Genomic DNA, 144,179 nt, shown 5'->3' with positions numbered 1-144,179 from the left:
CAGGTATGATGATTCTAACTGAAATAAGTCACACAGAAAAAGAAACATCATAAGATATCAGTAATACATGGAATGTAAACTTGGCTACAAAGGAACTGAATTACAGAACAGAACAGGGTCTCAAATTTAGAAAATCAACTTATGGTTGCTTAAGGGGAAAGGTGAGTTGAGGTGCTGCATAAAACCAGAGGTTGAAATGAGCACAGATAAAGTTCCTTAAGCCAAATATGGAATAGACAAGAGCTACTCCTTGCTCAACGAAATGGACTCAACACCCCATATTAAACGCCTAAGAATGTACCTGACTAGTAAGTATCTTAAAACCTATGGATTGCTATGTCTCCGAAAGAGAATCAAACGTGTGTACAGGGGCATAAACGCAGCAGTGATAGGATTGGAGAGGTTCGGTGAGCAAATGAAGACCCTTTGAAGTCATATTGCATGGTACCCATTACACGGGTCTCAGCTCTCCAGGTTTAAGGTATTCTTCCTTCGGCTAAAACATGCATGTGGAACCCAGAGTATGATCAACCGTGAGAACGGGAGACGTGTTCAAATATGTCTCAGTTTTTCTGCCCTGGTACTCGGGTGCAACATTCCAGACGCTTTACTAACACTCTCCCCACTTGGAGAGTCAGCGCCTTTAACCTCCTGTTTGGCCCATTTTGCAATTTCTGCGGAAGATGAACAGGAATAGGGAGAACCAATGAGAGACTAGCTGGAGGTGTCTGGACGGGCAAATTTAACTCTCATTTCCCACCAGGAAGAGGAAATAACCAAAGGCTCAGCGTGCCGTGCCGGAACCAGATTAGGGCCTGAAGCCATCCTGCGATGTTGCGGCCAGCTCAAAAGAAAGCGAGTTGAAGAAAGGAGCTCAGGGGCACTGTAATTCACAAACCTGCAGAGTTATAAATGACAGCTATCGTCCAAAAATATACTGAAGTAAGGCTGCCAAGAGGACTTGAAAGCGGGGCAGAATTGCAGGAAACCGATTTCAGGAGGTAGACTGGAATTGCATTGAAAGCATAGGAAAAGAGGCAGAACGTCCACAATGATGCACTTGGCCAAAAAGGGCGTATGCGTTTTTTCCTGAATATATTCAGGAAAAAACGCATACACCCTTTTTGGCCAACCAAGCAAGCTTGCAAAGGAAATCTGCACTACAATGAAGTCTCACTTCCCCCCGGTCAAAAGGGCCATCTGAAAAAAGTGTAAAATCCAGAAAGGCAGGACAGGCCATGAAGAACTGGGAGCCTTGTTATGCTGATGGGCGGGATGTAAATTGCCAACAGACACTCGGGAGAAGTGTATGGTGTTTCCTGAAACATCTAAAAAACAAAGCAACAGAGCCTAGGGCACTTCCACTTATGGTCCTATAGCTTAGGGAAATTAAAATCAAAAAGACACAGCCACCCCAAAGTTTGGGACGCCTCTGTTTACAAGAACCTCGTTTACCGTACAAGTTCAATATCACAGAAAGTGACAAATGGATAAAGAACTTGTGGTACTTACGTACAATGCAGTATCACTCAGCAATGAAATTTATGTCATCAGGCCCGTAGCAGCATAATGAGTGGATTCAGGTACGATGATTCTAACTGAAATAAGTCACACAGAAAAAGAAACATCATAAGATATCAGTAATACACGGAATGTAAACTTGGCTACACAGGAACTGAATTACAGAACAGAACAGGGTCTCAAATTTAGAAAACCAACTTATGCTTGCTTAAGGGTAAAGGTGAGTTGGGGTGCTGCATAAAACCACAGATTGAAATGAGCACAGATAAATTTCCTTAAGCCAAATATGGAATAGACAAGAGCTACTCCTTGCTCAACAAAATGGACTCAACACCGCATATTAAATGCCTAAGAATGTACGTGACTAGTAAGTATCTTAAAACCTATGGATTGTTATGTCTCCGAAAGAGAATCAAGCATGTGTACAGGGGCATAAACGCAGCAGTGATAGGATTGGAGAGGTTCGGTGTGCAAATGAAGACCCTTTGAAGTCATATTGCATGGTACCCATTCCACGGGTTTCAACTACCCAGGTTTAAGGTATTCTTCCTTCAGCTAAAACATGCATGTGGAACCTAGAGTATGATCAACCATGTGATCGGGAGACGTGTTCAAATATGTCTCAGTTTTCGTACCCTGGTACTCGGGTGCAACATTCCAGACGCTTTACTAACACTCTCCCGACTTGGAGAGTCAGTCCCTTTAACCTCCTGTTTGGCCCAGTTTGCAATTTCTGCGGAAGATGAACAGGAATAGCGAGAACCAATGAGAGACTAGCTGGAGGTGTCTGGACGGGCAAATTTAACTCTCATTTCCCACCAGGAAGAGGAATTAACCAAAGGCTCAGACTGCTGTGCCGGAACCAGATTAGGGCCTGAAGCCATCCTGCGGTGTTGGGGCCAGGTCACAAGAAAGTGAGTTGAAGAAAGGAGATCAGGGGCACTGTAATTCACAAACCTGCAGAGTTATAAATGACAGCTATCGTCCAAAAATATACTGAAGTAAGGCTGCCAAGAGGACTTGAAAGCGGGGCAGAATTGCAGGAAACCGATTTCAGGAGGTAGACTGGAATTGCATTGAAAGCATAGGAAAAGAGGCAGAACGTCCACAATGATGCACTTGGCCAAAAAGGGCGTATGCGTTTTTTCCTGAATATATTCAGGAAAAAACGCATACGCCCTTTTTGGCCAACCAAGCAAGCTTGCAAAGAAATCTGCACTACAATGAAGTCTCACTTCCCCCCGGTCAAAAGGGCCATCTGAAAAAAGTGTAAAATCCAGAAAGGCAGGACAGGCCATGGAGAACTGGGAGCCTTGTTATGCTGATGGGCGGGATGTAAATTGCCAACAGACACTCGGGAGAAGTGTATGGTGTTTCCTGAAACATCTAAAAAACAAAGCAACAGAGCCTAGGGCACTTCCACTTATGGTCCTATAGCTTAGGGAAATTAAAATCAAAAAGACACAGGCACCCCAAAGTTTGCGACGCCTCTGTTTACAAGAACCTCGTTTACAGTACAAGTTCAACATCGCAGAAAGTGAAAAATGGATAAAGAACTTGTGGTACTTATGTACAATGCAGTATCATTCAGCAATGAAATCTATGTCATCAGGCCCTTAGCAGCACAATGAGTGGATTCAGGTATGATGATTCTAACTGAAATAAGTCACACAGAAAAAGAAACATCATAAGATATCACTAATACACGGAATGTAAACTTGGCTACACAGGAACTGAATTACAGAACAGAACAGGGTCTCAAAATTAGAAAACCAACTTATGCTTGCTTAAGGGGAAAGGTGAGTTGGGGTGCTGCATAAAACCAGAGATTGAAATGAGCACAGATAAAGTTCCTTAAGCCAAATATGGAATAGACAAGAGCTACTCCTTGCTCAACGAAATGGACTCAACACAACATATTAAACGCCTAAGAATGTACCTGACTAGTAAGTATCTTAAAACCTATGGATTGCTATGTCTCCAAAAGAGAATCAAGCGTGTGTACAGGGGCATAAACACAGCAGTGATAGGATTGGAGAGGTTCGGCGAGCAAATGAAGACGCTTTGAAGTCATATTGCATGGTACCCATTACAAGGGTCTCAACTCTCCAGGTTTAAGGTATTCTTCCTTCAGCTAAAACATGCATGTGGAACCCAGAGTATGATCAACCGTGTGAACGGGAGACGTGTTCAAATATGTCTCAGTTTTCCTCCCCTGGTACTCGGGTGCAACATTCCAGACGCTTTACTAACACTCTCCCCACTTGAAGAGTCAGAGCCTTTAACATCCTGTTTGGCCCAGTTTGCAATTTCTGCGGAAGATGAACAGGAATAGGGAGAACCAATGAGAGACTAGCTGGAGGTGTCTGGACGGGCAAATTTAACCCTCATTTCCCACCAGGAAGAGGAAATAACCAAAGGCTCTGCGTGCCGTGCCGGAACCAGATTTGGGCCTGAAGCCATCCTGCGGTGTTGCGGCCAGCTCAAAAGAAAGCGAGTTGAAGAAAGGAGCTCAGGGGCACTGTAATTCACAAACCTGCAGAGTTATAAATGACAGCTATCGTCCAAAAATATACTGAAGTAAGGCTGCCAAGAGGACTTGAAAGCGGGGCAGAATTGCAGGAAACCGATTTCAGGAGGTAGACTGGAATTGCATTGAAAGCATAGGAAAAGAGGCAGAACGTCCACAATGATGCACTTGGCCAAAAAGGGCGTATGCGTTTTTTCCTGAATATATTCAGGAAAAAACGCATACGCCCTTTTTGGCCTACCAAGCAAGCTTGCAAAGGAAATCTGCACTACAATGAAGTCTCACTTCCCCCCGGTCAAAAGGGCCATCTGAAGAAAGTGTAAAATCCAGAAAGGCAGGACAGGCCATGGAGAACTGGGAGCCTTGTTATGCTGATGGGCGGGATGTAAATTGCCAACAGACACTCGGGAGAAGTGTATGGTGTTTCCTGAAACATCTAAAAAGCAAAACAACAGAGCCTAGGGCACTTCCACTTATGGTCCTATAGCTTAGGGAAATTAAAATCAAAAAGACACAGCCACCCCAAAGTTTGGGACGCCTCTGTTTACAAGAACCTCGTTTACAGTACAAGTTCAACATCGCAGAAAGTGAAAAATGGATAAAGAAGTTGTGGTATTTACTTACAAAGCAATATCACTCAGCAATGAAATCTATGTCATCAGGCCCTTAGCAGCACAATGAGTGGATTCAGGTATGATGATTCTAACTGAAATAAGTCACACAGAAAAAGAAACATCATAAGATATCACTAATACACGGAATGTAAACTTGGCTACACAGGAACTGAATTACAGAACAGAACAGCGTCTCAAATTTAGAAAACCAACTTATGCTTGCTTAAGGGGAAAGGTGAGTTGGGGTGCTGCATAAAACCAGAGATTGAAATGAGCACAGATAAATTTCCTTAAGCCAAATATGGAATAGACAAGAGCTACTCCTTGCTCAACGAAATGGACTCAACACCGCATATTAAATGCCTAAGAATGTACGTGACTAGTAAGTATCTTAAAACCTATGGATTGCTATGTCTCCGAAAGAGAATCAAGCATGTGTACAGGGGCATAAACGCAGCAGTGATAGGATTGGAGAGGTTCGGTGAGCAAATGAAGACCCTTTGAAATCATATTGCATGGTACCCTTTCCATGGGTTTCAACTACCCAGGTTTAAGGTATTCTTCCTTCAGCTAAAACATGCATGTGGAACCTAGAGTATGATCAACCATGTGATCGGGAGACGTGTTCAAATATGTCTCAGTTTTCAGACCCTGGTACTCGGGTGCAACATTCCAGACGCTTTACTAACACTCTCCCGACTTGGAGAGTCAGCGCCTTTAACCTCCTGTTTGGCCCAGTTTGCAATTTCTGCGGAAGATGAACAGGAATAGGGAGAACCAATGAGAGACTAGCTGGAGGTGTCTGGACGGGCAAATTTAACTCTCATTTCCCACCAGGAAGAGGAAATAACCAAAGGCTCAGCGTGCCGTGCCGGAACCAGATTAGGGCCTGAAGCCATCCTGCGGTGTTGCGGCCAGCTCAAAAGAAAGCGAGTTGAAGAAAGGAGCTCAGGGGCACTGTAATTCACAAACCTGCAGAGTTATAAATGACAGCTATCGTCCAAAAATATACTGAAGTAAGGCTGCCAAGAGGACTTGAAAGCGGGGCAGAATTGCAGGAAACCGATTTCAGGAGGTAGACTGGAATTGCATTGAAAGCATAGGAAAAGAGGCAGAACGTCCACAATGATGCACTTGGCCAAAAAGGGCGTATGCGTTTTTTCCTGAATATATTCAGGTAAAAACGCATACGCCCTTTTTGGCCAACCAAGCAAGCTTGCAAAGGAAATCTGCACTACAATGAAGTCTCACTTCCCCCCGGTCAAAAGGGCCATCTGAAGAAAGTGTAAAATCCAGAAAGGCAGGACAGGCCATGGAGAACTGGGAGCCTTGTTATGCTGATGGGCGGGATGTAAATTACCAACAGACACTCGGGAGAAGGGTATGGTGTTTCCTGAAACATCTAAAAAGCAAAGCAACAGAGCCTAGGGCACTTCCACTTATGGTCCTATAGCTTAGGGAAATTAAAATAAAAAAGACACAGCCACCCGAAAGTTTGGGACGCCTCTGTTTACAAGAACCTCGTTTACAGTACAAGTTCAACATCGCAGAAAGTGAAAAATGGATAAAGAAGTTGTGGTATTTACTTACAAAGCAATATCACTCAGCAATGAAATCTATGTGATCAGGCCCTTAGCAGCACAATGAGTGGATTCAGGTATGATGATTCTAACTGAAATAAGTCACACAGAAAAAGAAACATCATAAGATATCACTAATACACGGAATGTAAACTTGGCTACACAGGAACTGAATTACAGAACAGAACAGCGTCTCAAATTTAGAAAACCAACTTATGCTTGCTTAAGGGGAAAGGTGAGTTGGGGTGCTGCATAAAACCAGAGATTGAAATGAGCACAGATAAAGTTCCTTAAGCCAAATATGGAATAGACAAGAGCTACTCCTTGCTCAACGAAATGGACTCAACACCGCATATTAAACGCCTAAGAATGTACCTGACTAGTAAGTATCTTAAAACCTATGGATTGCTATGTCTCCGAAAGAGAATCAAGCATGTATACAGGGGCATAAACGCAGCAGTGATAGGATTGGAGAGGTTCGGTGAGCAAATGAAGACCCTTTGAAGTCATATTGCATGGTACCCATTCCACTGTCTTCAACTAACCAGGTTTAAGGTATTCTTCCTTCAGCTAAAACATGCATGTGGAACCTAGAGTATGATCAACCATGTGATCGGGAGACGTGTTCAAATATGTCTCAGTTTTCCTCCCCTGGTACTCGGGTGCAACATTCCAGACGCTTTACTAACACCCTCCCGACTTGGAGAGTCAGTCCCTTTAACCTCCTGTTTGGCCCAGTTTGCAATTTCTGCGGAAGATGAACAGGAATAGCGAGAACCAATGAGAGACTAGCTGGAGGTGTCTGGACGGGCAAATTTAACTCTCATTTCCCACCAGGAAGAGGAATTAACCAAAGGATCAGCGTGCCGTGCCGGAACCAGATTAGGGCCTAAAGCCATCCTGCGGTGTTGCGGCCAGCTCAAAAGAAAGCGAGTTGAAGAAAGGAGCTCAGGGGCACTGTAATTCACAAACCTGCAGAGTTATAAATGACAGCTATCGTCCAAAAATATACTGAAGTAAGGCTGCCAAGAGGACTTGAAAGCGGGGCAGAATTGCAGGAAACCGATTTCAGGAGGTAGACTGGAATTGCATTGAAAGCATAGGAAAAGAGGTAGATCGTCCACAATGATACACTTGGCCAAAAAGGGCGTATGCGTTTTTTCCTGAAAATATTCAGGAAAAAACGCATACGCCCTTTTTGGCCAACCAAGCAAACTTGCAAAGGAAATCTGCACTACAATGAAGTCTCACTTCCCCCCGGTCAAAAGGGCCATCTGAAAAAAGTGTAAAATCCAGAAAGGCAGGACAGGCCATGGAGAACTGGGAGCCTTGTTATGCTGATGGGCGGGATGTAAATTGCCAACAGACACTCGGGAGAAGTGTATGGTGTTTCCTGAAACATCTAAAAAGCAAAGCAACAGAGCCTAGGGCACTTCCACTTATGGTCCTATAGCTTAGGGAAATTAAAATCAAAAAGACACAGCCACCCCAAAGTTTGGGACGCCTCTGTTTACAAGAACCTCGTTTACCGTACAAGTTCAATATCACAGAAAGTGAAAAATGGATAAAGAACTTGTGGTACTTACGTACAATGCAGTATCACTCAGCAATGAAATCTATGTCATCAGGCCCGTAGCAGCATAATGAGTGGATTCAGGTACGATGATTCTAACTGAAATAAGTCACACAGAAAAAGAAACATCATAAGATATCACTAATACACGGAATGTAAACTTGGCTACACAGGAACTGAATTCCAAAACAGAACAGGGTCTCAAATTTAGAAAAGCAACTTATGCTTGCTTAAGGGGAAAGGTGAGTTGGGGTGCTGCATAAAACCAGACATTGAAATGAGCACAGATAAAGTTCCTTAAGCCAAATATGGAATAGACAAGAGCTACTCCTTGCTCAACGAAATGGACTCAACACCCCATATTAAACGCCTAAGAATGTACCTGACTAGTAAGTATCTTAAAACCTATGGATTGCTATGTCTCCAAAAGAGAATCAAGCGTGTGTACAGGGGCATAAACACAGCAGTGATAGGATTGGAGAGGTTCGGCGAGCAAATGAAGACGCTTTGAAGTCATATTGCATGGTACCCATTACAAGGGTCTCAACTCTCCAGGTTTAAGGTATTCTTCCTTCAGCTAAAACATGCATGTGGAACCCAGAGTATGATCAACCGTGTGAACGGGAGACGTGTTCAAATATGTCTCAGTTTTCCTCCCCTGGTACTCGGGTGCAACATTCCAGACGCTTTACTAACACTCTCCCCACTTGAAGAGTCAGAGCCTTTAACATCCTGTTTGGCCCAGTTTGCAATTTCTGCGGAAGATGAACAGGAATAGGGAGAACCAATGAGAGACTAGCTGGAGGTGTCTGGACGGGCAAATTTAACCCTCATTTCCCACCAGGAAGAGGAAATAACCAAAGGCTCTGCGTGCCGTGCCGGAACCAGATTTGGGCCTGAAGCCATCCTGCGGTGTTGCGGCCAGCTCAAAAGAAAGCGAGTTGAAGAAAGGAGCTCAGGGGCACTGTAATTCACAAACCTGCAGAGTTATAAATGACAGCTATCGTCCAAAAATATACTGAAGTAAGGCTGCCAAGAGGACTTGAAAGCGGGGCAGAATTGCAGGAAACCGATTTCAGGAGGTAGACTGGAATTGCATTGAAAGCATAGGAAAAGAGGCAGAACGTCCACAATGATGCACTTGGCCAAAAAGGGCGTATGCGTTTTTTCCTGAATATATTCAGGAAAAAACGCATACGCCCTTTTTGGCCTACCAAGCAAGCTTGCAAAGGAAATCTGCACTACAATGAAGTCTCACTTCCCCCCGGTCAAAAGGGCCATCTGAAGAAAGTGTAAAATCCAGAAAGGCAGGACAGGCCATGGAGAACTGGGAGCCTTGTTATGCTGATGGGCGGGATGTAAATTGCCAACAGACACTCGGGAGAAGTGTATGGTGTTTCCTGAAACATCTAAAAAGCAAAACAACAGAGCCTAGGGCACTTCCACTTATGGTCCTATAGCTTAGGGAAATTAAAATCAAAAAGACACAGCCACCCCAAAGTTTGCGACGCCTCTGTTTACAAGAACCTCGTTTACAGTACAAGTTCAACATCGCAGAAAGTGAAAAATGGATAAAGAAGTTGTGGTATTTACTTACAAAGCAATATCACTCAGCAATGAAATCTATGTCATCAGGCCCTTAGCAGCACAATGAGTGGATTCAGGTATGATGATTCTAACTGAAATAAGTCACACAGAAAAAGAAACATCATAAGATATCACTAATACACGGAATGTAAACTTGGCTACACAGGAACTGAATTACAGAACAGAACAGCGTCTCAAATTTAGAAAACCAACTTATGCTTGCTTAAGGGGAAAGGTGAGTTGGGGTGCTGCATAAAACCAGAGATTGAAATGAGCACAGATAAATTTCCTTAAGCCAAATATGGAATAGACAAGAGCTACTCCTTGCTCAACGAAATGGACTCAACACCGCATATTAAATGCCTAAGAATGTACGTGACTAGTAAGTATCTTAAAACCTATGGATTGCTATGTCTCCGAAAGAGAATCAAGCATGTGTACAGGGGCATAAACGCAGCAGTGATAGGATTGGAGAGGTTCGGTGAGCAAATGAAGACCCTTTGAAATCATATTGCATGGTACCCTTTCCATGGGTTTCAACTACCCAGGTTTAAGGTATTCTTCCTTCAGCTAAAACATGCATGTGGAACCTAGAGTATGATCAACCATGTGATCGGGAGACGTGTTCAAATATGTCTCAGTTTTCAGACCCTGGTACTCGGGTGCAACATTCCAGACGCTTTACTAACACTCTCCCGACTTGGAGAGTCAGCGCCTTTAACCTCCTGTTTGGCCCAGTTTGCAATTTCTGCGGAAGATGAACAGGAATAGGGAGAACCAATGAGAGACTAGCTGGAGGTGTCTGGACGGGCAAATTTAACTCTCATTTCCCACCAGGAAGAGGAAATAACCAAAGGCTCAGCGTGCCGTGCCGGAACCAGATTAGGGCCTGAAGCCATCCTGCGGTGTTGCGGCCAGCTCAAAAGAATGCGAGTTGAAGAAAGGAGCTCAGGGGCACTGTAATTCACAAACCTGCAGAGTTATAAATGACAGCTATCGTCCAAAAATATACTGAAGTAAGGCTGCCAAGAGGACTTGAAAGCGGGGCAGAATTGCAGGAAACCGATTTCAGGAGGTAGACTGGAATTGCATTGAAAGCATAGGAAAAGAGGCAGAACGTCCACAATGATGCACTTGGCCAAAAAGGGCGTATGCGTTTTTTCCTGAATATATTCAGGTAAAAACGCATACGCCCTTTTTGGCCAACCAAGCAAGCTTGCAAAGGAAATCTGCACTACAATGAAGTCTCACTTCCCCCCGGTCAAAAGGGCCATCTGAAGAAAGTGTAAAATCCAGAAAGGCAGGACAGGCCATGGAGAACTGGGAGCCTTGTTATGCTGATGGGCGGGATGTAAATTACCAACAGACACTCGGGAGAAGTGTATGGTGTTTCCTGAAACATCTAAAAAGCAAAGCAACAGAGCCTAGGGCACTTCCACTTATGGTCCTATAGCTTAGGGAAATTAAAATAAAAAAGACACAGCCACCCGAAAGTTTGGGACGCCTCTGTTTACAAGAACCTCGTTTACAGTACAAGTTCAACATCGCAGAAAGTGAAAAATGGATAAAGAAGTTGTGGTATTTACTTACAAAGCAATATCACTCAGCAATGAAATCTATGTGATCAGGCCCTTAGCAGCACAATGAGTGGATTCAGGTATGATGATTCTAACTGAAATAAGTCACACAGAAAAAGAAACATCATAAGATATCACTAATACACGGAATGTAAACTTGGCTACACAGGAACTGAATTACAGAACAGAACAGCGTCTCAAATTTAGAAAACCAACTTATGCTTGCTTAAGGGGAAAGGTGAGTTGGGGTGCTGCATAAAACCAGAGATTGAAATGAGCACAGATAAAGTTCCTTAAGCCAAATATGGAATAGACAAGAGCTACTCCTTGCTCAACGAAATGGACTCAACACCGCATATTAAACGCCTAAGAATGTACCTGACTAGTAAGTATCTTAAAACCTATGGATTGCTATGTCTCCGAAAGAGAATCAAGCATGTATACAGGGGCATAAACGCAGCAGTGATAGGATTGGAGAGGTTCGGTGAGCAAATGAAGACCCTTTGAAGTCATATTGCATGGTACCCATTCCACTGTCTTCAACTAACCAGGTTTAAGGTATTCTTCCTTCAGCTAAAACATGCATGTGGAACCTAGAGTATGATCAACCATGTGATCGGGAGACGTGTTCAAATATGTCTCAGTTTTCCTCCCCTGGTACTCGGGTGCAACATTCCAGACGCTTTACTAACACCCTCCCGACTTGGAGAGTCAGTCCCTTTAACCTCCTGTTTGGCCCAGTTTGCAATTTCTGCGGAAGATGAACAGGAATAGCGAGAACCAATGAGAGACTAGCTGGAGGTGTCTGGACGGGCAAATTTAACTCTCATTTCCCACCAGGAAGAGGAATTAACCAAAGGATCAGCGTGCCGTGCCGGAACCAGATTAGGGCCTGAAGCCATCCTGCGGTGTTGCGGCCAGCTCAAAAGAAAGCGAGTTGAAGAAAGGAGCTCAGGGGCACTGTAATTCACAAACCTGCAGAGTTATAAATGACAGCTATCGTCCAAAAATATACTGAAGTAAGGCTGCCAAGAGGACTTGAAAGCGGGGCAGAATTGCAGGAAACCGATTTCAGGAGGTAGACTGGAATTGCATTGAAAGCATAGGAAAAGAGGTAGATCGTCCACAATGATACACTTGGCCAAAAAGGGCGTATGCGTTTTTTCCTGAAAATATTCAGGAAAAAACGCATACGCCCTTTTTGGCCAACCAAGCAAACTTGCAAAGGAAATCTGCACTACAATGAAGTCTCACTTCCCCCCGGTCAAAAGGGCCATCTGAAAAAAGTGTAAAATCCAGAAAGGCAGGACAGGCCATGGAGAACTGGGAGCCTTGTTATGCTGATGGGCGGGATGTAAATTGCCAACAGACACTCGGGAGAAGTGTATGGTGTTTCCTGAAACATCTAAAAAGCAAAGCAACAGAGCCTAGGGCACTTCCACTTATGGTCCTATAGCTTAGGGAAATTAAAATCAAAAAGACACAGCCACCCCAAAGTTTGGGACGCCTCTGTTTACAAGAACCTCGTTTACCGTACAAGTTCAATATCACAGAAAGTGAAAAATGGATAAAGAACTTGTGGTACTTACGTACAATGCAGTATCACTCAGCAATGAAATCTATGTCATCAGGCCCGTAGCAGCATAATGAGTGGATTCAGGTACGATGATTCTAACTGAAATAAGTCACACAGAAAAAGAAACATCATAAGATATCACTAATACACGGAATGTAAACTTGGCTACACAGGAACTGAATTCCAAAACAGAACAGCGTCTCAAATTTAGAAAAGCAACTTATGCTTGCTTAAGGGGAAAGGTGAGTTGGGGTGCTGCATAAAACCAGACATTGAAATGAGCACAGATAAAGTTCCTTAAGCCAAATATGGAATAGACAAGAGCTACTCCTTGCTCAACGAAATGGACTCAACACCCCATATTAAACGCCTAAGAATGTACCTGACTAGTAAGTATCTTAAAACCTATGGATTGCTATGTCTCCAAAAGAGAATCAAGCGTGTGTACAGGGGCATAAACACAGCAGTGATAGGATTGGAGAGGTTCGGCGAGCAAATGAAGACGCTTTGAAGTCATATTGCATGGTACCCATTACAAGGGTCTCAACTCTCCAGGTTTAAGGTATTCTTCCTTCAGCTAAAACATGCATGTGGAACCCAGAGTATGATCAACCGTGTGAACGGGAGACGTGTTCAAATATGTCTCAGTTTTCCTCCCCTGGTACTCGGGTGCAACATTCCAGACGCTTTACTAACACTCTCCCCACTTGAAGAGTCAGAGCCTTTAACATCCTGTTTGGCCCAGTTTGCAATTTCTGCGGAAGATGAACAGGAATAGGGAGAACCAATGAGAGACTAGCTGGAGGTGTCTGGACGGGCAAATTTAACCCTCATTTCCCACCAGGAAGAGGAAATAACCAAAGGCTCTGCGTGCCGTGCCGGAACCAGATTTGGGCCTGAAGCCATCCTGCGGTGTTGCGGCCAGCTCAAAAGAAAGCGAGTTGAAGAAAGGAGCTCAGGGGCACTGTAATTCACAAACCTGCAGAGTTATAAATGACAGCTATCGTCCAAAAATATACTGAAGTAAGGCTGCCAAGAGGACTTGAAAGCGGGGCAGAATTGCAGGAAACCGATTTCAGGAGGTAGACTGGAATTGCATTGAAAGCATAGGAAAAGAGGCAGAACGTCCACAATGATGCACTTGGCCAAAAAGGGCATATGCGTTTTTTCCTGAATATATTCAGGAAAAAACGCATACGCCCTTTTTGGCCTACCAAGCAAGCTTGCAAAGGAAATCTGCACTACAATGAAGTCTCACTTCCCCCCGGTCAAAAGGGCCATCTGAAGAAAGTGTAAAATCCAGAAAGGCAGGACAGGCCATGGAGAACTGGGAGCCTTGTTATGCTGATGGGCGGGATGTAAATTGCCAACAGACACTCGGGAGAAGTGTATGGTGTTTCCTGAAACATCTAAAAAGCAAAACAACAGAGCCTAGGGCACTTCCACTTATGGTCCTATAGCTTAGGGAAATTAAAATCAAAAAGACACAGCCACCCCAAAGTTTGGGACGCCTCTGTTTACAAGAACCTCGTTTACAGTACAAGTTCAACATCGCAGAAAGTGAAAAATGGATAAAGAAGTTGTGGTATTTACTTACAAAGCAATATCACTCAGCAATGAAATCTATGTCATCAGGCCCTTAGCAGCACAATGAGTGGATTCAGGTATGATGATTCTAACTGAAATAAGTCACACAGAAAAAGAAACATCATAAGATATCACTAATACACGGAATGTAAACTTGGCTACACAGGAACTGAATTACAGAACAGAACAGCGTCTCAAATTTAGAAAACCAACTTATGCTTGCTTAAGGGGAAAGGTGAGTTGGGGTGCTGCATAAAACCAGAGATTGAAATGAGCACAGATAAATTTCCTTAAGCCAAATATGGAATAGACAAGAGCTACTCCTTGCTCAACGAAATGGACTCAACACCGCATATTAAATGCCTAAGAATGTACGTGACTAGTAAGTATCTTAAAACCTATGGATTGCTATGTCTCCGAAAGAGAATCAAGCATGTGTACAGGGGCATAAACGCAGCAGTGATAGGATTGGAGAGGTTCGGTGAGCAAATGAAGACCCTTTGAAATCATATTGCATGGTACCCTTTCCATGGGTTTCAACTACCCAGGTTTAAGGTATTCTTCCTTCAGCTAAAACATGCATGTGGAACCTAGAGTATGATCAACCATGTGATCGGGAGACGTGTTCAAATATGTCTCAGTTTTCAGACCCTGGTACTCGGGTGCAACATTCCAGACGCTTTACTAACACTCTCCCGACTTGGAGAGTCAGCGCCTTTAACCTCCTGTTTGGCCCAGTTTGCAATTTCTGCGGAAGATGAACAGGAATAGGGAGAACCAATGAGAGACTAGCTGGAGGTGTCTGGACGGGCAAATTTAACTCTCATTTCCCACCAGGAAGAGGAAATAACCAAAGGCTCAGCGTGCCGTGCCGGAACCAGATTAGGGCCTGAAGCCATCCTGCGGTGTTGCGGCCAGCTCAAAAGAATGCGAGTTGAAGAAAGGAGCTCAGGGGCACTGTAATTCACAAACCTGCAGAGTTATAAATGACAGCTATCGTCCAAAAATATACTGAAGTAAGGCTGCCAAGAGGACTTGAAAGCGGGGCAGAATTGCAGGAAACCGATTTCAGGAGGTAGACTGGAATTGCATTGAAAGCATAGGAAAAGAGGCAGAACGTCCACAATGATGCACTTGGCCAAAAAGGGCGTATGCGTTTTTTCCTGAATATATTCAGGTAAAAACGCATACGCCCTTTTTGGCCAACCAAGCAAGCTTGCAAAGGAAATCTGCACTACAATGAAGTCTCACTTCCCCCCGGTCAAAAGGGCCATCTGAAGAAAGTGTAAAATCCAGAAAGGCAGGACAGGCCATGGAGAACTGGGAGCCTTGTTATGCTGATGGGTGGGATGTAAATTACCAACAGACACTCGGGAGAAGTGTATGGTGTTTCCTGAAACATCTAAAAAGCAAAGCAACAGAGCCTAGGGCACTTCCACTTATGGTCCTATAGCTTAGGGAAATTAAAATAAAAAAGACACAGCCACCCGAAAGTTTGGGACGCCTCTGTTTACAAGAACCTCGTTTACAGTACAAGTTCAACATCGCAGAAAGTGAAAAATGGATAAAGAAGTTGTGGTATTTACTTACAAAGCAATATCACTCAGCAATGAAATCTATGTGATCAGGCCCTTAGCAGCACAATGAGTGGATTCAGGTATGATGATTCTAACTGAAATAAGTCACACAGAAAAAGAAACATCATAAGATATCACTAATACACGGAATGTAAACTTGGCTACACAGGAACTGAATTACAGAACAGAACAGCGTCTCAAATTTAGAAAACCAACTTATGCTTGCTTAAGGGGAAAGGTGAGTTGGGGTGCTGCATAAAACCAGAGATTGAAATGAGCACAGATAAAGTTCCTTAAGCCAAATATGGAATAGACAAGAGCTACTCCTTGCTCAACGAAATGGACTCAACACCGCATATTAAACGCCTAAGAATGTACCTGACTAGTAAGTATCTTAAAACCTATGGATTGCTATGTCTCCGAAAGAGAATCAAGCATGTATACAGGGGCATAAACGCAGCAGTGATAGGATTGGAGAGGTTCGGTGAGCAAATGAAGACCCTTTGAAGTCATATTGCATGGTACCCATTCCACTGTCTTCAACTAACCAGGTTTAAGGTATTCTTCCTTCAGCTAAAACATGCATGTGGAACCTAGAGTATGATCAACCATGTGATCGGGAGACGTGTTCAAATATGTCTCAGTTTTCCTCCCCTGGTACTCGGGTGCAACATTCCAGACGCTTTACTAACACCCTCCCGACTTGGAGAGTCAGTCCCTTTAACCTCCTGTTTGGCCCAGTTTGCAATTTCTGCGGAAGATGAACAGGAATAGCGAGAACCAATGAGAGACTAGCTGGAGGTGTCTGGACGGGCAAATTTAACTCTCATTTCCCTCCAGGAAGAGGAATTAACCAAAGGATCAGCGTGCCGTGCCGGAACCAGATTAGGGCCTGAAGCCATCCTGCGGTGTTGCGGCCAGCTCAAAAGAAAGCGAGTTGAAGAAAGGAGCTCAGGGGCACTGTAATTCACAAACCTGCAGAGTTATAAATGACAGCTATCGTCCAAAAATATACTGAAGTAAGGCTGCCAAGAGGACTTGAAAGCGGGGCAGAATTGCAGGAAACCGATTTCAGGAGGTAGACTGGAATTGCATTGAAAGCATAGGAAAAGAGGTAGATCGTCCACAATGATACACTTGGCCAAAAAGGGCGTATGCGTTTTTTCCTGAAAATATTCAGGAAAAAACGCATACGCCCTTTTTGGCCAACCAAGCAAACTTGCAAAGGAAATCTGCACTACAATGAAGTCTCACTTCCCCCCGGTCAAAAGGGCCATCTGAAAAAAGTGTAAAATCCAGAAAGGCAGGACAGGCCATGGAGAACTGGGAGCCTTGTTATGCTGATGGGCGGGATGTAAATTGCCAACAGACACTCGGGAGAAGTGTATGGTGTTTCCTGAAACATCTAAAAAGCAAAGCAACAGAGCCTAGGGCACTTCCACTTATGGTCCTATAGCTTAGGGAAATTAAAATCAAAAAGACACAGCCACCCCAAAGTTTGGGACGCCTCTGTTTACAAGAACCTCGTTTACCGTACAAGTTCAATATCACAGAAAGTGAAAAATGGATAAAGAACTTGTGGTACTTACGTACAATGCAGTATCACTCAGCAATGAAATCTATGTCATCAGGCCCGTAGCAGCATAATGAGTGGATTCAGGTACGATGATTCTAACTGAAATAAGTCACACAGAAAAAGAAACATCATAAGATATCACTAATACACGGAATGTAAACTTGGCTACACAGGAACTGAATTCCAAAACAGAACAGGGTCTCAAATTTAGAAAAGCAACTTATGCTTGCTTAAGGGGAAAGGTGAGTTGGGGTGCTGCATAAAACCAGACATTGAAATGAGCACAGATAAAGTTCCTTAAGCCAAATATGGAATAGACAAGAGCTACTCCTTGCTCAACGAAATGGACTCAACACCCCATATTAAACGCCTAAGAATGTACCTGACTAGTAAGTATCTTAAAACCTATGGATTGCTATGTCTCCAAAAGAGAATCAAGCGTGTGTACAGGGGCATAAACACAGCAGTGATAGGATTGGAGAGGTTCGGCGAGCAAATGAAGACGCTTTGAAGTCATATTGCATGGTACCCATTACAAGGGTCTCAACTCTCCAGGTTTAAGGTATTCTTCCTTCAGCTAAAACATGCATGTGGAACCCAGAGTATGATCAACCGTGTGAACGGGAGACGTGTTCAAATATGTCTCAGTTTTCCTCCCCTGGTACTCGGGTGCAACATTCCAGACGCTTTACTAACACTCTCCCCACTTGAAGAGTCAGAGCCTTTAACATCCTGTTTGGCCCAGTTTGCAATTTCTGCGGAAGATGAACAGGAATAGGGAGAACCAATGAGAGACTAGCTGGAGGTGTCTGGACGGGCAAATTTAACCCTCATTTCCCACCAGGAAGAGGAAATAACCAAAGGCTCTGCGTGCCGTGCCGGAACCAGATTTGGGCCTGAAGCCATCCTGCGGTGTTGCGGCCAGCTCAAAAGAAAGCGAGTTGAAGAAAGGAGCTCAGGGGCACTGTAATTCACAAACCTGCAGAGTTATAAATGACAGCTATCGTCCAAAAATATACTGAAGTAAGGCTGCCAAGAGGACTTGAAAGCGGGGCAGAATTGCAGGAAACCGATTTCAGGAGGTAGACTGGAATTGCATTGAAAGCATAGGAAAAGAGGCAGAACGTCCACAATGATGCACTTGGCCAAAAAGGGCATATGCGTTTTTTCCTGAATATATTCAGGAAAAAACGCATACGCCCTTTTTGGCCTACCAAGCAAGCTTGCAAAGGAAATCTGCACTACAATGAAGTCTCACTTCCCCCCGGTCAAAAGGGCCATCTGAAGAAAGTGTAAAATCCAGAAAGGCAGGACAGGCCATGGAGAACTGGGAGCCTTGTTATGCTGATGGGCGGGATGTAAATTGCCAACAGACACTCGGGAGAAGTGTATGGTGTTTCCTGAAACATCTAAAAAGCAAAACAACAGAGCCTAGGGCACTTCCACTTATGGTCCTATAGCTTAGGGAAATTAAAATCAAAAAGACACAGCCACCCCAAAGTTTGGGACGCCTCTGTTTACAAGAACCTCGTTTACAGTACAAGTTCAACATCGCAGAAAGTGAAAAATGGATAAAGAAGTTGTGGTATTTACTTACAAAGCAATATCACTCAGCAATGAAATCTATGTCATCAGGCCCTTAGCAGCACAATGAGTGGATTCAGGTATGATGATTCTAACTGAAATAAGTCACACAGAAAAAGAAACATCATAAGATATCACTAATACACGGAATGTAAACTTGGCTACACAGGAACTGAATTACAGAACAGAACAGCGTCTCAAATTTAGAAAACCAACTTATGCTTGCTTAAGGGGAAAGGTGAGTTGGGGTGCTGCATAAAACCAGAGATTGAAATGAGCACAGATAAATTTCCTTAAGCCAAATATGGAATAGACAAGAGCTACTCCTTGCTCAACGAAATGGACTCAACACCGCATATTAAATGCCTAAGAATGTACGTGACTAGTAAGTATCTTAAAACCTATGGATTGCTATGTCTCCGAAAGAGAATCAAGCATGTGTACAGGGGCATAAACGCAGCAGTGATAGGATTGGAGAGGTTCGGTGAGCAAATGAAGACCCTTTGAAATCATATTGCATGGTACCCTTTCCATGGGTTTCAACTACCCAGGTTTAAGGTATTCTTCCTTCAGCTAAAACATGCATGTGGAACCTAGAGTATGATCAACCATGTGATCGGGAGACGTGTTCAAATATGTCTCAGTTTTCAGACCCTGGTACTCGGGTGCAACATTCCAGACGCTTTACTAACACTCTCCCGACTTGGAGAGTCAGCGCCTTTAACCTCCTGTTTGGCCCAGTTTGCAATTTCTGCGGAAGATGAACAGGAATAGGGAGAACCAATGAGAGACTAGCTGGAGGTGTCTGGACGGGCAAATTTAACTCTCATTTCCCACCAGGAAGAGGAAATAACCAAAGGCTCAGCGTGCCGTGCCGGAACCAGATTAGGGCCTGAAGCCATCCTGCGGTGTTGCGGCCAGCTCAAAAGAATGCGAGTTGAAGAAAGGAGCTCAGGGGCACTGTAATTCACAAACCTGCAGAGTTATAAATGACAGCTATCGTCCAAAAATATACTGAAGTAAGGCTGCCAAGAGGACTTGAAAGCGGGGCAGAATTGCAGGAAACCGATTTCAGGAGGTAGACTGGAATTGCATTGAAAGCATAGGAAAAGAGGCAGAACGTCCACAATGATGCACTTGGCCAAAAAGGGCGTATGCGTTTTTTCCTGAATATATTCAGGTAAAAACGCATACGCCCTTTTTGGCCAACCAAGCAAGCTTGCAAAGGAAATCTGCACTACAATGAAGTCTCACTTCCCCCCGGTCAAAAGGGCCATCTGAAGAAAGTGTAAAATCCAGAAAGGCAGGACAGGCCATGGAGAACTGGGAGCCTTGTTATGCTGATGGGCGGGATGTAAATTACCAACAGACACTCGGGAGAAGTGTATGGTGTTTCCTGAAACATCTAAAAAGCAAAGCAACAGAGCCTAGGGCACTTCCACTTATGGTCCTATAGTTTAGGGAAATTAAAATAAAAAAGACACAGCCACCCGAAAGTTTGGGACGCCTCTGTTTACAAGAACCTCGTTTACAGTACAAGTTCAACATCGCAGAAAGTGAAAAATGGATAAAGAAGTTGTGGTATTTACTTACAAAGCAATATCACTCAGCAATGAAATCTATGTGATCAGGCCCTTAGCAGCACAATGAGTGGATTCAGGTATGATGATTCTAACTGAAATAAGTCACACAGAAAAAGAAACATCATAAGATATCACTAATACACGGAATGTAAACTTGGCTACACAGGAACTGAATTACAGAACAGAACAGCGTCTCAAATTTAGAAAACCAACTTATGCTTGCTTAAGGGGAAAGGTGAGTTGGGGTGCTGCATAAAACCAGAGATTGAAATGAGCACAGATAAAGTTCCTTAAGCCAAATATGGAATAGACAAGAGCTACTCCTTGCTCAACGAAATGGACTCAACACCGCATATTAAACGCCTAAGAATGTACCTGACTAGTAAGTATCTTAAAACCTATGGATTGCTATGTCTCCGAAAGAGAATCAAGCATGTATACAGGGGCATAAACGCAGCAGTGATAGGATTGGAGAGGTTCGGTGAGCAAATGAAGACCCTTTGAAGTCATATTGCATGGTACCCATTCCACTGTCTTCAACTAACCAGGTTTAAGGTATTCTTCCTTCAGCTAAAACATGCATGTGGAACCTAGAGTATGATCAACCATGTGATCGGGAGACGTGTTCAAATATGTCTCAGTTTTCCTCCCCTGGTACTCGGGTGCAACATTCCAGACGCTTTACTAACACCCTCCCGACTTGGAGAGTCAGTCCCTTTAACCTCCTGTTTGGCCCAGTTTGCAATTTCTGCGGAAGATGAACAGGAATAGCGAGAACCAATGAGAGACTAGCTGGAGGTGTCTGGACGGGCAAATTTAACTCTCATTTCCCACCAGGAAGAGGAATTAATCAAAGGATCAGCGTGCCGTGCCGGAACCAGATTAGGGCCTGAAGCCATCCTGCGGTGTTGCGGCCAGCTCAAAAGAAAGCGAGTTGAAGAAAGGAGCTCAGGGGCACTGTAATTCACAAACCTGCAGAGTTATAAATGACAGCTATCGTCCAAAAATATACTGAAGTAAGGCTGCCAAGAGGACTTGAAAGCGGGGCAGAATTGCAGGAAACCGATTTCAGGAGGTAGACTGGAATTGCATTGAAAGCATAGGAAAAGAGGTAGATCGTCCACAATGATACACTTGGCCAAAAAGGGCGTATGCGTTTTTTCCTGAAAATATTCAGGAAAAAACGCATACGCCCTTTTTGGCCAACCAAGCAAACTTGCAAAGGAAATCTGCACTACAATGAAGTCTCACTTCCCCCCGGTCAAAAGGGCCATCTGAAAAAAGTGTAAAATCCAGAAAGGCAGGACAGGCCATGGAGAACTGGGAGCCTTGTTATGCTGATGGGCGGGATGTAAATTGCCAACAGACACTCGGGAGAAGTGTATGGTGTTTCCTGAAACATCTAAAAAACAAAGCAACAGAGCCTAGGGCACTTCCACTTATGGTCCTATAGCTTAGGGAAATTAAAATCAAAAAGACACAGCCACCCCAAAGTTTGGGACGCCTCTGTTTACAAGAACCTCGTTTACCGTACAAGTTCAATATCACAGAAAGTGAAAAATGGATAAAGAACTTGTGGTACTTACGTACAATGCAGTATCACTCAGCAATGAAATCTATGTCATCAGGCCCGTAGCAGCATAATGAGTGGATTCAGGTACGATGATTCTAACTGAAATAAGTCACACAGAAAAAGAAACATCATAAGATATCACTAATACACGGAATGTAAACTTGGCTACACAGGAACTGAATTCCAAAACAGAACAGGGTCTCAAATTTAGAAAACCAACTTATGCTTGCTTAAGGCGAAAGGTGAGTTGGGGTGCTGCATAAAACCAGAGATTGAAATGAGCACAGATAAAGTTCCTTAAGCCAAATATGGAATAGACAAGAGCTACTCCTTTCTCAAAGAAATGGACTCAACACCCCATATTAAACACCTAAGTATGTACCTGACTAGTAAGTATCTTAAATCCTATGTATTGCTATGTCTCCGAAAGAGAATCAAGCGTGTGTACAGGGGCATAAACGCAGCAGTGATAGGATTGGAGAGGTTCGGTGAGCAAATGAAGACCCTTTGAAGTCATATTGCATGGTACCCATTCCACGGGTTTCAACTACCCAGGTTTAAGGTATTCTTCCTTCAGCTAAAACATGCATGTGGAACCTAGAGTATGATCAACCATGTGATCGGGAGATGTGTTCAAATATGTCTCAGTTTTCGTACCCTGGTACTCGGGTGCAACATTCCAGACGCTTTACTAACACTCTCCCCACTTGGAGAGTCAGCGCCTTTAACCTCCTGTTTGGCCCAGTTTGCAATTTCTGCGGAAGATGAACAGGAATAGCGAGAACAAATGAGAGACTAGCTGGAGGTGTCTGGACGGGCAAATTTAACTCTCATTTCCCACCAGGAAGAGGAATTAACCAAAGGCTCAGCATGCCGTGCCGGAACCAGATTAGGGCCTGAAGCCATCCTGCAGTGTTGCGGCCAGCTCAAAAGAAAGCGAGTTGAAGAAAGGAGCTCAGGGGCACTGTAATTCACAAACCTGCAGAGTTATAAATGACAGCTATCGTCCAAAAATATACTGAAGTAAGGCTGCCAAGAGGACTTGAAATCGGGGCAGAATTGCAGGAAACCGATTTCAAGAGGTAGACTGGAATTGCATTGAAAGCATAGGAAAAGAGGTAGATCGTCCACAATGATACACTTGGCCAAAAAGGGCGTATGCGTTTTTTCCTGAATATATTCAGGAAAAAACGCATACGCCCTTTTTGGCCAACCAAGCAAACTTGCAAAGGAAATCTGCACTACAATGAAGTCTCACTTCCCCCCGGTCAAAAGGGCCATCTGAAAAAAGTGTAAAATCCAGAAAGGCAGGACAGGCCATGGAGAACTGGGAGCCTTGTTATGCTGATGGGCGGGATGTAAATTGCCAACAGACACTCGGGAGAAGTGTATGGTGTTTCCTGCAACATCTAAAGAACAAAGCAACAGAGCGTAGGGCACTTTCACTTATGGTCCTATATATTAGGGAAATTAAAATCAAAAAGACACAGCCACCCCAAAGTTTGGGACGCCTCTGTTTACAAGAACCTCGTTTACAGTACAAGTTCAACATCGCAGAAAGTGAAAAATGGATAAAGAAGTTGTGGTATTTACTTACAAAGCAATATCACTCAGCAATTAAATCTATGTCATCAGGCCCTTAGCAGCACAATGAGTGGATTCAGGTATGATGATTCTAACTGAAATAAGTCACACAGAAAAAGAAACATCATAAGATATCACTAATACACGGAATGTAAACTTGGCTACACAGGAACTGAATTACAGAACAGAACAGGGTCTCAAATTTAGAAAAGCAACTTATGCTTGCTTAAGGGGAAAGGTGAGTTGGGGTGCTGCATAAAACCAGAGATTGAAATGAGCACAGATAAAGTTCCTTAAGCCAAATATGGAATAGACAAGAGCTACTCCTTGCTCAACGAAATGGACTCAACACCGCATATTAAACGCCTAAGAATGTACCTGACTAGTAAGTATCTTAAAACCTATGGATTGCTATGTCTCCGAAAGAGAATCAAGCATGTGTACAGGGGCATAAACGCAGCAGTGATAGGATTGGAGAGGTTCGGTGAGCAAATGAAGACCCTTTGAAGTCATATTGCATGGTACCCATTCCATGGGTTTCAACTACACAGGTTTAAGGTATTCTTCCCTCACTAAAACATGCATGTGGAACCTAGAGTATGATCAACCATGTGATCGGGAGACGTGTTCAAATATGTCTCAGTTTTCCTCCCCTGGTACTCGGGTGCAATATTCCAGACGCTTTACTAACACTCTCCCGACTTGGAGAGTCAGCGCCTTTAACATCCTGTTTGGCCCAGTTTGCAATTTCTGCGGAAGATGAACAGGAATAGGGAGAACCAATGAGAGACTAGCTGGAGGTGTCTGGACGGGCAAATTTAACTCTCATTTCCCACCAGGAAGAGGAAATAACCAAAGGCTCAGCATGCCGTGCCGGAAACAGATTAGGGCCTGAAGCCATCCTGCGGTGTTGCGGCCAGCTCAAAAGAAAGCGAGTTGAAGAAAGGAGCTCAGGGGCACTGTAATTCACAAACCTGCAGAGTTATAAATGACAGCTATCGTCCAAAAATATACTGAAGTAAGGCTGCCAAGAGGACTTGAAAGCGGGGCAGAATTGCAGGAAACCGATTTCAGGAGGTAGACTGGAATTGCATTGAAAGCATAGGAAAAGAGGCAGAACGTCCACAATGATACACTTTGCCAAAAAGGGCGTATGCGTTTTTTCCTGAATATATTCAGGAAAAAACGCATACGCCCTTTTTGGCCAACCAAGCAAGCTTGCAAAGGAAATCTGCACTACAATGAAGTCTCACTTCCCCCCGGTCAAAAGGGCCATCTGAAAAAAGTGTAAAATCCAGAAAGGCAGGACAGGCCATGGAGAACTGGGAGCCTTGTTATGCTGATGGGCGGGATGTAAATTGCCAACAGACACTCGGGAGAAGTGTATGGTGTTTCCTGAAACATCTAAAAAACAAAGCAACAGAGCCTAGGGCACTTCCACTTATGGTCCTATAGCTTAGGGAAATTAAAATAAAAAAGACACAGCCACCCCAAAGTTTGGGACGCCTCTGTTTACAAGAACCTCGTTTACCGTACAAGTTCAATATCACAGAAAGTGAAAAATGGATAAAGAACTTGTGGTACTTACTTACAATGCAGTATCACTCAGCAATGAAATCTATGTCATCAGGCCCGTAGCAGCATAATGAGTGGATTCAGGTACGATGATTCTAACTGAAATAAGTCACACAGAAAAAGAAACATCATAAGATATCACTGATACACGGAATGTAATCTTGGCTACACAGGAACTGAATTCCAAAACAGAACAGGGTCTCAAATTTAGAAAACCAACTTATGCTTGCTTAAGGGGAAAGGTGAGTTGGGGTGTTGCATAAAACCAGAGATTGAAATGAGCACAGATAAAGTTCCTTAAGCCAAATATGGAATAGACAAGAGCTACTCCTTGCTCAACGAAATGGACTCAACACCCCATATTAAACGCCTAGGAATGTACCTGACTAGTAAGTATCTTAAAACCTATGGATTGCTATGTCTCCAAAAGAGAATCAAGTGTGTGTACAGGGGCATAAACGCAGCAGTGATAGGATTGGAGAGGTTCGGTGAGCAAATGAAGACCCTTTGAAGTCATATTGCATGGTACCCATTCCACGGTTCTCAACTCTCCAGGTTTAAGGTATTCTTCCTTCAGCTAAAACATGCATGTGGAACCCAGAGTAGGATCAACCGTGTGAACGGGAGATGTGTTCAAATATGTCTCAGTTTTCCTCCCCTGGTACTCGGGTGCAACATTCCAGACGCTTTACTAACACTCTCCACACTTGGAGAGTCAGCGCCTTTAACCTCCTGTTTGGCCCAGTTTGCAATTTCTGTGGAAGATGAACAGGAATAGCGAGAACCAATGAGAGACTAGCTGGAGGTGTCTGGACGGGCAAATTTAACTCTCATTTCCCACCAGGAAGAGGAATTAACCATAGGCTCAGCGTGCCGTGGCGGAACCAGATTAGGGCCTGAAGCCATCCTGCGGTGTTGCGGCCAGCTCAAAAGAAAGCGAGTTGAAAAAAGGAGCTCAGGGGCACTGTAATTCACAAACCTGCAGAGTTATAAATGACAGCTATCGTCCAAAAATATACTGAAGTAAGGCTGCCAAGAGGACTTGAAAGCGGGGCAGAATTGCAGGAAACCGATTTCAGGAGGTAGACTGGAATTGCATTGAAAGCATAGGAAAAGAGGCAGAACGTCCACAATGATGCACTTGGCCAAAAAGGGCGTATGCGTTTTTTCCTGAATATATTCAGGAAAAAACGCATACGCCCTTTTTGGCCAACCAAGCAAACTTGCAAAGGAAATCTGCACTACAATGAAGTCTCACTTCCCCCCAGTCAAATGGGCCATCTGAAGAAAGTGTAAAATCCGGAAAGGCAGGACAGGCCATGGAGAACTGGGAGCCTTGTTATGCTGATGGGCGGGATGTAAATTGCCAACAGACACTCGGGAGAAGTGTATGGTGTTTCCTGAAACATCTAAAAAGCAAAGCAACAGAGCCTAGGGCACTTCCACTTATGGTCCTATAGCTTAGGGAAATTAAAATCAAAAAGACACAGCCACCCCAAAGTTTGGGACGCCTCTGTTTACAAGAACCTCGTTTACCGTACAAGTTCAATATCACAGAAAGTGAAAAATGGATAAAGAACTTGTGGTACTTACGTACAATGCAGTATCACTCAGCAATGAAATCTATGTCATCAGGCCCGTAGCAGCATAATGAGTGGATTCAGGTACGATGATTCTAACTGAAATAAGTCACACAGAAAAAGAAACATCATAAGATATCACTAATACACGGAATGTAAACTTGGCTACACAGGAACTGAATTCCAAAACAGAACAGGGTCTCAAATTTAGAAAACCAACTTATGCTTGCTTAAGAGGAAAGGTGAGTTGCGGTGCTGCATAAAACCAGAGATTGAAATGAGCACAGATAAAGTTCCTTAAGCCAAATATGGAATAGACAAGAGCTACTCCTTGCTCAACGAAATGGACTCAACACCCCATATTAAACGCCTAAGAATGTACCTGACTAGTAAGTATCTTAAAACCTATGGATTGCTATGTCTCCAAAAGAGAATCAAGCGTGTGTACAGGGGCATAAACGCAGCAGTGATAGGATTGGAGAGGTTCGGTGAGCAAATGAAGACCCTTTGAAGTCATATTGCATGGTACCCATTACACGGGTCTCAACTCTCCAGGTTTAAGGTATTCTTCCTTCAGCTAAAACATGCATGTGGTACCCAGAGTATGATCAACCGTGTGAACGGGAGACGTGTTCAAATATGTCTCAGTTTTCCTCCCCTGGTACTCGGGTGCAACATTCCAGACGCTTTACTAACACTCTCCCCACTTGGAGAGTCAGCGCCTTTAACCTCCTGTTTGGCCCAGTTTGCAATTTCTGCGGAAGATGAACAGGAATAGGGAGAACCAATGAGAGACTAGCTGGAGGTGTCTGGACGGGCAAATTTAACTCTCATTTCCAACCAGGAAGAGGAAATAACCAAAGGCTCAGCGTGCCGTGCCGGAACCAGATTAGGGCCTGAAGCCATCCTGCGGTGTTGCGGCCAGGTCACAAGAAAGCGAGTTGAAGAAAGGAGCTCAGGGGCACTGTAATTCACAAACCTGCAGAGTTATAAATGACAGCTATCGTCCAAAAATATACTGAAGTAAGGCTGCCAAGAGGACTTGAAAGCGGGGCAGAATTGCAGGAAACCGATTTCAGGAGGTAGACTGGAATTGCATTGAAAGCATAGGAAAAGAGGCAGAACGTCCACAATGATGCACTTGGCCAAAAAGGGCGTATGCATTTTTTCCTGAATATATTCAGGAAAAAACGCATACGCCCTTTTTGGCCAACCAAGCAAACTTGCAAAGGAAATCTGCACTACAATGAAGTCTCACTTCCCCCCGGTCAAAAGGGCCATCTGAAAAAAGTGTAAAATCCAGAAAGGCAGGACAGGCCATGGAGAACTGGGAGCCTTGTTATGCTGATGGGCGGGATGTAAATTGCCAACAGACACTCGGGAGAAGTGTATGGTGTTTCCTGAAACATCTAAAAAGCAAAGCAACAGAGCCTAGGGCACTTCCACTTATGGTCTTATAGCTTAGGGAAATTAAAATCAAAAAGACACAGCCACCCCAATGTTTGGGACGCCTCTGTTTACAAGAACCTCGTTTACCGTACAAGTTCAATATCACAGAAAGTGAAAAATGGATAAAGAACTTGTGGTAGTTACGTACAATGCAGTATCACTCAGCAATGAAATCTATGTCATCAGGCCCGTAGCAGCATAATGAGTGGATTCAGGTACGATGATTCTAACTGAAATAAGTCACACAGAAAAAGAAACATCATAAGATATCACTAATACACGGAATGTAAACTTGGCTACACAGGAACTGAATTCCAAAACAGAACAGGGTCTCAAATTTAAAAAACCAACTTATGCTTGCTTAAGGGGAAAGGTGAGTTGGGGTGCTGCATAAAACCAGAGATTGAAATGAGCACAGATAAAGTTCCTTAAGCCAAATATGGAATAGACAAGAGCTACTCCTTGCTCAACGAAATGGACTCAACACCCCATATTAAACGCCTAAGAATGTACCTGACTAGTAAGTATCTTAAAACCTATGGATTGCTATGTCTCCAAAAGAGAATCAAGCGTGTGTACAGGGGCATAAACGCAGCAGTGATAGGATTGGAGAGGTTCGGTGAGCAAATGAAGACCCTGTGAAGTCATATTGCATGGTACCCATTCCACGGGTCTCAACTCTCCAGGTTTAAGGTATTCTTCCTTCAGCTAAAACATGCATGTGGAACCCAGAGTATGATCAACCGTGTGAACGGGAGACGTGTTCAAATATGTCTCAGTTTTCCTCCCCTGGTACTCGGGTGCAACATTCCAGACGCTTTACTAACACTCTCCCCACTTGGAGAGTCAGCGCCTTTAACCTCCTGTTTGGCCCAGTTTGCAATTTCTGCGGAAGATGAACAGGAATAGGGAGAACCAATGAGAGACTAGCTGGAGGTGTCTGGACGGGCAAATTTAACTCTCATTTCCCACCAGGAAGAGGAATTAACCAAAGGCTCAGCGTGCCGTGCCGGAACCAGATTAGGGCCTGAAGCCATCCTGCGGTGTTGCGGCCAGGTCACAAGAAAGCGAGTTGAAGAAAGGAGCTCAGGGGCACTGTAATTCACAAACCTGCAGAGTTATAAATGACAGCTATCGTCCAAAAATATACTGAAGTAAGGCTGCCAAGAGGACTTGAAAGCGGGGCAGAATTGCAGGAAACCGATTTCAGGAGGTAGACTGGAATTGCATTGAAAGCATAGGAAAAGAGGCAGAACGTCCACAATAATGCACTTGGCCAAAAAGTGTGTATGCGTTTTTTCCTGAATATATTCAGGAAAAAACGCATACGCCCTTTTTGGCCAACCAAGCAAACTTGCAAAGGAAATCTGCACTACAATGAAGTCTCACTTCCCCCCGGTCAAAAGGGCCATCTGAAAAAAGTGTAAAATCCAGAAAGGCAGGACAGGCCATGGAGAACTGGGAGCCTTGTTATGCTGATGGGCGGGATGTAAATTGCCAACAGACACTCGGGAGAAGTGTATGGTGTTTCCTGAAACATCTAAAAAACAAAGCAACAGAGCCTAGGGCACTTCCACTTATGGTCCTATAGCTTAGGGAAATTAAAATCAAAAAGACACAGCCACCCCAAAGTTTGGGACGCCTCTGTTTACAAGAACCTCGTTTACAGTACAAGTTCAACATCGCAGAAAGTGAAAAATGGATAAAGAAGTTGTGGTATTTACTTACAAAGCAATATCACTCAGCAATGAAATCTATGTCATCAGGCCCTTAGCAGCACAATGAGTGGATTCAGGTATGATGATTCTAACTGAAATAAGTCACACAGAAAAAGAAACATCATAAGATATCAGTAATACACGGAATGTAAACTTGGCTACACAGGAACTGAATTACAGAACAGAACAGGGTCTCAAATTTAGAAAACCAACTTATGCTTGCTTAAGGGTAAAGGTGAGTTGGGGTGCTGCATAAAACCAGAGATTGAAATGAGCACAGATAAAGTTCCTTAAGCCAAATATGGAATAGACAAGAGCTACTCCTTGCTCAACGAAATGGACTCAACACCACATATTAAACGCCTAAGAATGTACCTGACTAGTAAGTATCTTAAAACCTATGGATTGCTATGTCTCCAAAAGAGAATCAAGCGTGTGTACAGGGGCATAAACGCAGCAGTGATAGGATTGGAGAGGTTCGGTGAGCAAATGAAGACCCTTTGAAGTCATATTGCATGGTACCCATTACACGGGTCTCAACTCTCCAGGTTTAAGGTATTCTTCCTTCAGCTAAAATATGCATGTGGAACCCAGAGTATGATCAACCGTGTGAACGGGAGACGTGTTCAAATATGTCTCAGTTTTCCTCCCCTGGTACTCGGGTGCAACATTCCAGACGCTTTACTAACACTCTCCCCACTTGGAGAGTCAGCGCCTTTAACCTCCTGTTTGGCCCAGTTTGCAATTTCTGTGGAAGATGAACAGGAATAGGGAGAACCAATGAGAGACTAGCTGGAGGTGTCTGGACGGGCAAATTTAACTCTCATTTCCCACCAGGAAGAGGAAATAACCAAAGGCTCAGCGTGCCGTGCCGGAACCAGATTAGGGCCTGAAGCCATCCTGCGGTGTTGCGGCCAGGTCACAAGAAAGCGAGTTGAAGAAAGGAGCTCAGGGGCACTGTAATTCACAAACCTGCAGAGTTATAAATGACAGCTATCGTCCAAAAATATACTGAAGTAAGGCTGCCAAGAGGACTTGAAAGCGGGGCAGAATTGCAGGAAACCGATTTCAGGAGGTAGACTGGAATTGCATTGAAAGCATAGGAAAAGAGGCAGAACGTCCACAATGATACACTTGGCCAAAACGGGCGTATGCGTTTTTTCCTGAATATATTCAGGAAAAAACGCATACGCCCTTTTTGGCCAACCAAGCAAACTTGCAAAGGAAATCTGCATTACAATGAAGTCTCACTTCCCCCCGGTCAAAAGGGCCATCTGAAAAAAGTGTAAAATCCAGAAAGGCAGGACAGGCCATGGAGAACTGGGAGCCTTGTTATGCTGATGGGCGGGATGTAAATTGCCAACAGACACTCGGGAGAAGTGTATGGTGTTTCCTGAAACATCTAAAAAACAAAGCAACAGAGCCTAGGGCACTTCCACTTATGGTCTTATAGCTTAGGGAAATTAAAATCAAAAAGACACAGCCACCCCAATGTTTGGGACGCCTCTGTTTACAAGAACCTCGTTTACCGTACAAGTTCAATATCACAGAAAGTGAAAAATGGATAAAGAACTTGTGGTAGTTACGTACAATGCAGTATCACTCAGCAATGAAATCTATGTCATCAGGCCCGTAGCAGCATAATGAGTGGATTCAGGTACGATGATTCTAACTGAAATAAGTCACACAGAAAAAGAAACATCATAAGATATCACTAATACACGGAATGTAAACTTGGCTACACAGGAACTGAATTCCAAAACAGAACAGGGTCTCAAATTTAGAAAAGCAACTTATGCTTGCTTAAGGGGAAAGGTGAGTTGGGGTGCTGCATAAAACCAGAGATTGAAATGAGCACAGATAAAGTTCCTTAAGCCAAATATGGAATAGACAAGAGCTACTCCTTGCTCAAAGAAATGGACTCAAAACCCCATATTAAACGCCTAAGAATGTACCTGACTAGTAAGTATCTTAAAACCTATGGATTGCTATGTCTCTGAAAGAGAATCAAGCGTGCGTACAGGGGCATAAACGCAGCAGTGATAGGATTAGAGAGGTTCGGTGAGCAAATGAAGAACTTTTGAAGTCATATTGCATGATACCCATTCCACGGGTCTCAACTCTCCAGGTTTCAGGGATTCTTCCTTCAGCTAAAACATGCATGTGGAACCCAGAGTATGATCAACAATGTGATCGGGAGATGTGTTCCAATATGTCTCAGGTTTCGTCCCCTGGTACTCGGGTGCAACATTCCAGACGCTTTACTAACACTTTCCCGACTTAGAGAGTCAGTGCCTTTAACCTCCTGTTTGGCCCAGTTTGCAATTTCTGCGGAAGATGAACAGTTATAGGGAGAACCAATGAGAGACTAGCTGGAGGTGTCTGGACGGGCAAATTTAACTCTCATTTCCCACCAGGAAGAAGAATTAACCAAAGGCTCAGCGTGCTGTGCCGGAACCAGATTAGGGCCTGAAGCAATCCTGCGGTGTTGCGGCCAGCTCACAAGAAAGCGAGTTGAAGAAAGGAGCTCAGGGGCACTGTAATTCACAAACCTGCAGAGTTATAAATGACAGCTATCGTCCAAAAATATACTGAAGTAAGGCTGCCAAGAGGACTTGAAAGCGGGGCAGAATTGCAGGAAACCGATTTCAGGAGGCAGACTGGAATTGCATTGAAAGCATAGGAAAAGAGGCAGAACGTCCACAATGATGCACTTGGCCAAAAAGGGCGTATGCGTTTTTTCCTGAATATATTCAGGAAAAAACGCATACGCCCTTTTTGGCCAACCAAGCAAGCTTGCAAAGGAAATCTGCACTACAATGAAGTCTCACTTCCCCCCGGTCAAAAGGGCCATCTGAAAAAAGTGTAAAATCCAGAAAGGCAGGACAGGCCATGGAGAACTGGGAGCCTTGTTATGCTGATGGGCGGGATGTAAATTGCCAACAGACACTCGGGAGAAGTGTATGGTGTTTCCTGAAACATCTAAAAAAGAAAGCAACAGAGCCTAGGGCACTTCCACTTATGGTCCTATAGCTTAGGGAAATTAAAATCAAAAAGACACAGCCACCCCACAGTTTGGGACGCCTCTGTTTACAAGAACCTTGTTTACAGTACAAGTTCAATATCGCAGAAAGTGAAAAATGGATAAAGAAGTTGTGGTACTTATGTACAATGCAAAATCACTCAGCCATGAAATCTATGTCATCAGGCCCGTAGCAGCATAATGAGTGGATTAGGTATGATGATTCTAACTGAAATAAGTCACACAGAAAAAGAAACATCATAAGATATCACTAATACACGGAATGTGAACTTGGCTACACATGAACTAAATTACAAAACAGAACAGTGTCTCAAGTTCAGAAAACCAACTTATGCTTGCTTAAGGGGGAAAGTGAGTTGGGGTGCTGCATAAAACCAGAGTTTGAAATTAGCACAGATACCATTCAATAAGCCAAATATGTAATAGACAAGACCTACCCCTTGCTCAACAAAATGGACTCAACAATGAGGTATCACCGCACACCTGATAGAATGGGCATCATGAGAAAATCTACAAACAAAAATGCTGGAAAGGGTGTGGAGAAAAGGAACCCTCTTCCACTATTGTTGGGAATATAAATTGATACAGTCACTACGGAGAACAATATGGAGTTTCTTAAGAAACTAACAATAGAATTACCATATGATACTGCAATCCCAGTACTGGACATATACCCAGACAAAACCATAAATCAAAACGAGACATTCACCGCAATGTTCATTGCATCACTATTTACAATATCGAGGTAATGGAAGCAACCTAAATGCCCACAGACAGACGAATGCATAAAGCTGTGGTACATATATAAAATGGAATATTACTAAGCCATGAAAAGGAATGAAATTGGGTCATTTGTAGAGACGTCGATGGATCTAGAGACTGTCATACAGAGTGAAGTAAGTCAGAAAGAGAAAAACAAATCTTGTATATTCATGCATATATGTGGAACCTAGAAAAACTGTACAGATTAACCATTTTGCAAGGCATAAATAGAACAACAGATGTAGACAACAAATGTATGGGCAACAAGGGGGGATAGCTGTTGGGGGGGTGGTGGTGGGAGGAGTTGAGAGACTGGGATTGGCATGTATACATTTATATGTATAAAATAGATAACCAATAAGAACCTGCTGTATAAAAATATAAAATAAAATTCAAAATTAAAAAGAAATAAAATTTAAAAAATAAAACAGAAAAAACAATTATTCCCTTCACATACATGTATTTATATGAATAAATTATTTCCATGCTTATATCTGTAAATACAAAAAAGAGGAATAAAATCTACCTTGAACCAAAAACAAAAAAGAGAAAAAAAACACAGAACCCACCAGTTCCACAGAGGAAAACCGTATCAGGGCACTTGCTCCAGTTGTAAACAATTCTGAAGTTGGCCAGTGGTGGGGAATCGTCTCCCATTCAGCCAGCAGCCCCCACGCAACAAGCGTCCTCATTGCAAAGCTGGGGCACCGTGCCGAGGCATCTGTGAGTAAACGTGAGCTGAGCCCCAGGCCAGTTGCTGCTGAACTATTCCCACCCGTCCCAGGTAAAACACCTGAATATATACAAGGACTTGAAAGCCTAGAGGAAGGGCCATAGAGCCACACGAGTGACAGCATGCCGGCCGACTTGGTGCCTGCAGGCCAGCCAGGATGGTCCTGGCCCTGGGTGCTCTTCTGGAAGATTTCCATTTCCCTGCCTGAGATACCCGTCCTGTCCCTGCCCCCACTGCTTTTTTCCTTCCTCACCTCTGCCCAGGGAGAAATTCCAGCAGCAGGTATGGGTGACACATCCTCTTCTTTAGCAGGTGGCAGCCTGGCAACTGCTGCAGAAAGTCCAGCAGAGCCCCACTCACAGTGGGCCACCCACAAAGCCGTGGCCTCTCACTCCCTCCCACCAGCCCAGCCCCGAGACTGCTGACAGGGCAGAGAAAATGGCGTCAGGCACGGCTGCAGGGGCTCTTGCTGCCTGGAGTGGTATTTATATTGATCTCAACCCAGGCACACCTGGGGAGGGCTGGCCCGCACGGTAAGGCTGCCCAGGTCAGCCAATCATCACCCCTCAGGGGCTCACAGTTGCAGAAAATGGAACTTGCTGAACCGGCCAGGTCCAAGGAACCGGTGTGGGCTCCTGAGAGTCAGGATAGACAAGGGGCTGCAGCTTTGGCTTATTTTCTAATCATTTTATCTGGCCCATGAGTGGGAGACAACTTCAAGAAAACCCTCTCCTTATGAGAGGAACCCAGGAGTCAGGGAGAGGAGGGGTGGGTGGTGGTTGGAGACAGAGGCCTGGTGCCCCGGGTGCAGTGGAAGTCTCTGGAAGACCAGGTGGAGGGAGGCCGCACAGAGTGATGCCCAGGGTCACAGACCTGTCGCAGCTGCTGTTTGTTAGTTCAAGTCCTGCTCTGAGGTGCTCTGTGCCAGCTCTGATTGACAGGTGAGCTGGGGGTGCTCTGCAATGAGGGCTATGTGCACGGTTCCTGTGTGCCCAGCCCTGCCACGGTACCTGCAAGGGTAGCTCTGTATCCTGGGAAGGGCCTGACCACGAGAGCCCCGTGGGCTGGGGTGGGGGTGGGGTACCTGCCCAGGTGAGCTCCATATTCTGGGATTGGTCTGACCACGAGAGCCCCATGGGCTGCTGGGGACCTGGTAAAGGATGTCAGGACAGTCAGTGAAGCCACCGAGGATATACCTCCAGTTGCTCCTAATTCCTACACCCTGCTGGTCATTCTACCAACCACCAGGACATGGTATTCTGTATTAGTCTTCAATGATGCCTTCTTTTGTATTCCATTAGTCCCAGAGTCACAAGAAATTTTGGCTTGTGAGTGGCAGGACTCAACATACAACTAAAACAATACTTCCGGGCCGTCTTGCCCCAAGGGTGCAAAAATTCCCACACCATCTTTGGGGAAAGCTTAGCTAAAGACCTAAAAGTTCTACCTCTGGAAAAGGAAACCCTCCTTCAGTACGCAGACGACATTCTGATCGCCAGCCCTACTAAGGAGGCCTCTGAACTACCAAGCCAATAAAGGATAGAAGTTGTCCAAGAAAAAGCTCAAATATCACAGACTGCGGTGACCTGCCTGGGCTTCATTCTCACAGAAGGTCGGAGAAGCCCATCCCAGGAAAGGGAAGAAACCATTTGCAGCCTTACCCCTTTCTAAAACTAGAAGACAGCTTAGGGGTTCCTGGGGAGGCCAGGGTTTGCTGCTTCTGGATCCCTAACTACAGTCTACTAGCTGGGCCTCTATATGAAACACTGAAAGGAAAAGATGATGATCCTTTTGAATAGAATCCAGAAGTGGCCTTTCAAGAATGGAAAGAGCAGTCAATTCAGACCCTTGCCCTGGAACTCCCTAATTTAGCTAAACCCTTTGACCTTTACATTCCCGGTGAAAGGTGAATCGCCATTGGAGAATTAGTGCAAAAACTGGGACCACTTGAAATGGAACAATGCAAGAATGCCATCCAGGTAGGATAAACTACGGTCACCAAGGGGCTTGGCCCACTGCCGCATCTGGCCAAGATACTGGCGGTATCTAAAAACCTGGAAATCAGCAGCCCAAAAGGCCACCTCCCTCCTAAGGGAAAAGGACCCCACGTGGTGATCCTAACCACCAACCATGCCCTGAAGTTGCAGGGTTCGCTCCGTGGGCACACCGACCTCGAGTGAGGAGGTCCTCCAACTCCAACATCCAGAGAGATAACCGGGGGCAACAGGGCACCATGACGATTCGTGTGAACATCACTTGACCTGGAGTTTCTCTCATAAAACAACAAGAGTGTGTCCCAAAAGAGTAGACTACTGCTTGCAGGACTTACTGCACCCAGAGGGGAGCTAATAATCTTGGCGGGGGAACCGTATATCACACTGTCACCATAGAAAAGCCTACAGACACCGTGATGATGGTGGCCAATAAGACCGGCTGGACTCCTGTTTACTTCAAAAGGCTGTTGACTCAGTGGTCATCATGGTCCTTGATCACCACTGACCCTGGACTGTCTGGGAGTTGAGCGGGCAGGGCTCTGACACCTGGTGCTGTTTGTACGTTAATTCAGGGGCCTAATTGAAGAAAGCGCAGACTACTGGTCAGAGCATCTAGGCTGGCAGAAACGGTCAGCCTAAGGTGGCCGAACAAATGTGGGGCGGGGTGAAACCGGCCCCCACAGCGTCTCTGCACATCTCTTTCCTGGACCCTTAAAGGTCATTAGAATCTATAACACTTCCAATGCTGGTGCTCAGGTGGACGAGCAGGGAGGCAGGGGGCCTGGGGACAATCAACGTCACCTGGAGGCTGCTGGGGAGAAGCTCTGACCCTCGCCCCCGGGTATTAGGGTTCCCAACTCAGCACTCAGCAGTTACAGAAGAAGTGTCTGCACCCTCAGCACTCCAAGAATGAGGAACGGGACAAAAGGCAGAGGAGGGGTTTGTCCCCAGCAAAGCCCATTAAAAATCCCTGGGAGATAAAAATAGAATCTGGGCAATAAAGTCAAGTCTAACCTTTTTTATCCTTTGTGCTTTGTCTAATTTCACGTGCTCCTAGGGTCCCGCATGCAGAGGTTCCACACCCGGCACTTCAGACCAGATTTCCTAGTGCAGAATGGCTGGGTCGACACCTCAGCTCCTGGGGCCCAGTGCAGACTCCACGATATAGAGCCTGAGCTGCAGCCAACCTGGCCCTCGAGAGCTCCGCCCCCTCCCTCCCACTGACTCTGACAGGATCTCTACACAGCAGCCCAGCCCACAGCCCACGGGGTAGTGCATGCTCTCACCTCTCCATTCTCTGATCAAAATATAAAGTTTCCTTTGCTTGTGAACCAAACTCAGTCTCGATCTGTTGGCCCCAATGACACTGGGCAGGGGGACACTTGTTGGGGTCCACTCTGGAGGATCAGTAACAGAAATTGAGACTATTGTAACCTCAAAGAACAGATGTGTGAGCCAAACTGTAGTTAACATAGAACAGTGTATAAGGCTCGGGTAAAATAAGATGTTTCTAACACTTCCATTTGATATTTCCATCACTTTATTATAAGCAAGTTCAGTGAAAAGGTTTGTCTTATTTGTCAGGTCAATATTAGAGAAACGAAGTGATTTCTTTCCAAGGATGTACATCTAATAATCTTGGTTAAAGCTTCAATCTTGTTTTAAATGCTTTTCCATTGAAAATGATACCTCTCTTTCAGTTCCCCCATTTCTGAGAAGTATAAAATCTTATAATTTATTATTACCAAAGGGGAAAGGTGGGAGGAGGGATAAATTAACAGTTTGGGATTAACACATACACACTGCTATGTATAAAATAGATCATCAACAAGGAACTACTGTATAGCACAGGGAACTACACTCAACATTTTGCAATAACCTATAAGGGGAAATAATCTGAAAAAGAATAGATATTTTTATTGACATCATCTATCAATGACAGTTAAAGTGTAACCTAAGGGAAGCTGGTGGTGAGTGCTTCTGACCCTGAAGACTTCAATCATCTAAAGTTTGGACTCTGCCTACTTCCCAAGGCCCTTAATGAACATATGTGTAGCCGTAGCTTAAAAAATTCCCCAGTTTGGGTTTCGGGGAGACACTGATTTTGAAAAAGCCCTGGTGTTCTCCTTACATGAATGGGACTCTTCCTACTGCTAAAACATGTCTGTCACACCCAGAGGATGGTATACCGTCTGATCGGGAAGAGTTTGGAAAAGGCATCTCATCTCCTCATCTCCTGGTGCTCGGGTTCACCCCTCCAGCGTCTTTACTAACAGTCTCCCCACTTGGAGATGTCAGCACTGTCAACATCCTGTTGCGTACAGTTTGGAATTTGTCCAGAGGATGAAGCGGAAGGATGAGGAACAATGAGAGACAAGTCCTAGGTGTTCAGACAGGCACATGTCACTCTAATTTCCAATCAGGAAGACGAATTGACCAAAGGCTAGGGTTGCCCATGGAAACAGTATAGGGCTTGAGGAAATCCCGCTGCTTTGTGGCCAGTTCCCATAAACACAAGTTGAACAATGGAACTCAGGGGCAGTAAAATTCACGAAACTGCAGAGTTGAAAATATCCATCACTGAAAAATGTCTTGAGGAAAGTCAGAGAAAAGGACTTGTAAGCAAGGGAGAATGGCAGGAAAGGGATTTGAGGAGGTAGAAAGGACTCGCCATTAAGCACAAGAAAAGGAGCTGAACATTGCCAACATTGCAGTTGGCCAAAAAGGGTGTATGCGTTTTTTTCTGTATATATTCAAGAAAAGGGCATACACTTTTTTAGCCAACCAAACAGGTGGGCACTGGAAGTCAATACTACAAAAGATATCACTTCGCATCAGTCAGAAGAGCCATCCTCATAAAGCGTAAACAACAGAAATGCAGGACAGGGCAAGGAGAAGAGGGAGCCCTGTGAGACTTATAGTGGAAATGTATATTGCCAACGGCCATTCTGGAGAAGTGTATTGTGTTTACTAAAGCATCTAAAAAATGAGCTACAGAGCATAGGGCACTTGCACTCATGGGCGTATATCTTGAGAAAAACAAAAATCGAGAGGACACAGGCACCCCAATGTTTACCCCCTCTCTGTTTAAAAGATCCTCGACTAGGATATAACTTAAATGTCTCTGGAGGGAAAAAATGGGTAGAGATGTGGTACTTAGGTAGAGTGGAATATTATTCAGCCTGGAAATCAATGAAATATGGCCAGTTGTAACAACTCCGGAGGAGTTACGTATGATCTTTCTAAGTGACATAATTCAAAAAGAAAAAGACACATATCATAAGATATCACTTAAAGGTGGAATCCAAAATGGCTACACATGAAATAAATTACAAAACAAAAACATAGTCAAATATGTAGAAAACACGCATAAGGCTGCTAAACGGGAAAGGTGGGGAGGGGTGAGGCATCACCCAGGAGGTTGAAATTAGCAAAGATACCATTCCAAATACCAAACTGATAATCAACAAGGCCTACACGGTAGCTAAAAGAACTGCACTCAGCACACTCAAGTCACCGGAAAAGAATATATACGACTGGTAAGAATCTGAAAAAGAATTTACTGATGTCTCTCTGTACGTGAATCAAGTGGATGTACAGCAGCAAGAAACAGAGCTTTGAAAATCAACTGTAACCAATATAGTAATAAATTGAAAAAAATAAACGACAGAGAGACAGAGAAAACCTCTTACAACTTTTCCTCAGGGCCGGTGATGCAACATGGATTGAACACATCTAGACCCACAGCAGGATGAGACATAAGGCTGGAAACTGTTTGCGCTAAGAGAAATGTGAGGTTGGGTGAGGAAATGCACACCCTTTAAAGTAATACTACCTGGTACCCATTCAATGGGTCCCAAATATGCAGGTTCAAGGGATCTTCCTACAGCTAAAACATGCATGGAAAACCCAGAGGACTGTACACCATGTGATCGGGAGATGTGTCTAAAATGCAGCTCATTTATCCTCTCCTGGTGCTCCTGTTCACCATTCCAGCCACGTTACTTAGAATCTCCCCACTTGGAGAATCAGCACATTTCAACTTCTGTTTCACACATTTTGCAAATTGTGAGGAGGATGAACGGGGAACCAATGAGAGAATAGTTGTAGGGGTTTGGACGGGCACATATCACTCTAATTTCCCATTAAGAATAAGAATTGAAAAAAGGCTCAGCCCGCCTCGCCCGAGCCAAAATAGGGCCTGAAGCAATCCTGCGGGTTTGAGGCCAGCTCACAAAAGAGCAACTTAAAAAATGGAGCTCAGGGTCACTGCAATTCACAAACCTGCAGAGTTATAAATGAAAACTAACGTCCAAAAATATGTTGAGGTAAGGCAAAGAAGAGGATCTGAATGCAAGACAGAATTGCAAGAAACAGATTTCAAGAGATAGATTGGACTCGTCTTTAAAGCACATGAAAAGCGGCAGAATTTCGACAATGATGCAGTTGGCCCAAAAGGGCGTATGCGTTTTTTCCTGATTATATCCAGGAAAAAACGCATACGCACTTTATGGGCAACGAAGCAAGCAAGCAATGCAAATGTGCACAACAAAGAAGTCTCATTTCCCACTGGTCAAAAGGGCCATCCTAAAAAATTGTAAAAACCAGAAATGCAGGACAGGCCATGGAGAACAGGGAGCCTTTATACGCTGATGGGCAGTGTGTGAACTGCTGAGAGCCACTCTGGAGAAGTGTATGGTGGTTCCTAAATCATCTAAAAAACAGAGCTACAGAGCATAGGACACTTCCAATCATGGGAGTATATCTAGGGAAGTCTAAAAATCAACAAGACACAAGCACACCACAGTTTAGGGCTACTCTGTTTACAAGAACCTCAACTTCAGTATACCTTAAATATCCCAGGAAAGAGAACAATGGATAAAGAAGATGTGGTACTTATGTACAATGGAATATCTCTTCACCATGAAATCAATGTAATAAGGCTAGTAGAAGGATAAAGAGTGGATTTAGGTCCGATAATACTACTTGAAATAAGTCAAACAGAAAAAGAAACATATCATAAGATATCACTTATAGAGGGAGGGTAAATATGGCTGCACAAGAAATGAATTACAGAACAGAACAGTGTCTCACATTTAGAAAACACACTTATTTCAGCTTAAGGGGAAAGGAGAGGTGGGGTGATGCATAAAACCAGAGTTTGAAATTAGCACAGATACCGTTCAATAAACCAAATAGATATTAGACAAGATCTACACCTTGCTCAATGAACTGGCCTCAACACACCCTATACACCGCAGAGAAATATATCTGAGTAATAAGAATCTTACAACCCATGTATTGATATATCTCCATAAGGGAATCAAGTGTGTGCAGAGTGGCACAAACACAGCAGTGAAAATGAGCTAAACCCCATTATAGAAATAAATTTTAAAAACAAAACGCAGAAACAATGAAAGAGAGAAAAATTCTTACAAAATTCGCTCAGGGGCTGTGATGCAACCTGGATTGACCACATATAAACCCACAGCTGGATAAGACATAAGGCTGGACACTTGGGGCTGAGAGGATTGATGAGCTTTTGTGAGCAACTGCCAAAAGTTTAATGCAATACTTCATGCTACTCATTCCAAGGGTCCCAACACTCCAGGTTGAAGGGAATCTTCCTACAGCTAAACCATGCTTGGGAAACCCAGCGACTGGTATACCATATGATCGGGAAAGGTTTCTAAAACGCACCTCATTTTTCCTCTCCTGGGGCTCCGGATCGACATTCCAGCCGCTTTACCAAAAATATCCCCACATGGAGAGTCAATGCCTTTAAGTTCTGGTATTGCACAGTCTGCAGTTAGTGCGGAGGATGAATAGGAATAGGGGGAACCAGTGAGAAACTAGCTGTAGCGGTTTCAATGGGCACATGTCACTCTAATTTCACATCAGTAAGAAGAATAAACCAAAGGCACAGCAAGGTGCCCCAGAAGAAGAATAGGGCCTGAAGGAATCCTGTGGTTATGAGGCAAGATCACAAAAATAAGAGCTGAAAAATGGAGCTAAGGGCCACTGCAATTCAAAAACCTGCAGAGTTATAAAGGCCAACTATTTTCAAAAAATATATTGAGGTAAGGCTATGAAGAGGCATTGAAAGCAAGGCAGAATTGCAGGAAAACGATTTCAGGAGGTAGACTGGAATTGCATTTAAAGCATAGGAAAAGAGGCAGAACGTCCACAATGATTCACTTGGCCAAAAAGGGCGTATGCCTTTTTTCCTGAATTTATTCAGGAAAAAACGCATACGCCCTTTTTGGCCAACCAAGCAAGCTTGCAAAGGAAATCTGCACTACAATGAAGTCTCACTTCCCCCCGGTCAAAAGGGCCATCTGAAAAAAGTGTAAAATCCAGAAAGGCAGGACAGGCCATGGAGAACTGGGAGCCTTGTTATGCTGATGGGCGGGATGTAAATTGCCAACAGACACTCGGGAGAAGTGTATGGTGTTTCCTGAAACATCTAAAACAAAAAGCAACAGAGCCTAGGGCACGTCCACTTATGGTCCTATAGCTTAGGGAAATTAAAATCAAAAAGACACAGCCACCCCAAAGTTTGGGACGCCTCTGTTTACAAGAACCTCGTTTACAGTACAAGTTCAACATCGCAGAAAGTGAAAAATGGATAAAGAAGTTGTGGTATTTACTTACAAAGCAATATCACTCAGCAATGAAATCTATGTCATCAGGCCCTTAGCAGCACAATGAGTGGATTCAGGTATGATGATTCTAACTGAAATAAGTCACACAGAAAAAGAAACATCATAATATATCAGTAATACACGGAATGTAAACTTGGCTACACAGGAACAGAATTACAGAACAGAACAGGGTCTCAAATTTAGAAAACCAACTTATGCTTGCTTAAGGGGAAAGGTGAGTTGGGGTGCTGCATAAAACCAGAGATTGAAATGAGCACAGATAAAGTTCCTTAAGCCAAATATGAAATAGATAAGAGCTACTCCTTGCTCAACGAAATGGACTCAACACCGCATATTAAACGCCTAAGAATGTACCTGACTAGTAAGTATCTTAAAACCTATGGATTGCTATGTCTCCGAAAGAGAATCAAGCATGTGTACAGGGGCATAAACGCAGCAGTGATAGGATTGGAGAGGTTCGGTGAGCAAATGAAGACCCTTTGAAGTCATATTGCATGGTACCCATTCCACGGGTTTCAACTACCCAGGTTTAAGGTATTCTTCCTTCAGCTAAAACATACATGTGGAACCTAGAGTATGATCAACCATGTGATCGGGAGACGTGTTCAAATATGTCTCAGTTTTCCTCCCCTGGTACTCGGGTGCAACATTCCAGACGCTTTACTAACACTCTCCCCACTTGGAGAGTCAGCGCCTTTAACCTCCTGTTTGGCCCAGTTTGCAATTTCTGCGGAAGATGAACAGGAATAGGGAGAACCAATGAGAGACTAGCTGGAGGTGTCTGGACGGGCAAATTTAACTCTCATTTCCCAAAAGGAAGAGGAAATAACCAAAGGCTCAGCGTGCCGTGCCAGAACCAGATTAGGGCCTGAAGCCATCCTGCGGTGTTGCGGCCAGCTCAAAAGAAAGCGAGTTGAAGAAAGGAGCTCAGGGGCACTGTAATTCACAAACCTGCAGAGTTATAAATGACAGCTATCGTCCAAAAATATACTGAAGTAAGGCTGCCAAGAGGACTTGAAAGTGGGGCAGAATTTCAGGAAACCGATTTCAGGGGGTACACTGGAATTGCATTGAAAGCATAGGAAAAGAGGCAGAACGTCCACAATGATGCACTTGGCCAAAAAGGGCGTATGCGTTTTTTCCTGAATATATTCAGGAAAAAACGCATAGGCCCTTTTTGGCCAACCAAGCAAGCTTGCAAAGGAAATCTGCACTACAATGAAGTCTCACTTCCCCACGGTAAAAGGGGCCATCTGAAAAAAGTGTAAAATCCAGAAAGGCAGGACAGGCCATGGAGAACTGGGAGCCTTGTTATGCTGATGGGCGGGATGTAAATTGCCAACAGACACTCCGGAGAAGTGTATGGTGTTTCCTGAAACATCTAAAAAACAAAGCAACAGAGCCTAGGGCACTTCCACTTATGGTCCTATAGCTTAGGGAAATTAAAATCAAAAAGACACAGCCACCCCAAAGTTTGGGACGCCTCTGTTTACAAGAACCTCGTTTACAGTACAAGTTCAACATCGCAGAAAGTGAAAAATGGATAAAGAAGTTGTGGTATTTACTTACAAAGCAATATCACTCAGCAATGAAATCTATGTCATCAGGCCCTTAGCAGCACAATGAGTGGATTCAGGTATGATGATTCTAACTGAAATAAGTCACACAGAAAAAGAAACATCATAATATATCAGTAATACACGGAATGTAAACTTGGCTACACAGGAACAGAATTACAGAACAGAACAGGGTCTCAAATTTAGAAAACCAACTTATGCTTGCTTAAGGGGAAAGGTGAGTTGGGGTGCTGCATAAAACCAGAGATTGAAATGAGCACAGATAAAGTTCCTTAAGCCAAACATGGAATAGAAAAGAGCTACTCCTTGCTCAACGAAATGGACTCAACACCCCATATTAAACGCCTAAGAATGTACCTAACGGGTAAGTATCTTAAAACCTATGGATTGCTATGTCTCCGAAAGAGAATCAAGCATGTGTACAGGGGCATAAACGCAGCAGTGATAGGATTGGAGAGGTTCGGTGAGCAAATGAAGACCCTTTGAAGTCATATTGCATGGTACCCATTCCACGGGTCTCAACTCTCCAGGTTTAAGGTATTCTTCCTTCAGCTAAAACCTGCATGTGGAACCCAGAGTATGATCAACCGTGTGAACAGGAGACATGTTCAAATATATCTCAGTTTTCCTCCCCTGGTACTCGGGTGCAACATTCCAGACGCTTTACTAACACTCTCCCCACTTGGAGAGTCAGCGCCTTTAACCTCCTGTTTGGCCCAGTTTGCAATTTCTGCGGAAGATGAACAGGAATAGGGAGAACCAATGAGAGACTAGCTGGAGGTGTCTGGACGGGCAAATTTAACTCTCATTTCCCACCAGGAAGAGGAAATAACCAAAGGCTCAGCGTGCCGTGCCGGAACCAGATTAGGGCCTGAAGCCATCCTGCGGTGTTGCGGCCAGCTCAAAAGAAAGCGAGTTGAAGAAAGGAGCTCAGGGGCACTGTAATTCACAAACCTGCAGAGTTATAAATGACAGCTATCGTCCAAAAATATACTGAAGTAAGGCTGCCAAGAGGACTTGAAAGTGGGGCAGAATTGCAGGAAACCGATTTCAGGGGGTAGACTAGAATTGCATTGAAAGCATAGGAAAAGAGGCAGAACGTCCACAATGATGCACTTGGCCAAAAAGGGCGTATGCGTTTTTTCCTGAATATATTCAGGAAAAAACGCATACGCCCTTTTTGGCCAACCAAGCAAGCTTGCAAAGGAAATCTGCACTACAATGAAGTCTCACTTCCCCCCGGTCAAAGGGGCCATCTGAAAAAAGTGTAAAATCCAGAAAGGCAGGACAGGCCATGGAGAACTGGGAGCCTTGTTATGCTGATGGGCGGGATGTAAATTGCCAACAGACACTCGGGAGAAGTGTATGGTGTTTCCTGAAACATCTAAAAAACAAAGCAACAGAGCCTAGGGCACTTCCACTTATGGTCCTATAGCTTAGGGAAATTAAAATCAAAAAGACACAGCCACCCCAAAGTTTGGGACGCCTCTGTTTACAAGAACCTCGTTTACAGTACAAGTTCAACATCGCAGAAAGTGAAAAATGGATAAAGAACTTGTGGTACTTACGTACAATGCAGTATCACTCAGCAATGAAATCTATGTCATCAGGCCCGTAGCAGCACAATGAGTGGATTCAGGTATGATGATTCTAACTGAAATAAGTCACACAGAAAAAGAAACATCATAAGATATCAGTAATACACGGAATGTAAACTTGGCTACACAGGAACTGAATTACAGAACAGAACAGGGTCTCAAAATTAGAAAACCAACTTATGCTTGCTTAAGGGTAAAGGTGAGTTGGGGTGCTGCATAAAACCAGAGATTGAAATGAGCACAGATAAAGTTCCTTAAGCCAAACATGGAATAGAAAAGAGCTACTCCTTGCTCAACGAAATGGACTCAACACCCCATATTAAACGCCTAAGAATGTACCTGACTAGTAAGTATCTTAAAACCTATGGATTGCTATGTCTCCAAAAGCGAATCAAGCGTGTGTACAGGGGCATAAACACAGAAGTGATAGGATTGGAGAGGTTCGGCGAGCAAATGAAGACCCTTTGAAGTCATATTGCATGGTACCCATTACACGGGTCTCAGCTCTCCAGGTTTAAGGTATTCTTCCTTCGGCTAAAACATGCATGTGGAACCCAGAGTATGATCAACCGTGTGAACGGGAGACGTGTTCAAATATGTCTCAGTTTCTCTGCCCTGGTACTCGGGTGCAACATTCCAGACGCTTTACTAACACTCTCCCCACTTGGAGAGTCAGCGCCTTTAACCTCCTGTTTGGCCCATTTTGCAATTTCTGCGGAAGATGAACAGGAATAGGGAGAACCAATGAGAGACTAGCTGGAGGTGTCTGGACGGGCAAATTTAACTCTCATTTCCCACCAGGAAGAGGAAATAACCAAAGTCTCTGCGTGCCGTGCTGGAACCAGATTAGGGCCTGAAGCCATCCTGCGGTGTTGCGGCCAGCTCAAAAGAAAGCGAGTTGAAGAAAGGAGCTCAGGGGCACTGTAATTCACAAACCTGCAGAGTTATAAATGACAGCTATCGTCCAAAAATATACTGAAGTAAGGCTGCCAAGAGGACTTGAAAGCGGGGCAGAATTGCAGGAAACCGATTTCAAGAGGTAGACTGGAATTGCATTGAAAGCATAGGAAAAGAGGCAGAACGTACACAATGATGCACTTGGGCAAAAAGGGCGTATGCGTTTTTTCCTGAATATATTCAGGAAAAAACGCACACGACCTTTTTGGCTAACCAAGCAAGCTTGCAAAGAAATCTGCACTACAATGAAGTCTCACTTCCCCCCTGTCAAAAGGGCCATCTGAAAAAAGTGTAAAATCCAGAAAGGCAGGACAGGCCATGGAGAACTGGGAGCCTTGTTATGCTGATGGGCGGGATGTAAATTGCCAACAGACACTAGGGAGAAGTGTATGCTGTTTCCTGAAACATCTAAAAAACAAAGCAACAGAGCCTAGGGCACTTCCACTTATGGTCCTATAGCTTAGGGAAATTAAAATCAAAAAGACACAGCCACCCAAAAGTTTGGGACGCCTCTGTTTACAAGAACCTCGTTTACAGTACAAGTTCAACATCGCACAAAGTGAAAAATGGATAAAGAACTTGTGGTACTTACGTACAATGCAGTATCACTCAGCAATGAAATCTATGTCATCAGGCCCGTAGCAGCACAATGAGTGGATTCAGGTATGATGATTCTAACTGAAATAAGTCACACAGAAAATGAAACATCATAAGATATCAGTAATACACGGAATGTAAACTTGGCTACACAGGAACTGAATTCCAAAACAGAACAGGGTCTCAAAATTAGAAAACCAACTTATGCTTGCTTAAGGGGAAAGGTGAGTTGGGGTGCTGCATAAAACCAGAGATTGAAATGAGCACAGATAAAGTTCCTTAAGCCAAATATGGAATAGACAAGAGCTACTCCTTGCTCAACGAAATGGACTCAACACAGCATATTAAACGCCTAAGAATGTACCTGACTAGTAAGTATCTTAAAACCTATGGATTGCTATGTCTCCAAAAGAGAATCAAGCATGTGTACAGGGCCATAAACGCAGCAGTGATAGGATTGGAGAGGTTCGGTGAGCAAATGAAGACCCTTTGAAGTCATATTGCATGGTACCCATTTCACGGGTCTCAACTCTCCAGGTTTAAGGTATTCTTCCTTCAGCTAAAACATGCATGTGGAACCCAGAGTATGATCAACTGTGTGAAAGGGAGACGTGTTCAAATATGTCTCAGTTTTCGTACCCTGGTACTCGGGTGCAACATTCCAGACGCTTTACTAACACTCTCCCCACTTGGAGAGTCAGCACCTTTAACCTCCTGTTTGGCCCAGTTTGCAATTTCTGCGGAAGATGAACAGGAATAGGGAGAACCAATGAGAGACTAGCTGGAGGTGTCTGGACGGGCAAATTTAACTCTCATTTCCCACCAGGAAGAGGAAATAACCAAAGGCTCAGCGTGCCGTGCCGGAAGCAGAGTAGGGCCTGAAGCCATACTGCGGTGTTGCGGCCAGCTCAAAAGAAAGCGAGTTGAAGAAAGGAGCTCAGGGGCACTGTAATTCACAAACCTGCAGAGTTATAAAGGACAGCTATCGTCCAAAAATATACTGAAGTAAGGCTGCCAAGAGGACTTGAAAGCGGGGCAGAATTGCAGGAAACCGATTTCAGGAGGTAGACTGGAATTGCATTGAAAGCATAGGAAAAGAGGCAGAACGTCCACAATGATGCACTTGGCCAAAAAGTGCGTATGCGTATTTTCCTGAATATATTCAGGAAAAAACGCATACGCCCTTTTTGGCCAACCAAGCAAACTTGCAAAGGAAATCTGCACTACAATGAAGTCTCACTTCCCCCCGGTCAAAAGGGCCATCTGAAGAAAGTGTAAAATCCAGAAAGGCAGGACAGGCCATGGAGAACCTGGAGCCTTGTTATGCTGATGGGTGGGATGTAAATTGCCAACAGATACTCGGAAGAAGTGTATGGTGTTTCCTGAAACATCTAAAAAGAAAAGCAACAGAGCCTAGGGCACTTCCACTTATGGTCCTATAGCTTAGGGAAATTAAAATCAAAAAGACACAGCCACCCCAAAGTTTGGGACGCCTCTGTTTACAAGAACCTCATTTACAGTACAAGTTCAACATCGCAGAAAGTGAAAAATGGATAAAGAAGTTGTGGTATTTACTTACAAAGCAATATCACTCAGCAATAAAATCTATGTCATCAGGCCCTTAGCAGCATAATGACTGGATTCAGGTATGATGATTCTAACTGAAATAAGTCACACAGAAAAAGAAACATCATAAGATATCAGTAATACACGGAATGTAAACTTAGCTACACAGGAACTGAATTACAGAACAGAACAGGGTCTCAAATTTAGAAAACCAACTTATGCTTGCTTAAGGGTAAAGGTGAGTTGGGGTGCTGCATAAAACCAAACATTGAAATGAGCACAGATAAAGTTCCTTAAGCCAAATATGGAATAGACAAGAGCTACTCCTTGCTCAACGAAATGGACTCAACACCGCATATTAAACGCCTAAGAATGTACCTGACTAGTAAGTATCTTAAAACCTATGGATTGCTATGTCTCCGAAAGAGAATCAAGCATGTATACAGGGGCATAAACGCAGCAGTGATAGGATTGGAGAGGTTCGGTGAGCAAATGAAGACCCTTTGAAGTCATATTGCATGGTACCCATTCCACTGGCTTCAACTACCCAGGTTTAAGGTATTCTTCCTTCAGCTAAAACATGCATGTGGAACCTAGAGTATGATCAACCATGTGATCGGGAGACGTGTTCAAATATGTCTCAGTTTTCCTCCCCTGGTACTCGGGTGCAACATTCCAGACGCTTTACTAACACCCTCCCGACTTGGAGAGTCAGTCCCTTTAACCTCCTGTTTGGCCCAGTTTGCAATTTCTGCGGAAGATGAACAGGAATAGCGAGAACCAATGAGAGACTAGCTGGAGGTGTCTGGACGGGCAAATTTAACTCTCATTTCCCACGAGGAAGAGGAATTAACCAAAGGCTCAGCGTGCCGTGCCGGAACCAGATTAGGGCCTGAAGCCATCCTGCGGTGTTGCGGCCAGCTCAAAAGAAAGCGAGTTAAGGAAAGGAGCTCAGGGGCACTGTAATTCACAAACCTGCAGACTTATAAATGACAGCTATCGTCCAAAAATATACTGAAGTAAGGCTGCCAAGAAGACTTGAAAGCGGGGCAGAATTGCAGGAAACCGATTTCAGGAGGTAGACTGGAATTGCATTGAAAGCATAGGAAAAGAGGCAGAACGTCCACAATGATGCACTTGGCCAAAAAGGGCGTATGCGTTTTTTCCTGAATATATTCAGGAAAAAACGCATACGCCCTTTTTGGCCAACCAAGCAAACTTGCAAAGGAAATCTGCACTACAATGAAGTCTCACTTCCCCCCGGTCAAAAGGGCCATCTGAAAAAAGTGTAAAATCCAGAAAGGCAGGACAGGCCATGGAGAACTGGGAGCCTTGTTGTGCTGATGGGCGGGATGTAAATTGCCAACAGACACTCGGGAGAAGTGTATGGTGTTTCCTGAAACATCTAAAAAACAAAGCAACAGAGCCTAGGGCACTTCCACTTATGGTCCTATAGCTTAGGGAAATTAAAATCAAAAAGACACAGCCACCCCAAAGTTTGGGACGCCTCTGTTTACAAGAACCTCGTTTACCGTACAAGTTCAATATCACAGAAAGTGAAAAATGGATAAAGAACTTGTGATACTTACGTACAATGCAGTATCACTCAGCAATGAAATCTATGTCATCAGGCCCGTAGCAGCATAATGAGTGGATTCAGGTACGATGATTCTAACTGAAATAAGTCACACAGAAAAAGAAACATCATAAGATATCAGTAATACACGGAATGTAAACTTGGCTACACAGGAACTGAATTCCAAAACAGAACAGGGTCTCAAATTTAGAAAACCAACTTATGCTTGCTTAAGGGGAAAGGTGAGTTGGGGTGCTGCATAAAACCAGACATTGAAATGAGCACAGATAAAGTTCCTTAAGCCAAATATGGAATAGACAAGAGCTACTCCTTGCTCAACGAAATGGACTCAACACCCCATATTAAACGCCTAAGAACGTACCTGACTAGTAAGTATCTTAAAACCTATGGATTGCTATGTCTCCAAAAGAGAATCAAGCGTGTGTACAGGGGCATAAACGCAGCAGTGATAGGATTGGAGAGGTTCGGTGAGCAAATGAAGACCCTTTGAAATCATATTGCATGGTACCCATTCCACGGGTTTCAACTACCCAGGTTTAAGGTATTCTTCCTTCAGCTAAAACATGCATGTGGAACCTAGAGTATGATCAACCATGTGATCGGGAGACGTGTTCAAATATGTCTCAGTTTTCCTCCCCTGGTACTCGGATGCAACATTCCAGACGCTTTACTAACACCCTCCCGACTTGGAGAGTCAGTCCCTTTAACCTCCTGTTTGTCCCAGTTTGCAATTTCTGCGGAAGATGAACAGGAATAGCGAAAACCAATGAGAGACTAGCTGGAGGTGTCTGGACGGGCAAATTTAACTCTCATTTCCCACCAGGAAGAGGAATTAACCAAAGGCTCAGCGTGCCATGCCGGAACAAGATTAGGGCCTGAAGCCATCCTGCGGTGTTGCGGCCAGCTCAAAAGAAAGCGAGTTGAAGAAAGGAGCTCAGGGGCACTGTAATTCACAAACCTGCAGAGTTATAAATGACAGCTATCGTCCAAAAATATACTGAAGTAAGGCTGCCAAGAGGACTTGAAAGCGGGGCAGAATTGCAGGAAACCGATTTCAAGAGGTAGACTGGAATTGCATTGAAAGCATAGGAAAAGAGGTAGATCGTCCACAATGATACACTTGGCCAAAAAGGGCGTATGCGTTTTTTCCTGAATATATTCAGGAAAAAACGCATACGCCCTTTTTGGCCAACCAAGCAAACTTGCAAAGGAAATCTGCACTACAATGAAGTCTCACTTCCCCCCGGTCAAAAGGGCCATCTGAAAAAAGTGTAAAATCCAGAAAGGCAGGACAGGCCATGGAGAACTGGGAGCCTTGTTATGCTGATGGGCGGGATGTAAATTGCCAACAGACACTCGGGAGAAGTGTATGGTGTTTCCTGAAACATCTAAAAAACAAAGCAACAGAGCCTAGGGCACTTCCACTTATGGTCCTATAGCTTAGGGAAATTAAAATAAAAAAGACACAGCCACCCCACAGTTTGGGACGCCTCTGTTTACAAGAACCTTGTTTACAGTACAAGTTCAATATCGCAGAAAGTGAAAAATGGATAAAGATGTTGTGGTACTTATGTACAATGCAAAATCACTCAGCCATGAAATCTATGTCATCAGGCCCGTAGCAGCATAATGAGTGGATTCAGGTATGATGATTCTAACTGAAATAAGTCACACAGAAAAAGAAACATCATAAGATATCACTAATACACGGAATGTGAACTTGGCTACACATGAACTAAATTACAAAACAGAACAGGGTCTCAAGTTCAGAAAACCAACTTATGCTTGCTTAAGGGGGAAAGTGAGTTGGGGTGCTGCATAAAACCAGAGTTTGAAATTAGCACAGATACCATTCAATAAGCCAAATATGTAATAGACAAGACCTACCCCTTGCTCAACAAAATGGACTCAACAATGAGGTATCACCGCACACCTGATAGAATGAGCATCATGAGAAAATCTACAAACAAAAATGCTGGAAAGGGTGTGGAGAAAACGAACCCTCTTCCACTATTGTTGGGAATATAAATTGATACAGTCACTACGGAGAACAATATGGAGTTTCTTAAGAAACTAACAATAGAATTACCATATGATACTGCAATCCCAGTACTGGACATATACCCAGACAAAACCATAAATCAAAACGAGACATTCACCGCAATGTTCATTGCATCACTATTTACAATATCGAGGTAATGGAAGCAACCTAAATGCCCACAGACAGACGAATGCATAAAGCTGTGGTACATATATAAAATGGAATATTACTAAGCCATGAAAAGGAATGAAATTGGGTCATTTGTAGAGACGTCGATGGATCTAGAGACTGTCATACAGAGTGAAGTAAGTCAGAAAGAGAAAAACAAATCTTGTATATTCATGCATATATGTGGAACCTAGAAAAACTGTACAGATTAACCATTTTGCAAGGCATAAATAGAACAACAGATGTAGACAACAAATGTATGGACAACAAGGGGGGAAAGCTGTTGGGGGGGTGGTGGTGGGAGGAGTTGAGAGACTGGGATTGGCATGTATACATTTATATGTATAAAATAGATAACCAATAAGAACCTGCTGTATAAAAATATAAAATAAAATTCAAAATTAAAAAGAAATAAAATTTAAAAAATAAAACAGAAAAAACAATTATTCCCTTCACATACATGTATTTATATGAATAAATTATTTCCATGCTTATATCTGTAAATACAAAAAAGAGGAATAAAATCTACCTTGAACCAAAAACAAAAAAGAGAAAAAAAACACAGAACCCACCAGTTCCACAGAGGAAAACCGTATCAGGGCACTTGCTCCAGTTGTAAACAATTCTGAAGTTGGCCAGTGGTGGGGAATCGTCTCCCATTCAGCCAGCAGCCCCCACGCAACAAGCGTCCTCATTGCAAAGCTGGGGCACCGTGCCGAGGCATCTGTGAGTAAACGTGAGCTGAGCCCCAGGCCAGTTGCTGCTGAACTATTCCCACCCGTCCCAGGTAAAACACCTGAATATATACAAGGACTTGAAAGCCTAGAGGAAGGGCCATAGAGCCACACGAGTGACAGCATGCCGGCCGACTTGGTGCCTGCAGGCCAGCCAGGATGGTCCTGGCCCTGGGTGCTCTTCTGGAAGATTTCCATTTCCCTGCCTGAGATACCCGTCCTGTCCCTGCCCCCACTGCTTTTTTCCTTCCTCACCTCTGCCCAGGGAGAAATTCCAGCAGCAGGTATGGGTGACACATCCTCTTCTTTAGCAGGTGGCAGCCTGGCAACTGCTGCAGAAAGTCCAGCAGAGCCCCACTCACAGTGGGCCACCCACAAAGCCGTGGCCTCTCACTCCCTCCCACCAGCCCAGCCCCGAGACTGCTGACAGGGCAGAGAAAATGGCGTCAGGCACGGCTGCAGGGGCTCTTGCTGCCTGGAGTGGTATTTATATTGATCTCAACCCAGGCACACCTGGGGAGGGCTGGCCCGCACGGTAAGGCTGCCCAGGTCAGCCAATCATCACCCCTCAGGGGCTCACAGTTGCAGAAAATGGAACTTGCTGAACCGGCCAGGTCCAAGGAACCGGTGTGGGCTCCTGAGAGTCAGGATAGACAAGGGGCTGCAGCTTTGGCTTATTTTCTAATCATTTTATCTGGCCCATGAGTGGGAGACAACTTCAAGAAAACCCTCTCCTTATGAGAGGAACCCAGGAGTCAGGGAGAGGAGGGGTGGGTGGTGGTTGGAGACAGAGGCCTGGTGCCCCGGGTGCAGTGGAAGTCTCTGGAAGACCAGGTGGAGGGAGGCCGCACAGAGTGATGCCCAGGGTCACAGACCTGTCGCAGCTGCTGTTTGTTAGTTCAAGTCCTGCTCTGAGGTGCTCTGTGCCAGCTCTGATTGACAGGTGAGCTGGGGGTGCTCTGCAATGAGGGCTATGTGCACGGTTCCTGTGTGCCCAGCCCTGCCACGGTACCTGCAAGGGTAGCTCTGTATCCTGGGAAGGGCCTGACCACGAGAGCCCCGTGGGCTGGGGTGGGGGTGGGGTACCTGCCCAGGTGAGCTCCATATTCTGGGATTGGTCTGACCACGAGAGCCCCATGGGCTGCTGGGGACCTGGTAAAGGATGTCAGGACAGTCAGTGAAGCCACCGAGGATATACCTCCAGTTGCTCCTAATTCCTACACCCTGCTGGTCATTCTACCAACCACCAGGACATGGTATTCTGTATTAGTCTTCAATGATGCCTTCTTTTGTATTCCATTAGTCCCAGAGTCACAAGAAATTTTGGCTTGTGAGTGGCAGGACTCAACATACAACTAAAACAATACTTCCGGGCCGTCTTGCCCCAAGGGTGCAAAAATTCCCACACCATCTTTGGGGAAAGCTTAGCTAAAGACCTAAAAGTTCTACCTCTGGAAAAGGAAACCCTCCTTCAGTACGCAGACGACATTCTGATCGCCAGCCCTACTAAGGAGGCCTCTGAACTACCAAGCCAATAAAGGATAGAAGTTGTCCAAGAAAAAGCTCAAATATCACAGACTGCGGTGACCTGCCTGGGCTTCATTCTCACAGAAGGTCGGAGAAGCCCATCCCAGGAAAGGGAAGAAACCATTTGCAGCCTTACCCCTTTCTAAAACTAGAAGACAGCTTAGGGGTTCCTGGGGAGGCCAGGGTTTGCTGCTTCTGGATCCCTAACTACAGTCTACTAGCTGGGCCTCTATATGAAACACTGAAAGGAAAAGATGATGATCCTTTTGAATAGAATCCAGAAGTGGCCTTTCAAGAATGGAAAGAGCAGTCAATTCAGACCCTTGCCCTGGAACTCCCTAATTTAGCTAAACCCTTTGACCTTTACATTCCCGGTGAAAGGTGAATCGCCATTGGAGAATTAGTGCAAAAACTGGGACCACTTGAAATGGAACAATGCAAGAATGCCATCCAGGTAGGATAAACTACGGTCACCAAGGGGCTTGGCCCACTGCCGCATCTGGCCAAGATACTGGCGGTATCTAAAAACCTGGAAATCAGCAGCCCAAAAGGCCACCTCCCTCCTAAGGGAAAAGGACCCCACGTGGTGATCCTAACCACCAACCATGCCCTGAAGTTGCAGGGTTCGCTCCGTGGGCACACCGACCTCGAGTGAGGAGGTCCTCCAACTCCAACATCCAGAGAGATAACCGGGGGCAACAGGGCACCATGACGATTCGTGTGAACATCACTTGACCTGGAGTTTCTCTCATAAAACAACAAGAGTGTGTCCCAAAAGAGTAGACTACTGCTTGCAGGACTTACTGCACCCAGAGGGGAGCTAATAATCTTGGCGGGGGAACCGTATATCACACTGTCACCATAGAAAAGCCTACAGACACCGTGATGATGGTGGCCAATAAGACCGGCTGGACTCCTGTTTACTTCAAAAGGCTGTTGACTCAGTGGTCATCATGGTCCTTGATCACCACTGACCCTGGACTGTCTGGGAGTTGAGCGGGCAGGGCTCTGACACCTGGTGCTGTTTGTACGTTAATTCAGGGGCCTAATTGAAGAAAGCGCAGACTACTGGTCAGAGCATCTAGGCTGGCAGAAACGGTCAGCCTAAGGTGGCCGAACAAATGTGGGGCGGGGTGAAACCGGCCCCCACAGCGTCTCTGCACATCTCTTTCCTGGACCCTTAAAGGTCATTAGAATCTATAACACTTCCAATGCTGGTGCTCAGGTGGACGAGCAGGGAGGCAGGGGGCCTGGGGACAATCAACGTCACCTGGAGGCTGCTGGGGAGAAGCTCTGACCCTCGCCCCCGGGTATTAGGGTTCCCAACTCAGCACTCAGCAGTTACAGAAGAAGTGTCTGCACCCTCAGCACTCCAAGAATGAGGAACGGGACAAAAGGCAGAGGAGGGGTTTGTCCCCAGCAAAGCCCATTAAAAATCCCTGGGAGATAAAAATAGAATCTGGGCAATAAAGTCAAGTCTAACCTTTTTTATCCTTTGTGCTTTGTCTAATTTCACGTGCTCCTAGGGTCCCGCATGCAGAGGTTCCACACCCGGCACTTCAGACCAGATTTCCTAGTGCAGAATGGCTGGGTCGACACCTCAGCTCCTGGGGCCCAGTGCAGACTCCACGATATAGAGCCTGAGCTGCAGCCAACCTGGCCCTCGAGAGCTCCGCCCCCTCCCTCCCACTGACTCTGACAGGATCTCTACACAGCAGCCCAGCCCACAGCCCACGGGGTAGTGCATGCTCTCACCTCTCCATTCTCTGATCAAAATATAAAGTTTCCTTTGCTTGTGAACCAAACTCAGTCTCGATCTGTTGGCCCCAATGACACTGGGCAGGGGGACACTTGTTGGGGTCCACTCTGGAGGATCAGTAACAGAAATTGAGACTATTGTAACCTCAAAGAACAGATGTGTGAGCCAAACTGTAGTTAACATAGAACAGTGTATAAGGCTCGGGTAAAATAAGATGTTTCTAACACTTCCATTTGATATTTCCATCACTTTATTATAAGCAAGTTCAGTGAAAAGGTTTGTCTTATTTGTCAGGTCAATATTAGAGAAACGAAGTGATTTCTTTCCAAGGATGTACATCTAATAATCTTGGTTAAAGCTTCAATCTTGTTTTAAATGCTTTTCCATTGAAAATGATACCTCTCTTTCAGTTCCCCCATTTCTGAGAAGTATAAAATCTTATAATTTATTATTACCAAAGGGGAAAGGTGGGAGGAGGGATAAATTAACAGTTTGGGATTAACACATACACACTGCTATGTATAAAATAGATCATCAACAAGGAACTACTGTATAGCACAGGGAACTACACTCAACATTTTGCAATAACCTATAAGGGGAAATAATCTGAAAAAGAATAGATATTTTTATTGACATCATCTATCAATGACAGTTAAAGTGTAACCTAAGGGAAGCTGGTGGTGAGTGCTTCTGACCCTGAAGACTTCAATCATCTAAAGTTTGGACTCTGCCTACTTCCCAAGGCCCTTAATGAACATATGTGTAGCCGTAGCTTAAAAAATTCCCCAGTTTGGGTTTCGGGGAGACACTGATTTTGAAAAAGCCCTGGTGTTCTCCTTACATGAATGGGACTCTTCCTACTGCTAAAACATGTCTGTCACACCCAGAGGATGGTATACCGTCTGATCGGGAAGAGTTTGGAAAAGGCATCTCATCTCCTCATCTCCTGGTGCTCGGGTTCACCCCTCCAGCGTCTTTACTAACAGTCTCCCCACTTGGAGATGTCAGCACTGTCAACATCCTGTTGCGTACAGTTTGGAATTTGTCCAGAGGATGAAGCGGAAGGATGAGGAACAATGAGAGACAAGTCCTAGGTGTTCAGACAGGCACATGTCACTCTAATTTCCAATCAGGAAGACGAATTGACCAAAGGCTAGGGTTGCCCATGGAAACAGTATAGGGCTTGAGGAAATCCCGCTGCTTTGTGGCCAGTTCCCATAAACACAAGTTGAACAATGGAACTCAGGGGCAGTAAAATTCACGAAACTGCAGAGTTGAAAATATCCATCACTGAAAAATGTCTTGAGGAAAGTCAGAGAAAAGGACTTGTAAGCAAGGGAGAATGGCAGGAAAGGGATTTGAGGAGGTAGAAAGGACTCGCCATTAAGCACAAGAAAAGGAGCTGAACATTGCCAACATTGCAGTTGGCCAAAAAGGGTGTATGCGTTTTTTTCTGTATATATTCAAGAAAAGGGCATACACTTTTTTAGCCAACCAAACAGGTGGGCACTGGAAGTCAATACTACAAAAGATATCACTTCACATCAGTCAGAAGAGCCATCCTCATAAAGCGTAAACAACAGAAATGCAGGACAGGGCAAGGAGAAGAGGGAGCCCTGTGAGACTTATAGTGGAAATGTATATTGCCAACGGCCATTCTGGAGAAGTGTATTGTGTTTACTAAAGCATCTAAAAAATGAGCTACAGAGCATAGGGCACTTGCACTCATGGGCGTATATCTTGAGAAAAACAAAAATCGAGAGGACACAGGCACCCCAATGTTTACCCCCTCTCTGTTTAAAAGATCCTCAACTAGGATATAACTTAAATGTCTCTGGAGGGAAAAAATGGGTAGAGATGTGGTACTTAGGTAGAGTGGAATATTATTCAGCCTGGAAATCAATGAAATATGGCCAGTTGTAACAACTCTGGAGGAGTTACGTATGATCTTTCTAAGTGACATAATTCAAAAAGAAAAAGACACATATCATAAGATATCACTTAAAGGTGGAATCCAAAATGGCTACACATGAAATAAATTACAAAACAAAAACATAGTCAAATATGTAGAAAACACGCATAAGGCTGCTAAACGGGAAAGGTGGGGAGGGGTGAGGCATCACCCAGGAGGTTGAAATTAGCAAAGATACCATTCCAAATACCAAACTGATAATCAACAAGGCCTACACGGTAGCTAAAAGAACTGCACTCAGCACACTCAAGTCACCGGAAAAGAATATATACGACTGGTAAGAATCTGAAAAAGAATTTACTGATGTCTCTCTGTACGTGAATCAAGTGGATGTACAGCAGCAAGAAACAGAGCTTTGAAAATCAGCTGTAACCAATATAGTAATAAATTGAAAAAAATAAACGACAGAGAGACAGAGAAAACCTCTTACAACTTTTCCTCAGGGCCGGTGATGCAACATGGATTGAACACATCTAGACCCACAGCAGGATGAGACATAAGGCTGGAAACTGTTTGCGCTAAGAGAAATGTGAGGTTGGGTGAGGAAATGCACACCCTTTAAAGTAATACTACCTGGTACCCATTCAATGGGTCCCAAATATGCAGGTTCAAGGGATCTTCCTACAGCTAAAACATGCATGGAAAACCCAGAGGACTGTACACCATGTGATCGGGAGATGTGTCTAAAATGCAGCTCATTTATCCTCTCCTGGTGCTCCTGTTCACCATTCCAGCCACGTTACTTAGAATCTCCCCACTTGGAGAATCAGCACATTTCAACTTCTGTTTCACACATTTTGCAAATTGTGAGGAGGATGAACGGGGAACCAATGAGAGAATAGTTGTAGGGGTTTGGACGGGCACATATCACTCTAATTTCCCATTAAGAATAAGAATTGAAAAAAGGCTCAGCCCGCCTCGCCCGAGCCAAAATAGGGCCTGAAGCAATCCTGCGGGTTTGAGGCCAGCTCACAAAAGAGCAACTTAAAAAATGGAGCTCAGGGTCACTGCAATTCACAAACCTGCAGAGTTATAAATGAAAACTAACGTCCAAAAATATGTTGAGGTAAGGCAAAGAAGAGGATCTGAATGCAAGACAGAATTGCAAGAAACAGATTTCAAGAGATAGATTGGACTCGTCTTTAAAGCACATGAAAAGCGGCAGAATTTCGACAATGATGCAGTTGGCCCAAAAGGGCGTATGCGTTTTTTCCTGATTATATCCAGGAAAAAACGCATACGCACTTTATGGGCAACGAAGCAAGCAAGCAATGCAAATGTGCACAACAAAGAAGTCTCATTTCCCACTGGTCAAAAGGGCCATCCTAAAAAATTGTAAAAACCAGAAATGCAGGACAGGCCATGGAGAACAGGGAGCCTTTATACGCTGATGGGCAGTGTGTGAACTGCTGAGAGCCACTCTGGAGAAGTGTATGGTGGTTCCTAAATCATCTAAAAAACAGAGCTACAGAGCATAGGACACTTCCAATCATGGGAGTATATCTAGGGAAGTCTAAAAATCAACAAGACACAAGCACACCACAGTTTAGGGCTACTCTGTTTACAAGAACCTCAACTTCAGTATACCTTAAATATCCCAGGAAAGAGAACAATGGATAAAGAAGATGTGGTACTTATGTACAATGGAATATCTCTTCACCATGAAATCAATGTAATAAGGCTAGTAGAAGGATAAAGAGTGGATTTAGGTCCGATAATACTACTTGAAATAAGTCAAACAGAAAAAGAAACATATCATAAGATATCACTTATAGAGGGAGGGTAAATATGGCTGCACAAGAAATGAATTACAGAACAGAACAGTGTCTCACATTTAGAAAACACACTTATTTCAGCTTAAGGGGAAAGGAGAGGTGGGGTGATGCATAAAACCAGAGTTTGAAATTAGCACAGATACCGTTCAATAAACCAAATAGATATTAGACAAGATCTACACCTTGCTCAATGAACTGGCCTCAACACACCCTATACACCGCAGAGAAATATATCTGAGTAATAAGAATCTTAAAACCCATGTATTGATATATCTCCATAAGGGAATCAAGTGTGTGCAGAGTGGCACAAACACAGCAGTGAAAATGAGCTAAACCCCATTATAGAAATAAATTTTAAAAACAAAACGCAGAAACAATGAAAGAGAGAAAAATTCTTACAAAATTCGCTCAGGGGCTGTGATGCAACCTGGATTGACCACATATAAACCCACAGCTGGATAAGACATAAGGCTGGACACTTGGGGCTGAGAGGATTGATGAGCTTTGGTGAGCAACTGCCAAAAGTTTAATGCAATACTTCATGCTACTCATTCCAAGGGTCCCAACACTCCAGGTTGAAGGGAATCTTCCTACAGCTAAACCATGCTTGGGAAACCCAGCGACTGGTATACCATATGATCGGGAAAGGTTTCTAAAACGCACCTCATTTTTCCTCTCCTGGGGCTCCGGATCGACATTCCAGCCGCTTTACCAAAAATATCCCCACATGGAGAGTCAATGCCTTTAAGTTCTGGTATCGCACAGTCTGCAGTTAGTGCGGAGGATGAATAGGAATAGGGGGAACCAGTGAGAAACTAGCTGTAGCGGTTTCAATGGGCACATGTCACTCTAATTTCACATCAGTAAGAAGAATAAACCAAAGGCACAGCAAGGTGCCCCAGAAGAAGAATAGGGCCTGAAGGAATCCTGTGGTTATGAGGCAAGATCACAAAAATAAGAGCTGAAAAATGGAGCTAAGGGCCACTGCAATTCAAAAACCTGCAGAGTTATAAAGGCCAACTATTTTCAAAAAATATATTGAGGTAAGGCTATGAAGAGGCATTGAAAGCAAGGCAGAATTGCAGGAAAACGATTTCAGGAGGTAGACTGGAATTGCATTTAAAGCATAGGAAAAGAGGCAGAACGTCCACAATGATTCACTTGGCCAAAAAGGGCGTATGCCTTTTTTCCTGAATTTATTCAGGAAAAAACGCATACGCCCTTTTTGGCCAACCAAGCAAGCTTGCAAAGGAAATCTGCACTACAATGAAGTCTCACTTCCCCCCGGTCAAAAGGGCCATCTGAAAAAAGTGTAAAATCCAGAAAGGCAGGACAGGCCATGGAGAACTGGGAGCCTTGTTATGCTGATGGGCGGGATGTAAATTGCCAACAGACACTCGGGAGAAGTGTATGGTGTTTCCTGAAACATCTAAAAAACAAAGCAACAGAGCCTAGGGCACTTCCACTTATGGTCCTATAGCTTAGGGAAATTAAAATCAAAAAGACACAGCCACCCCAAAGTTTGGGACGCCTCTGTTTACAAGAACCTCGTTTACAGTACAAGTTCAACATCGCAGAAAGTGAAAAATGGATAAAGAAGTTGTGGTATTTACTTACAAAGCAATATCACTCAGCAATGAAATCTATGTCATCAGGCCCTTAGCAGCACAATGAGTGGATTCAGGTATGATGATTCTAACTGAAATAAGTCACACAGAAAAAGAAACATCATAATATATCAGTAATACACGGAATGTAAACTTGGCTACACAGGAACAGAATTACAGAACAGAACAGGGTCTCAAATTTAGAAAACCAACTTATGCTTGCTTAAGGGGAAAGGTGAGTTGGGGTGCTGCATAAAACCAGAGATTGAAATGAGCACAGATAAAGTTCCTTAAGCCAAACATGGAATAGAAAAGAGCTACTCCTTGCTCAACGAAATGGACTCAACACCCCATATTAAACGCCTAAGAATGTACCTAACGGGTAAGTATCTTAAAACCTATGGATTGCTATGTCTCCGAAAGAGAATCAAGCATGTGTACAGGGGCATAAACGCAGCAGTGATAGGATTGGAGAGGTTCGGTGAGCAAATGAAGACCCTTTGAAGTCATATTGCATGGTACCCATTCCACGGGTCTCAACTCTCCAGGTTTAAGGTATTCTTCCTTCAGCTAAAACCTGCATGTGGAACCCAGAGTATGATCAACCGTGTGAACAGGAGACGTGTTCAAATATATCTCAGTTTTCCTCCCCTGGTACTCGGGTGCAACATTCCAGACGCTTTACTAACACTCTCCCCACTTGGAGAGTCAGCGCCTTTAACCTCCTGTTTGGCCCAGTTTGCAATTTCTGCGGAAGATGAACAGGAATAGGGAGAACCAATGAGAGACTAGCTGGAGGTGTCTGGACGGGCAAATTTAACTCTCATTTCCCACCAGGAAGAGGAAATAACCAAAGGCTCAGCGTGCCGTGCCGGAACCAGATTAGGGCCTGAAGCCATCCTGCGGTGTTGCGGCCAGCTCAAAAGAAAGCGAGTTGAAGAAAGGAGCTCAGGGGCACTGTAATTCACAAACCTGCAGAGTTATAAATGACAGCTATCGTCCAAAAATATACTGAAGTAAGGCTGCCAAGAGGACATGAAAGTGGGGCAGAATTGCAGGAAACCGATTTCAGGGGGTAGACTAGAATTGCATTGAAAGCATAGGAAAAGAGGCAGAACGTCCACAATGATGCACTTGGCCAAAAAGGGCGTATGCGTTTTTTCCTGAATATATTCAGGAAAAAACGCATACGCCCTTTTTGGCCAACCAAGCAAGCTTGCAAAGGAAATCTGCACTACAATGAAGTCTCACTTCCCCCCGGTCAAAAGGGCCATCTGAAAAAAGTGTAAAATCCAGAAAGGCAGGACAGGCCATGGAGAACTGGGAGCCTTGTTATGCTGATGGGCGGGATGTAAATTGCCAACAGACACTCGGGAGAAGTGTATGGTGTTTCCTGAAACATCTAAAAAACAAAGCAACAGAGCCTAGGGCACTTCCACTTATGGTCCTATAGCTTAGGGAAATTAAAATCAAAAAGACACAGCCACCCCAAAGTTTGGGACGCCTCTGTTTACAAGAACCTCGTTTACCATACAAGATCAATATCACAGAAAGTGAAAAATGGATAAAGAACTTGTGATACTTACGTACAATGCAGTATCACTCAGCAATGAAATCTATGTCATCAGGCCCGTAGCAGCATAATGAGTGGATTCAGGTACGATGATTCTAACTGAAATAAGTCACACAGAAAAAGAAACATCATAAGATATCAGTAATACACGGAATGTAAACTTGGCTACACAGGAACTGAATTCCAAAACAGAACAGGGTCTCAAATTTAGAAAACCAACTTATGCTTGCTTAAGGGGAAAGGTGAGTTGGGGTGCTGCATAAAACCAGACATTGAAATGAGCACAGATAAACTTCCTTAAGCCAAATATGGAATAGACAAGAGCTACTCCTTGCTCAACGAAATGGACTCAACACACCATATTAAACGCCTAAGAACGTACCTGACTAGTAAGTATCTTAAAACCTATGGATTGCTATGTCTCCAAAAGAGAATCAAGCGTGTGTACAGGGGCATAAACGCAGCAGTGATAGGATTGGAGAGGTTCGGTGAGCAAATGAAGACCCTTTGAAATCATATTGCATGGTACCCATTCCACGGGTTTCAACTACCCAGGTTTAAGGTATTCTTCCTTCAGCTAAAACATGCATGTGGAACCTAGAGTATGATCAACCATGTGATCGGGAGACGTGTTCAAATATGTCTCAGTTTTCCTCCCCTGGTACTCGGATGCAACATTCCAGACGCTTTACTAACACCCTCCCGACTTGGAGAGTCAGTCCCTTTAACCTCCTGTTTGGCCCAGTTTGCAATTTCTGCGGAAGATGAACAGGAATAGCGAGAACCAATGAGAGACTAGCTGGAGGTGTCTGGACGGGCAAATTTAACTCTCATTTCCCACCAGGAAGAGGAAATAACCAAAGGCTCAGCGTGCCATGCCGGAACAAGATTAGGGCCTGAAGCCATCCTGCGGTGTTGCGGCCAGCTCAAAAGAAAGCGAGTTGAAGAAAGGAGCTCAGGGGCACTGTAATTCACAAACCTGCAGACTTATAAATGACAGCTATCGTCCAAAAATATACTGAAGTAAGGCTGCCAAGAGGACTTGAAAGCGGGGCAGAATTGCAAGAAACCGATTTCAAGAGGTAGACTGGAATTGCATTGAAAGCATAGGAAAAGAGGTAGATCGTCCACAATGATACACTTGGCCAAAAAGGGCGTATGCGTTTTTTCCTGAATATATTCAGGAAAAAACGCATACGCCCTTTTTGGCCAACCAAGCAAACTTGCAAAGGAAATCTGCACTACAATGAAGTCTCACTTCCCCCCGGTCAAAAGGGCCATCTGAAAAAAGTGTAAAATCCAGAAAGGCAGGACAGGCCATGGAGAACTGGGAGCCTTGTTATGCTGATGGGCGGGATGTAAATTGCCAACAGACACTCGGGAGAAGTGTATGGTGTTTCCTGAAACATGTAAAAAACAAAGCAACAGAGCCTAGGGCACTTCCACTTATGGTCCTATAGCTTAGGGAAATTAAAATCAAAAAGACACAGCCACCCCACAGTTTGGGACGCCTCTGTTTACAAGAACCTTGTTTACAGTACAAGTTCAATATCGCAGAAAGTGAAAAATGGATAAAGAAGTTGTGGTACTTATGTACAATGCAAAATCACTCAGCCATGAAATCTATGTCATCAGGCCCGTAGCAGCATAATGAGTGGATTCAGGTATGATGATTCTAACTGAAATAAGTCACACAGAAAAAGAAACATCATAAGATATCACTAATACACGGAATGTGAACTTGGCTACACATGAACTAAATTACAAAACAGAACAGGGTCTCAAGTTCAGAAAACCAACTTATGCTTGCTTAAGGGGGAAAGTGAGTTGGGGTGCTGCATAAAACCAGAGTTTGAAATTAGCACAGATACCATTCAATAAGCCAAATATGTAATAGACAAGACCTACCCCTTGCTCAACAAAATGGACTCAACAATGAGGTATCACCGCACACCTGATAGAATGAGCATCATGAGAAAATCTACAAACAAAAATGCTGGAAAGGGTGTGGAGAAAACGAACCCTCTTCCACTATTGTTGGGAATATAAATTGATACAGTCACTACGGAGAACAATATGGAGTTTCTTAAGAAACTAACAATAGAATTACCATATGATACTGCAATCCCAGTACTGGACATATACCCAGACAAAACCATAAATCAAAACGAGACATTCACCGCAATGTTCATTGCATCACTATTTACAATATCGAGGTAATGGAAGCAACCTAAATGCCCACAGACAGACGAATGCATAAAGCTGTGGTACATATATAAAATGGAATATTACTAAGCCATGAAAAGGAATGAAATTGGGTCATTTGTAGAGACGTCGATGGATCTAGAGACTGTCATACAGAGTGAAGTAAGTCAGAAAGAGAAAAACAAATCTTGTATATTCATGCATATATGTGGAACCTAGAAAAACTGTACAGATTAACCATTTTGCAAGGCATAAATAGAACAACAGATGTAGACAACAAATGTATGGACAACAAGGGGGGAAAGCTGTTGGGGGGGTGGTGGTGGGAGGAGTTGAGAGACTGGGATTGGCATGTATACATTTATATGTATAAAATAGATAACCAATAAGAACCTGCTGTATAAAAATATAAAATAAAATTCAAAATTAAAAAGAAATAAAATTTAAAAAATAAAACAGAAAAAACAATTATTCCCTTCACATACATGTATTTATATGAATAAATTATTTCCATGCTTATATCTGTAAATACAAAAAAGAGGAATAAAATCTACCTTGAACCAAAAACGAAAAAGAGAAAAAAAACACAGAACCCACCAGTTCCACAGAGGAAAACCGTATCAGGGCACTTGCTCCAGTTGTAAACAATTCTGAAGTTGGCCAGTGGTGGGGAATCGTCTCCCATTCAGCCAGCAGCCCCCACGCAACAAGCGTCCTCATTGCAAAGCTGGGGCACCGTGCCGAGGCATCTGTGAGTAAACGTGAGCTGAGCCCCAGGCCAGTTGCTGCTGAACTATTCCCACCCGTCCCAGGTAAAACACCTGAATATATACAAGGACTTGAAAGCCTAGAGGAAGGGCCATAGAGCCACACGAGTGACAGCATGCCGGCCGACTTGGTGCCTGCAGGCCAGCCAGGATGGTCCTGGCCCTGGGTGCTCTTCTGGAAGATTTCCATTTCCCTGCCTGAGATACCCGTCCTGTCCCTGCCCCCACTGCTTTTTTCCTTCCTCACCTCTGCCCAGGGAGAAATTCCAGCAGCAGGTATGGGTGACACATCCTCTTCTTTAGCAGGTGGCAGCCTGGCAACTGCTGCAGAAAGTCCAGCAGAGCCCCACTCACACTGGGCCACCCACAAAGCCGTGGCCTCTCACTCCCTCCCACCAGCCCAGCCCCGAGACTGCTGACAGGGCAGAGAAAATGGCGTCAGGCACGGCTGCAGGGGCTCTTGCTGCCTGGAGTGGTATTTATATTGATCTCAACCCAGGCACACCTGGGGAGGGCTGGCCCGCACGGTAAGGCTGCCCAGGTCAGCCAATCATCACCCCTCAGGGGCTCACAGTTGCAGAAAATGGAACTTGCTGAACCGGCCAGGTCCAAGGAACCGGTGTGGGCTCCTGAGAGTCAGGATAGACAAGGGGCTGCAGCTTTGGCTTATTTTCTAATCATTTTATCTGGCCCATGAGTGGGAGACAACTTCAAGAAAACCCTCTCCTTATGAGAGGAACCCAGGAGTCAGGGAGAGGAGGGGTGGGTGGTGGTTGGAGACAGAGGCCTGGTGCCCCGGGTGCAGTGGAAGTCTCTGGAAGACCAGGTGGAGGGAGGCCGCACAGAGTGATGCCCAGGGTCACAGACCTGTCGCAGCTGCTGTTTGTTAGTTCAAGTCCTGCTCTGAGGTGCTCTGTGCCAGCTCTGATTGACAGGTGAGCTGGGGGTGCTCTGCAATGAGGGCTATGTGCACGGTTCCTGTGTGCCCAGCCCTGCCACGGTACCTGCAAGGGTAGCTCTGTATCCTGGGAAGGGCCTGACCACGAGAGCCCCGTGGGCTGGGGTGGGGGTGGGGTACCTGCCCAGGTGAGCTCCATATTCTGGGATTGGTCTGACCACGAGAGCCCCATGGGCTGCTGGGGACCTGGTAAAGGATGTCAGGACAGTCAGTGAAGCCACCGAGCATATACCTCCAGTTGCTCCTAATTCCTACACCCTGCTGGTCATTCTACCAACCACCAGGACATGGTATTCTGTATTAGTCTTCAATGATGCCTTCTTTTGTATTCCATTAGTCCCAGAGTCACAAGAAATTTTGGCTTGTGAGTGGCAGGACTCAACATACAACTAAAACAATACTTCCGGGCCGTCTTGCCCCAAGGGTGCAAAAATTCCCACACCATCTTTGGGGAAAGCTTAGCTAAAGACCTAAAAGTTCTACCTCTGGAAAAGGAAACCCTCCTTCAGTACGCAGACGACATTCTGATCGCCAGCCCTACTAAGGAGGCCTCTGAACTACCAAGCCAATAAAGGATAGAAGTTGTCCAAGAAAAAGCTCAAATATCACAGACTGCGGTGACCTGCCTGGGCTTCATTCTCACAGAAGGTCGGAGAAGCCCATCCCAGGAAAGGGAAGAAACCATTTGCAGCCTTACCCCTTTCTAAAACTAGAAGACAGCTTAGGGGTTCCTGGGGAGGCCAGGGTTTGCTGCTTCTGGATCCCTAACTACAGTCTACTAGCTGGGCCTCTATATGAAACACTGAAAGGAAAAGATGATGATCCTTTTGAATAGAATCCAGAAGTGGCCTTTCAAGAATGGAAAGAGCAGTCAATTCAGACCCTTGCCCTGGAACTCCCTAATTTAGCTAAACCCTTTGACCTTTACATTCCCGGTGAAAGGTGAATCGCCATTGGAGAATTAGTGCAAAAACTGGGACCACTTGAAATGGAACAATGCAAGAATGCCATCCAGGTAGGATAAACTACGGTCACCAAGGGGCTTGACCCACTGCCGCATCTGGCCAAGATACTGGCGGTATCTAAAAACCTGGAAATCAGCAGCCCAAAAGGCCACCTCCCTCCTAAGGGAAAAGGACCCCACGTGGTGATCCTAACCACCAACCATGCCCTGAAGTTGCAGGGTTCGCTCCGTGGGCACACCGACCTCGAGTGAGGAGGCCCTCCAACTCCAACATCCAGAGAGATAACCAGGGGCAACAGGGCACCATGACGATTCGTGTGAACATCACTTGACCTGGAGTTTCTCTCATAAAACAACGAGTGTGTCCCAAAAGAGTAGACTACTGCTTGCAGGACTTACTGCACCCAGAGGGGAGCTAATAATCTTGGCGGGGGAACCGTATATCACACTGTCACCATAGAAAAGCCTACAGACACCGTGATGATGGTGGCCAATAAGACCGGCTGGACTCCTGTTTACTTCAAAAGGCTGTTGACTCAGTGGTCATCATGGTCCTTGATCACCACTGACCCTGGACTGTCTGGGAGTTGAGCGGGCAGGGCTCTGACACCTGGTGCTGTTTGTACGTTAATTCAGGGGCCTAATTGAAGAAAGCGCAGACTACTGGTCAGAGCATCTAGGCTGGCAGAAACGGTCAGCCTAAGGTGGCCGAACAAATGTGGGGCGGGGTGAAACCGGCCCCCACAGCGTCTCTGCACATCTCTTTCCTGGACCCTTAAAGGTCATTAGAATCTATAACACTTCCAATGCTGGTGCTCAGGTGGACGAGCAGGGAGGCAGGGGGCCTGGGGACAATCAACGTCACCTGGAGGCTGCTGGGGAGAAGCTCTGACCCTCGCCCCCGGGTATTAGGGTTCCCAACTCAGCACTCAGCAGTTACAGAAGAAGTGTCTGCACCCTCAGCACTCCAAGAATGAGGAACGGGACAAAAGGCAGAGGAGGGGTTTGTCCCCAGCAAAGCCCATTAAAAATCCCTGGGAGATAAAAATAGAATCTGGGCAATAAAGTCAAGTCTAACCTTTTTTATCCTTTGTGCTTTGTCTAATTTCACGTGCTCCTAGGGTCCCGCATGCAGAGGTTCCACACCCGGCACTTCAGACCAGATTTCCTAGTGCAGAATGGCTGGGTCGACACCTCAGCTCCTGGGGCCCAGTGCAGACTCCACGATATAGAGCCTGAGCTGCAGCCAACCTGGCCCTCGAGAGCTCCGCCCCCTCCCTCCCACTGACTCTGACAGGATCTCTACACAGCAGCCCAGCCCACAGCCCACGGGGTAGTGCATGCTCTCACCTCTCCATTCTCTGATCAAAATATAAAGTTTCCTTTGCTTGTGAACCAAACTCAGTCTCGATCTGTTGGCCCCAATGACACTGGGCAGGGGGACACTTGTTGGGGTCCACTCTGGAGGATCAGTAACAGAAATTGAGACTATTGTAACCTCAAAGAACAGATGTGTGAGCCAAACTGTAGTTAACATAGAACAGTGTATAAGGCTCGGGTAAAATAAGATGTTTCTAACACTTCCATTTGATATTTCCATCACTTTATTATAAGCAAGTTCAGTGAAAAGGTTTGTCTTATTTGTCAGGTCAATATTAGAGAAACGAAGTGATTTCTTTCCAAGGATGTACATCTAATAATCTTGGTTAAAGCTTCAATCTTGTTTTAAATGCTTTTCCATTGAAAATGATACCTCTCTTTCAGTTCCCCCATTTCTGAGAAGTATAAAATCTTATAATTTATTATTACCAAAGGGGAAAGGTGGGAGGAGGGATAAATTAACAGTTTGGGATTAACACATACACACTGCTATGTATAAAATAGATCATCAACAAGGAACTACTGTATAGCACAGGGAACTACACTCAACATTTTGCAATAACCTATAAGGGGAAATAATCTGAAAAAGAATAGATATTTTTATTGACATCATCTATCAATGACAGTTAAAGTGTAACCTAAGGGAAGCTGGTGGTGAGTGCTTCTGACCCTGAAGACTTCAATCATCTAAAGTTTGGACTCTGCCTACTTCCCAAGGCCCTTAATGAACATATGTGTAGCCGTAGCTTAAAAAATTCCCCAGTTTGGGTTTCGGGGAGACACTGATTTTGAAAAAGCCCTGGTGTTCTCCTTACATGAATGGGACTCTTCCTACTGCTAAAACATGTCTGTCACACCCAGAGGATGGTATACCATCTGATCGGGAAGAGTTTGGAAAAGGCATCTCATCTCCTCATCTCCTGGTGCTCGGGTTCACCCCTCCAGCGTCTTTACTAACAGTCTCCCCACTTGGAGATGTCAGCACTGTCAACATCCTGTTGCGTACAGTTTGGAATTTGTCCAGAGGATGAAGCGGAAAGATGAGGAACAATGAGAGACAAGTCCTAGGTGTTCAGACAGGCACATGTCACTCTAATTTCCAATCAGGAAGACGAATTGACCAAAGGCTAGGGTTGCCCATGGAAACAGTATAGGGCTTGAGGAAATCCCGCTGCTTTGTGGCCAGTTCCCATAAACACAAGTTGAACAATGGAACTCAGGGGCAGTAAAATTCACGAAACTGCAGAGTTGAAAATATCCATCACTGAAAAATGTCTTGAGGAAAGTCAGAGAAAAGGACTTGTAAGCAAGGGAGAATGGCAGGAAAGGGATTTGAGGAGGTAGAAAGGACTCGCCATTAAGCACAAGAAAAGGAGCTGAACATTGCCAACATTGCAGTTGGCCAAAAAGGGTGTATGCGTTTTTTTCTGTATATATTCAAGAAAAGGGCATACACTTTTTTAGCCAACCAAACAGGTGGGCACTGGAAGTCAATACTACAAAAGATATCACTTCACATCAGTCAGAAGAGCCATCCTCATAAAGCGTAAACAACAGAAATGCAGGACAGGGCAAGGAGAAGAGGGAGCCCTGTGAGACTTATAGTGGAAATGTATATTGCCAACGGCCATTCTGGAGAAGTGTATTGTGTTTACTAAAGCATCTAAAAAATGAGCTACAGAGCATAGGGCACTTGCACTCATGGGCGTATATCTTGAGAAAAACAAAAATCGAGAGGACACAGGCACCCCAATGTTTACCCCCTCTCTGTTTAAAAGATCCTCAACTAGGATATAACTTAAATGTCTCTGGAGGGAAAAAATGGGTAGAGATGTGGTACTTAGGTAGAGTGGAATATTATTCAGCCTGGAAATCAATGAAATATGGCCAGTTGTAACAACTCTGGAGGAGTTACGTATGATCTTTCTAAGTGACATAATTCAAAAAGAAAAAGACACATATCATAAGATATCACTTAAAGGTGGAATCCAAAATGGCTACACATGAAATAAATTACAAAACAAAAACATAGTCAAATATGTAGAAAACACGCATAAGGCTGCTAAACGGGAAAGGTGGGGAGGGGTGAGGCATCACCCAGGAGGTTGAAATTAGCAAAGATACCATTCCAAATACCAAACTGATAATCAACAAGGCCTACACGGTAGCTAAAAGAACTGCACTCAGCACACTCAAGTCACCGGAAAAGAATATATACGACTGGTAAGAATCTGAAAAAGAATTTACTGATGTCTCTCTGTACGTGAATCAAGTGGATGTACAGCAGCAAGAAACAGAGCTTTGAAAATCAGCTGTAACCAATATAGTAATAAATTGAAAAAAATAAACGACAGAGAGACAGAGAAAACCTCTTACAACTTTTCCTCAGGGCCAGTGATGCAACATGGATTGAACACATCTAGACCCACAGCAGGATGAGACATAAGGCTGGAAACTGTTTGCGCTAAGAGAAATGTGAGGTTGGGTGAGGAAATGCACACCCTTTAAAGTAATACTACCTGGTACCCATTCAATGGGTCCCAAATATGCAGGTTCAAGGGATCTTCCTACAGCTAAAACATGCATGGAAAACCCAGAGGACTGTACACCATGTGATCGGGAGATGTGTCTAAAATGCAGCTCATTTATCCTCTCCTGGTGCTCCTGTTCACCATTCCAGCCACGTTACTTAGAATCTCCCCACTTGGAGAATCAGCACATTTCAACTTCTGTTTCACACATTTTGCAAATTGTGAGGAGGATGAACGGGGAACCAATGAGAGAATAGTTGTAGGGGTTTGGACGGGCACATATCACTCTAATTTCCCATTAAGAATAAGAATTGAAAAAAGGCTCAGCCCGCCTCGCCCGAGCCAAAATAGGGCCTGAAGCAATCCTGCGGGTTTGAGGCCAGCTCACAAAAGAGCAACTTAAAAAATGGAGCTCAGGGTCACTGCAATTCACAAACCTGCAGAGTTATAAATGAAAACTAACGTCCAAAAATATGTTGAGGTAAGGCAAAGAAGAGGATCTGAATGCAAGACAGAATTGCAAGAAACAGATTTCAAGAGATAGATTGGACTCGTCTTTAAAGCACATGAAAAGCGGCAGAATTTCGACAATGATGCAGTTGGCCCAAAAGGGCGTATGCGTTTTTTCCTGATTATATCCAGGAAAAAACGCATACGCACTTTATGGGCAACGAAGCAAGCAAGCAATGCAAATGTGCACAACAAAGAAGTCTCATTTCCCACTGGTCAAAAGGGCCATCCTAAAAAATTGTAAAAACCAGAAATGCAGGACAGGCCATGGAGAACAGGGAGCCTTTATACGCTGATGGGCAGTGTGTGAACTGCTGAGAGCCACTCTGGAGAAGTGTATGGTGGTTCCTAAATCATCTATAAAACAGAGCTACAGAGCATAGGACACTTCCAATCATGGGAGTATATCTAGGGAAGTCTAAAAATCAACAAGACACAAGCACACCACTGTTTAGGGCTACTCTGTTTACAAGAACCTCAACTTCAGTATACCTTAAATATCCCAGGAAAGAGAACAATGGATAAAGAAGATGTGGTACTTATGTACAATGGAATATCTCTTCACCATGAAATCAATGTAATAAGGCTAGTAGAAGGATAAAGAGTGGATTTAGGTCCGATAATACTACTTGAAATAAGTCAAACAGAAAAAGAAACATATCATAAGATATCACTTATAGAGGGAGGGTAAATATGGCTGCACAAGAAATGAATTACAGAACAGAACAGTGTCTCACATTTAGAAAACACACTTATTTCAGCTTAAGGGGAAAGGAGAGGTGGGGTGATGCATAAAACCAGAGTTTGAAATTAGCACAGATACCGTTCAATAAACCAAATAGATATTAGACAAGATCTACACCTTGCTCAATGAACTGGCCTCAACACACCCTATACACCACAGAGAAATATATCTGAGTAATAAGAATATTACAACCCATGTATTGATATATCTCCATAAGGGAATCAAGTGTGTGCAGAGTGGCACAAACACAGCAGTGAAAATGAGCTAAACCCCATTATAGAAATAAATTTTAAAAACAAAACGCAGAAACAATGAAAGAGAGAAAAATTCTTACAAAATTCGCTCAGGGGCTGTGATGCAACCTGGATTGACCACATATAAACCCACAGCTGGATAAGACATAAGGCTGGACACTTGGGGCTGAGAGGATTGATGAGCTTTGGTGAGCAACTGCCAAAAGTTTAATGCAATACTTCATGCTACTCATTCCAAGGGTCCCAACACTCCAGGTTGAAGGGAATCTTCCTACAGCTAAACCATGCTTGGGAAACCCAGCGACTGGTATACCATATGATCGGGAAAGGTTTCTAAAACGCACCTCATTTTTCCTCTCCTGGGGCTCCGGATCGACATTCCAGCCGCTTTACCAAAAATATCCCCACATGGAGAGTCAATGCCTTTAAGTTCTGGTATCGCACAGTCTGCAGTTAGTGCGGAGGAGGAATAGGAATAGGGGGAACCAGTGAGAAACTAGCTGTAGCGGTTTCAATGGGCACATGTCACTCTAATTTCACATCAGTAAGAAGAATAAACCAAAGGCACAGCAAGGTGCCCCAGAAGAAGAATAGGGCCTGAAGGAATCCTGTGGTTATGAGGCAAGATCACAAAAATAAGAGCTGAAAAATGGAGCTAAGGGCCACTGCAATTCAAAAACCTGCAGAGTTATAAAGGCCAACTATTTTCAAAAAATATATTGAGGTAAGGCTATGAAGAGGCATTGAAAGCAAGGCAGAATTGCAGGAAAACGATTTCAGGAGGTAGACTGGAATTGCATTTAAAGCATAGGAAAAGAGGCAGAACGTCCACAATGATTCACTTGGCCAAAAAGGGCGTATGCCTTTTTTCCTGAATTTATTCAGGAAAAAACGCATACGCCCTTTTTGGCCAACCAAGCAAGCTTGCAAAGGAAATCTGCACTACAATGAAGTCTCACTTCCCCCCGGTCAAAAGGGCCATCTGAAAAAAGTGTAAAATCCAGAAAGGCAGGACAGGCCATGGAGAACTGGGAGCCTTGTTATGCTGATGGGCGGGATGTAAATTGCCAACAGACACTCGGGAGAAGTGTATGGTGTTTCCTGAAACATCTAAAAAACAAAGCAACAGAGCCTAGGGCACTTCCACTTATGGTCCTATAGCTTAGGGAAATTAAAATCAAAAAGACACAGCCACCCCAAAGTTTGGGACGCCTCTGTTTACAAGAACCTCGTTTACAGTACAAGTTCAACATCGCAGAAAGTGAAAAATGGATAAAGAACTTGTGGTACTTACGTACAATGCAGTATCACTCAGCAATGAAATCTATGTCATCAGGCCCGTAGCAGCACAATGAGTGGATTCAGGTATGATGATTCTAACTGAAATAAGTCACACAGAAAAAGAAACATCATAATATATCAGTAATACACGGAATGTAAACTTGGCTACACAGGAACAGAATTACAGAACAGAACAGGGTCTCAAATTTAGAAAACCAACTTATGCTTGCTTAAGGGGAAAGGTGAGTTGGGGTGCTGCATAAAACCAGAGATTGAAATGAGCACAGATAAAGTTCCTTAAGCCAAACATGGAATAGAAAAGAGCTACTCCTTGCTCAACGAAATGGACTCAACACCCCATATTAAACGCCTAAGAATGTACCTAACGGGTAAGTATCTTAAAACCTATGGATTGCTATGTCTCCAAAAGAGAATCAAGCATGTGTACAGGGGCATAAACGCAGCAGTGATAGGATTGGAGAGGTTCGGTGAGCAAATGAAGACCCTTTGAAGTCATATTGCATGGTACCCATTACACGGGTCTCAACTCTCCAGGTTTAAGGTATTCTTCCTTCAGCTAAAACCTGCATGTGGAACCCAGAGTATGATCAACCGTGTGAACAGGACACGTGTTCAATTATATCTCAGTTTTCCTCCCCTGGTACTCGGGTGCAACATTCCAGACGCTTTACTAACACTCTCCCCACTTGGAGAGTCAGCGCCTTTAACCTCCTGTTTGGCCCAGTTTGCAATTTCTGCGGAAGATGAACAGGAATAGGGAGAACCAATGAGAGACTAGCTGGAGGTGTCTGGACGGGCAAATTTAACTCTCATTTCCCACCAGGAAGAGGAAATAACCAAAGGCTCAGCGTGCCGTGCCGGAACAAGATTAGGGCCTGAAGCCATCCTGCGGTGTTGCGGCCAGCTCAAAAGAAAGCGAGTTGAAGAAAGGAGCTCAGGGGCACTGTAATTCACAAACCTGCAGAGTTATAAATGACAGCTATCGTCCAAAAATATACTGAAGTAAGGCTGCCAAGAGGACTTGAAAGTGGGGCAGAATTGCAGGAAACCGATTTCAGGGGGTAGACTAGAATTGCATTGAAAGCATAGGAAAAGAGGCAGAACGTCCACAATGATGCACTTGGCCAAAAAGGGCGTATGCGTTTTTTCCTGAATATATTCAGGAAAAAACGCATACGCCCTTTTTGGCCAACCAAGCAAGCTTGCAAAGGAAATCTGCACTACAATGAAGTCTCACTTCCCCCCGGTCAAAGGGGCCATCTGAAAAAAGTGTAAAATCCAGAAAGGCAGGACAGGCCATGGAGAACTGGGAGCCTTGTTATGCTGATGGGCGGGATGTAAATTGCCAACAGACACTCGGGAGAAGTGTATGGTGTTTCCTGAAACATCTAAAAAACAAAGCAACAGAGCCTAGGGCACTTCCACTTATGGTCCTATAGCTTAGGGAAATTAAAATCAAAAAGACACAGCCACCCCAAAGTTTGGGACGCCTCTGTTTACAAGACCCTCGTTTACAGTACAAGTTCAACATCGCAGAAAGTGAAAAATGGATAAAGAACTTGTGGTACTTACGTACAATGCAGTATCACTCAGCAATGAAATCTATGTCATCAGGCCCGTAGCAGCACAATGAGTGGATTCAGGTATGATGATTCTAACTGAAATAAGTCACACAGAAAAAGAAACATCATAAGATATCAGTAATACACGGAATGTAAACTTGGCTACACAGGAACTGAATTACAGAACAGAACAGGGTCTCAAAATTAGAAAACCAACTTATGCTTGCTTAAGGGGAAAGGTGAGTTGGGGTGCTGCATAAAACCAGAGATTGAAATGAGCACAGATAAAGTTCCTTAAGCCAAACATGGAATAGAAAAGAGCTACTCCTTGCTCAACGAAATGGACTCAACACCCCATATTAAACGCCTAAGAATGTACCTGACTAGTAAGTATCTTAAAACCTATGGATTGCTATGTCTCCGAAAGAGAATCAAGCATGTATACAGGGGCATAAACGCAGCAGTGATAGGATTGGAGAGGTTCGGTGAGCAAATGAAGACCCTTTGAAGTCATATTGCATGGTACCCATTCCACTGGCTTCAACTACCCAGGTTTAAGGTATTCTTCCTTCAGCTAAAACATGCATGTGGAACCTAGAGTATGATCAACCATGTGATCGGGAGACGTGTTCAAATATGTCTCAGTTTTCCTCCCCTGGTACTCGGGTGCAACATTCCAGACGCTTTACTAACACCCTCCCGACTTGGAGAGTCAGTCCCTTTAACCTCCTGTTTGGCCCAGTTTGCAATTTCTGCGGATGATGAACAGGAATAGCGAGAACCAATGAGAGACTAGCTGGAGGTGTCTGGACGGGCAAATTTAACTCTCATTTCCCACCAGGAAGAGGAATTAACCAAAGGCTCAGCGTGCCGTGCCGGAACCAGATTAGGGCCTGAAGCCATCCTGCGGTGTTGCGGCCAGCTCAAAAGAAAGCGAGTTGAGGAAAGTAGCTCAGGGGCACTGTAATTCACAAACCTGCAGACTTATAAATGACAGCTATCGTCCAAAAATATACTGAAGTAAGGCTGCCAAGAAGACTTGAAAGCGGGGCAGAATTGCAGGAAACCGATTTCAGGAGGTAGACTGGAATTGCATTGAAAGCATAGGAAACGAGGCAGAACGTCCACAATGATACACTTGGCCAAAAAGGGCGTATGCGTTTTTTCCTGAATATATTCAGGAAAAAACGCATACGCCCTTTTTGGCCAACCAAGCAAACTTGCAAAGGAAATCTGCACTACAATGAAGTCTCACTTCCCCCCGGTCAAAAGGGCCATCTGAAAAAAGTGTAAAATCCAGAAAGGCAGGACAGGCCATGGAGAACTGGGAGCCTTGTTATGCTGATGGGCGGGATGTAAATTGCCAACAGACACTCGGGAGAAGTGTATGGTGTTTCCTGAAACATCTAAAAAAGAAAGCAACAGAGCCTAGGGCACTTCCACTTATGGTCCTATAGCTTAGGGAAATTAAAATCAAAAAGACACAGCCACCCCAAAGTTTGGGACGCCTCTGTTTACAAGAACCTCGTTTACAGTACAAGTTCAACATCGCAGAAAGTGAAAAATGGATAAAGAAGTTGTGGTATTTACTTACAAAGCAATATCACTCAGCAATGAAATCTATGTCATCAGGCCCTTAGCAGCACAATGAGTGGATTCAGGTATGATAATTCTAACTGAAATAAGTCACACAGAAAAAGAAACATCATAATATATCAGTAATACACGGAATGTAAACTTGGCTACACAGGAACAGAATTACAGAACAGAACAGGGTCTCAAATTTAGAAAACCAACTTATGCTTGCTTAAGGGGAAAGGTGAGTTGGGGTGCTGCATAAAACCAGAGATTGAAATGAGCACAGATAAAGTTCCTTAAGCCAAATATGGAATAGAAAAGAGCTACTCCTTGCTCAACGAAATGGACTCAACACCCCATATTAAACGCCTAAGAATGTACCTAACGGGTAAGTATCTTAAAACCTATGGATTGCTATGTCTCCGAAAGAGAATCAAGCATGTGTACAGGGGCATAAACGCAGCAGTGATAGGATTGGAGAGGTTCGGTGAGCAAATGAAGACCCTTTGAAGTCATATTGCATGGTACCCATTCCACGGGTCTCAACTCTCCAGGTTTAAGGTATTCTTCCTTCAGCTAAAACCTGCATGTGGAACCCAGAGTATGATCAACCGTGTGAACAGGACACGTGTTCAATTATATCTCAGTTTTCCTCCCCTGGTACTCGGGTGCAACATTCCAGACGCTTTACTAACACTCTCCCCACTTGGAGAGTCAGCGCCTTTAACCTCCTGTTTGGCCCAGTTTGCAATTTCTGCGGAAGATGAACAGGAATAGGGAGAACCAATGAGAGACTAGCTGGAGGTGTCTGGACGGGCAAATTTAACTCTCATTTCCCACCAGGAAGAGGAAATAACCAAAGGCTCAGCGTGCCGTGCCGGAACCAGATTAGGGCCTGAAGCCATCCTGCGGTGTTGCGGCCAGCTCAAAAGAAAGCGAGTTGAAGAAAGGAGCTCAGGGGCACTGTAATTCACAAACCTGCAGAGTTATAAATGACAGCTATCGTCCAAAAATATACTGAAGTAAGGCTGCCAAGAGGACTTGAAAGTGGGGCAGAATTGCAGGAAACCGATTTCAGGGGGTAGACTAGAATTGCATTGAAAGCATAGGAAAAGAGGCAGAACGTCCACAATGATGCACTTGGCCAAAAAGGGCGTATGCGTTTTTTCCTGAATATATTCAGGAAAAAACGCATACGCCCTTTTTGGCCAACCAAGCAAGCTTGCAAAGGAAATCTGCACTACAATGAAGTCTCACTTCCCCCCGGTCAAAGGGGCCATCTGAAAAAAGTGTAAAATCCAGAAAGGCAGGACAGGCCATGGAGAACTGGGAGCCTTGTTATGCTGATGGGCGGGATGTAAATTGCCAACAGACACTCGGGAGAAGTGTATGGTGTTTCCTGAAACATCTAAAAAACAAAGCAACAGAGCCTAGGGCACTTCCACTTATGGTCCTATAGCTTAGGGAAATTAAAATCAAAAAGACACAGCCACCCCAAAGTTTGGGACGCCTCTGTTTACAAGACCCTCGTTTACAGTACATGTTCAACATCGCAGAAAGTGAAAAATGGATAAAGAACTTGTGGTACTTACGTACAATGCAGTATCACTCAGCAATGAAATCTATGTCATCAGGCCCATAGCAGCACAATGAGTGGATTCAGGTATGATGATTCTAACTGAAATAAGTCACACAGAAAAAGAAACATCATAAGATATCAGTAATACACGGAATGTAAACTTGGCTACACAGGAACTGAATTACAGAACAGAACAGGGTCTCAAAATTAGAAAACCAACTTATGCTTGCTTAAGGGGAAAGGTGAGTTGGGGTGCTGCATAAAACCAGAGATTGAAATGAGCACAGATAAAGTTCCTTAAGCCAAACATGGAATAGAAAAGAGCTACTCCTTGCTCAAAGAAATGGACTCAACACCCCATATTAAACGCCTAAGAATGTACCTGACTAGTAAGTATCTTAAAACCTATGGATTGCTATGTCTCCGAAAGAGAATCAAGCATGTATACAGGGGCATAAACGCAGCAGTGATAGGATTGGAGAGGTTCGGTGAGCAAATGAAGACCCTTTGAAGTCATATTGCATGGTACCCATTCCACTGGCTTCAACTACCCAGGTTTAAGGTATTCTTCCTTCAGCTAAAACATGCATGTGGAACCTAGAGTATGATCAACCATGTGATCGGGAGACGTGTTCAAATATGTCTCAGTTTTCCTCCCCTGGTACTCGGGTGCAACATTCCAGACGCTTTACTAACACCCTCCCGACTTGGAGAGTCAGTCCCTTTAACCTCCTGTTTGGCCCAGTTTGCAATTTCTGCGGAAGATGAACAGGAATAGGGAGAACCAATGAGAGACTAGCTGGAGGTGTCTGGACGGGCAAATTTAACTCTCATTTCCCACCAGGAAGAGGAAATAACCAGAGGCTCAGCGTGCCGTGCCGGAACCAGATTAGGGCCTGAAGCCATCCTGCGGTGTTGCGGCCAGGTCACAAGAAAGCGAGTTGAAGAAAGGAGCTCAGGGGCACTGTAATTCACAAACCTGCAGAGTTATAAATGACAGCTATCGTCCAAAAATATACTGAAGTAAGGCTGCCAAGAGGACTTGAAAGCGGGGCAGAATTGCAGGAAACCGATTTCAGGAGGTAGACTGGAATTGCATTGAAAGCATAGGAAAAGAGGCAGAACGTCCACAATGATGCACTTGGCCAAAAAGGGCGTATGCGTTTTTTCCTGAATATATTCAGGAAAAAACGCATACGCCCTTTTTGGCCAACCAAGCAAACTTGCAAAGGAAATCTGCACTACAATGAAGTCTCACTTCCCCCCAGTCAAAAGGGCCATCTGAAGAAAGTGTAAAATCCAGAAAGGCAGGACAGGCCATGGAGAACTGGGAGCCTTGTTATGCTGATGGGCGGGATGTAAATTGCCAACAGACACTCGGGAGAAGTGTATGGTGTTTCCTGAAACATCTAAAAAGCAAAGCAACAGAGCCTAGGGCACTTCCACTTATGGTCCTATAGCTTAGGGAAATTAAAATCAAAAAGACACAGCCACCCCAAAGTTTGGGACGCCTCTGTTTACAAGAACCTCGTTTACCGTACAAGTTCAATATCACAGAAAGTGAAAAATGGATAAAGAACTTGTGGTACTTACGTACAATGCAGTATCACTCAGCAATGAAATCTATGTCATCAGGCCCGTAGCAGCATAATGAGTGGATTCAGGTACGATGATCCTAACTGAAATAAGTCACACAGAAAAAGAAACATCATAAGATATCACTAATACACGGAATGTAAACTTGGCTACACAGGAACTGAATTCCAAAACAGAACAGGGTCTCAAATTTAGAAAACCAACTTATGCTTGCTTAAGAGGAAAGGTGAGTTGGGGTGCTGCATAAAACCAGAGATTGAAATGAGCACAGATAAAGTTCCTTAAGCCAAATATGGAATAGACAAGAGCTACTCCTTGCTCAACGAAATGGACTCAACACCCCATATTAAACGCCTAAGAATGTACCTGACTAGTAAGTATCTTAAAACCTACAGATTGCTATGTCTCCGAAAGAGAATCAAGCATGTGTACAGGGGCATAAACGCAGCAGTGATAGGATTGGAGAGGTTCGGTGAGCAAATGAAGACCCTTTGAAGTCATATTGCATGGTACCCATTCCACGGGTTTCAACTACCCAGGTTTAAGGTATTCTTCCTTCAGCTAAAACATGCATGTGGAACCTAGAGTATGATCAACCATGTGATCGGGAGACGTGTTCAAATATGTCTCAGTTTTCGTACCGTGGTACTCGGGTACAACATTCCAGACGCTTTACTAACACTCTCCCCACTTGGAGAGTCAGTCCCTTTAACCTCCTGTTTGGCCCAGTTTGCAATTTCTGCGGAAGATGAACAGGAATAGCGAGAACCAATGAGAGACTAGCTGGAGGTGTCTGGACGGGCAAATTTAACTCTCATTTCCCACCAGGAAGAGGAAATAACCAAAGGCTCAGCGTGCCGTGCCGGAACCAGATTAGGGCCTGAAGCCATCCTGCGGTGTTGCGGCCATGTCACAAGAAAGCGAGTTGAAGAAAGGAGCTCAGGGGCACTGTAATTCACAGACCTGCAGAGTTATAAATGACAGCTATCGTCCAAAAATATACTGAAGTAAGGCTGCCAAGAGGACTTGAAAGCGGGGCAGAATTGCAGGAAACCGATTTCAGGAGGTAGACTGGAATTGCATTGAAAGCATAGGAAACGAGGCAGAACGTCCACAATGATACACTTGGCCAAAAAGGGCGTATGCGTTTTTTCCTGAATATATTCAGGAAAAAACGCATACGCCCTTTTTGGCCAACCAAGCAAACTTGCAAAGGAAATCTGCACTACAATGAAGTCTCACTTCCCCCCGGTCAAAAGGGCCATCTGAAAAAAGTGTAAAATCCAGAAAGGCAGGACAGGCCATGGAGAACTGGGAGCCTTGTTATGCTGATGGGCGGGATGTAAATTGCCAACAGACACTCGGGAGAAGTGTATGGTGTTTCCTGAAACATCTAAAAAGCAAAGCAACAGAGCCTAGGGCACTTCCACTTATGGTCCTATAGCTTAGGGAAATTAAAATCAAAAAGACACAGCCACCCCAAAGTTTGGGACGCCTCTGTTTACAAGAACCTCGTTTACCGTACAAGTTCAATATCACAGAAAGTGAAAAATGGATAAAGAACTTGTGGTACTTACGTACAATGCAGTATCACTCAGCAATGAAATCTATGTCATCAGGCCCATAGCAGCATAATGAGTGGATTCAGGTACGATGATTCTAACTGAAATAAGTCACACAGAAAAAGAAACATCATAAGATATCACTAATACACGGAATGTAAACTTGGCTACACAGGAACTGAATTCCAAAACAGAACAGGGTCTCAAATTTAGAAAAGCAACTTATGCTTGCTTAAGGGGAAAGGTGAGTTGGGGTGCTGCATAAAACCAGAGATAGAAATGAGCACAGATAAAGTTCCTTAAGCCAAATATGGAATAGACAAGAGCTACTCCTTGCTCAAAGAAATGGACTCAACACCCCATATTAAACGCCTAAGTATGTACCTGACTAGTAAGTATCTTAAAACCTATGTATTGCTATGTCTCCGAAAGAGAATCAAGCGTGTGTACAGGGGCATAAACGCAGCAGTGATAGGATTGGAGAGGTTCGGTGAGCAAATGAAGACCCTTTGAAGTCATATTGCATGGTACCCATTCCACGGGTTTCAACTACCCAGGTTTAAGGTATTCTTCCTTCAGCTAAAACATGCATGTGGAACCCAGAGTATGATCAACCATGTGATCAGGAGACGTGTTCAAATATGTCTCAGTTTTCGTACCCTGGTACTCGGGTGCAACATTCCAGACGCTTTACTAACACCCTCCCGACTTGGAGAGTCAGTCCCTTTAACCTCCTGTTTGGCCCAGTTTGCAATTTCTGCGGAAGATGAACAGGAATAGCGAGAACCAATGAGAGACTAGCTGGAGGTGTCTGGACGGGCAAATTTAACTCTCATTTCCCACGAGGAAGAGGAATTAACCAAAGGCTCAGCGTGCCGTGCCGGAACCAGATTAGGGCCTGAAGCCATCCTGCAGTGTTGCTGCCAGTTCACAAGAAAGCGAGTTGAAGAAAGGAGCTCAGGGGCACTGTAATTCACAAACCTGCAGAGTTATAAATGACAGCTATCGTCCAAAAATATACTGAAGTAAGGCTGCCAAGAGGACTTGAAAGCGGGGCAGAATTGCAGGAAACCGATTTCAGGAGGTAGACTGGAATTGCATTGAAAGCATAGGAAAAGAGGCAGAACGTCCACAATGATGCACTTGGCCAAAAAGGGCGTATGCGTTTTTTCCTGAATATATTCAGGAAAAAACGCATACGCACTTTTTGGCCAACCAAGCAAGCTTGCAAAGGAAATCTGCACTACAATGAAGTCTCACTTCCCCCCGGTCAAAAGGGCCATCTGAAAAAAGTGTAAAATCCAGAAAGGCAGGACAGGCCATGGAGAACTGGGAGCCTTGTTATGCTGATGGGTGGGATGTAAATTGCCAACAGACACTCGGGAGAAGTGTATGGTGTTTCCTGAAACATCTAAAAAACAAAGCAACAGAGCCTAGGGCACTTCCACTTATGGTCCTATAGCTTAGGGAAATTAAAATCAAAAAGACACAGCCACCCCAAAGTTTGGGACGCCTCTGTTTACAAGAACCTCGTTTACCGTACAAGTTCAATATCACAGAAAGTGAAAAATGGATAAAGAACTTGTGGTACTTACGTACAATGCAGTATCACTCAGCAATGAAATCTATGTCATCAGGCCCGTAGCAGCATAATGAGTGGATTCAGGTACGATGATTCTAACTGAAATAAGTCACACAGAAAAAGAAACATCATAAGATATCAGTAATACACGGAATGTAAACTTGGCTACACAGGTACTGAATTACAGAACAGAACAGGGTCTCAAATTTAGAAAACCAACTTATGCTTGCTTAAGGGTAAAGGTGAGTTGGGGTGCTGCATAAAACCAGAGATTGAAATGAGCACAGATAAATTTCCTTAAGCCAAATATGGAATAGACAAGACCTACTCCTTGCTAAACAAAATGGACTCAACACCGCATATTAAATGCTTAAGAATGTACGTGACTAGTAAGTATCTTAAAACCTATGGATTGCTATGTCTCCGAAAGAGAATCAAGCATGTGTACAGGGGCATAAACGCAGCAGTGATAGGATTGGAGAGGTTCGGTGAGCAAATGAAGACCCTTTGAAGTCATATTGCATGGTACCCTTTCCATGGGTTTCAACTTCCCAGGTTTAAGGTATTCTTCCTTCAGCTAAAACATGCATGTGGAACCTAGAGTATGATCAACCATGTGATCGGGAGACGTGTTCAAATATGTCTCAGTTTTCATACCCTGGTACTCGGGTGCAACATTCCAGACGCTTTACTAACACTCTCCCGACTTGGAGAGTCAGTCCCTTTAACCTCCTGTTTGGCCCAGTTTGCAATTTCTGCGGAAGATGAACAGGAATAGCGAGAACCAATGAGAGACTAGCTGGAGGTGTCTGGACGGGCAAATTTAACTCTCATTTCCCACCAGGGAGAGGAATTAACCAAAGGCTCAGTGTGCCGTGCCGGAACTAGATTAGGGCCTGAAGCCATCCTGCGGTGTTGCGGCCAGGTGACAAGAAAGCGAGTTGAAGAAAGGAGCTCTGGGGCACTGTAATTCACAAACCTGCAGACTTATAAATGACAGCTATCGTCCAAAAATATACTGAAGAAAGGCTGCCAAGAGGACTTGAAAGCAGGGCAGAATTGCAGGAAACCGATTTCAGGAGGTAGACTGGAATTGCATTGAAAGCATAGGAAAAGAGGCAGAACGTCCACAATGATGCACTTGGCCAAAAAGGGCGTATGCGTTTTTTCCTGAATATATTCAGGAAAAAACGCATAGGCCCTTTTTGGCCAACCAAGCAAACTTGCAAAGGAAATCTGCACTACAATGAAGTCTCACTTCCCCCCGGTCAAAAGGGCCATCTGAAGAAAGTGTAAAATCCAGAAAGGCAGGACAGGCCATGGAGAACTGGGAGCCTTGTTATGCTGATGGGCGGGATGTAAATTGCCAACAGACACTGGGGAGAATTGTATGGTGTTTCCTGAAACCTCTAAAAAGCAAAGCAACAGAGCCTAGGGCACTTCCACTTATGGTCCTATAGCTTAGGGAAATTAAAATCAAAAAGACACAGCCACCCCAAAGTTTGGGACGCCTCTGTTTACAAGAACCTCGTTTACCGTACAAGTTCAATATCACAGAAAGTGAAAAATGGATAAAGAACTTGTGGTACTTACGTACAATGCAGTATCACTCAGCAATGAAATCTATGTCATCAGGCCCGTAGCACCATAATGAGTGGATTCAGGTACGATGATTCTAACTGAAATAAGTCACACAGAAAAAGAAACATCATAAGATATCACTAATACACGGAATGTAAACTTGGCTACACAGGAACTGAATTAAAAAACAGAACAGGGTCTCAAATTTAGAAAACCAACTTATGCTTGCTTAAGAGGAAAGGTGAGTTGGGGTGCTGCATAAAACCAGAGATTGAAATGAGCACAGATAAAGTTCCTTAAGCCAAATATGGAATAGACAAGAGCTACTCCTTGCTCAACGAAATGGACTCAACACCCCATATTAAACGCCTAAGAATGTACCTGACTAGTAAGTATCTTAAAACCTACAGATTGCTATGTCTCCGAAAGAGAATCAAGCATGTGTACAGGGGCATAAACGCAGCAGTGATAGGATTGGAGAGGTTCGGTGAGCAAATGAAGACCCTTTGAAGTCATATTGCATGGTACCCATTCCACGGGTTTCAACTACCCAGGTTTAAGGTATTCTTCCTTCAGCTAAAACATGCATGTGGAACCTAGAGTATGATCAACCATGTGATCGGGAGACGTGCTCAAATATGTCTCAGTTTTCGTACCCTGGTACTCGGGTGCAACATTCCAGACGCTTTATTAACACTCTCCCGACTTGGAGAGTCAGTCCCTTTAACCTCCTGTTTGGCCCAGTTTGCAATTTCTGCGGAAGATGAACAGGAATAGCGAGAACAAATGAGAGACTAGCTGGAGGTGTCTGGACGGGCAAATTTAACTCTCATTTCCCACCAGGAAGAGGAATTAACCAAAGGCTCAGCGTGCAGTGCCGGAACCAGATTAGGGCCTGAAGCCATCCTGCGGTGTTGCGGCCAGCTCAAAAGAAAGCGAGTTGAAGAAAGGAGCTCAGGGGCACTGTAATTCACAAACCTGCAGAGTTATAAATGACAGCTATCGTCCAAAAATATACTGAAGTAAGGCTGCCAAGAGGACTTGAAAGCGGGGCAGAATTGCAGGAAACCGATTTCAGGAGGTAGACTGGAATTGCATTGAAAGCATAGGAAAAGAGGCAGAACGTCCACAATGATGCACTTGGCCAAAAAGGGCGTATGCGTTTTTTCCTGAATATATTCAGGAAAAAACGCATACGCCCTTTTTGGCCAACCAAGCAAGCTTGCAAAGGAAATCTGCACTACAATGAAGTCTCACTTCCCCCCGGTCAAAAGGGCCATCTGAAAAAAGTGTAAAATCCAGAAAGGCAGGACAGGCCATGGAGAACTGGGAGCCTTGTTATGCTGATGGGCGGGATGTAAATTGCCAACAGACACTCGGGAGAAGTGTATGGTGTTTCCTGAAACATCTAAAAAACAAAGCAACAGAGCCTAGGGCACTTCCACTTATGGTCCTATAGCTTAGGGAAATTAAAATCAAAAAGACACAGCCACCCCAAAGTTTGGGACGCCTCTGTTTACAAGAACCTCGTTTACCGTACAAGTTCAATATCACAGAAAGTGAAAAATGGATACAGAACTTGTGGTACTTACGTACAATGCAGTATCACTCAGCAATGAAATCTATGTCATCAGGCCCGTAGCAGCATAATGAGTGGATTCAGGTACGATGATTCTAACTGAAATAAGTCACACAGAAAAAGAAACATCATAAGATATCAGTAATACACGGAATGTAAACTTGGCTACACAGGAACTGAATTACAGAACAGAACAGGGTCTCAAATTTAGAAAACCAACTTATGCTTGCTTAAGGGTAAAGGTGAGTTGGGGTGCTGCATAAAACCAGAGATTGAAATGAGCACAGATAAAGTTCCTTAAGCCAAATATGGAATAGACAAGAGCTACTCCTTGCTCAACGAAATGGACTCAACACCCCATATTAAACGCCTAAGAATGTACCTGACTAGTAAGTATCTTAAAACCTATAGATTGCTATGTCTCCAAAAGAGAATCAAGCATGTGTACAGGGGCATAAACACAGCAGTGATAGGATTGGAGAGGTTCGGCGAGCAAATGAAGACCCTTTGAAGTCATATTGCATGGTACCCATTCCACGGGTCTCAACTCTCCAGGTTTAAGGTATTCTTCCTTCAGCTAAAACATGCATGTGGAACCCAGAGTATGATCAACCGTGTGAACGGGAGACGTGTTCAAATATGTCTCAGTTTTCCTGCCCTGGTTCTCTGGTGCAACATTCCAGACGCTTTACTAAAACTCTCCCCACTTGGAGAGTTAGCACCTTTAACATCCTGTTTGGCCCAGTTAGCAATTTCTGCGGAAGATGAACAGGAATAGGGAGAACCAATGAGAGACTAGCTGGAGGTGTCTGGACGGGCAAATTTAACTCTCATTTCCCACCAGGAAGAGGAAATAACCAAAGGCTCAGCGTGCCGTGCCGGAACCAGATTAGGGCCTGAAGCCATCCTGCGGTGTTGCGGCCAGCTCAAAAGAAAGCGAGTTGAAGAAAGGAGCTCAGGGGCACTGTAATTCACAAACCTGCAGAGTTATAAATGACAGCTATCGTCCAAAAATATACTGAAGTAAGGCTGCCAAGAGGACTTGAAAGCGGGGCAGAATTGCAGGAAACCGATTTCAGGAGGTAGACTGGAATTGCATTGAAAGCATAGGAAAAGAGGCAGAACGTCCACAATGATGCACTTGGCCAAAAAGGGCGTATGCGTTTTTTCCTGAATATATTCAGGAAAAAACGCATACGCCCTTTTTGGCCAACCAAGCAAGCTTGCAAAGGAAATCTGCACTACAATGAAGTCTCACTTCCCCCCGGTCAAAAGGGCCATCTGAAAAAAGTGTAAAATCCAGAAAGGCAGGACAGGCCATGGAGAACTGGGAGCCTTGTTATGCTGATGGGCGGGATGTAAATTGCCAACAGACACTCGGGAGAAGTGTATGGTGTTTCCTGAAACATGTAAAAAACAAAGCAACAGAGCCTAGGGCACTTCCACTTATAATCCTATAGCTTAGGGAAATTAAAATCAAAAAGACACAGCCACCCCAAAGTTTGGGACGCCTCTGTTTACAAGAACCTCGTTTACCGTACAAGTTCAATATCACAGAAAGTGAAAAATGGATACAGAACTTGTGGTACTTACGTACAATGCAGTATCACTCAGCAATGAAATCTATGTCATCAGGCCCGTAGCAGCATAATGAGTGTATTCAGGTACGATGATTCTAACTGAAATATGTCACACCGAAAAAGAAACATCATAAGATATCACTAATACACGGAATGTAAACTTGGCTACACAGGAACTGAATTACAGAACAGAACAGGGTCTCAAATTTAGAAAACCAACTTATGCTTGCTTAAGGGGAAAGGTGAGTTGGGGTGCTGCATAAAACCAGAGATTGAAATGAGCACAGATAAAGTTCCTTAAGCCAAATATGGAATAGACAAGAGCTACTCCTTGCTCAACGAAATGGACTCAACACCGCATATTAAACGCCTAAGAATGTACCTGACTAGTAAGTATCTTAAAACCTATGGATTGCTATGTCTCCGAAAGAGAATCAAGCGTGTGTACAGGGGCATAAACGCAGCAGTGATAGGATTGGAGAGGTTCGGTGAGCAAATGAAGACCCTTTGAAGTCATATTGCATGGTACCCATTCCACGGGTCTCAACTCTCCAGGTTTAAGGTATTCTTCCTTCAGCTAAAACATGCATGTGGAACCCTGAGTATGATCAACCGTGTGAACAGGAGACGTGTTCAAATATGTCTCCGTTTTCCTCCCCTGGTACTCGGGTGTAACATTCCAGACGCTTTACTAACACTCTCCCCACTTGGAGAGTCAGCGCCTTTAACCTCCTGTTTGGCCCAGTTTGCAATTTCTGCGGAAGATGAACAGGAATAGGGAGAACCAATGAGAGACTAGCTGGAGGTGTCTGGACGGGCAAATTTAACTCTCATTTCCCACCAGGAAGAGGAAATAACCAAAGGCTCAGCGTGCCGTGGCGGAACCAGATTAGGGCCTGAAGCCATCCTGCGGTGTTGCGGCCAGGTCACAAGAAAGCGAGTTGAAGAAAGGAGCTCAGGGGCACTGTAATTCACAAACCTGCAGAGTTATAAATGACAGCTATCGTCCAAAAATATACTGAAGTAAGGCTGCCAAGAGGACTTGAAAGCGGGGCAGAATTGCAGGAAACCGATTTCAGGAGGTAGACTGGAATTGCATTGAAAGCATAGGAAAAGAGGCAGAACGTCCACAATGATGCACTTGGCCAAAAAGGGCGTATGCGTTTTTTCCTGAATATATTCAGGAAAAAACGCATACGCCCTTTTTGGCCAACCAAGCAAGCTTGCAAAGGAAATCTGTACTACAATGAAGTCTCACTTCCCCCCGGTCAAAAGGGCCATCTGAAAAAAGTGTAAAATCCAGAAAGGCAGGACAGGCCATGGAGAACTGGGAGCCTTGTTATGCTGATGGGCGGGATGTAAATTGCCAACAGACACTCGGGAGAAGTGTATGGTGTTTCCTGAAACATCTAAAGAACAAAGCAACAGAGCGTAGGGCACTTTCACTTATGGTCCTATATATTAGGGAAATTAAAATCAAAAAGACACAGCCACCCTAAAGTTTGGGACGCCTCTGTTTACAAGAACCTCGTTTACAGTACAAGTTCAACATCGCAGAAAGTGAAAAATGGATAAAGAAGTTGTGGTATTTACTTACAAAGCAATATCACTCAGCAATGAAATCTATGTCATCAGGCCCTTAGCAGCACAATGAGTGGATTCAGGTATGATGATTCTAACTGAAATAAGTCACACAGAAAAAGAAACATCATAAGATATCAGTAATACACGGAATGTAAACTTGGCTACACAGGAACTGAATTACAGAACAGAACAGGGTCTCAAATTTAGAAAAGCAACTTATGCTTGCTTAAGGGTAAAGGTGAGTTGGGGTGCTGCATAAAACCAGAGATTGAAATGAGCACAGATAAAGTTCCTTAAGCCAAATATGGAATAGACAAGAGCTACTCCTTGCTCAACGAAATGGACTCAACACCCCATATTAAACGCCTAAGAATGTACCTGACTAGTAAGTATCTTAAAACCTATGGATTGCTATGTCTCCAAAAGAGAATCAAGCATGTGTACAGGGACATAAACGCAGCAGTGATAGGATTGGAGAGGTTCGGTGAGCAAATGAAGACCCTTTGAAGTCATATTGCACGGTACCCATTCCACGGGTTTCAAGTACCCAGGTTTAAGGTATTCTTCCTTCAGCTAAAACATGCATGTGGAACCTAGAGTATGATCAACCATGTGATCGGGAGACGTGTTCAGATATGTCTCAGTTTTCGTACCCTGGTACTCGGGTGCAACATTCCAGACGCTTTACTAACACTCTCCCGACTTGGAGAGTCAGTCCCTTTAACCTCCTGTTTGGCCCAGTTTGCAATTTCTGCGGAAGATGAACAGGCATAGCGAGAACCAATGAGAGACTAGCTGGAGGTGTCTGGACGGGCAAATTTAACTCTCATTTCCCACCAGGAAGAGGAATTAACCAAAGGCTCAGCTTACCGTGCCGGAACCAGATTAGGGCCTGAAGCCATACTGCAGTGTTGCGGCCAGGTCACAAAAAGCGAGTTGAAGAAAGGAGCTCAGGGGCACTGTAATTCACAAACCTGCAGAGTTATAAATGACAGCTATCGTCCAAAAATATACTGAAGTAAGGCTGCCAAGAGGACTTGAAAGCGGGGCAGAATTGCAGGAAACCGATTTCAGGAGGTAGACTGGAATTGCATTGAAAGCATAGGAAAAGAGGCAGAACGTCCACAATGATGCACTTGGCCAAAAAGGGCGTATGCGTTTTTTCCTGAATATATTCAGGAAAAAACGCATACGCCCTTTTTGGCCAACCAAGCAAGCTTGCAAAGGAAATCTGCACTACAATGAAGTCTCACTTCCCCCCGGTCAAAAGGGCCATCTGAAAAAAGTGTAAAATCCAGAAAGGCAGGACAGGCCATGGAGAACTGGGAGCCTTGTTATGCTGATGGGCGGGATGTAAATTGCCAACAGACACTCGGGAGAAGTGTATGGTGTTTCCTGAAACATGTAAAAAACAAAGCAACAGAGCCTAGGGCACTTCCACTTATAATCCTATAGCTTAGGGAAATTAAAATCAAAAAGACACAGCCACCCCAAAGTTTGGGACGCCTCTGTTTACAAGAACCTCGTTTACCGTACAAGTTCAATATCACAGAAAGTGAAAAATGGATACAGAACTTGTGGTACTTACGTACAATGCAGTATCACTCAGCAATGAAATCTATGTCATCAGGCCCGTAGCAGCATAATGAGTGTATTCAGGTACGATGATTCTAACTGAAATATGTCACACCGAAAAAGAAACATCATAAGATATCACTAATACACGGAATGTAAACTTGGCTACACAGGAACTGAATTACAGAACAGAACAGGGTCTCAAATTTAGAAAACCAACTTATGCTTGCTTAAGGGGAAAGGTGAGTTGGGGTGCTGCATAAAACCAGAGATTGAAATGAGCACAGATAAAGTTCCTTAAGCCAAATATGGAATAGACAAGAGCTACTCCTTGCTCAACGAAATGGACTCAACACCGCATATTAAACGCCTAAGAATGTACCTGACTAGTAAGTATCTTAAAACCTATGGATTGCTATGTCTCCGAAAGAGAATCAAGCGTGTGTACAGGGGCATAAACGCAGCAGTGATAGGATTGGAGAGGTTCGGTGAGCAAATGAAGACCCTTTGAAGTCATATTGCATGGTACCCATTCCACGGGTCTCAACTCTCCAGGTTTAAGGTATTCTTCCTTCAGCTAAAACATGCATGTGGAACCCTGAGTATGATCAACCGTGTGAACAGGAGACGTGTTCAAATATGTCTCCGTTTTCCTCCCCTGGTACTCGGGTGTAACATTCCAGACGCTTTACTAACACTCTCCCCACTTGGAGAGTCAGCGCCTTTAACCTCCTGTTTGGCCCAGTTTGCAATTTCTGCGGAAGATGAACAGGAATAGGGAGAACCAATGAGAGACTAGCTGGAGGTGTCTGGACGGGCAAATTTAACTCTCATTTCCCACCAGGAAGAGGAAATAACCAAAGGCTCAGCGTGCCGTGGCGGAACCAGATTAGGGCCTGAAGCCATCCTGCGGTGTTGCGGCCAGGTCACAAGAAAGCGAGTTGAAGAAAGGAGCTCAGGGGCACTGTAATTCACAAACCTGCAGAGTTATAAATGACAGCTATCGTCCAAAAATATACTGAAGTAAGGCTGCCAAGAGGACTTGAAAGCGGGGCAGAATTGCAGGAAACCGATTTCAGGAGGTAGACTGGAATTGCATTGAAAGCATAGGAAAAGAGGCAGAACGTCCACAATGATGCACTTGGCCAAAAAGGGCGTATGCGTTTTTTCCTGAATATATTCAGGAAAAAACGCATACGCCCTTTTTGGCCAACCAAGCAAGCTTGCAAAGGAAATCTGTACTACAATGAAGTCTCACTTCCCCCCGGTCAAAAGGGCCATCTGAAAAAAGTGTAAAATCCAGAAAGGCAGGACAGGCCATGGAGAACTGGGAGCCTTGTTATGCTGATGGGCGGGATGTAAATTGCCAACAGACACTCGGGAGAAGTGTATGGTGTTTCCTGAAACATCTAAAAAAGAAAGCAACAGAGCCTAGGGCACTTCCACTTATGGTCCTATAGCTTAGGGAAATTAAAATCAAAAAGACACAGCCACCCCAAAGTTTGGGACGCCTCTGTTTACAAGAACCTCGTTTACCGTACAAGTTCAATATCACAGAAAGTGAAAAATGGATACAGAACTTTTGGTACTTACGTACAATGCAGTATCACTCAGCAATGAAATCTATGTCATCAGGCCCGTAGCAGCATAATGAGTGGATTCAGGTACGATGATTCTAACTGAAATAAGTCACACAGAAAAAGAAACATCATAAGATATCACTAATACACGGAATGTAAACTTGGCTACACAGGAACTGAATTCCAAAACAGAACAGTGTCTCAAATTTAGAAAACCAACTTATGCTTGCTTAAGGGTAAAGGTGAGTTGGGGTGCTGCATAAAACCATAGATTGAAATGAGCACAGATAAAGTTCCTTAAGCCAAATATGGAATAGACAAGAGCTACTCCTTGCTCAACGAAATGGACTCAACACCGCATATTAAACGCCTAAGAATGTACCTGACTAGTAAGTATCTTAAAACCTATGGATTGCTATGTCTCCGAAAGAGAATCAAGCATGTGTACAGGGGCATAAACGCAGCAGTGATAGGATTGGAGAGGTTCGGTGAGCAAATGAAGACCCTTTGAAGTCATATTGCATGGTACCCATTCCACGGGTTTCAACTACCCAGGTTTAAGGTATTCTTCCTTCAGCTAAAACATGCATGTGGAACCTAGAGTATGATCAACCATGTGATCGGGAGACGTGTTCAAATATGTCGCAGTTTTTGTACCCTGGTACTCGGGTGCAACATTCCAGACGCTTTACTAACACCCTCCCGACTTGGAGAGTCAGTCCCTTAAACCTCCTGTTTGTCCCAGTTTGCAATTTCTGCGGAAGATGAACAGGAATAGCGAAAACCAATGAGAGACTAGCTGGAGGTGTCTGGACGGGCAAATTTAACTCTCATTTCCCACCAGGAAGAGTAAATAACCAAAGGCTCAGCGTGCTGTGCCGGAAACAGATTAGGGCCTGAAGCCATCCTGCGGTGTTGCGGCCAGCTCAAAAGAAAGCGAGTTGAAGAAAGGAGCTCAGGGGCACTGTAATTCACAAACCTGCAGAGTTATAAATGACAGCTATCGTCCAAAAATATACTGAAGTAAGGCTGCCAAGAGGACTTGAAAGCGGGGCAGAATTGCAGGAAACCGATTTCAGGAGGTAGACTGGAATTGCATTGAAAGCATAGGAAAAGAGGCAGAACGTCCACAATGATGCACTTGGCCAAAAAGGGCGTATGCGTTTTTTCCTGAATATATTCAGGAAAAAACGCATACGCCCTTTTTGGCCAACCAAGCAAGCTTGCAAAGGAAATCTGCACTACAATGAAGTCTCACTTCCCCCCGGTCAAAAGGGCCATCTGAAAAAAGTGTAAAATCCAGAAAGGCAGGACAGGCCATGGAGAACTGGGAGCCTTGTTATGCTGATGGGTGGGATGTAAATTGCCAACAGACACTCGGGAGAAGTGTATGGTGTTTCCTGAAACATCTAAAAAACAAAGCAACAGAGCCTAGGGCACTTCCACTTATGGTCCTATAGCTTAGGGAAATTAAAATCAAAAAGACACAGCCACCCCAAAGTTTGGGACGCCTCTGTTTACAAGAACCTCGTTTACCGTACAAGTTCAATATCACAGAAAGTGAAAAATGGATACAGAACTTGTGGTACTTACGTACAATGCAGTATCACTCAGCAATGAAATCTATGTCATCAGGCCCGTAGCAGCATAATGAGTGGATTCAGGTACGATGATTCTAACTGAAATAAGTCACACAGAAAAAGAAACATCATAAGATATCACTAATACACGGAATGTAAACTTGGCTACACAGGAACTGAATTCCAAAACAGAACAGGGTCTCAAATTTAGAAAACCAACTTATGCTTGCTTAAGGGGAAAGGTGAGTTGGGGTGCTGCATAAAACCATAGATTGAAATGAGCACAGATAAAGTTCCTTAAGCCAAATATGGAATAGACAAGAGCTACTCCTTGCTCAACGAAATGGACTCAACACCCCATATTAAACGCCTAAGAATGTACCTGACTAGTAAGTATCTTAAAACCTATGGATTGCTATGTCTCCGAAAGAGAATCAAGCATGTGTACAGGGGCATAAACGCAGCAGTGATAGGATTGGAGAGGTTCGGTGAGCAAATGAAGACCCTTTGAAGTCATATTGCATGGTACCCATTCCACGGGTTTCAACTACCCAGGTTTAAGGTATTCTTCCTTCAGCTAAAACATGCATGTGGAACCTAGAGTATGATCAACCATGTGATCGGGAGACGTGTTCAAATATGTCGCAGTTTTTGTACCCTGGTACTCGGGTGCAACATTCCAGACGCTTTACTAACACCCTCCCGACTTGGAGAGTCAGTCCCTTTAACCTCCTGTTTGTCCCAGTTTGCAATTTCTGCGGAAGATGAACAGGAATAGCGAAAACCAATGAGAGACTAGCTGGAGGTGTCTGGACGGGCAAATTTAACTCTCATTTCCCACCAGGAAGAGGAAATAACCAAAGGCTCAGCGTGCTGTGCCGGAAACAGATTAGGGCCTGAAGCCATCCTGCGGTGTTGCGGCCAGCTCAAAAGAAAGCGAGTTGAAGAAAGGAGCTCAGGGGCACTGTAATTCACAAACCTGCAGAGTTATAAATGACAGCTATCGTCCAAAAATATACTGAAGTAAGGCTGCCAAGAGGACTTGAAAGCGGGGCAGAATTGCAGGAAACCGATTTCAGGAGGTAGACTGGAATTGCATTGAAAGCATAGGAAAAGAGGCAGAACGTCCACAATGATGCACTTGGCCAAAAAGGGCGTATGCGTTTTTTCCTGAATATATTCAGGAAAAAACGCATACGCCCTTTTTGGCCAACCAAGCAAGCTTGCAAAGGAAATCTGCACTACAATGAAGTCTCACTTCCCCCCGGTCAAAAGGGCCATCTGAAAAAAGTGTAAAATCCAGAAAGGCAGGACAGGCCATGGAGAACTGGGAGCCTTGTTATGCTGATGGGTGGGATGTAAATTGCCAACAGACACTCGGGAGAAGTGTATGGTGTTTCCTGAAACATCTAAAAAACAAAGCAACAGAGCCTAGGGCACTTCCACTTATGGTCCTATAGTTTAGGGAAATTAAAATCAAAAAGACACAGCCACCCCAAAGTTTGGGACTCCTCTGTTTACAAGAACCTCGTTTACCGTACAAGTTCAATATCACGGAAAGTGAAAAATGGATACAGAACTTGTGGTACTTACATACAATGCAGTATCACTCAGCAATGAAATCTATGTCATCAGGCCCGTAGCACCATAATGAGTGGATTCAGGTACGATGATTCTAACTGAAATAAGTCACACAGAAAAAGAAACATCATAAGATATCACTAATACACGGAATGTAAACTTGGCTACACAGGAACTGAATTCCAAAACAGAACAGGGTCTCAAATTTAGAAAACCAACTTATGCTTGCTTAAGGGGAAAGGTGAGTTGGGGTGCTGCATAAAACCATAGATTGAAATGAGCACAGATAAAGTTCCTTAAGCCAAATATGGAATAGACAAGAGCTACTCCTTGCTCAACGAAATGGACTCAACACCCCATATTAAACGCCTAAAAATGTACCTGACTAGTAAGTATCTTAAAACCTATGGATTGCTATGTCTCCGAAAGAGAATCAAGCATGTGTACAGGGGCATAAACGCAGCAGTGATAGGATTGGAGAGGTTCGGTGAGCAAATGAAGACCCTTTGAAGTCATATTGCATGGTACCCATTCCACGGGTTTCAACTACCCAGGTTTAAGGTATTCTTCCTTCAGCTAAAACATGCATGTGGAACCTAGAGTATGATCAACCATGTGATCGGGAGACGTGTTCAAATATGTCGCAGTTTTTGTACCCTGGTACTCGGGTGCAACATTCCAGACGCTTCACTAACACCCTCCCGACTTGGAGAGTCAGTCCCTTTAACCTCCTGTTTGTCCCAGTTTGCAATTTCTGCGGAAGATGAACAGGAATAGCGAAAACCAATGAGAGACTAGCTGGAGGTGTCTGGACGGGCAAATTTAACTCTCATTTCCCACCAGGAAGAGGAAATAACCAAAGGCTCAGCGTGCCGTGCCGGAACCAGATTAGGGCCTGAAGCCATCCTGCGGTGTTGCGGCCAGCTCAAAAGAAAGCGAGTTGAAGAAAGGAGCTCAGGGGCACTGTAATTCACAAACCTGCAGAGTTATAAATGACAGCTATCGTCCAAAAATATACTGAAGTAAGGCTGCCAAGAGGACTTGAAAGCGGGGCAGAATTGCAGGAAACCGATTTCAGGAGGTAGACTGGAATTGCATTGAAAGCATAGGAAAAGAGGCAGAACGTCCACAATGATGCACTTGGCCAAAAAGGGCGTATGCGTTTTTTCCTGAATATATTCAGGAAAAAACGCATACGCCCTTTTTGGCCAACCAAGCAAGCTTGCAAAGGAAATCTGCACTACAATGAAGTCTCACTTCCCCCCGGTCAAAAGGGCCATCTGAAAAAAGTGTAAAATCCAGAAAGGCAGGACAGGCCATGGAGAACTGGGAGCCTTGTTATGCTGATGGGCGGGATGTAAATTGCCAACAGACACTCGGGAGAAGTGTATGGTGTTTCCTGAAACATCTAAAAAACAAAGCAACAGAGCCTAGGGCACTTCCACTTATGGTCCTATAGCTTAGGGAAATTAAAATCAAAAAGACACAGCCACCCCAAAGTTTGGGACGCCTCTGTTTACAAGAACCTCAGTTACCGTACAAGTTCAACATCGCAGAAAGTGAAAAATGGATAAAGAACTTGTGGTACTTACGTACAATGCAGTATCACTCAGCAATGAAATCTATGTCATCAGGCCCATAGCAGCATAATGAGTGGATTCAGGTACGATGATTCTAACTGAAATAAGTCACACAGAAAAAGAAACATCATAAGATATCACTAATACACGGAATGTAAACTTGGCTACACAGGAACTGAATTCCAAAACAGAACAGGGTCTCAAATTTAGAAAACCAACTTATGCTTGCTTAAGGGGAAAGGTGAGTTGGGGTGCTGCATAAAACCAGACATTGAAATGAGCACAGATAAAGTTCCTTAAGCCAAATATGGAATAGACAAGAGCTACTCCTTGCTCAACGAAATGGACTCAACACCCCATATTAAACGCCTAAGAATGTACCTGACTAGTAAGTATCTTAAAACCTATGGATTGCTATGTCTCCAAAAGAGAATCAATCGTGTGTACAGGGGCATAAACACAGCAGTGATAGGATTGGAGAGGTTCGGCGAGCAAATGAAGACCCTTTGAAGTCATATTGCATGGTACCCATTCCACGGGTCTCAACTCTCCAGGTTTAAGGTATTCTTCCTTCAGCTAAAACATGCATGTGGAACCCAGAGTATGATCAACCGTGTGAACGGGAGACGTGTTCAAATATGTCTCAGTTTTCCTGCCCTGGTACTCTGGTGCAACATTCCAGACGCTTTACTAAAACTCTCCCCACTTGGAGAGTTAGTGCCTTTAACCTCCTGTTTGGCCCAGTTTGCAATTTCTGCGGAAGATGAACAGGAATAGGGAGAACCAATGAGAGACTAGCTGGAGGTGTCTGGACGGGCAAATTTAACTCTCATTTCCCACCAGGAAGAGGAAATAACCAAAGGCTCAGCGTGCCGTGCCGGAACCAGATTAGGGCCTGAAGCCATCCTGCGGTGTTGCGGCCAGCTCAAAAGAAAGCGAGTTGAAGAAAGGAGCTCAGGGGCACTGTAATTCACAAACCTGCAGAGTTATAAATGACAGCTATCGTCCAAAAATATACTGAAGTAAGGTTGCCAAGAGGACTTGAAAGCGGGGCAGAATTGCAGGAAACCGATTTCAGGAGGTAGACTGGAATTGCATTGAAAGCATAGGAAAAGAGGCAGAACGTCCACAATGATGCACTTGGCCAAAAAGGGCGTATGCATTTTTTCCTGAATATATTCAGGAAAAAACGCATACGCCCTTTTTGGCCAACCAAGCAAGCTTGCAAAGGAAATCTGTACTACAATGAAGTCTCACTTCCCCCCGGTCAAAAGGGCCATCTGAAAAAAGTGTAAAATCCAGAAAGGCAGGACAGGCCATGGAGAACTGGGAGCCTTGTTATGCTGAAGGGCGGGATGTAAATTGCCAACAGACACTCGGGAGAAGTGTATGGTGTTTCCTGAAACATCTAAAGAACAAAGCAACAGAGCGTAGGGCACTTTCACTTATGGTCCTATATATTAGGGAAATTAAAATCAAAAAGACACAGCCACCCCAAAGTTTGGGACGCCTCTGTTTACAAGAACCTCGTTTACAGTACAAGTTCAACATCGCAGAAAGTGAAAAATGGATAAAGAAGTTGTGGTATTTACTTACAAAGCAATATCACTCAGCAATGAAATCTATGTCATCAGGCCCTTAGCAGCACAATGAGTGGATTCAGGTATGATGATTCTAACTGAAATAAGTCACACAGAAAAAGAAACATCATAAGATATCAGTAATACACGGAATGTAAACTTGGCTACACAGGAACTGAATTACAGAACAGAACAGGGTCTCAAATTTAGAAAAGCAACTTATGCTTGCTTAAGGGTAAAGGTGAGTTGGGGTGCTGCATAAAACCAGAGATTGAAATGAGCACAGATAAAGTTCCTTAAGCCAAATATGGAATAGACAAGAGCTACTCCTTGCTCAACGAAATGGACTCAACACCGCATATTAAACGCCTAAGAATGTACCTGACTAGTAAGTATCTTAAAACCTATGGATTGCTATGTCTCCGAAAGAGAATCAAGCGTGTGTACAGGGGCATAAACGCAGCAGTGATAGGATTGGAGAGGTTCGGTGAGCAAATGAAGACCCTTTGAAGTCATATTGCACGGTACCCATTCCACGGGTTTCAAGTACCCAGGTTTAAGGTATTCTTCCTTCAGCTAAAACATGCATGTGGAACCTAGAGTATGATCAACCATGTGATCGGGAGACGTGTTCAAATATGTCTCAGTTTTCGTACCCTGGTACTCGGGTGCAACATTCCAGACGCTTTACTAACACTCTCCCGACTTGGAGAGTCAGTCCCTTTAACCTCCTGTTTGGCCCAGTTTGCAATTTCTGTGGAAGATGGACAGGAATAGCGAGAACCAATGAGAGACTAGCTGGAGGTGTCTGGACGGGCAAATTTAACTCTCATTTCCCACCAGGAAGAGGAATTAACCAAAGGCACAGCTTACCGTGCCGGAACCAGATTAGGGCCTGAAGCCATACTGCAGTGTTGCGGCCAGGTCACAAGAAAGCGAGTTGAAGAAAGGAGCTCAGGGGCACTGTAATTCACAAACCTGCAGAGTTATAAATGACAGCTATCGTCCAAAAATATATTGAAGTAAGGCTGCCAAGAGGACTTGAAAGCGGGGCAGAATTGCAGGAAACCGATTTCAGGAGGTAGACTGGAATTGCATTGAAAGCATAGGAAAAGAGGCAGAACGTCCACAATGATGCACTTGGCTAAAAAGGGCGTATGCGTTTTTTCCTGAATATATTCAGGAAAAAACGCATACGCCCTTTTTGGCCAACCAAGCAAACTTGCAAAGGAAATCTGCACTACAATGAAGTCTCACTTCCCCCCGGTCAAAAGGGCCATCTGAAAAAAGTGTAAAATCCAGAAAGGCAGGACAGGCCATGGAGAACTGGGAGCCTTGTTATGCTGATGGGCGGGATGTAAATTGCCAACAGACACTCGGGAGAAGTGTATGGTGTTTCCTGAAACATCTAAAAAACAAAGCAACAGAGCCTAGGGCACTTCCACTTATGGTCCTATAGCTTAGGGAAATTAAAATCAAAAAGACACAGCCACCCCAAAGTTTGGGACGCCTCTGTTTACAAGAACCTCGTTTACCGTACAAGTTCAATATCACAGAAAGTGAAAAATGGATACAGAACTTGTGGTACTTACGTACAATGCAGTATCACTCAGCAATGAAATCTATGTCATCAGGCCCGTAGCAGCATAATGAGTGGATTCAGGTACGATGATTCTAACTGAAATAAGTCACACAGAAAAAGAAACATCATAAGATATCACTAATACACGGAATGTAAACTTGGCTACACAGGAACTGAATTCCAAAACAGAACAGGGTCTCAAATTTAGAAAACCAACTTATGCTTGCTTAAGGGGAAAGGTGAGTTGGGGTGCTGCATAAAACCATAGATTGAAATGAGCACAGATAAAGTTCCTTAAGCCAAATATGGAATAGACAAGAGCTACTCCTTGCTCAACGAAATGGACTCAACACCCCATATTAAACGCCTAAGAATGTACCTGACTAGTAAGTATCTTAAAACCTATGGATTGCTATGTCTCTGAAAGAGAATCAAGCATGTGTACAGGGGCATAAACGCAGCAGTGATAGGATTGGAGAGGTTCGGTGAGCAAATGAAGACCCTTTGAAGTCATATTGCATGGTACCCATTCCACGGGTTTCAACTACCCAGGTTTAAGGTATTCTTCCTTCAGCTAAAACATGCATGTGGAACCTAGAGTATGATCAACCATGTGATCGGGAGACGTGTTCAAATATGTCGCAGTTTTTGTACCCTGGTACTCGGGTGCAACATTCCAGACGCTTTACTAACACCCTCCCGACTTGGAGAGTCAGTCCCTTTAACCTCCTGTTTGTCCCAGTTTGCAATTTCTGCGGAAGATGAACAGGAATAGCGAGAACCAATGAGAGACTAGCTGGAGGTGTCTGGACGGGCAAATTTAACTCTCATTTCCCACCAGGAAGAGGAAATAACCAAAGGCTCAGCGTGCCGTGCCGGAACCAGATTAGGGCCTGAAGCCATCCTGCGGTGTTGTGGCCAGCTCAAAAGAAAGCGAGTTGAAGAAAGGAGCTCAGGGGCACTGTAATTCACAAACCTGCAGAGTTATAAATGACAGCTATCGTCCAAAAATATACTGAAGTAAGGCTGCCAAGAGGACTTGAAAGCGGGGCAGAATTGCAGGAAACCGATTTCAGGAGGTAGACTGGAATTGCATTGAAAGCATAGGAAAAGAGGCAGAACGTCCACAATGATGCACTTGGCCAAAAAGGGCGTATGCGTTTTTTCCTGAATATATTCAGGAAAAAACGCATACGCCCTTTTTGGCCAACCAAGCAAGCTTGCAAAGGAAATCTGCACTACAATGAAGTCTCACTTCCCCCCGGTCAAAAGGGCCATCTGAAAAAAGTGTAAAATCCAGAAAGGCAGGACAGGCCATGGAGAACTGGGAGCCTTGTTATGCTGATGGGTGGGATGTAAATTGCCAACAGACACTCGGGAGAAGTGTATGGTGTTTTCTGAAACATCTAAAAAACAAAGCAACAGAGCCTAGGGCACTTCCACTTATGGTCCTATAGCTTAGGGAAATTAAAATCAAAAAGACACAGCCACCCCAAAGTTTGGGACGCCTCTGTTTACAAGAACCTCGTTTACCGTACAAGTTCAATATCACAGAAAGTGAAAAATGGATACAGAACTTGTGGTACTTACGTACAATGCAGTATCACTCAGCAATGAAATCTATGTCATCAGGCCCGTAGCAGCATAATGAGTGGATTCAGGTACGATGATTCTAACTGAAATAAGTCACACAGAAAAAGAAACATCATAAGATATCACTAATACACGGAATGTAAACTTGGCTACACAGGAACTGAATTCCAAAACAGAACAGGGTCTCAAATTTAGAAAAGCAACTTATGCTTGCTTAAGGGGAAAGGTGAGTTGGGGTGCTGCATAAAACCATAGATTGAAATGAGCACAGATAAAGTTCCTTAAGCCAAATATGGAATAGACAAGAGCTACTCCTTGCTCAACGAAATGGACTCAACACCCCATATTAAACGCCTAAGAATGTACCTGACTAGTAAGTATCTTAAAACCTATGGATTGCTATGTCTCCGAAAGAGAATCAAGCATGTGTACAGGGGCATAAACGCAGCAGTGATAGGATTGGAGAGGTTCGGTGAGCAAATGAAGACCCTTTGAAGTCATATTGCATGGTACCCATTCCACGGGTTTCAACTACCCAGGTTTAAGGTATTCTTCCTTCAGCTAAAACATGCATGTGGAACCTAGAGTATGATCAACCATGTGATCGGGAGACGTGTTCAAATATGTCGCAGTTTTTGTACCCTGGTACTCGGGTGCAACATTCCAGACGCTTTACTAACACCCTCCCGACTTGGAGAGTCAGTCCCTTTAACCTCCTGTTTGTCCCAGTTTGCAATTTCTGCGGAAGATGAACAGGAATAGCGAAAACCAATGAGAGACTAGCTGGAGGTGTCTGGACGGGCAAATTTAACTCTCATTTCCCACCAGGAAGAGGAAATAACCAAAGGCTCAGCGTGCTGTGCCGGAAACTGATTAGGGCCTGAAGCCATCCTGCGGTGTTGCGGCCAGCTCAAAAGAAAGCGAGTTGAAGAAAGGAGCTCAGGGGCACTGTAATTCACAAACCTGCAGAGTTATAAATGACAGCTATCGTCCAAAAATATACTGAAGTAAGGCTGCCAAGAGGACTTGAAAGCGGGGCAGAATTGCAGGAAACCGATTTCAGGAGGTAGACTGGAATTGCATTGAAAGCATAGGAAAAGAGGCAGAACGTCCACAATGATGCACTTGGCCAAAAAGGGCGTATGCGTTTTTTCCTGAATATATTCAGGAAAAAACGCATACGCCCTTTTTGGCCAACCAAGCAAGCTTGCAAAGGAAATCTGCACTACAATGAAGTCTCACTTCCCCCCGGTCAAAAGGGCCATCTGAAAAAAGTGTAAAATCCAGAAAGGCAGGACAGGCCATGGAGAACTGGGAGCCTTGTTATGCTGATGGGCGGGATGTAAATTGCCAACAGACACTCGGGAGAAGTGTATGGTGTTTCCTGAAACATCTAAAAAACAAAGCAACAGAGCCTAGGGCACTTCCACTTATGGTCCTATAGCTTAGGGAAATTAAAATCAAAAAGACACAGCCACCCCAAAGTTTGGGACGCCTCTGTTTACAAGAACCTCGTTTACCGTACAAGTTCAATATCACAGAAAGTGAAAAATGGATAAAGAACTTGTGGTACTTACGTACAATGCAGTATCACTCAGCAATGAAATCTATGTCATCAGGCCCGTAGCAGCATAAAGAGTGGATTCAGGTACGATGATTCTAACTGAAATAAGTCACACAGAAAAAGAAACATCATAAGATATCACTAATACACGGAATGTAAACTTGGCTACACAGGAACTGAATTCCAAAACAGAACAGGGTCTCAAATTAGAAAAGCAACTTATGCTTGCTTAAGAGGAAAGGTGAGTTGGGGTGCTGCATAAAACCAGAGATTGAAATGAGCACAGATAAAGTTCCTTAAGCCAAATATGGAATAGACAAGAGCTACTCCTTGCTCAACGAAATGGACTCAACACCGCATATTAAACGCCTAAGAATGTACCTGACTAGTAAGTATCTTAAAACCTATGGATTGCTATGTCTCCAAAAGAGAATCAAGCGTGTGTACAGGGGCATAAATGCAGCAGTGATAGGATTGGAGAGGTTCGGTGAGCAAATGAAGACCCTTTGAAGCCATATTGCATGGTACCCATTACACGGGTCTCAACTCTCCAGGTTTAAGGTATTCTTCCTTAAGCTAAAACATGCATGTGGAACCCAGAGTATGATCAACCGTGTGAACGGGAGACGTGTTCAAAGATGTCTCAGTTTTCCTCCCCTGGTACTCGGGTGCAACATTCCAGACGCTTTACTAACACTCTCCCCACTTGGAGAGTCAGCGCCTTTAACCTCCTGTTTGGCCCAGTTTGCAATTTCTGCGGAAGATGAACAGGAATAGGGAGAACCAATGAGAGACTAGCTGGAGGTGTCTGGACGGGCAAATTTAACTCTCATTTCCCACCAGGAAGAGGAAATAACCATAGGCTCAGCGTGCCGTGCCGGAACCAGATTAGGGCCTGAAGCCATCCTGCGGTGTTGCGGCCAGGTCACAAGAAAGCGAGTTGAAGAAAGGAGCTCAGGGGCACTGTAATTCACAAACCTGCAGAGTTATAAATGACAGCTATCGTCCAAAAATATACTGAAGTAAGGCTGCCAAGAGGACTTGAAAGCGGGGCAGAATTGCAGGAAACCGATTTCAGGAGGTAGACTGGAATTGCATTGAAAGCATAGGAAAAGAGGCAGAACGTCCACAATGATACACTTGGCCAAAAAGGGCGTATGCGTTTTTTCCTGAATATATTCAGGAAAAAACGCATACGCCCTTTTTGGCCAACCAAGCAAACTTGCAAAGGAAATCTGCACTACAATGAAGTCTCACTTCCCCCCGGTCAAAAGGGCCATCTGAAAAAAGTGTAAAATCCAGAAAGGCAGGACAGGCCATGGAGAACTGGGAGCCTTGTTATGCTGATGGGCGGGATGTAAATTGCCAACAGACACTCGGGAGAAGTGTATGGTGTTTCCTGAAACATCTAAAAAACAAAGCAACAGAGCCTAGGGCACTTCCACTTATGGTCCTATAGCTTAGGGAAATTAAAATCAAAAAGACACAGCCACCCCAATGTTTGGGACGCCTCTGTTTACAAGAACCTCGTTTACCGTACAAGTTCAATATCACAGAAAGTGAAAAATGGATAAAGAACTTGTGGTACTTACGTACAATGCAGTATCACTCAGCAATGAAATCTATGTCATCAGGCCCGTAGCAGCATAATGAGTGGATTCAGGTACGATGATTCTAAATGAAATAAGTCACACAGAAAAAGAAACATCATAAGATATCACTAATACACGGAATGTAAACTTGGCTACACAGGAACTGAATTCCAAAACAGAACAGGGTCTCAAATTTAGAAAAGCAACTTATTCTTGCTTAAGGGGAAAGGTGAGTTGGGGTGCTGCATAAAACCAGAGATTGAAATGAGCACAGATAAAGTTCCTTAAGCCAAATATGGAATAGACAAGAGCTACTCCTTGCTCAATGAAATGGACTCAACACCCCATATTAAACGCCTAAGAATGTACCTGACTAGTAAGTATCTTAAAACCTATGGATTGCTATGTCTCCAAAAGAGAATCAAGCGTGTGTACAGGGGCATAAACGCAGCAGTGATAGGATTGGAGAGGTTCGGTGAGCAAATGAAGACCCTTTGAAGTCATATTGCATGGTACCCATTCCACGGGTCTCAACTCTCCAGGTTTAAGGTATTCTTCCTTCAGCTAAAACATGCATGTGGAACCCAGAGTATGATCAACCGTGCGAACGGGAGACGTGTTCAAATATGTCTCAGTTTTCCTCCCCTGGTACTCGGGTGCAACATTCCAGACGCTTTACTAACACTCTCCCCACTTGGAGAGTCAGCGCCTTTAACCTCCTGTTTGGCCCAGTTTGCAATTTCTGCGGAAGATGAACAGGAATAGGGAGAACCAATGAGAGACTAGCTGGAGGTGTCTGGACGGGCAAATTTAACTCTCATTTCCCACCAGGAAGAGGAATTAACCAAAGGCTCAGCGTGCCGTGCCGGAACCAGATTAGGGCCTGAAGCCATCCTGTGGTGTTGCGGCCAGCTCAAAAGAAAGCGAGTTGAAGAAAGGAGCTCAGGGGCACTGTAATTCACAAACCTGCAGAGTTATAAATGACAGCTATCGTCCAAAAATATACTGAAGTAAGGCTGCCAAGAGGACTTGAAAGCGGGGCAGAATTGCAGGAAACCGATTTCAGGAGGTAGACTGGAATTGCATTGAAAGCATAGGAAAAGAGGCAGAACGTCCACAATGATGCACTTGGCCAAAAAGGGCGTATGCGTTTTTTCCTGAATATATTCAGGAAAAAACGCATACGCCCTTTTTGGCCAACCAAGCAAGCTTGCAAAGGAAATCTGCACTACAATGAAGTCTCACTTCCCCCCGGTCAAAAGGGCCATCTGAAAAAAGTGTAAAATCCAGAAAGGCAGGACAGGCCATGGAGAACTGGGAGCCTTGTTATGCTGATGGGCAGGATGTAAATTGCCAACAGACACTCGGGAGAAGTGTATGGTGTTTCCTGAAACATCTAAAAAACAAAGCAACAGAGCCTAGGGCACTTCCACTTATGGTCCTATAGCTTAGGGAAATTAAAATTAAAAAGACACAGCCACCCCAATGTTTGGGACGCCTCTGTTTACAAGAACCTCGTTTACCGTACAAGTTCAATATCACAGAAAGTGAAAAATGGATAAAGAACTTGTGGTACTTACGTACAATGCAGTATCACTCAGCAATGAAATCTATGTCATCAGGCCCGTAGCAGCATAATGAGTGGATTCAGGTACGATGATTCTAACTGAAATAAGTCACACAGAAAAAGAAACATCATAAGATATCACTAATACACGGAATGTAAACTTGGCTACACAGGAACTGAATTTCAAAACAGAACAGGGTCTCAAATTTAGAAAAGCAACTTATGCTTGCTTAAGGGGAAAGGTGAGTTGGGGTGCTGCATAAAACCAGAGATTGAAATGAGCACAGATAAAGTTCCTTAAGCCAAATATGGAATAGACAAGAGCTACTCCTTGCTCAACGAAATGGACTCAACACCCCATATTAAACGCCTAAGAATGTACCTGACTAGTAAGTATCTTAAAACCTATGGATTGCTATGTCTCCAAAAGAGAATCAAGCGTGTGTACAGGGGCATAAACGCAGCAGTGATAGGATTGGAGAGGTTCGGTGAGCAAATGAAGACCCTGTGAAGTCATATTGCATGGTACCCATTCCACGGGTCTCAACTCTCCAGGTTTAAGGTATTCTTCCTTCAGCTAAAACATGCATGTGGAACCCAGAGTATGATCAACCGTGTGAACGGGAGACGTGTTCAAATATGTCTCAGTTTTCCTCCCCTGGTACTCGGGTGCAACATTCCAGACGCTTTACTAACACTCTCCCCACTTGGAGAGTCAGCGCCTTTAACCTCCTGTTTGGCCCAGTTTGCAATTTCTGCGGAAGATGAACAGGAATAGGGAGAACCAATGAGAGACTAGTTGGAGGTGTCTGGACGGGCAAATTTAACTCTCATTTCCCACCAGGAAGAGGAATTAACCAAAGGCTCAGCGTGCCGTGCCGGAACCAGATTAGGGCCTGAAGCCATCCTGCGGTGTTGCGGCCAGCTCAAAAGAAAGCGAGTTGAAGAAAGGAGCTCAGGGGCACTGTAATTCACAAACCTGCAGAGTTATAAATGACAGCTATCGTCCAAAAATATACTGAAGTAAGGCTGCCAAGAGGACTTGAAAGCGGGGCAGAATTGCAGGAAACCGATTTCAGGAGGTAGACTGGAATTGCATTGAAAGCATAGGAAAAGAGGCAGAACGTCCACAATGATGCACTTGGCCAAAAAGGGCATATGCGTTTTTTCCTGAATATATTCAGGAAAAAACGCATACGCCCTTTTTGGCCAACCAAGCAAGCTTGCAAAGGAAATCTGCACTACAATGAAGTCTCACTTCCCCCCGGTCAAAAGGGCCATCTGAAAAAAGTGTAAAATCCAGAAAGGCAGGACAGGCCATGGAGAACTGGGAGCCTTGTTATGCTGATGGGCGGGATGTAAATTGCCAACAGACACTCGGGAGAAGTGTATGGTGTTTCCTGAAACATCTAAAAAACAAAGCAACAGAGCCTAGGGCACTTCCACTTATGGTCCTATAGCTTAGGGAAATTAAAATCAAAAAGACACAGCCACCCCAAAGTTTGGGACGCCTCTGTTTACAAGAACCTCGTTTACAGTACAAGTTCAACATCGCAGAAAGTGAAAAATGGATAAAGAAGTTGTGGTATTTACTTACAAAGCAATATCACTCAGCAATGAAATCTATGTCATCAGGCCCTTAGCAGCACAATGAGTGGATTCAGGTATGATGATTCTAACTGAAATAAGTCACACAGAAAAAGAAACATCATAAGATATCAGTAATACACGGAATGTAAACTTGGCTACACAGGAACTGAATTACAGAACAGAACAGGGTCTCAAATTTAGAAAAGCAACTTATGCTTGCTTAAGGGTAAAGGTGAGTTGGGGTGCTGCATAAAACCAGAGATTGAAATGAGCACAGATAAAGTTCCTTAAGCCAAATATGGAATAGACAAGAGCTACTCCTTGCTCAATGAAATTGACCCAACACCGCATATTAAACGCCTAAGAATGTACCTGACTAGTAAGTATCTTAAAACCTATGGATTGCTATGTCTCCGAAAGAGAATCAAGCGTGTGTACAGGGGCATAAACGCAGCAGTGATAGGATTGGAGAGGTTCGGTGAGCAAATGAAGACCCTTTGAAGTCATATTGCATGGTACCCATTCCACAGGTTTCAACTCTCCAGGTTTAAGGTATTCTTCCTTCAGCTAAAACATGCATGTGGAACCTAGAGTATGATCAACCATGTGATCGGGAGACGTGTTCAAATATGTCTCAGTTTTCCTCCCCTGGTACTCGGGTGCAACATTCCAGACGCTTTACTAACACTCTCCCCACTTGGAGAGTCAGCGCCTTTAACCTCCTGTTTGGCCCAGTTTGCAATTTCTGCGGAAGATGAACAGGAATAGGGAGAACCAATGAGAGACTAGCTGGAGGTGTCTGGACGGGCAAATTTAACTCTCATTTCCCAACAGGAAGAGGAAATAACCAAAGGCTCAGCGTGCCGTGCCGGAACCAGATTAGGGCCTGAAGCCATCCTGCGGTGTTGCGGCCAGGTCACAAGAAAGCGAGTTGAAGAAAGGAGCTCAGGGGCACTGTAATTCACAAACCTGCAGAGTTATAAATGACAGCTATCGTCCAAAAATATACTGAAGTAAGGCTGCCAAGAGGACTTGAAAGCGGGGCAGAATTGCAGGAAACCGATTTCAGGAGGTAGACTGGAATTGCATTGAAAGCATAGGAAAAGAGGCAGAACGTCCACAATGATACACTTGGCCAAAAAGGGCGTATGCGTTTTTTCCTGAATATATTCAGGAAAAAACGCATACGCCCTTTTTGGCCAACCAAGCAAACTTGCAAAGGAAATCTGCACTACAATGAAGTCTCACTTCCCCCCGGTCAAAAGGGCCATCTGAAAAAAGTGTAAAATCCAGAAAGGCAGGACAGGCCATGGAGAACTGGGAGCCTTGTTATGCTGATGGGCGGGATGTAAATTGCCAACAGACACTCGGGAGAAGTGTATGGTGTTTCCTGAAACATCTAAAAAACAAAGCAACAGAGCCTAGGGCACTTCCACTTATGGTCCTATAGCTTAGGGAAATTAAAATCAAAAAGACACAGCCACCCCAATGTTTGGGACGCCTCTGTTTACAAGAACCTCGCTTACCGTACAAGTTCAATATCACAGAAAGTGAAAAATGGATAAAGAACTTGTGGTACTTACGTACAATGCAGTATCACTCAGCAATGAAATCTATGTCATCAGGCCCGTAGCAGCATAATGAGTGGATTCAGGTACGATGATTCTAACTGAAATAAGTCACACAGAAAAAGAAACATCATAAGATATCAGTAATACACGGAATGTAAACTTGGCTACACAGGAACTGAATTCCAAAACAGAACAGGGTCTCAAATTTAGAAAAGCAACTTATGCTTGCTTAAGGGGAAAGGTGAGTTGGGGTGCTGCATAAAACCAGAGATTGAAATGAGCACAGATAAAGTTCCTTAAGCCAAATATGGAATAGACAAGAGCTACTCCTTGCTCAACGAAATGGACTCAACACCCCATATTAAACGCCTAAGAATGTACCTGACTAGTAAGTATCTTAAAACCTATGGATTGCTATGTCTCCAAAAGAGAATCAAGCGTGTGTACAGGGGCATAAACGCAGCAGTGATAGGATTGGAGAGGTTCGGTGAGCAAATGAAGACCCTGTGAAGTCATATTGCATGGTACCCATTCCAAGGGTCTCAACTCTCCAGGTTTAAGGTATTCTTCCTTCAGCTAAAACATGCATGTGGAACCCAGAGTATGATCAACCGTGTGAACGGGAGACGTGTTCAAATATGTCTCAGTTTTCCTCCCCTGGTACTCGGGTGCAACATTCCAGACGCTTTACTAACACTCTCCCCACTTGGAGAGTCAGCGCCTTTAACCTCCTGTTTGGCCCAGTTTGCAATTTCTGCGGAAGATGAACAGGAATAGGGAGAACCAATGAGAGACTAGTTGGAGGTTTCTGGACGGGCAAATTTAACTCTCATTTCCCACCAGGAAGAGGAATTAACCAAAGGCTCAGCGTGCCGTGCCGGAACCAGATTAGGGCCTGAAGCCATCCTGCGGTGTTGCGGCCAGCTCAAAAACAATCGAGTTGAAGAAAGGAGCTCAGGGGCACTGTAATTCACAAACCTGCAGAGTTATAAATGACAGCTATCGTCCAAAAATATACTGAAGTAAGGCTGCCAAGAGGACTTGAAAGCGGGGCAGAATTGCAGGAAACCGATTTCAGGAGGTAGACTGGAATTGCATTGAAAGCATAGGAAAAGAGGCAGAACGTCCACAATGATGCACTTGGCCAAAAAGGGCGTATGCGTTTTTTCCTGAATATATTCAGGAAAAAACGCATACGCCCTTTTTGGCCAACCAAGCAAGCTTGCAAAGGAAATCTGCACTACAATGAAGTCTCACTTCCCCCCGGTCAAAAGGGCCATCTGAAAAAAGTGTAAAATCCAGAAAGGCAGGACAGGCCATGGAGAACTGGGAGCCTTGTTATGCTGATGGGCGGGATGTAAATTGCCAACAGACACTCGGGAGAAGTGTATGGTGTTTCCTGAAACATCTAAAAAACAAAGCAACAGAGCCTAGGGCACTTCCACTTATGGTCCTATAGCTTAGGGAAATTAAAATCAAAAAGACACAGCCACCCCAAAGTTTGGGACGCCTCTGTTTACAAGAACCTCGTTTACAGTACAAGTTCAACATCGCAGAAAGTGAAAAATGGATAAAGAACTTGTGGTACTTACGTACAATGCAGTATCACTCAGCAATGAAATCTATGTCATCAGGCCCATAGCAGCATAATGAGTGGATTCAGGTACGATGATTCTAACTGAAATAAGTCACACAGAAAAAGAAACATCATAAGATATCAGTAATACACGGAATGTAAACTTGGCTACACAGGAACTGAATTACAGAACAGAACAGGGTCTCAAATTTAGAAAACCTACTTATGCTTGCTTAAGGGGAAAGGTGAGTTGGGGTGCTGCATAAAACCAGAGATTGAAATGAGCACAGATAAAGTTCCTTAAGCCAAATATGGAATAGACAAGAGCTACTCCTTGCTCAACGAAATGGACTCAACACCCCATATTAAACGCCTAAGAATGTACCTGACTAGTAAGTATCGTAAAACCTATGGATTGCTATGTCTCCGAAAGAGAATCAAGCGTGTGTACAGGGGCATAAACGCAGCAGTGATAGGATTGGAGAGGTTCGGTGAGCAAATGAAGACCCTTTGAAGTCATATTGCATGGTACCCATTCCACGGGTCTCAACTCTCCATGTTTAAGGTATTCTTCCTTCAGCTAAAACATGCATGTGGAACCCAGAGTATGATCAACCATGTGAACAGGAGACGTGTTCAAATATGTCTCCATTTTCCTCCCCTGGTACTCGGGTGTAACATTCCAGACGCTTTACTAACACTCTCCCCACTTGGAGAGTCAGCGCCTTTAACCTCCTGTTTGGCCCAGTTTGCAATTTCTGCGGAAGATGAACAGGAATAGGGAGAACCAATGAGAGACTAGCTGGAGGTGTCTGGACGGGCAAATTTAACTCTCATTTCCCACCAGGAAGAGGAAATAACCATAGGCTCAGCGTGCCGTGGCGGAACAAGATTAGGGCCTGAAGCCATCCTGCGGTGTTGCGGCCAGGTCACAAGAAAGCGAGTTGAAGAAAGGAGCTCAGGGGCACTGTAATTCACAAACCTGCAGAGTTATAAATGACAGCTATCGTCCAAAAATATACTGAAGTAAGGCTGCCAAGAGGACTTGAAAGTGGGGCAGAATTGCAGGAAACCGATTTCAGGAGGTAGACTGGAATTGCATTGAAAGCATAGGAAAAGAGGCAGAACGTCCACAATGATGCACTTGGCCAAAAAGGGCGTATGCATTTTTTCCTGAATATATTCAGGAAAAAACGCATACGCCCTTTTTGGCCAACCAAGCAAACTTGCAAAGGAAATCTGCACTACAATGAAGTCTCACTTCCCCCCAGTCAAAAGGGCCATCTGAAAAAAGTGTAAAATCCAGAAAGGCAGGACAGGCCATGGAGAACTGGGAGCCTTGTTATGCTGATGGGTGGGATGTAAATTGCCAACAGACACTCGGGAGAAGTGTATGGTGTTTCCTGAAACATCTAAAAAACAAAGCAACAGAGCCTAGGGCACTTCCACTTATGGTCCTATAGCTTAGGGAAATTAAAATCAAAAAGACACAGCCACCCCAAAGTTTGGGACGCCTCTGTTTACAAGAACCTCGTTTACCGTACAAGTTCAATATCACAGAAAGTGAAAAATGGATACAGAACTTGTGGTACTTACGTACAATGCAGTATCACTCAGCAATGAAATCTATGTCATCAGGCCCGTAGCAGCATAATGAGTGGATTCAGGTACGATGATTCTAACTGAAATAAGTCACACAGAAAAAGAAACATCATAAGATATCACTAATACACGGAATGTAAACTTGGCTACACAGGAACTGAATTCCAAAACAGAACAGGGTCTCAAATTTAGAAAACCAACTTATGCTTGCTTAAGGGGAAAGGTGAGTTGGGGTGCTGCATAAAACCAGAGATTGAAATGAGCACAGATAAAGTTCCTTAAGCCAAATATGGAATAGACAAGAGCTACTCCTTGCTCAACGAAATGGACTCAACACCGCATATTAAACGCCTAAGAATGTACCTGACTAGTAAGTATCTTAAAACCTATGGATTGCTATGTCTCCGAAAGAGAATCAAGCATGTGTACAGGGGCATAAACGCAGCAGTGATAGGATTGGAGAGGTTCGGTGAGCAAATGAAGACCCTTTGAAGTCATATTGCATGGTACCCATTCCACGGGTTTCAAGTACCCAGGTTTAAGGTATTCTTCCTTCAGCTAAAACATGCATGTGGAACCTAGAGTATGATCAACCATGTGATCGGGAGACGTGTTCAAATATGTCTCAGTTTTCCTCCCCTGGTACTCGGGTGCAACATTCCAGACGCTTTACTAACACTCTCCCCACTTGGAGAGTCAGCGCCTTTAACCTCCTGTTTGGCCCAGTTTGCAATTTCTGCGGAAGATGAACAGGAATAGCGAGAACCAATGAGAGACTAGCTGGAGGTGTCTGGACGGGCAAATTTAACTCTCATTTCCCACCAGGAAGAGGAAATAACCAAAGGCTCAGCGTGCCGTGGCGGAACCAGATTAGGGCCTGAAGCCATCCTGCGGTGTTGCGGCCAGCTCAAAAGAAAGCGAGTTGAAGAAAGGAGCTCAGGGGCACTGTAATTCACAAACCTGCAGAGTTATAAATGACAGCTATCGTCCAAAAATATACTGAAGTAAGGCTGCCAAGAGGACTTGAAAGCGGGGCAGAATTGCAGGAAACCGATTTCAGGAGGTAGACTGGAATTGCATTGAAAGCATAGGAAAAGAGGCAGAACGTCCACAATGATGCACTTGGCCAAAAAGGGCGTATGCGTTTTTTCCTGAATATATTCAGGAAAAAACGCATACGCCCTTTTTGGCCAACCAAGCAAGCTTGCAAAGGAAATCTGCACTACAATGAAGTCTCACTTCCCCCCGGTCAAAAGGGCCATCTGAAAAAAGTGTAAAATCCAGAAAGGCAGGACAGGCCATGGAGAACTGGGAGCCTTGTTATGCTGATGGGCGGGATGTAAATTGCCAACAGACACTCGGGAGAAGTGTATGGTGTTTCCTGAAACATCTAAAAAACAAAGCAACAGAGCCTAGGGCACTTCCACTTATGGTCCTATAGCTTAGGGAAATTAAAATCAAAAAGACACAGCCACCCCAAAGTTTGGGACGCCTCTGTTTACAAGAACCTCAGTTACCGTACAAGTTCAATATCACAGAAAGTGAAAAATGGATAAAGAACTTGTGGTACTTACGTACAATGCAGTATCACTCAGCAATGAAATCTATGTCATCAGGCCCGTAGCAGCATAATGAGTGGATTCAGGTACGATGATTCTAACTGAAATAAGTCACACAGAAAAAGAAACATCATAAGATATCACTAATACACGGAATGTAAACTTGGCTACACAGGAACTGAATTCCAAAACAGAACAGGGTCTCAAATTTAGAAAACCAACTTATGCTTGCTTAAGGGGAAAGGTGAGTTGGGGTGCTGCATAAAACCAGACATTGAAATGAGCACAGATAAAGTTCCTTAAGCCAAATATGGAATAGACAAGAGCTACTCCTTGCTCAACGAAATGGACTCAACACCCCATATTAAACGCCTAAGAATGTACCTGACTAGTAAGTATCTTAAAACCTATGGATTGCTATGTCTCCGAAAGAGAATCAAGCGTGTGTACAGGGGCATAAACGCAGCAGTGATAGGATTGGAGAGGTTCGGCGAGCAAATGAAGACCCTTTGAAATCATATTGCATGGTACCCATTACACGGTTCTCAACTCTCCAGGTTTAAGGTATTCTTCCTTCAGCTAAAACATGCATGTGGAACCCAGAGTATGATCAACCGTGTGAATGGGAGACGTGTTCAAATATGTCTCAGTTTTCCTGCCGTAGTACTCTGGTGCAACATTCCAGACGCTTTACTAAAACTCTCCCCACTTGGAGAGTTAGCGCCTTTAACCTCCTGTTTGGCCCAGTTTGCAATTTCTGCGGAAGATGAACAGGAATAGGGAGAACCAATGAGAGACTAGCTGGAGGTGTCTGGACGGGCAAATTTAACTCTCATTTCCCACCAGGAAGAGGAAATAACCAAAGGCTCAGCGTGCCGTGCCGGAACAAGATTAGGGCCTGAAGCCATCCTGCGGTGTTGCGGCCAGCTCAAAAGAAAGCGAGTTGAAGAAAGGAGCTCAGGGGCACTGTAATTCACAAACCTGCAGAGTTATAAATGACAGCTATCGTCCAAAAATATACTGAAGTAAGGCTGCCAAGAGGACTTGAAAGCGGGGCAGAATTGCAGGAAACCGATTTCAGGAGGTAGACTGGAATTGCATTGAAAGCATAGGAAAAGAGGCAGAACGTCCACAATGATGCACTTGGCCAAAAAGGGCGTATGCGTTTTTTCCTGAATATATTCAGGAAAAAACGCATACGCCCTTTTTGACCAACCAAGCAAGCTTGCAAAGGAAATCTGCACTACAATGAAGTCTCACTTCCCCCCGGTCAAAAGGGCCATCTGAAAAAAGTGTAAAATCCAGAAAGGCAGGACAGGCCATGGAGAACTGGGAGCCTTGTTATGCTGATGGGCGGGATGTAAATTGCCAACAGACACTCGGGAGAAGTGTATGGTGTTTCCTGAAACATGTAAAAAACAAAGCAACAGAGCCTAGGGCACTTCCACTTATGGTCCTATAGCTTAGGGAAATTAAAATCAAAAAGACACAGCCACCCCAAAGTTTGGGACGCCTCTGTTTACAAGAACCTCGTTTACCGTACAAGTTCAATATCACAGAAAGTGAAAAATGGATACAGAACTTGTGGTACTTACGTACAATGCAGTATCACTCAGCAATGAAATCTATGTCATCAGGCCCGTAGCAGCATAATGAGTGTATTCAGGTACGATGATTCTAACTGAAATATGTCACACCGAAATAGAAACATCATAAGATATCACTAATACACGGAATGTAAACTTGGCTACACAGGAACTGAATTACAGAACAGAACAGGGTCTCAAATTTAGAAAACCTACTTATGCTTGCTTAAGGGGAAAGGTGAGTTGGGGTGCTGCATAAAACCAGAGATTGAAATGAGCACAGATAAAGTTCCTTAAGCCAAATATGGAATAGACAAGAGCTACTCCTTGCTCAACGAAATGGACTCAACACCCCATATTAAACGCCTAAGAATGTACCTGACTAGTAAGTATCTTAAAACCTATGGATTGCTATGTCTCCAAAAGAGAATCAAGCGTGTGTACAGGGGCATAAACGCAGCAGTGATAGGATTGGAGAGGTTCGGTGAGCAAATGAAGACCCTTTGAAGTCATATTGCATGGTACCCATTCCACGGGTCTCAACTCTCCAGGTTTAAGGTATTCTTCCTTCAGCTAAAACATGCATGTGGAACCCAGAGTATGATCAACCATGTGAACAGGAGACGTGTTCAAATATGTCTCCATTTTCCTCCCCTGGTACTCGGGTGTAACATTCCAGACGCTTTACTAACACTCTCCCCACTTGGAGAGTCAGCGCCTTTAACCTCCTGTTTGGCCCAGTTTGCAATTTCTGCGGAAGATGAACAGGAATAGGGAGAACCAATGAGAGACTAGCTGGAGGTGTCTGGACGGGCAAATTTAACTCTCATTTCCCACCAGGAAGAGGAAATAACCATAGGCTCAGCGTGCCGTGGCGGAACAAGATTAGGGCCTGAAGCCATCCTGCGGTGTTGCGGCCAGGTCACAAGAAAGCGAGTTGAAGAAAGGAGCTCAGGGGCACTGTAATTCACAAACCTGCAGAGTTATAAATGACAGCTATCGTCCAAAAATATACTGAAGTAAGGCTGCCAAGAGGACTTGAAAGCGGGGCAGAATTGCAGGAAACCGATTTCAGGAGGTAGACTGGAATTGCATTGAAAGCATAGGAAAAGAGGCAGAACGTCCACAATGATGCACTTGGCCAAAAAGGGCGTATGCATTTTTTCCTGAATATATTCAGGAAAAAACGCATACGCCCTTTTTGGCCAACCAAGCAAACTTGCAAAGGAAATCTGCACTACAATGAAGTCTCACTTCCCCCCGGTCAAAAGGGCCATCTGAAAAAAGTGTAAAATCCAGAAAGGCAGGCAGGCCATGGAGAACTGGGAGCCTTGTTATGCTGATGGGTGGGATGTAAATTGCCAACAGACACTCGGGAGAAGTGTATGGTGTTTCCTGAAACATCTAAAAAACAAAGCAACAGAGCCTAGGGCACTTCCACTTATGGTCCTATAGCTTAGGGAAATTAAAATCAAAAAGACACAGCCACCCCAAAGTTTGGGACGCCTCTGTTTACAAGAACCTCGTTTACCGTACAAGTTCAATATCACAGAAAGTGAAAAATGGATACAGAACTTGTGGTACTTACGTACAATGCAGTATCACTCAGCAATGAAATCTATGTCATCAGGCCCGTAGCAGCATAATGAGTGGATTCAGGTACGATGATTCTAACTGAAATAAGTCACACAGAAAAAGAAACATCATAAGATATCACTAATACACGGAATGTAAACTTGGCTACACAGGAACTGAATTCCAAAACAGAACAGGGTCTCAAATTTAGAAAACCAACTTATGCTTGCTTAAGGGGAAAGGTGAGTTGGGGTGCTGCATAAAACCATAGATTGAAATGAGCACAGATAAAGTTCCTTAAGCCAAATATGGAATAGACAAGAGCTACTCCTTGCTCAACGAAATGGACTCAACACCGCATATTAAACGCCTAAGAATGTACCTGACTAGTAAGTATCTTAAAACCTATGGATTGCTATGTCTCCGAAAGAGAATCAAGCATGTGTACAGGGGCATAAACGCAGCAGTGATAGGATTGGAGAGGTTCGGTGAGCAAATGAAGACCCTTTGAAGTCATATTGCATGGTACCCATTCCACGGGTTTCAAGTACCCAGGTTTAAGGTATTCTTCCTTCAGCTAAAACATGCATGTGGAACCTAGAGTATGATCAACCATGTGATCGGGAGACGTGTTCAAATATGTCGCAGTTTTTGTACCCTGGTACTCGGTTGCAACATTCCAGATGCTTTACTAACACCCTCCCGACTTGGAGAGTCAGTCCCTTTAACCTCCTGTTTGTCCCAGTTTGCAATTTCTGCGGAAGATGAACAGGAATAGCGAAAACCAATGAGAGACTAGCTGGAGGTGTCTGGACGGGCAAATTTAACCCTCATTTCCCACCAGGAAGAGGAATTAACCAAAGGCTCAGCATGTCGTGCTGGAACCAGATTAGGGCCTGAAGCCATCCTGCGGTGTTGCGGCCAGCTCAAAAGAAAGCGAGTTGAAGAAAGGAGCTCAGGGGCACTGTAATTCACAAACCTGCAGAGTTATAAATGACAGCTATCGTCCAAAAATATACTGAAGTAAGGCTGCCAAGAGGACTTGAAAGCGGGGCAGAATTGCAGGAAACCGATTTCAGGAGGTAGACTGGAATTGCATTGAAAGCATAGGAAAAGAGGCAGAACGTCCACAATGATGCACTTGGCCAAAAAGGGCGTATGCGTTTTCTCCTGAATATATTCAGGAAAAAACGCATACGCCCTTTTTGGCCAACCAAGCAAACTTGCAAAGGAAATCTGCACTACAATGAAGTCTCACTTCCCCCCGGTCAAAAGGGCCATCTGAAAAAAGTGTAAAATCCAGAAAGGCAGGACAGGCCATGGAGAACTGGGAGCCTTGTTATGCTGATGGGCGGGATGTAAATTGCCAACAGACACTCGGGAGAAGTGTATGGTGTTTCCTGAAACATCTAAAAAACAAAGCAACAGAGCCTAGGGCACTTCCACTTATGGTCCTATAGCTTAGGGAAATTAAAATCAAAAAGACACAGCCACCCCAAAGTTTGGGACGCCTCTGTTTACAAGAACCTCTTTTACTGTACAAGTTCAATATCACAGAAAGTGAAAAATGGATAAAGAACTTGTGGTACTTAAGTACAATGCAGTATCACTCAGCAATGAAATCTATGTCATCAGGCCCGTAGCAGCATAATGAGTGGATTCAGGTACGATGATTCTAACTGAAATAAGTCACACAGAAAAAGAAACATCATAAGATATCACTAATACACGGAATGTAAACTTGGCTACACAGGAACTGAATTCCAAAACAGAACAGGGTCTCAAATTAGAAAAGCAACTTATGCTGGCTTAAGGGGAAAGGTGAGTTGGGGTGCTGCATAAAACCAGAGATTGAAATGAGCACAGATAAAGTTCCTTAAGCCAAATATGGAATAGACAAGAGCTACTCCTTGCTCAATGAAATGGACTCAACACCGCATATTAAACGCCTAAGAATGTACCTGACTAGTAAGTATCATAAAACCTATGGATTGCTATGTCTCCAAAAGAGAATCAAGCGTGTGTACAGGGGCATAAATGCAGCAGTGATAGGATTGGAGAGGTTCGGTGAGCAAATGAAGACCCTTTGAAGTCATATTGCATGGTACCCATTACAAGGGTCTCAACTCTCCAGGTTTAAGGTATTCTTCCTTCAGCTAAAACATGCATGTGGAACCCAGAGTATGATCAACCGTGTGAACGGGAGACGTGTTCAAATATGTCTCAGTTTTCCTCCCCTGGTACTCGGGTGCAACATTTCCGACGCTTTACTAACACTCTCCCCACTTGGAGAGTCAGCGCTTTTAACCTCCTGTTTGGCCCAGTTTGCAATTTCTGCGGAAGATGAACAGGAATAGGGAGAACCAATGAGAGACTAGCTGGAGGTGTCTGGACGGGCAAATTTCACTCTCATTTCCCACCAGGAAGAGGAAATAACCAAAGGCTCAGCGTGCCGTGCTGGAACCAGATTAGGGCCTGAAGCCATCCTGCGGTGTTGCGGCCAGGTCACAAGAAAGCGAGTTGAAGAAAGGAGCTCAGGGGCACTGTAATTCACAAACCTGCAGAGTTATAAATGACAGCTATCGTCCAAAAATATACTGAAGTAAGGCTGCCAAGAGGACTTGAAAGCGGGGCAGAATTGCAGGAAACCGATTTCAGGAGGTAGACTGGAATTGCATTGAAAGCATAGGAAAAGAGGCAGAACGTCCACAATGATACACTTGGCCAAAAAGGGCGTATGCATTTTTTCCTGAATATATTCAGGAAAAAACGCATACGCCCTTTTTGGCCAACCAAGCAAACTTGCAAAGGAAATCTGCACTACAATGAAGTCTCACTTCCCCCCGGTCAAAAGGGCCATCTGAAAAAAGTGTAAAATCCAGAAAGGCAAGACAGGCCATGGAGAACTGGGAGCCTTGTTATGCTGATGGGCGGGATGTAAATTGCCAACAGACACTCGGGAGAAGTGTATGGTGTTTCCTGAAACATCTAAAAAACAAAGCAACAGAGCCTAGGGCACTTCCACTTATGGTCCTATAGCTTAGGGAAATTAAAATCAAAAAGACACAGCCACCCCAATGTTTGGGACGCCTCTGTTTACAAGAACCTCGTTTACCGTACAAGTTCAATATCACAGAAAGTGAAAAATGGATAAAGAACTTGTGGTACTTACGTACAATGCAGTATCACTCAGCAATGAAATCTATGTCATCAGGCCCGTAGCAGCATAATGAGTGGATTCAGGTACGATGATTCTAACTGAAATAAGTCACACAGAAAAAGAAACATCATAAGATATCACTAATACACGGAATGTAAACTTGGCTACACAGGAACTGAATTCCGAAACAGAACAGGGTCTCAAATTTAGAAAAGCAACTTATGCTTGCTTAAGGGGAAAGGTGAGTTGGGGTGCTGCATAAAACTAGAGATTGAAATGAGCACAGATAAAGATCCTTAAGCCAAATATGGAATAGACAAGAGCTACTCCTTGCTCAACGAAATGGACTCAACACCCCATATTAAACGCCTAAGAATGTACCTGACTAGTAAGTATCTTAAAACCTATGGATTGCTATGTCTCCAAAAGAGAATCAAGCGTGTGTACAGGGGCATAAACGCAGCAGTGATAGGATTGGAGAGGTTCGGTGAGCAAATGAAGACCCTGTGAAGTCATATTGCATGGTACCCATTCCACGGGTCTCAACTCTCCAGGTTTAAGGTATTCTTCCTTCAGCTAAAACATGCATGTGGAACCCAGAGTATGATCAACCGTGTGAACGGGAGACGTGTTCAAATATGTCTCAGTTTTCCTCCCCTGGTACTCGGGTGCAACATTCCAGACGCTTTACTAACACTCTCCCCACTTGGAGAGTCAGCGCCTTTAACCTCCTGTTTGGCCCAGTTTGCAATTTCTGTGGAAGATGAACAGGAATAGGGAGAACCAATGAGAGACTAGCTGGAGGTGTCTGGACGGGCAAATTTAACTCTCATTTCCCACCAGGAAGAGGAATTAACCAAAGGCTCAGCGTGCCGTGGTGGAACCAGATTAGGGCCTGAAGCCATCCTGCAGTGTTGCGGCCAGCTCAAAAGAAAGCGAGTTGAAGAAAGGAGCTCAGGGGCACTGTAATTCACAAACCTGCAGAGTTATAAATGACAGCTATCGTCCAAAAATATACTGAAGTAAGGCTGCCAAGAGGACTTGAAAGCGGGGCAGAATTGCAGGAAACCGATTTCAGGAGGTAGACTGGAATTGCATTGAAAGCATAGGAAAAGAGGCAGAACGTCCACAATGATGCACTTGGCCAAAAAGGGCGTATGCGTTTTTTCCTGAATATATTCAGGAAAAAACGCATACGCCCTTTTTGGCCAACCAAGCAAACTTGCAAAGGAAATCTGCACTACAATGAAGTCTCACTTCCCCCCGGTCAAAAGGGCCATCTGAAAAAAGTGTAAAATCCAGAAAGGCAGGACAGGCCATGGAGAACTGGGAGCCTTGTTATGCTGATGGGCGGGATGTAAATTGCCAACAGACACTCGGGAGAAGTGTATGGTGTTTCCTGAAACATCTAAAAAACAAAGCAACAGAGCCTAGGGCACTTCCACTTATGGTCCTATAGCTTAGGGAAATTAAAATCAAAAAGACAAGGCCACCCCAAAGTTTGGGACGCCTCTGTTTACAAGAACCTCGTTTACAGTACAAGTTCAACATCGCAGAAAGTGAAAAATGGATAAAGAAGTTGTGGTATTTACTTACAAAGCAATATCACTCAGCAATGAAATCTATGTCATCAGGCCCTTAGCAGCACAATGAGTGGATTCAGGTATGATGATTCTAACTGAAATAAGTCACACAGAAAAAGAAACATCATAAGATATCAGTAATACACGGAATGTAAACTTGGCTACACAGGAACTGAATTACAGAACAGAACAGGGTCTCAAATTTAGAAAAGCAACTTATGCTTGCTTAAGGGTAAAGGTGAGTTGGGGTGCTGCATAAAACCAGAGATTGAAATGAGCACAGATAAAGTTCCTTAAGCCAAATATGGAATAGACAAGAGCTACTCCTTGCTCAACGAAATGGACTCAACACCGCATATTAAACGCCTAAGAATGTACCTGACTAGTAAGTATCTTAAAACCTATGGATTGCTATGTCTCCGAAAGAGAATCAAGCATGTGTACAGGGGCATAAACGCAGCAGTGATAGGATTGGAGAGGTTCGGTGAGCAAATGAAGACCCTTTGAAGTCATATTGCATGGTACCCTTTCCATGGGTTTCAACTACCCAGGTTTAAGGTATTCTTCCTTCAGCTAAAACATGCATGTGGAACCTAGAGTATGATCAACCATGTGATCGGGAGACGTGTTCAAATATGTCGCAGTTTTTGTACCCTGGTACTCGGTTGCAACATTCCAGACGCTTTACTAACACCCTCCCGACTTGGAGAGTCAGTCCCTTTAACCTCTTGTTTGTCCCAGTTTGCAATTTCTGCGGAAGATGAACAGGAATAGCGAAAACCAATGAGAGACTAGCTGGAGGTGTCTGGACGGGCAAATTTAACTCTCATTTCTCACCAGGAAGAGGAATTAACCAAAGGCTCAGCGTGCCGTGCTGGAACCAGATTAGGGCCTGAAGCCATCCTGCGGTGTTGCGGCCAGCTCAAAAGAAAGCGAGTTGAAGAAAGGAGCTCAGGGGCACTGTAATTCACAAACCTGCAGAGTTATAAATGACAGCTATCGTCCAAAAATATACTGAAGTAAGGCTGCCAAGAGGACTTGAAAGCGGGGCAGAATTGCAGGAAACCGATTTCAGGAGGTAGACTGGAATTGCATTGAAAGCATAGGAAAAGAGGCAGAACGTCCACAATGATGCACTTGGCCAAAAAGGGCGTATGCGTTTTTTCCTGAATATATTCAGGAAAAAACGCATACGCACTTTTTGGCTAACCAAGCAAGCTTGCAAAGGAAATCTGCACTACAATGAAGTCTCACTTCCCCCCGGTCAAAAGGGCCATCTGAAAAAAGTGTAAAATCCAGAAAGGCAGGACAGGCCATGGAGAACTGGGAGCCTTGTTATGCTGATGGGCGGGATGTAAATTGCCAACAGACACTCGGGAGAAGTGTATGGTGTTTCCTGAAACATCTAAAAAACAAAGCAACAGAGCCTAGGGCACTTCCACTTATGGTCCTATAGCTTAGGGAAATTAAAATCAAAAAGACACAGCCACCCCAAAGTTTGGGACGCCTCTGTTTACAAGAACCTCGTTTACAGTACAAGTTCAACATCGCAGAAAGTGAAAAATGGATAAAGAAGTTGTGGTATTTACTTACAAAGCAATATCACTCAGCAATGAAATCTATGTCATCAGGCCCTTAGCAGCACAATGAGTGGATTCAGGTATGATGATTCTAACTGAAATAAGTCACACAGAAAAAGAAACATCATAAGATATCAGTAATACACGGAATGTAAACTTGGCTACACAGGAACTGAATTACAGAACAGAACAGGGTCTCAAATTTAGAAAAGCAACTTATGCTTGCTTAAGGGTAAAGGTGAGTTGGGGTGCTGCATAAAACCAGAGATTGAAATGAGCACAGATAAAGTTCCTTAAGCCAAATATGGAATAGACAAGAGCTACTCCTTGCTCAACGAAATGGACTCAACACCGCATATTAAACGCCTAAGAATGTACCTGACTAGTAAGTATCTTAAAACCTATGGATTGCTATGTCTCCGAAAGAGAATCAAGCATGTGTACAGGGGCATAAACGCAGCAGTGATAGGATTGGAGAGGTTCGGTGAGCAAATGAAGACCCTTTGAAGTCATATTGCATGGTACCCTTTCCATGGGTTTCAACTACCCAGGTTTAAGGTATTCTTCCTTCAGCTAAAACATGCATGTGGAACCTAGAGTATGATCAACCATGTGATCGGGAGACGTGTTCAAATATGTCGCAGTTTTTGTACCCTGGTACTCGGGTGCAACATTCCAGACGCTTTACTAACACCCTCCCGACTTGGAGAGTCAGTCCCTTTAACCTCTTGTTTGTCCCAGTTTGCAATTTCTGCGGAAGATGAACAGGAATAGCGAAAACCAATGAGAGACTAGCTGGAGGTGTCTGGACGGGCAAATTTAACTCTCATTTCTCACCAGGAAGAGGAATTAACCAAAGGCTCAGCGTGCCGTGCTGGAACCAGATTAGGGCCTGAAGCCATCCTGCGGTGTTGCGGCCAGCTCAAAAGAAAGCGAGTTGAAGAAAGGAGCTCAGGGGCACTGTAATTCACAAACCTGCAGAGTTATAAATGACAGCTATCGTCCAAAAATATACTGAAGTAAGGCTGCCAAGAGGACTAGAAAGTGGGGCAGAATTGCAGGAAACCGATTTCAGGAGGTAGACTGGAATTGCATTGAAAGCATAGGAAAAGAGGCAGAACGTCCACAATGATGCACTTGGCCAAAAAGGGCGTATGCGTTTTTTCCTGAATATATTCAGGAAAAAACGCATACGCCCTTTTTGGCTAACCAAGCAAGATTGCAAAGGAAATCTGCACTACAATGAAGTCTCACTTCCCCCCGGTCAAAAGGGCCATCTGAAAAAAGTGTAAAATCCAGAAAGGCAGGACAGGCCATGGAGAACTGGGAGCCTTGTTATGCTGATGGGCGGGATGTAAATTGCCAACAGACACTCGGGAGAAGTGTATGGTGTTTCCTGAAACATCTAAAAAACAAAGCAACAGAGCCTAGGGCACTTCCACTTATGGTCCTATAGCTTAGGGAAATTAAAATCAAAAAGACACAGCCACCCCAAAGTTTGGGACGCCTCTGTTTACAAGAACCTCGTTTACAGTACAAGTTCAACATCGCAGAAAGTGAAAAATGGATAAAGAAGTTGTGGTATTTACTTACAAAGCAATATCACTCAGCAATGAAATCTATGTCATCAGGCCCTTAGCAGCACAATGAGTGGATTCAGGTATGATGATTCTAACTGAAATAAGTCACACAGAAAAAGAAACATCATAATATATCAGTAATACACGGAATGTAAACTTGGCTACACAGGAACTGAATTACAGAACAGAACAGGGTCTCAAATTTAAAAAACCAACTTATGCTTGCTTAAGGGTAAAGGTAAGTTGGGGTGCTGCATAAAACCAGAGATTGAAATGAGCACAGATAAAGTTCCTTAAGCCAAATATGGAATAGACAAGAGCTACTCCTTGCTCAATGAAATTGACTCAACACCGCATATTAAACGCCTAAGAATGTAACTGACTAGTAAGTATCTTAAAACCTATGGATTGCTATGTCTCCGAAAGAGAATCAAGCATGTGTACAGGGGCATAAACGCAGCAGTGATAGGATTGGAGAGGTTCGGTGAGCAAATGAAGACCCTTTGAAGTCATATTGCATGGTACCCATTACACGGGTCTCAACTCTCCAGGTTTAAGGTATTCTTCCTTCAGCTAAAACATGCATGTGGAACCCAGAGTATGATCAACTGTGTGATCGGGAGACGTGTTCAAATATGTCTCAGTTTTCCTCCCCTGGTACTCGGGTGCAACATTCCAGACGCTTTACTAACACTCTCCCCACTTGGAGAGACAGCGCCTTTAACCTCCTGTTTGGCCCAGTTTGCAATTTCTGTGGAAGATGAACAGGAATAGCGAGAACCAATGAGAGACTAGCTGGAGGTGTCTGGACGGGCAAATTTAACTCTCATTTCCCACCAGGAAGAGGAATTAACCAAAGGCTCAGCGTGCAGTGCCGGAACCAGATTAGGGCCTGAAGCCATCCTGCGGTGTTGCGGCCAGCTCAAAAGAAAGCGAGTTGAAGAAAGGAGCTCAGGGGCACTGTAATTCACAAACCTGCAGAGTTATAAATGACAGCTATCGTCCAAAAATATACTGAAGTAAGGCTGCCAAGAGGACTTGAAAGTGGGGCAGAATTGCAGGAAACCGATTTCAGGAGGTAGACTGGAATTGCATTGAAAGCATAGGAAAAGAGGCAGAACGTCCACAATGATGCACTTGGCCAAAAAGGGCGTATGCGTTTTTTCCTGAATATATTCAGGAAAAAACGCATACGCCCTTTTTGGCCAACCAAGCAAGCTTGCAAAGGAAATCTGCACTACAATGAAGTCTCACTTCCCCCCGGTCAAAAGGGCCATCTGAAAAAAGTGTAAAATCCAGAAAGGCAGGACAGGCCATGGAGAACTGGGAGCCTTGTTATGCTGATGGGCGGGATGTAAATTGCCAACAGACACTCGGGAGAAGTGTATGGTGTTTCCTGAAACATCTAAAAAACAAAGCAACAGAGCCTAGGGCACTTCCACTTATGGTCCTATAGCTTAGGGAAATTAAAATCAAAAAGACACAGCCACCCCAAAGTTTGGGACGCCTCTGTTTACAAGAACCTCGTTTACCGTACAAGTTCAATATCACAGAAAGTGAAAAATGGATAAAGAACTTGTGGTACTTACGTACAATGCAGTATCACTCAGCAATGAAATCTATGTCATCAGGCCCGTAGCAGCATAATGAGTGGATTCAGGTACGATGATTCTAACTGAAATAAGTCACACAGAAAAAGAAACATCATAAGATATCAGTAATACACGGAATGTAAACTTGGCTACACAGGAACTGAATTACAGAACAGAACAGGGTCTCAAATTTAGAAAACCAACTTATGCTTGCTTAAGGGGAAAGGTGAGTTGGGGTGCTGCATAAAACCATAGATTGAAATGAGCACAGATAAAGTTCCTTAAGCCAAATATGGAATAGACAAGAGCTACTCCTTGCTCAACGAAATGGACTCAACACCGCATATTAAACGCCTAAGAATGTACCTGACTAGTAAGTATCTTAAAACCTATGGATTGCAATGTTTCCAAAAGAGAATCAAGCGTGTGTACAGGGGCATAAACGCAGCAGTGATAGGATTGGAGAGGTTCGGTGAGCAAATGAAGACCCTTTGAAGTCATATTGCATGGTACCCATTCCACGGGTTTCAACTACCCAGGTTTAAGGTATTCTTCCTTCAGCTAAAACATGCATGTGGAACCTAGAGTATGATCAACCATGTGATCGGGAGACGTGTTCAAATATGTCGCAGTTTTTGTACCCTGGTACTCGGGTGCAACATTCCAGACGCTTCACTAACACCCTCCCGACTTGGAGAGTCAGTCCCTTTAACCTCCTGTTTGTCCCAGTTTGCAATTTCTGCGGAAGATGAACAGGAATAGCGAAAACCTATGAGAGACTAGCTGGAGGTGTCTGGACGGGCAAATTTAACTCTCATTTCCCACCAGGAAGAGGAAATAACCAAAGGCTCAGCGTGCCGTGCCGGAACCAGATTAGGGCCTGAAGCCATCCTGCGGTGTTGCGGCCAGCTCAAAAGAAAGCGAGTTGAAGAAAGGAGCTCAGGGGCACTGTAATTCACAAACCTGCAGAGTTATAAATGACAGCTATCGTCCAAAAATATACTGAAGTAAGGCTGCCAAGAGGACTTGAAAGCGGGGCAGAATTGCAGGAAACCGATTTCAGGAGGTAGACTGGAATTGCATTGAAAGCATAGGAAAAGAGGCAGAACGTCCACAATGATGCACTTGGCCAAAAAGGGCGTATGCGTTTTTTCCTGAATATATTCAGGAAAAAACGCATACGCCCTTTTTGGCCAACCAAGCAAGCTTGCAAAGGAAATCTGCACTACAATGAAGTCTCACTTCCCCCCGGTCAAAAGGGCCATCTGAAAAAAGTGTAAAATCCAGAAAGGCAGGACAGGCCATGGAGAACTGGGAGCCTTGTTATGCTGATGGGCGGGATGTAAATTGCCAACAGACACTCGGGAGAAGTGTATGGTGTTTCCTGAAACATCTAAAAAACAAAGCAACAGAGCGTAGGGCACTTTCACTTATGGTCCTATAGCTTAGGGAAATTAAAATCAAAAAGACACAGCCACCCCAAAGTTTGGGACGCCTCTGTTTACAAGAACCTCAGTTACCGTACAAGTTCAACATCGCAGAAAGTGAAAAATGGATAAAGAACTTGTGGTACTTACGTACAATGCAGTATCACTCAGCAATGAAATCTATGTCATCAGGCCCATAGAAGCATAATGAGTGGATTCAGGTACGATGATTCTAACTGAAATAAGTCACACAGAAAAAGAAACATCATAAGATATCACTAATACACGGAATGTAAACTTGGCTACACAGGAACTGAATTCCAAAACAGAACAGGGTCTCAAATTTAGAAAACCAACTTATGCTTGCTTAAGGGGAAAGGTGAGTTGGGGTGCTGCATAAAACCAGACATTGAAATGAGCACAGATAAAGTTCCTTAAGCCAAATATGGAATAGACAAGAGCTACTCCTTGCTCAACGAAATGGACTCAACACCCCATATTAAACGCCTAAGAATGTACCTGACTAGTAAGTATCTTAAAACCTATGGATTGCTATGTCTCAAAAAGAGAATCAAGCGTGTGTACAGGGGCATAAACACAGCAGTGATAGGATTGGAGAGGTTCGGCGAGCAAATGAAGACCCTTTGAAGTCATATTGCATGGTACCCATTACACGGTTCTCAACTCTCCAGGTTTAAGGTATTCTTCCTTCAGCTAAAACATGCATGTGGAACCCAGAGTATGATCAACCGTGTGAACGGGAGACGTGTTCAAATATGTCTCAGTTTTCCTGCCCTGGTACTCTGGTGCAACATTCCAGACGCTTTACTAAAACTCTCCCCACTTGGAGAGTTAGTGCCTTTAACCTCCTGTTTGGCCCAGTTTGCAATTTCTGCGGAAGATGAACAGGAATACGGAGAACCAATGAGAGACTAGCTGGAGGTGTCTGGACGGGCAAATTTAACTCTCATTTCCCACCAGGAAGAGGAAATAACCAAAGGCTCAGCGTGCCGTGCCGGAACCAGATTAGGGCCTGAAGCCATCCTGCGGTGTTGCGGCCAGCTCAAAAGAAAGCGAGTTGAAGAAAGGAGCTCAGGGGCACTGTAATTCACAAACCTGCAGAGTTATAAATGACAGCTATCGTCCAAAAATATACTGAAGTAAGGCTGCCAAGAGGACTTGAAAGCGGGGCAGAATTGCAGGAAACCGATTTCAGGAGGTAGACTGGAATTGCATTGAAAGCATAGGAAAAGAGGCAGAACGTCCACAATGATGCACTTGGCCAAAAAGGGCGTATGCGTTTTTTCCTGAATATATTCAGGAAAAAACGCATACGCCCTTTTTGGCCAACCAAGCAAGCTTGCAAAGGAAATCTGCACTACAATGAAGTCTCACTTCCCCCCGGTCAAAAGGGCCATCTGAAAAAAGTGTAAAATCCAGAAAGGCAGGACAGGCCATGGAGAACTGGGAGCCTTGTTATGCTGATGGGCGGGATGTAAATTGCCAACAGACACTCGGGAGAAGTGTATGGTGTTTCCTGAAACATGTAAAAAACAAAGCAACAGAGCCTAGGGCACTTCCACTTATGGTCCTATAGCTTAGGGAAGTTAAAATCAAAAAGACACAGCCACCCCAAAGTTTGGGACGCCTCTGTTTACAAGAACCTCGTTTATCGTACAAGTTCAATATCACAGAAAGTGAAAAATGGATACAGAACTTGTGGTACTTACGTACAATGCAGTATCACTCAGCAATGAAATCTATGTCATCAGGCCCGTAGCAGCATAATGAGTGTATTCAGGTACGATGATTCTAACTGAAATATGTCACACCGAAAAAGAAACATCATAAGATATCACTAATACACGGAATGTAAACTTGGCTACACAGGAACTGAATTACAGAACAGAAAAGGGTCTCCAATTTAGAAAACCTACTTATGCTTGCTTAAGGGGAAAGGTGAGTTGGGGTGCTGCATAAAACCAGAGATTGAAATGCGCACAGATAAAGTTCCTTAAGCCAAATATGGAATAGACAAGAGCTACTCCTTGCTCAAGGAAATGGACTCAACACCGCATATTAAACGCCTAAGAATGTACCTGACTAGTAAGTATCTTAAAACCTATGGATTGCTATGTCTCCGAAAGAGAATCAAGCGTGTGTACAGGGGCATAAACGCAGCAGTGATAGGATTGGAGAGGTTCGGTGAGCAAATGAAGACCCTTTGAAGTCATATTGCATGGTACCCATTCCACGGGTCTCAACTCTCCAGGTTTAAGGTATTCTTCCTTCAGCTAAAACATGCATGTGGAACCCAGAGTATGATCAACCGTGTGAACAGGAGACGTGTTCAAATATGTCTCCATTTTCCTCCCCTGGTACTCGGGTGTAACATTCCAGACGCTTTACTAACACTCTCCCCACTTGGAGAGTCAGCGCCTTTAACCTCCTGTTTGGCCCAGTTTGCAATTTCTGCGGAAGATGAACAGGAATAGGGAGAACCAATGAGAGACTAGCTGGAGGTGTCTGGACGGGCAAATTTAACTCTCATTTCCCACCAGGAAGAGGAAATAACCATAGGCTCAGCGTGCCGTGGCGGAACCAGATTAGGGCCTGAAGCCATCCTGCGGTGTTGCGGCCAGGTCACAAGAAAGCGAGTTGAAGAAAGGAGCTCAGGGGCACTGTAATTCACAAACCTGCAGAGTTATAAATGACAGCTATCGTCCAAAAATATACTGAAGTAAGGTTGCCAAGAGGACTTGAAAGCGGGGCAGAATTGCAGGAAACCGATTTCAGGAGGTAGACTGGAATTGCATTGAAAGCATAGGAAAAGAGGCAGAACGTCCACAATGATGCACTTGGCCAAAAAGGGCGTATGCATTTTTTCCTGAATATATTCAGGAAAAAACGCATACGCCCTTTTTGGCCAAACAAGCAAGCTTGCAAAGGAAATCTGTACTACAATGAAGTCTCACTTCCCCCCGGTCAAAAGGGCCATCTGAAAAAAGTGTAAAATCCAGAAAGGCAGGACAGGCCATGGAGAACTGGGAGCCTTGTTATGCTGAAGGGCGGGATGTAAATTGCCAACAGACACTCGGGAGAAGTGTATGGTGTTTCCTGAAACATCTAAAGAACAAAGCAACAGAGCGTAGGGCACTTTCACTTATGGTCCTATATATTAGGGAAATTAAAATCAAAAAGACACAGCCACCCCAAAGTTTGGGACGCCTCTGTTTACAAGAACCTCGTTTACAGTACAAGTTCAACATCGCAGAAAGTGAAAAATGGATAAAGAACTTGTGGTATTTACTTACAAAGCAATATCACTCAGCAATGAAATCTATGTCATCAGGCCCTTAGCAGCACAATGAGTGGATTCAGGTATGATGATTCTAACTGAAATAAGTCACACAGAAAAAGAAACATCATAAGATATCACTAATACACGGAATGTAAACTTGGCTACACAGGAACTGAATTACAGAACAGAACAGGGTCTCAAATTTAGAAAAGCAACTTATGCTTGCTTAAGGGTAAAGGTGAGTTGGGGTGCTGCATAAAACCAGAGATTGAAATGAGCACAGATAAAGTTCCTTAAGCCAAATATGGAATAGACAAGAGCTACTCCTTGCTCAACGAAATGGACTCAACACCGCATATTAAACGCCTAAGAATGTACCTGACTAGTAAGTATCTTAAAACCTATGGATTGCTATGTCTCCGAAAGAGAATCAAGCGTGTGTACAGGGGCATAAACGCAGCAGTGATAGGATTGGAGAGGTTCGGTGAGCAAATGAAGACCCTTTGAAGTCATACTGCATGGTACCCATTCCACGGGTCTCAACTCTCCAGGTTTAAGGTATTCTTCCTTCAGCTAAAACATGCATGTGGAACCCAGAGTATGATCAACCGTGTGAACAGGAGACGTGTTCAAATATGTCTCCGTTTTCCTCCCCTGGTACTCGGGTGTAACATTCCAGACGCTTTACTAACACTCTCCCCACTTGGAGAGTCAGCGCCTTTAACCTCCTGTTTGGCCCAGTTTGCAATTTCTGCGGAAGATGAACAGGAATAGGGAGAACCAATGAGAGACTAGCTGGAGGTGTCTGGACGGGCAAATTTAACTCTCATTTCCCACCAGGAAGAGGAAATAACCATAGGCTCAGCGTGCCGTGGCGGAACAAGATTAGGGCCTGAAGCCATCCTGCGGTGTTGCGGCCAGGTCACAAGAAAGCGAGTTGAAGAAAGGAGCTCAGGGGCACTGTAATTCACAAACCTGCAGAGTTATAAATGACAGCTATCGTCCAAAAATATACTGAAGTAAGGCTGCCAAGAGGACTTGAAAGTGGGGCAGAATTGCAGGAAACCGATTTCAGGAGGTAGACTGGAATTGCATTGAAAGCATAGGAAAAGAGGCAGAACGTCCACAATGATGCACTTGGCCAAAAAGGGCGTATGCATTTTTTCCTGAATATATTCAGGAAAAAACGCATACGCCCTTTTTGGCCAACCAAGCAAACTTGCAAAGGAAATCTGCACTACAATGAAGTCTCACTTCCCCCCAGTCAAAAGGGCCATCTGAAAAAAGTGTAAAATCCAGAAAGGCAGGACAGGCCATGGAGAACTGGGAGCCTTGTTATGCTGATGGGCGGGATGTAAATTGCCAACAGACACTCGGGAGAAGTGTATGGTGTTTCCTGAAACATCTAAAAAACAAAGCAACAGAGCCTAGGGCACTTCCACTTATGGTCCTATAGCTTAGGGAAATTAAAATCAAAAAGACACAGCCACCCCAAAGTTTGGGACGCCTCTGTTTACAAGAACCTCGTTTACCGTACAAGTTCAATATCACAGAAAGTGAAAAATGGATACAGAACTTGTGGTACTTACGTACAATGCAGTATCACTCAGCAATGAAATCTATGTCATCAGGCCCGTAGCAGCATAATGAGTGGATTCAGGTACGATGATTCTAACTGAAATAAGTCACACAGAAAAAGAAACATCATAAGATATCACTAATACACGGAATGTAAACTTGGCTACACAGGAACTGAATTCCAAAACAGAACAGGGTCTCAAATTTAGAAAACCAACTTATGCTTGCTTAAGGGGAAAGGTGAGTTGGGGTGCTGCATAAAACCATAGATTGAAATGAGCACAGATAAAGTTCCTTAAGCCAAATATGGAATAGACAAGAGCTACTCCTTGCTCAACGAAATGGACTCAACACCGCATATTAAACGCCTAAGAATGTACCTGACTAGTAAGTATCTTAAAACCTATGGATTGCTATGTCTCCGAAAGAGAATCAAGCATGTGTACAGGGGCATAAACGCAGCAGTGATAGGATTGGAGAGGTTCGGTGAGCAAATGAAGACCCTTTGAAGTCATATTGCATGGTACCCATTCCACGGGTTTCAAGTACCCAGGTTTAAGGTATTCTTCCTTCAGCTAAAACATGCATGTGGAACCTAGAGTATGATCAACCATGTGATCGGGAGACGTGTTCAAATATGTCTCAGTTTTCCTCCCCTGGTACTCGGGTGCAACATTCCAGACGCTTTACTAACACTCTCCCCACTTGGAGAGTCAGCGCCTTTAACCTCCTGTTTGGCCCAGTTTGCAATTTCTGCGGAAGATGAACAGGAATAGCGAGAACCAATGAGAGACTAGCTGGAGGTGTCTGGACGGGCAAATTTAACTCTCATTTCCCACCAGGAAGAGGAAATAACCAAAGGCTCAGCGTGCCGTGGCGGAACCAGATTAGGGCCTGAAGCCATCCTGCGGTGTTGCGGCCAGCTCAAAAGAAAGCGAGTTGAAGAAAGGAGCTCAGGGGCACTGTAATTCACAAACCTGCAGAGTTATAAATGACAGCTATCGTCCAAAAATATACTGAAGTAAGGCTGCCAAGAGGACTTGAAAGCGGGGCAGAATTGCAGGAAACCGATTTCAGGAGGTAGACTGGAATTGCATTGAAAGCATAGGAAAAGAGGCAGAACGTCCACAATGATGCACTTGGCCAAAAAGGGCGTATGCGTTTTTTCCTGAATATATTCAGGAAAAAACGCATACGCCCTTTTTGGCCAACCAAGCAAGCTTGCAAAGGAAATCTGCACTACAATGAAGTCTCACTTCCCCCCGGTCAAAAGGGCCATCTGAAAAAAGTGTAAAATCCAGAAAGGCAGGACAGGCCATGGAGAACTGGGAGCCTTGTTATGCTGATGGGCGGGATGTAAATTGCCAACAGACACTCGGGAGAAGTGTATGGTGTTTCCTGAAACATCTAAAAAACAAAGCAACAGAGCCTAGGGCACTTCCACTTATGGTCCTATAGCTTAGGGAAATTAAAATCAAAAAGACACAGCCACCCCAAAGTTTGGGACGCCTCTGTTTACAAGAACCTCAGTTACCGTACAAGTTCAATATCACAGAAAGTGAAAAATGGATAAAGAACTTGTGGTACTTACGTACAATGCAGTATCACTCAGCAATGAAATCTATGTCATCAGGCCCGTAGCAGCATAATGAGTGGATTCAGGTACGATGATTCTAACTGAAATAAGTCACACAGAAAAAGAAACATCATAAGATATCACTAATACACGGAATGTAAACTTGGCTACACAGGAACTGAATTCCAAAACAGAACAGGGTCTCAAATTTAGAAAACCAACTTATGCTTGCTTAAGGGGAAAGGTGAGTTGGGGTGCTGCATAAAACCAGACATTGAAATGAGCACAGATAAAGTTCCTTAAGCCAAATATGGAATAGACAAGAGCTACTCCTTGCTCAACGAAATGGACTCAACACCCCATATTAAACGCCTAAGAATGTACCTGACTAGTAAGTATCTTAAAACCTATGGATTGCTATGTCTCCGAAAGAGAATCAAGCGTGTGTACAGGGGCATAAACGCAGCAGTGATAGGATTGGAGAGGTTCGGCGAGCAAATGAAGACCCTTTGAAATCATATTGCATGGTACCCATTACACGGTTCTCAACTCTCCAGGTTTAAGGTATTCTTCCTTCAGCTAAAACATGCATGTGGAACCCAGAGTATGATCAACCGTGTGAATGGGAGACGTGTTCAAATATGTCTCAGTTTTCCTGCCGTAGTACTCTGGTGCAACATTCCAGACGCTTTACTAAAACTCTCCCCACTTGGAGAGTTAGCGCCTTTAACCTCCTGTTTGGCCCAGTTTGCAATTTCTGCGGAAGATGAACAGGAATAGGGAGAACCAATGAGAGACTAGCTGGAGGTGTCTGGACGGGCAAATTTAACTCTCATTTCCCACCAGGAAGAGGAAATAACCAAAGGCTCAGCGTGCCGTGCCGGAACCAGATTAGGGCCTGAAGCCATCCTGCGGTGTTGCGGCCAGCTCAAAAGAAAGCGAGTTGAAGAAAGGAGCTCAGGGGCACTGTAATTCACAAACCTGCAGAGTTATAAATGACAGCTATCATCCAAAAATATACTGAAGTAAGGCTGCCAAGAGGACTTGAAAGCGGGGCAGAATTGCAGGAAACCGATTTCAGGAGGTAGACTGGAATTGCATTGAAAGCATAGGAAAAGAGGCAGAACGTCCACAATGATGCACTTGGCCAAAAAGGGCGTATGCGTTTTTTCCTGAATATATTCAGGAAAAAACGCATACGCCCTTTTTGACCAACCAAGCAAGCTTGCAAAGGAAATCTGCACTACAATGAAGTCTCACTTCCCCCCGGTCAAAAGGGCCATCTGAAAAAAGTGTAAAATCCAGAAAGGCAGGACAGGCCATGGAGAACTGGGAGCCTTGTTATGCTGATGGGCGGGATGTAAATTGCCAACAGACACTCGGGAGAAGTGTATGGTGTTTCCTGAAACATGTAAAAAACAAAGCAACAGAGCCTAGGGCACTTCCACTTATGGTCCTATAGCTTAGGGAAATTAAAATCAAAAAGACACAGCCACCCCAAAGTTTGGGACGCCTCTGTTTACAAGAACCTCGTTTACCGTACAAGTTCAATATCACAGAAAGTGAAAAATGGATACAGAACTTGTGGTACTTACGTACAATGCAGTATCACTCAGCAATGAAATCTATGTCATCAGGCCCGTAGCAGCATAATGAGTGTATTCAGGTACGATGATTCTAACTGAAATATGTCACACCGAAATAGAAACATCATAAGATATCACTAATACACGGAATGTAAACTTGGCTACACAGGAACTGAATTACAGAACAGAACAGGGTCTCAAATTTAGAAAACCTACTTATGCTTGCTTAAGGGGAAAGGTGAGTTGGGGTGCTGCATAAAACCAGAGATTGAAATGAGCACAGATAAAGTTCCTTAAGCCAAATATGGAATAGACAAGAGCTACTCCTTGCTCAACGAAATGGACTCAACACCCCATATTAAACGCCTAAGAATGTACCTGACTAGTAAGTATCTTAAAACCTATGGATTGCTATGTCTCCGAAAGAGAATCAAGCGTGTGTACAGGGGCATAAACGCAGCAGTGATAGGATTGGAGAGGTTCGGTGATCAAATGAAGACCCTTTGAAGTCATATTGCATGGTACCCATTCCACGGGTCTCAACTCTCCAGGTTTAAGGTATTCTTCCTTCAGCTAAAACATGCATGTGGAACCCAGAGTATGATCAACCATGTGAACAGGAGACGTGTTCAAATATGTCTCCATTTTCCTCCCCTGGTACTCGGGTGTAACATTCCAGACGCTTTACTAACACTCTCCCCACTTGGAGAGTCAGCGCCTTTAACCTCCTGTTTGGCCCAGTTTGCAATTTCTGCGGAAGATGAACAGGAATAGGGAGAACCAATGAGAGACTAACTGGAGGTGTCTGGACGGGCAAATTTAACTCTCATTTCCCACCAGGAAGAGGAAATAACCATAGGCTCAGCGTGCCGTGGCGGAACAAGATTAGGGCCTGAAGCCATCCTGCGGTGTTGCGGCCAGGTCACAAGAAAGCGAGTTGAAGAAAGGAGCTCAGGGGCACTGTAATTCACAAACATGCAGAGTTATAAATGACAGCTATCGTCCAAAAATATACTGAAGTAAGGCTGCCAAGAGGACTTGAAAGCGGGGCAGAATTGCAGGAAACCGATTTCAGGAGGTAGACTGGAATTGCATTGAAAGCATAGGAAAAGAGGCAGAACGTCCACAATGATGCACTTGGCCAAAAAGGGCGTATGCATTTTTTCCTGAATATATTCAGGAAAAAACGCATACGCCCTTTTTGGCCAACCAAGCAAACTTGCAAAGGAAATCTGCACTACAATGAAGTCTCACTTCCCCCCGGTCAAAAGGGCCATCTGAAAAAAGTGTAAAATCCAGAAAGGCAGGACAGGCCATGGAGAACTGGGAGCCTTGTTATGCTGATGGGTGGGATGTAAATTGCCAACAGACACTCGGGAGAAGTGTATGGTGTTTCCTGAAACATCTAAAAAACAAAGCAACAGAGCCTAGGGCACTTCCACTTATGGTCCTATAGCTTAGGGAAATTAAAATCAAAAAGACACAGCCACCCCAAAGTTTGGGACGCCTCTGTTTACAAGAACCTCGTTTACCGTACAAGTTCAATATCACAGAAAGTGAAAAATGGATACAGAACTTGTGGTACTTACGTACAATGCAGTATCACTCAGCAATGAAATCTATGTCATCAGGCCCGTAGCAGCATAATGAGTGGATTCAGGTACGATGATTCTAACTGAAATAAGTCACACAGAAAAAGAAACATCATAAGATATCACTAATACACGGAATGTAAACTTGGCTACACAGGAACTGAATTCCAAAACAGAACAGGGTCTCAAATTTAGAAAAGCAACTTATGCTTGCTTAAGGGGAAAGGTGAGTTGGGGTGCTGCATAAAACCATAGATTGAAATGAGCACAGATAAAGTTCCTTAAGCCAAATATGGAATAGACAAGAGCTACTCCTTGCTCAACGAAATGGACTCAACACCGCATATTAAACGCCTAAGAATGTACCTGACTAGTAAGTATCTTAAAACCTATGGATTGCTATGTCTCCGAAAGAGAATCAAGCATGTGTACAGGGGCATAAACGCAGCAGTGATAGGATTGGAGAGGTTCGGTGAGCAAATGAAGACCCTTTGAAGTCATATTGCATGGTACCCATTCCACGGGTTTCAAGTACCCAGGTTTAAGGTATTCTTCCTTCAGCTAAAACATGCATGTGGAACCTAGAGTATGATCAACCATGTGATCGGGAGACGTGTTCAAATATGTCGCAGTTTTTGTACCCTGGTACTCGGGTGCAACATTCCAGATGCTTTACTAACACCCTCCCGACTTGGAGAGTCAGTCCCTTTAACCTCCTGTTTGTCCCAGTTTGCAATTTCTGCGGAAGATGAACAGGAATAGCGAAAACCAATGAGAGACTAGCTGGAGGTGTCTGGACGGGCAAATTTAACCCTCATTTCCCACCAGGAAGAGGAATTAACCAAAGGCTCAGCATGCCGTGCTGGAACCAGATTAGGGCCTGAAGCCATCCTGCGGTGTTGCGGCCAGCTCAAAAGAAAGCGAGTTGAAGAAAGGAGCTCAGGGGCACTGTAATTCACAAACCTGCAGAGTTATAAATGACAGCTATCGTCCAAAAATATACTGAAGTAAGGCTGCCAAGAGGACTTGAAAGCGGGGCAGAATTGCAGGAAACCGATTTCAGGAGGTAGACTGGAATTGCATTGAAAGCATAGGAAAAGAGGCAGAACGTCCACAATGATGCACTTGGCCAAAAAGGGCGTATGCGTTTTCTCCTGAATATATTCAGGAAAAAACGCATACGCCCTTTTTGGCCAACCAAGCAAACTTGCAAAGGAAATCTGCACTACAATGAAGTCTCACTTCCCCCCGGTCAAAAGGGCCATCTGAAAAAAGTGTAAAATCCAGAAAGGCAGGACAGGCCATGGAGAACTGGGAGCCTTGTTATGCTGATGGGCGGGATGTAAATTGCCAACAGACACTCGGGAGAAGTGTATGGTGTTTCCTGAAACATCTAAAGAACAAAGCAACAGAGCGTAGGGCACTTTCACTTTTGGTCCTATAGCTTAGGGAAATTAAAATCAAAAAGACACAGCCACCCCAAAGTTTGGGACGCCTCTGTTTACAAGAACCTCGTTTACAGTACAAGTTCAACATCGCAGAAAGTGAAAAATGGATAAAGAAGTTGTGGTATTTACTTACAAAGCAATATCACTCAGCAATGAAATCTATGTCATCAGGACCTTAGCAGCACAATGAGTGGATTCAGGTATGATGATTCTAACTGAAATAAGTCACACAGAAAAAGAAACATCATAAGATATCAGTAATAAACGGAATGTAAACTTGGCTACACAGGAACTGAATTCCAAAACAGAACAGGGTCTCAAATTTAGAAAAGCAACTTATGCTTGCTTAAGGGTAAAGGTGAGTTGGGGTGCTGCATAAAACCAGAGATTGAAATGAGCACAGATAAAGTTCCTTAAGCCAAATATGGAATAGACAAGAGCTACTCCTTGCTCAACGAAATGGACTCAACACCGCATATTAAACGCCTAAGAATGTACCTGACTAGTAAGTATCTTAAAACCTATGGATTGCTATGTCTCCAAAAGAGAATCAAGCATGTGTACAGGGACATAAACGCAGCAGTGATAGGATTGGAGAGGTTCGGTGAGCAAATGAAGACCCTTTGAAGTCATATTGCACGGTACCCATTCCACGGGTTTCAAGTACCCAGGTTTAAGGTATGCTTCCTTCAGCTAAAACATGCATGTGGAACCTAGAGTATGATCAACCATGTGATCGGGAGACGTGTTCAAATATGTCTCAGTTTTCCTCCCCTGGTACTCGGGTGCAACATTCCAGACGCTTTACTAACACTCTCCCGACTTGGAGAGTCAGTCCCTTTAACCTCCTGTTTGGCCCAGTTTGCAATTTCTGTGGAAGATGGACAGGAATAGCGAGAACCAATGAGAGACTAGCTGGAGGTGTCTGGACGGGCAAATTTAACTCTCATTTCCCACCAGGAAGAGGAATTAACCAAAGGCTCAGCTTACCGTGCCGGAACCAGATTAGGGCCTGAAGCCATACTGCAGTGTTGCGGCCACGTCACAAGAAAGCGAGTTGAAGAAAGGAGCTCAGGGGCACTGTAATTCACAAACCTGCAGAGTTATAAATGACAGCTATCGTCCAAAAATATACTGAAGTAAGGCTGCCAAGAGGACTTGAAAGCAGGGCAGAATTGCAGGAAACCGATTTCAGGAGGTAGACTGGAATTGCATTGAAAGCATAGGAAAAGAGGCAGAACGTCCACAATGATGCACTTGGCTAAAAAGGGCGTATGCGTTTTTTCCTGAATATATTCAGGAAAAAACGCATACGCCCTTTTTGGCCAACCAAGCAAGCTTGCAAAGGAAATCTGCACTACAATGAAGTCTCACTTCCCCCCGGTCAAAAGGGCCATCTGAAAAAAGTGTAAAATCCAGAAAGGCAGGACAGGCCATGGAGAACTGGGAGCCTTGTTATGCTGATGGGCGGGATGTAAATTGCCAACAGACACTCGGGAGAAGTGTATGGTGTTTCCTGAAACATCTAAAAAACAAAGCAACAGAGCCTAGGGCACTTCCACTTATGGTCCTATAGCTTAGGGAAATTAAAATCAAAAAGACACAGCCACCCCAAAGTTTGGGACGCCTCTGTTTACAAGAACCTCGTTTACCGTACAAGTTCAATATCACAGAAAGTGAAAAATGGATACAGAACTTGTGGTACTTACGTACAATGCAGTATCACTCAGCAATGAAATCTATGTCATCAGGCCCGTAGCAGCATAATGAGTGGATTCAGGTACGATGATTCTAACTGAAATAAGTCACACAGAAAAAGAAACATCATAAGATATCACTAATACACGGAATGTAAACTTGGCTACACAGGAACTGAATTCCAAAACAGAACAGGGTCTCAAATTTAGAAAACCAACTTATGCTTGCTTAAGGGGAAAGGTGAGTTGGGGTGCTGCATAAAACCATAGATTGAAATGAGCACAGATAAAGTTCCTTAAGCCAAATATGGAATAGACAAGAGCTACTCCTTGCTCAACGAAATGGACTCAACACCCCATATTAAACGCCTAAGAATGTACCTGACTAGTAAGTATCTTAAAACCTATGGATTGCTATGTCTCTGAAAGAGAATCAAGCGTGTGTACAGGGGCATAAA

This window comes from Pseudorca crassidens, unplaced genomic scaffold (genome assembly GCF_039906515.1).
Source record: "Pseudorca crassidens isolate mPseCra1 unplaced genomic scaffold, mPseCra1.hap1 Scaffold_48, whole genome shotgun sequence".
In the NCBI taxonomy this organism is placed as follows: domain Eukaryota; kingdom Metazoa; phylum Chordata; class Mammalia; order Artiodactyla; family Delphinidae; genus Pseudorca; species Pseudorca crassidens.
The sequence above is the reverse complement of the archived record's forward strand: the minus strand, read 5'-3'. Positions refer to the sequence as shown.